At 31.6% G+C, this 117,469-nt stretch overlaps 1 protein-coding gene across 2 annotated transcripts; it reads left to right on the top strand.

Annotated features, from left to right (window-relative positions):
• The first annotated feature begins 45,563 nt into the window (after positions 1-45,563).
• On the top strand, positions 45,564-116,836 carry LOC139510282 (dual oxidase 1-like). Of its 2 annotated transcripts, XM_071296776.1 has the most exons (34): positions 45,612-45,751; positions 55,758-55,861; positions 56,158-56,235; positions 59,619-59,789; positions 62,942-63,129; positions 70,708-70,912; positions 71,482-71,648; positions 73,183-73,243; positions 74,203-74,299; positions 76,263-76,338; positions 77,065-77,167; positions 78,092-78,264; positions 78,963-79,138; positions 80,306-80,424; positions 80,904-81,038; positions 81,552-81,674; positions 82,094-82,317; positions 82,501-82,686; positions 85,001-85,090; positions 86,177-86,312; positions 87,522-87,615; positions 88,729-88,904; positions 90,593-90,632; positions 91,171-91,287; positions 98,812-99,092; positions 101,884-102,114; positions 104,142-104,232; positions 104,966-105,015; positions 106,175-106,456; positions 107,161-107,390; positions 111,045-111,209; positions 112,372-112,527; positions 113,481-113,612; positions 115,265-116,836. In XM_071296776.1, exons 2-34 carry the CDS (start codon positions 55,813-55,815, stop codon positions 115,385-115,387), a joined length of 4,725 nt encoding a protein of 1,574 aa, XP_071152877.1. In that variant the 5' UTR covers positions 45,612-45,751; positions 55,758-55,812; the 3' UTR covers positions 115,388-116,836. The 2 variants fall into 2 exon arrangements, with proteins under 2 accessions (XP_071152879.1, XP_071152877.1); XM_071296778.1 differs by lacking the exon at positions 91,171-91,287 and having other exon boundaries at positions 45,564-45,751.
• The last annotated feature ends 633 nt before the right edge of the window (positions 116,837-117,469 follow it).

Here is a 117,469-nt window from a genome sequence, read left to right as displayed (position 1 = left end):
AAAATGTATTTTGCGCCGACTAAATTTATTGGCACTTCTTTTTAGGGAAAATTTTAATGTGGGTTTTTTTACTGGAATTGAAGACAATTAGGCTTCGGACTTTTCCTCCAACGAAAATGTAAATTTGTAATGAACATGAAGAAGGCGTCCATTGGAGTAAATACATTGAACCTTTTGATTTTATATACATTTAACTATCGGAAAAAGAAGACTTTCTTAAACATCAGGGTGCAATACAATGTTTGATAAATTATTCGTCAAAGGAAGAAAAGGAAAAAAACGAACGTCCTTACCTCTCAGTCAGTGTAAAAAGACATCCACAATTACAGGCATAGTAGACCAAAGTAAGTAGTAAAATGTAAAATAACAAAAATACCGAACCCTAAGAAAAAATCAAACCTTCAAACTCTAACAAATGGTAAATTAAAAAGCTCAAACACATCAAACGAATGGAAAAAAACTGTCATTTTCCTGACTTGATACAATCATTTTACTCATGTAAAATATGTTGTATGAAACCTGGTTGTATAGCTAGCTAATCCTCTCAGATGTATGACAATCACATACAATTCAATTTGTAATATTGATAAATATGTGAGAAAAGTCGAAGAGCATTAAACCAATCTTGTGTCACATGAACCATATATTAAACAAGGGTTAATCGAATCATTTTGGCGTTCGTAGTGTGTGTTTTTTTCTAAAAGATGAGTCCACCTTTACCATTTAAAAACTCTCTACTAAATAGTCTGTTTCACTTATTTGTGTTATTTTTTTTTCAATGGGATAGATATTTACAAAATTTGGAATTATTCTGGAAGTGGACTTCTTTATAGTAGAACGTGAATCGAAAGAAATCACTTAAAAAATTTCAAGTGTCCTCAGAATTAGTCTAGATGAATTATCAGACGAAGTACTTCCATACTATATTATTTTGTCGAAGCCAAAGTATGAAATTTGCCTCGAACAAACAAATACACGATCCGAGTGGAATATGAGCACAGTTGAATCCTAAGGATATGCTGAAAGTATGATTAAGATCAATCTCTCAATTTGATATCGGCAATGTCAAACTGAGATGGACTTATCAAAAGAGTGAAAATGGCAAACGCATTTTTCTACATTTAATGCTTGTGACAAGACAGGAATATGAGTTTTTTTTTCCTTTTTCCTGATGTGTTTGGATTTTTGCTGTTGCTTTTTAACTTTCTACTATGAAACAAAGCAAAATAAAAATTATATAGTCTCTTGTATTCACCTCTGTAGGCTTAACGTTGTCCTTTGATTTTTCAATAACAAGTCTTGCTGTATTGTCTTTAAATCAATATCGACCTGAAATTACCATTTTGATTAAGTTAGATCTGAAGGGAAGCTTCAGTTGAAACACATATCATTAGTTCATCGACCGTAAGTTCATTGTTGTTGACCGTCCACATCTTAATGAACTGACGAATCGTCATTTTCATGTACCGCTTGTTTTTACTAAATCGACCTCTCCCGAGAGGTCAGGTAGCTACATATAAGTATTATTTGTAAACATGTTCATCGATATATCCTGTGGTTTTCAAATTGCATACATGTACAACAACAATTGACATGCCTAGAATTGTACCTCAGACGAAAAAAAATTTACGTATTTTTTGTTTATGAAAATGTATTTCAAGTGACAATTTTAATAGACAAAAATTACAGCCTTTTACATTCTAATTTTTAAATGACCGCCAAAGTAGACAAAAATACACACTTCTTCGGTCCTCACATGATAAGACAAATATTGTTTTTCTTATGAAATTTTATGTTTGATTCTGTCGAATGTGTTTCTTTTGGATTGTTGGGTACTTTGACATTTTTTCTTCTGTTCTCAAGTTTGAAAAAGGGATGCTCGTATCGTTTGACTGCACTTTGATTAACGAAATTTCTTCTCTGTGATAGATTAATGTTCATCTTAAAATTGTTTTCCTGGTTTATTTTTGTTTTGTTGTGATATCTTGTATTATTCTCTGATAACTTTTACGCATATTTAACGCACTTCATTCTTTTATAACGGATTGTTTTAAATTCCCTCTTGATTGAAATAAGGAGATGTTGTATGATTGCCAATAGCACAACTATCCAACACAGTTCAATGAAGAGGATGTAACCAATTATAGACACCTTATAATTAATCTGTTTCATAGAAATAGACACGGCAATCACCTTTTGTCGATCTCTGTAGATTTTTATTTCTTTTAATTCACAATCTTTTTTTTTTATACTTTTGCAATCCATTTCAGTATGTGTGCATCGACTTTTTCGGCCAGAATTTCTTTATGTGTAGTTTGTGATTGGTTTTTGGTTATTTCTTATTCTCAGTTTTAACCATTACGTTTCCATGTTCATTTTCTCCACTATCTAATGTTTTCCCCCGCTATCATATTTTTAATTTAATTATAATAGCTCATAAAAATTTAATAACTTTTATTTACTAAAACGAATTGCTACAAATAGTTTAGCTCTAATTGTTTAATTAAAGAATGATTGGTCGTTTCTTTTAATAGATGTTTATAACTAAAATTTGAAAATAGCCTATTTGTTTCTAAATAGGGGGTTAGTAAAAGGTAATGTATTAACCTTCAAATGTCGTCTGAGACACAAAACATTTTTTACATATGTATGTTCAAATGCATATTGCTGCCTGAATGTTTAAGAAAAACAAAAATATTTGATCCTACATGTTAATCACCTTCTGGTAAATGCGTTTTATTCGAATATCATAAAATTTGATTTTGATTGGAAAAATATAGTCATTAATATTACCGCAAGACATATGTTTTATTTCAATAATGACAGTGCAAAAGTTGTAAGTTTTGCAGTAAAGTGAACTTATTTATTTATCAGCTGTACATTTTAACGTTGGTATTTTATGACTGTGAAATAACATGAAACAGTACGTAAAATTGCTTTTATTCGTAAAAGACGTTACGGTAGTTGATCGGTTGAAAAAATGAGGTATTGTGTCTCTCATTGATTAAATGGCGCTGATGGACATGAAGGCGTTTCATTGCTGCAGTGTTTTTTTCAATTGCGCCTTATATTGTCATTAAAATCGTCCAAATGTACAAACTGCCGATAAACTATGATAATATAGATTGCAGACAGAATATTGGTCTAAAACGTTTTGTAGAAAAAGTACATCGTTATTATAAAGCCAAGGTATAATAAATTTGTTTTTGGCTGTTTGTTCTAGTCTTCAATATCTTTGCTTCACAAGGCTGTTCCTGTAAGATCGCTCTGTAATATAACCCAAATAAAAGTTTCAAAAAGTAATCATAAATCAATTAATATTAAACGTGTTAACCTATCTATCGATAGCCAGGACTTCTCAAGTTTTGACAGAGGGTTTTGCTATTTGTCGTGTAGTAATTTCACCTCATGACTTTGTGTCGCGTACAAAGTAAGGTGACTTTGGCCTTACAACTTATCACACACTGTAAAGTAAGATGAACATTTCCTGGTCGTAAATTTTATCTTTTTACAAAAGTTTTTATTTTTTTGGCACGTGGGTACATCACCAAACACTATATGCCGTGACACATTGAACGTGACCTTTGGTCGCAAAATAGAATTGTAATAACTAATTCTTCGTTAAAGCTATGAACAATTTTAATTTGTTAAGAAACGCACCAATTAACATCCAATGAAAAGAAGATCATTCAATTCAGTGTGTACGCTTGTTACTCGGCTAGTGCTTTCTTGATACAAACATTAAGTTGCTTATCGTCGCTTGGCTTCCAAAATGTCGTATTTGACTTTTTTGACTAAAACTAGTTATGCACACAAATCGTCTTGGCGAAAGCCAATCTTTGATACTCCAAAATGCCATACCGTTAGACCAATCAAAACATTTGATTGAAAAAAAATGTGACAAAATAGACAATCTCAATTGCTTGTAAATTTGGCATCCAAAATGTTGTATGTGAACTTGAAAAGTGTTGTATAATGGCTTTGGGAATTAAATACTTGTACATTTCTTTATTTCTGTTGAAATAAGTTAAAGTTTTAATGTAAACCACAAATGTCGTAGTTTTGATTTAACTGCCATTTACAAAGATATTCAGGTTCACTTACGACATTTTAAAAGCATGCATTTCAACCAAATTTTCAAAGCCTGTTAGTGAGATAGTTATTGTTTGGATAAATTTAACATCAACAACATTTTGGAAGCCGAGCAACGCTATATTTCTGTCGTTTTATCTAATCGATGCACTTTATGCTTATCTGGTGTTAATGCCGATTTTTTTAAATTTGATTAGGCTGACAATTGATCACATTTTTAAATGAAAGCATGTTTCTCTGAGTAAACCAGATATTAAATAGAGTGCAATAGTGATAAAAACATATTTGATTATAGTCACAGAAAGACATCACTATTACAATTTTATATATATGCATATCGACTCTGCTTTTAGTTTCTTTAGCCACGGATTTTGCAAAATTGCATAATTGTGCATGTTTATATGACCTGAACATTTGAATGAAAAAAAAACTATTTATAACTATTGAATCCTTATAAATGAATGTCATTGTTTTTGCCTTGAAATGTCGTTGGAGGGACATATTTGTTTTTAATAATGTTTTGATTTATTAGATGCGTTTTGTTTGAAATGAACTTATAACTTGATTAATTTATTTATATATGATACATATGTAACTACCCTCTTCCGTCCGCTGGCGTGACCTTTACTGATTGGGGGCGTACATATGTATATGTGACATAATTTATCGAAAGAAAGGTTAAAAAAGCCATTATCATTATTTGCGTTATTGTGAAATATTCATATACTGTCATTCTGAGAAATGATTTATCCAAAGAAAAGATTCGTCTCTTCCTAAAACAAAATATGTCCATATGCATTTGCCTTTCTTTTTAATAAAAGTGAATTGAACTATATATTTTTTTAAAGTTTTGAATAGAGAATATCTATTTAAAAGTTATGTATATGTTTTAATAATATTCCACGCAGAGAGGGATTTCGACTTTATGTACTCCCATATATATTAGGATTATGAAGAATTCTCACTTTATCCAGATTACCTCTACCATAGAAAGTCCCATGGTAGTTAACAAATATTTTTTTATTCCTTATGTCATAGATGTAACAGATTTAAAAAGCGGTTTGTGAAACACTTTGCACAAGCCATATTCTTTAGTTTCATTCAAGAATTTTAAGTTTGTTTAAAATAACATTGACTTATAAATGTTTTGAAACCGATCTTCTTCTGTCTTTTAAGTTTAAATTCTACAGGAACGTAAAACTCCAATATAATTGTTTCAGGTGTCGTTTAAGTATTTTCTTTTTAATTGCTTGAATATCTATTCGAGTTGTCAATGTTTTTTTCCTTCGTCTAACAAATTGTTAAAGTGCTTATAACCTTTAATAGAATGCATGCTTTAAATTTGACTAAATCTTTTTTTTTTTGACAATTCTAATCTCAAATGCAAAGATTGTTATCATTAGACGTCATAACTTACATCAATTTTATTATTTTTCGTCTATGGAAATATTATATAACTTAAAATATTGACAAAGAGATATCCACCTTTCTTAAAGTTGACAAGTTAAATGATATACTCACTGAATGAGTTAACAATTTAAATCGATCAAGTACATTTATGTGTATCTCATTTCTTTCTTTGCAATTGTTCTTCTCTCGTCGTGCTTCAGGGTTAGGTTTGTAGTATAATAATTTAATTTTTGATGTAACGCGTCTTCTGATTAGCTGAAAGCATGTTGTCTTTCAGATGTGACCTCGACGTCATCAACATTTTTCATGATTTATGCAGGCTTAAAATGAAATTTAGAACTAAATTATCAGGAAAGATTCTAATATAGTTTCTGTGTGGTCGAAATAACATAGCAAATCTAGTGCACACTTTGAAATATTCACTGTGCACCAAATGCTTTATGTTATTTCTTCATAGAAAGAAAACATATTACAGTCATTCCTTAAAGAGATTTTGTTTTAAAGCAGATTCACTTGATTTACATCTAGAAATTGACAATGAGGGTCGGTTGAAAACAAAACTTTACGACAAAAGAGATGACTTCAGCTTTCCAATTGTGAACTTTCCATTTCTAAGTAGCAACATTCCAGCAGCACCTGCATACGGGGTATATATCTCCCAATTGACACGATATTCCCGTGCTTGCATTTCCTATCATGATTTTATTGATAGAGGGTTACTGCTCACAAGGAAGCTATTAAACCAAGAGTTCTAAATGGTGAAGTTGAAATCATCCCTTCGTAAATTTTCCGGACGCCATCACGAGTTGATTGACCGTTATGGAATAACCGTTTCACAAATGATATCGGATATGTTCCTTACGTCGTACCTACAACTCCCTTCCCTTTCATGAATGTGACCGACCGAATTAGACTATTTACCGGATTTGTAATCACATAAGCAACACGACGGGTGCCACATGTGAAGCAGGATCTGCTTACCCTTCCAGAGCACCTGAGATCACCCCTAGTTTTTGGTGGGGTTCGTGTTGTTTATTCTTTAGTTTTCTATGTTGTGTCATGTGTACTATTGTTTTTCTGTTTGTCTTTTTCATTTTTAGCCTTGGCGTTGTCAGTTTGTTTTAGATTTATGAGTTTGACTGTCCCTTTGGTATCTTTCGTCCCTCTTCTCTTTCAATTTTTCGAATTAACCTTTTCCAATGATTTCGTGACATTTCTGTAAATGGCTCTTGCTCAGTAAACTTGATATCACAGTTTCACTTGCACTGAATAATAAATAATTCTTGGATACGTCTGTTCTGTTCAATTCAAAACATTTCCATATTCAACGTACGAGAGGGTATTATCATCTCAGTGAACAGTACCTTTCTAACATTGTCCTATCAAAACAGTTGGAAGGAACATACTTTCAGAACACAAATGCTGGTTTCTTTCCGGTGATACCTTATGAGACGAAACGACAACCGCTAGTGTCATGAATCAAGGGTTCTCATTAAAGATACCATGCTTATAATATGATAAGCCAGACGATTGTTTTTTCTACATATCTCTTGTGTGTTGCGCTAGAAACAAAGCGGTTGAAACGCCATATAAAATACGGAGTTTGAAGAGTATTAAACCCCAACATTCAAAGAAAAGTTAACCCAAATAAAGATAGGGCAATATATGCCTTTGGAATACAAATCTGAGTGTACCAGTATTTCAACTATTTTATCAACAGTGAATATAACCAATAATTTGGTTTAACTAAAACACTGATGATGACAAAATGATAAAGTAAAAGAGAGCTTTCTAATTTATTATTTACGATAAATTTAGCCCACATCAGTTAACATAATAGATTAGCAAAACTTTGTTTTACATTCAACATGACACAAAATACAAAATCTGAACTTTTCATGCAGATATTTGTTGATATAGTTCTTCTGCACTTAATATACGGAAAATTACACTATAAACAAATTACACTATAAACAATCTATCTGAAATACTAGTAACATATATTCGGACGCACACAATGTTAACCGGCTTGCAGGTTAAAGGTTAAGGTTCTAATTTAAATCACTAATCTAGAAGTAACGGCATATCATGAATTTGTTTCCTTCGAATCTGTTAAAAAACTTTGAATTTTTCGAAAAACTAAGGATATTCTTATCCCAGGAATAAATAACCTTAGCCGTATTTGGCACAACTTTTTGGAATTTTGGGTCCTCAGTGCTCTTCAAATTTGTACATTGTACTTGTTTGGCTTCATAACTTTTTTATCTGAGCGTCACTGATGAGTCATATGTAGACGAAACCCGCGTCTGGCGTATTAAATTGTAATCCTGGTACCTTTGATAACTTTTTACAATACTGGGTCCATGCAACTGCTGGTGGACGTTTCGTCCTCGAGGGCATCACCAGCCCAGTAGTCAGCACTTCGGTGTTGATATGAATATCAATTATATGGTCTTTTTAATAAATTTCCTATTACAAAACTTTGAATTTTTTGAAAAACTAAGGATTTTCTTATCTTAGGAATAGATTACCTTTGCCGTATTTGTCACAACTTTTTAGGAATTTTGGGTCCTCAATGCTCTTCAACTTTGTACTTGTTTGACTTTATAACTTTTTTTATCTGAGCGTCACTGATGAGTCTTATGTAGACGAAACGCGCGTCTTGCGTATTACATTATAATCCAACTATTAACTCAAAATAACGTTGTATGACAATATCTTTCGTTTATTAGATTTTTAATAATTGAGTGTAAATAAATCAGACGGACAAAAAGTATATTTGACACATAAAAAAGATGTAAAATAGAACCGAACGATACCAATTCGCATTCAAACTCATAAGTCAAAAATAAACTGAAAACGCATGACTAAATTAAGGCAACAGTGGTATACCGCTGTCATCAATCGATTAAGCGTTATCAAATCCGGGACATAAACCATAACCGAAGATGTTATGACTAGCCAACCCCCCCCCCCCTCCTTATAAAGATATGTTAAAATTACCACTAATATTACAAAAGTACGTTACAGGAATATAGTATAAATAAACAAGAACACTCAGGACAGAAAAATATATAAACAAATAATATAATAGTACATCACAACATGTAAACCACAAAATAATGGAAAAAAAGCAATTCATTTACAACAATACACCAATAAATCACAACAGAATTATGAACTCTGCGTCACACAAATTTATCAACGCCACACACAAAGTTGACGTCACAAGAACATTTCTAAAGATAGAATATAACATTCGTATAAAAAAAAAAGACTTATTTAATGTATGTTCTAACCATTACAAGAATATTAATATAGAATTGTGTTAGTAAAGGTATGATTATATCTATTTTCTAACGATGTTCTTCTAAATCAAAACAGTTTAAAACAAATAAATCCTGTACATGTGTATAGTTGCTGTACACTAAAAAATCTTACAAATGAACTAGCTGAATCATTGTCTTAACTTTACATACAAATAGAAAACAAATCTTACCAGAAACTATAAGACATAACACAGAATTCATCCAGACTAACAATAGAAGCATCATATCTGATACATGAATGTTCGATGTATAAATACAGAGAAATAAAAAGGAAAAAAAAAACCCTGATAAACAAGAATACACAAAACGCAACATAGAAAATTAAAGACAAATCAGCAAGGGTGATTTCAGGTTTTCTTAGAAGGTAGGCAGATTGTGCTGCATATTTGACACTCGTCTTTTGCTCATGTAAGCACAAAGACGGTGAAAGTCAATTTCGAAAGGTCAAATTTGGAGAGAAGGGACGGTATTGTTGTAACGGCAAGTGTAACAGATGTTCAATAACGGTCAAACAAACCATGACGGACACCTGAAAACTTTGACATATACATAGTTTATATTTTATGAGAGTTTGGTCGACGTGAATTTGTTTGACTCGACTAAAATACAGATGTGGCAGTTTAGTACAAACCTTAATTGTAAAATTGCATAGCACATAGACAATAATAGTTTACCGATGTTCAAATATCATAAATCAACTGCGGATCGTATGAACTCAAACGGAGCGAGAATAACGATGGTATATTATAGTGTTATTAACTCGCTGTTTCTGTATTGGCCCTTGTATAGATTCGAGGTTAGCTTATTGACCCGAGACTCAAAGAGTCGAGGAACAATACAGCTGATCGAGAATCTATAAAAGGGCCAATACAGACGCAGCCTGTTCATAACACTTGTAAGAAAATTAAAAACCGGAAGTTTTTTCCGTTTCAAGACTTTAAGATGTTACAAATCTTAATTGTTTATTAAATGATTTTAATTTAACGATACCACCAAAGTTGGCATAAGAAAATTAAAACCGGAAGTGAACGTCCCATATTAGACCATGGGCCAAAACGGCTTTTTTTCCGTATTGGTCCTTGTTTTTTTCCCGTATTTGCCCTGTTCGAACAGCAATAGTAAATCTTGATTTATATCGACAGAGGAACGTCTTCAGTATTGCACATGTTGATTCGTATTAGGGCTGATTTGATCATATCATTTAATAAATCGAAATAAAATTACGATTTCGAAAATTCTTAATCAATCATCCCACAGGTTTCTCAACTTTTTATCAAGTGTTTGTTGTATTGTTTAATATTATATTGTTTGACCTCTGTGAAAAAAAAACTTTTCGTGATTCAATTCATTAAGTTTCTACATTGGCAATACAGGGCGATGAACTAAAGTTCACTTATCTGAAGTTTTGTTATTCATAATTAACAGGGAAACATCAAAGAACATCATGTTATCTTACAAATGCATACATGTTAATTATCAGTGAACTATGCACATCGTTCAAAATGTTATAGTTTTCTTATACCTTAATTGTACAAATAATTAGATCTCCTTGATATATTACGATTATAAGACCAAATCATAAATATGCAACTTGCATATTACTATGGTTAAAACCCTGTTGTTAAACGTATGACATCAAATATGTGTGCAAATAAAAAAAAATGATAAACCTTTTCTTACCTATTTGCCCTACCAATAATAAGTTTCAAGGTGTTGAGAAAATAAAAGAATTTTACCTTCAACGAGATTTCATGGCAACAGAAAATGAGAATGGAAAATGGCATAAATTTAACAGTTTCCTTGGTTTTCATGGATAGGTATATAATACGGACGTCATAAGATAAAACAACTTGTCTAATTCATTTCAAATTCTTAATATTACTCACTTCCAAACAGTGTGTGCTAATAAAAAAAACCGTTCTCAATATAACTTCATTTTCTAAGGCATCTGCAAAAGAAATAATATTCAAGAACTTCAGCTTTGCCTTTTGATATAAAATCACAATTTCTGATTATATCTAGAAATACCGAATCAGTTGTCCACTATTAGTTCAAAATATAAATGTTGGATTAGATCGATAATTCGTTATTCATATATTAATTGAAAGTTTAACCCCGCAACATGTGTAGGTGCCTATCCCCAAAACAGGGACTTTTATAGTGGTTTTCTTTAGCCAGATCTGTCTTTTCATGAAATAAGGAAAACTTGATCTGCTGGTATGTGATAGACTCAACTGAATTTATTTAATACGCGTTTTAATTTTTACATATCCTCATCGTGTAAAAAAAGGCCATACCAAAATTATTATTTAAGTAGCATTTACATAATGACTAAATATAGACATCTACACTTCAAGCATAGCACTTTCTAAACATGTTACCACTCTACGACATACACCACATTAAACAAACAAATTTTGGAGCTTCAACTTTGCATTACAAAATGTTTGTCTGCTCAGCGATTTGAACCCTTGTTTTAATGACATTGTGGAAGCTTCGCCTGTACAGTTTATAGAGACTAAGTCCATTCGGCCAAAGTCATATAAATAATACAGGTAAATATGAAAAAGTAAAGAATGAACGGAATATGAAAGTAACGTCTTCATTTAGAAATGTAATTATTGATTATACAAATCTTTCAAAATTGTTCATTACAATAGTAATACATCAGTCTAGGAAAGGGAAAGGATTTATTTCATTTAAATACGTTCTACGATTTAATAGGTCATTTCCATTATTAATTATCATACTATAAATACATGATATATGTCAAAGTTACAATGAATAGGTATGTATGCCGATATCTGAAATAACCCTAGAAAACCTACATTTGAAAACTTAATATAAAGTTGATGTAACGAAAATATAACTGTTTAGATATGACTTTTGATTTTTTTTTAAATGAGCTGATTATAATCGAATGGTTGAAAATATATATAAATATCTTGTCGACAAAATTTGTCAAAAATAAATCACAATAAACATAATTTGTGGTTTAGATTGACAGCATGATGAGTTTTTTATCTTAAAAAAAACTAAATAAAATCAAAATTCAAATTAACTACTTAAATTTCTCTTTTATGATATAGAATAAATAACGGTTACTAGTAATTGATAACGCATGAATTTCACCTTGATCTGTCGAGAGGAAAAAGTCAAATAAAATCTTGTTATATTTTCTTAACTTTATATTTTGTAATGCTTTTTACTGCGAAAGTAGGGTCATATACCTGGATTGTACTTTTTTTAAAATACTGTACATGTTTAGAGGTCAATTTTATTATCCTGTTTATATCAAAATAACACATAAAATTTCAAATATGTAATGTTATTCTGTAAAAAATTTACTATTGTAGTTTTTTTAACGTCTAATGGCAAATATTTCGTGTATATTGACGAGATCAAAATAAACGATAAATAGAAAAAAGTAATCTTCTTAATAGGTAGAAATATATGGAATGAAGAACAGATGAGCTGTTACAGGTAAAATACGTGTTGATAAAACGGGCTATATTCTAAATGGAAAGCTACAATGATATTTATAAATAGAAATATCTTCATTTAGATTACTAGGTGAAAAGAACATATACTAGTATATAAGTAGACCACGCATAGATGCGTTGGCCGGATTCATAATATATGGTCATTTGATAAGAAAAGGAAACTCATATTTTAAACGAAATTGTGAAGAAGTGTAGCAGAGAGTCGAAAAGTCATCAATGTAAATGAAGTTGAAAGGGTCATTAAAAGTACGTTATTCTAAACATCCATTAGGGTTTGTTTTGCACCCTTAAAGTTGTTCTAAATTAATTTACAATAATTATTCGTTTTTCCATGACAATACCTGCTTTTTAATAGTAAAACTCATGACAGTCTTTATAGTCGGGTTGTTGTCTCTTTGCCACATTCACCATTTCCATTCTCAATTTTATTTATAAGTAATCAGGGAACTGGTTAGAATAAAATTTATATTCAGAACACTTACTAAACGCCGAAATGAAACGATAGTTGATGTATTTGTTATATGGTGGTCAATACCTTTAACTGATCATGGGTGGCACTAAGCTGAGATATACAAAATACATAATTGTTTACTGTTTGAATCACCGTGAAGCGTACGTTTGGTCTTGAATATAAAAGAATTAATTCTAGTTTAATTCACAAGACATTCAGTGTAGTATGTATATAAATAAACTCATCATAGATGCCAGGATTAAATTTTGTATTTACGCTAGACGCGCGTTTCGTCTATCAAAAAATCATCAGTGACGCTCGAATCCAAAAAAGTTAAAACGGACAAATAAAATACGAAGTTGAAGAGCATTGTGGAACGAATTTTCTAATTATTTTGCCAATACAGCTAAGGTAGTCTATTCCCGAGGTAGAAACGCCTTAGTATTTCAAAAATTCAAAAGTTTTGTAAACAGTAAAACAAATATGACCATATCAATGTTAATTCATGTCAGCACAGAAGTGATGACTACTGGGCTGGTGATACCCTCATGGAATTAAAACTCCACCAGCAATGGCATCGACCAAGTGGTTGTAAATGAACTCATTATAGATTAGCAGGATTAAAGTTTGTATTTATGCCAGACACTATGTCATACCACAATCATCTTTTTGTTGGCTGCTTTTAGCAAAAAACATTTTCTTAGTACCCTGATTACATTCCGATTTTAATTTTCCTCGGAGTTTGGTACTTTTTTTTTCAAAGAAACATTGACGTATTATTAACCTGCTTCATTTCTAAACAATTCCTTTATTGAACTAAGAATAAAGAAAGTTTTTATCTAATATCTCCTGTTTAAACATTTGTTTACGATAGGATGATCCTCCTGGCGTATTATCCGAATTAATTTTAAATGATTGGGGATATCTGTGTCCTTTTTCAGAAAGCTTCGAACCTGTCGATCGTGTACGCATTGCTGTCATGCATTTCACATTTTATTATTCTTTTAATTTAACTGTCTTATGATATTGTCATTTCCGTTTGAATTTTCCTTGGAGTTTGGTATTGTATTTTTTATTGGTTATAAATGCTAGATAGTTACCAAAGGCGCCAGGATTATAATTTAATACGCCAGACGCCCGTTTCGTCTACATAAGACTCATAAGTGACGCTCATATCAGAATAGTTAAAAAGTCAAACAAGTACAAAGTTGAAGAGCATTGAGGACCCAAAATTCCTAAAAAGTTGTGACAAATACGGCTAAGAAAAGAAAATCCTTAGTTTTTCGAAAAATTAAAAGTTTTGTAAACAGAAAATTTATAAAAATGACCATATAATCGATATTCATGTCAACACCGAAGTGCTGACTACTGGCCTGGTGATACCCTCGGGTCAACCTATCATTCGTCGAAGTAAGAAATTCATTTTAAGCCAAATATTACGGGTAAAAGATACATTGAAAGGGTAATCAGGAAGTCAAGATAAAATTTCATAGAGATAGGTGTAAAGAGAAGAAAAGAAACTCTGTTTTTGGTCATCAATGTTCTTCAAATTCGTACTTTATTTGGCTTTTTAGGATTCGAGCTTCACTGATGAGTCTTTTGTAGAAGAAACGTCCGTCTGGCGTAAATATAAAATTTAATCCTGGTATCTATGATAAGTTTATTTACAACGAACCACTGGGTCGATGCCACTGTATGATGAAGTTTTAATTCCCCGAGAGTATTACCAGCCCAGTAGTCAACACTTATGTGCTGACATGAATTATCATTGATATGGTCATATTAGAATCATCAATGATATAAAAAGCTGAATAGACCAAATATTTTTTACATATGACCCGAATTGGATATTGGCATTCTTTGAATGACATACTCTTTTTTAATGCATACGTGTATAACACATTAGAATATCCCAAGAAATATTACAAATGCAGTTCAACACTTGTCTATGTGGTAGCATATTAATATTTCTGTGCGTTCTAATAATGTTATGTCCATTCTGTTGCATGGAGTGTTCAGCAGGTACAACAACACAGAATGAATTTCTTTCTCCAATTTCACTTTTTCGGCAAAATAATTAGCTGTTTATAGAAATTATTGTGTAAGTAATTTACAAGTCTGTTTAAGAAAGGTTGGCCTGTAATCTTTAAATTAGAACACTACACAAGTTCGAAGTTTTAGACATTCACTTTATTAAACTACTTTGACGCAAGGCTGACTGGGGTAACAAAATATGGTACCTTAGACTATTGCTTCTCCCGCCCATCAGTAAGTCCAAGAAGTAGCATCTTTATGGTTGTATGGGCTATATTACAAGACAACCTCGTTCCGTTGGAATGGGGACTTTTAATCCGTTATCCGTATTGAGAGTGTATTACGCGCTCTGCACTCAAATAATTGATGCTACAATTCTCAGAAAGATGCATTATAGCTAGAGCGGTAGTATTTACTTTCCAGGAACTGTGTTGCTCTATTGTTTACCCTTATATGTTAACTATGTGCATTTTCGCATGCTGGCTAATAAATAACGTGTAGTAAATGTGAAACAATTTTACAGATAAATGAAAAATATTTTTTGAAGGGCATAAAGTTACAACTGCCGTATGTGTATAAAGGTAGCAGAAAAGTAAACGGTCAATATGCACATTTACATTTAATTGTGGATATCAAAATGTAAGTACATGTACTTCAGTTAAGTGTGTAAGTAGGTTCTGGTTCTCTGTAAGAAAGAGCCCGTCATTATCCCTATGGCGCAGGCAATATTACCGTTCTACTTATATGTGACCTGTTTCAAGAACAAAATATGTTTTATTCGTTTGAGTAGGTCTAGCGTGTCAGAAATAAACTCGACTGCATTTTTTAAATACAAAATTGTATAAATAAATCGTTTTCATCGTATACAGACCGTAATAACTAATAATTCAAACTTTTAATATATCTTCATGCAAAGAAGTCATTTTTATTGGACAATATATGTATGTCATTTTAAATATGGGGAAATAGGGAACAACATTTCCTGATGCTTTTTGGGAGGTAAATTATCTCAAGAAGGATTCCATGTCTAATTGTGTTTGGATTTCTTTGAAGATAAAAATCAAATCTTCAGATTAAGAAGGCAAATGAGGATGAATACTTAAAAACACATTATATTTAAGTAATGACAATTAAAGATATCAAATAATATCTGATGCAAAAGATTTAAAATATTTGAATAACTTTATTGGTATAAGATTTTGAATGAATTTAAAGTTAACGTAAGTAGGTTTCTCATTTGTGACCTTTTTTCAGACATACTAGTACCACTTTGTTATTTTGAAAACTCGTTTATATTTTTTAAGGTTTGTTTCTGTGCGGGAATGTATAAATACAGAACCAGTCATGTGTGGACTTAAAATGAGACCTGACAATCTTTCTGGACGGTAATACATTTTGTAACTGTATTTGGTCTGCTACCGGGACAATTTCTACTCTTATCAAATAAAGGCAACTGTAGTATACTGCTGCTTGAAAGTCATAAATCGATTGAAAGAAAAAAATTCCAGGTAACAAAATAAAACCTAGGGAAACACATCAACTATACAATCGTTTTAATGGCTAGAATAAATTTCCTGCCCTTATTCGTTAACAATAAGTGTGCAATATACTGTAACTTTAATTGTTAAGATGATTATAACTGTTTCTCCTTGTCAACGTATCTGTACGTTTCTACAATCATCTGCTTCGATAAGTTATCGATATTCTTATGGGTACTAAGTGTGAACCTTTATTTGCACATGCATAGTATCAGTCAGAATTCACAGTTTGTGGTTTAACTCGTTGAAGATCTGTCTAGTTTATATCATCGTTATTGTAAGACTGTTAGTACATAAATATGCAGTCATATTCTATTACAATTGTAATTGCAACATTCTTTTCCAACCTGAGAAAGTCTCTTTTCTGGTTGCAAAACCAATTTCAAACTGATCATTCCGGTCTACGTATTTTACGGTACTTTTCTATCGAAAACTCATGTATTTGGTTTTGATGTTATATTTGTTATTCTCATCGGATTTTGTCTAATGCTTAGTCCGTTTCTGTGTATGTTACATTTTAATGTTGTGTCGTTGTTCTCCTCGTATATTTAATGCGTTTCCCTCAGTTTTAGTTTGATATCCCAATTTTGTTTTTTGTCCCTAGATTTACGAGTTTTGAACAGCGGTATACTACTGTTGCTTTTATTTAGATTAAAAAAACATAACTAGCTATCATGAGAACTTATATCTAGCTAAAATATATATTTGAGAAAAATGTGTACGTGTCACATAACAGGTAAATTCATATTTTAGGTTAAAAATGCATATATCGTCTATCAAGCCAAAGACAATACTCTACAGAATAAATCAGATTAGTTAATAAGGAAATAATTGAAATTTTACCAATAAAAACCACCTCAGTACTGAATGGGGAAAACAACAACAAAAAGCAGTGTTTCAGCGGGACCACAACGGATTTGTTCTAGACTCGGACGATATATAGTTTTATGAACCTCGGGGTTACTAATGTATTGGTTAGCGGTCGTATGGTAACCTCTGGACGTCCTTTTTGGTTAGGTTGACGTGTTTTGTCATTACCCTTTATCCTTTGCCACCATTTCCTGTGCTAGCTTGTATTTTTGTTTTTTGCAGTATTTTTTCAGATATTTTAAAAGTTAAATTCTAACCTCGGTGATAAAGATGGGAGCAAAATTAATATAAGAATAAAAGAACAGCATCGTCGATTGGAAAATATATAGTTGTAATTTATGACCATTATTTTAAAATCTTTATTTTGCGTTTTAAGTGATCTGTTTTTCAAACAACGCTCAAATTAAACTATTAAATTTGAGTGCTGTTGTTGCATTTGTCCCTTGATATTTTAGCACTTGTATGTTTATGCGTGAAAACATTCGTGTATTTGTGTGTGTGCTTAATTTCAATAGATGTGTCGTTTATTATATGAAATGACAGTCTTGTCCATGTGTCTGTAAAACAATTTTGAACCTGTTTGCCTTAAACAGTTTTGATATCGTCAAACTTTGTTTAAAAGGAATACAAAAATGAATGTGTTATTTAAAATGCAGTGAATTTAAATTTATTTTCAGTGAGTATGATTTGTGTTTAAGAGTGTTTTTTTCAAACATTTCAGTACAGAAGATGGTATAAGGCGACTACTTGGCCTCATGAATTTGAAAGTCAATATAGATGGTACATGTTCTTAATGCCTGCCGATGTTCCTGAGATATATTTCTGTCAGATATCAATACTTATGTTTTTGCATGCATGCATGCATTAGGGTTTAAAATCTTGCAATTTATTCAAAACAATGCATAATGTGTCTGACTTTGAAGGGTAATATCATAATATTTCTCAATGCAATGCCAAAAAAAATATTACAAGATGTCTTTTTCAAAGATGTGAATGTATGAAAGATATCGATTTGGGCTTTTGTTCATATTTATTTTGTACGAAAACTATGTTACAATGAACCTTTTAGGTCAATTATCATAGCAGTAAACTTTACATCTCTGCGTTTATTAAGAGAGAACATTTTACCATCATAATCATTGTCAAAATTTTGAAAGGCCTGAAGAATTCAAAAAAGATTTCAATTTTAGGGAACATATTATGGCTTTTATCATACCTCCTCTTAAAATTTCGCTTCCAGTCATTACTAAAATATATAAGTCTGAATTTTGCTATAAACGTACATCAGTCTTACATGTACAAGGGCATATCCAACAGTTTATTTCTGACGGTGAGAATTTTTCCATTTAAGATATATACATGTAGGCTATTTTTTACCTACGTTAATCAAATATGTAATAAAAAAAATACCTTCATGTGCTATTTTTGAGTAAAATGAGGTCGAAATTTGAGATATTTGCTCAAAATTCGGAATTGTGGACGTATTTTTTCCTCCCGACAGAAATGCATAACTTTTTTGTTTTTAAAGATAAACACAAGCTGTTTTTTGTTAAATAATTTATAATATAAAAAAGAAGATGTGGTATGATTGCCAATGAGGCAACTAACCACAAAAGACCAAAATGACACAGACATTAACAACTATAGGTCACCGTACGGCCTTCAACAATGAGCAAAGCCCATACCGCATAGTCAGCTATAATAGGCCCCGATAAGACAATGTAAAACAATTCAAACGAGAAAACTAACGGCCTTATTTATGTAAAAAAAATGAACGAAAAACAAATATGTAACACATAAACAAACGACAACCACTGAATTACAGGCTCCTGACTTGGGACAGGCACATACATAAATATAAGTTCTCTTTTATATAAGTATCCTATAAATTTGTAAAATATTTTATTTAGAAATAACTAAAATTTATCAAATCTTCATGAATGAAGTAAAAAACGTCATTTTTTGCTGAATATTTATCAAATTTTAAAAAATTGCATCATTGACTTTTTCATGAAATTTGGTACAAATCTTCATACGTAATCTAATCAAATGACATTTTAAAAAAGAGGGGTCGATGAACTTGCTTTCAAGTTAAATCAGTTTGAATGATAAAAATCTGTCGAAAAATGCATCTTTTCCCGATATGTCACAGTTTGACGTCGCGAAAATAACATTTTACGTTAGCAACGTCATTACCTCCCCTGTAACTGTATCGTATGCCCTTAAGACTAGGAACTTGTTTTGTTATACTTTCTATTATTTCAGTACTGTTCATTATTATACAATAACTGTATCGTAACTAATTCTATAAAATTCAGTACTGATTTTTTTTTAAAGTATCGTCATCAATAAAACTGTACTTAAACCCTTTAACACACAATATGTAAATAATCTACATGTACATGTAAGTACGGAAAGTAGGGTGTTGGCATAAAATCATAATTCAGCACTTATAAAATATTTTCAAAATCAAGATTCTCGTCATGGGCAACAAAGTTTGAACATGAAGAGTAATGTATGAAACCACAATTTTTCAATTATTATAGTTATCAAAGGTACCAGGTGCCAGACGCGCATATATTTTTTGCACACGTTAAAATATATGCTAACGTTACAGAAAACATTTGATCTTTATTCATAGTTTCGATACAATATTTTATACTTGCAAATGAATAGAAAATATCTACATTATTTAAGTTCAATCGTATCCCCATATAACACTACTATAGTTATCATAGGTACTAGGATTTTATTTTTAATACGCCAGACGCGCGTTTCGTCTACATAAGACTCATCAGTGACGCTCAGATCAAAAAAGTTATAAAGCCAAACAAGTACAAAGTTGAAGAGCATTGAGGACCCAAAATTCCAAAAGGTTGTGCCAAATACAGAAGTCGATATACATACCACATTAAGTTGCATTTATAAATTAAAAACGTTTAGAAGGTTTTAAATTTTAAATTCAGACTTTAAGCATTATAATATAATTGATAATCTACATTGAATTCATACAATATTTCTATAGAGGTGAAGGGGTGTGCTTGAGAGCTTTGGGTATTGAATGTACATGTGTCTATTAGCAATTACCGTTTGTTGAGCTACACAATGTATAAAAGATGTCTTATGGTTATACTATAAAACAAAGAGAAGTGGTGTGATTGACAATCAGACAACTATCCGCTACAGTTCAGATGAAGTGGATATAAGCAATTTTAGGCAATCGCACAGCCTTTAGCAATGAGAAAATCGCATTCCGTATGAACGGCTATCAAGACCCCGACTTGATAAATATGAAAAAAATCAATTGAGAAAGCGAACGACCTTTATAATTTTTCACAAAACAATTTACGACAATCACGAAACTACAGGCCCCTGATTTCAGACAGGTACATATAGAATGAGGCGAGGATAAACTAGTTGACTGGCGCTTAACCCGCCCCTAACCTGGTCCAGTGATGTAACAGTACATTTGTACAGCATAGGAACAAACTATAAAAACTATAACTGAAAAAGGTGGATACAAATGGAAAAAAACTGTAAATTTAGAACTTATTAATAGGTTTCTATCAATGCGAATAATGCAACTACGCGGGTAGCGTATTAATGAGAATTCTCATTATGATATCTGATGGAGATTTTCTTGCAATTGCAATAATTAATCTATATGCACGCAATTATTTCAGAATTAAAAAAACACGCAGAAGTATGTTTGCTGTCTCATTGTGTTATCGTTACCCCCACATAACCTTTTATTGGTAAAAGCTGCATGTATATAAATGTGATTTATCTGAACGCGGAAATCCTTAAATATTACACATTATTTTAAAAAGTACATGTGTCCTATTTTTACAGGAAATTATAATTCAAATAAAATGCATCAATTTCTAATTATGAAAATTATCATTATTCTATTAGTCAACTACACCTGGTTGTAATACTTGCAGGTGGTTTAAAAAATTAATGTGCATTCATAAATATAATTTTAGGAAGATTTTCTGCATTCATAAATATAATTTTATGAAGATTTTTACATAAATTATGGAACCTTTAAATTGACTCAAAATCATATCTTCAGCGTAATGCACGATTCAAATTTAAATTATCGATGCAAAAAAAAAAAAAAATATATAAGTTTTCATTATACATGATACTTAATAATCGTATCGTTCAACATAAATAACTTAAATAAATGTTACCAGAAAGTTCTTTTACTGAAATATGAATATTTCGTTTCGAAATCCATTTCTTTATATAATGTATCAATTGTTTTTTTATATATCCGTTTTTGTACATCTCGATTATTTAAAAGTATGAATACGTTCATGGCTTTCAAATGTTTGGTTTTGAGTGAAGGTAAATAAAAAAAAAAAGAGCTTCATACCAAGTTTAATAAAGTGGGATTTTTTTTGCGGATGGAATATTCGTTTTCAACCTCCCATTTATTTAGGGGCAATGGCTTGTTAAAAAATAATTTCATTTTTTATCGCAACATTTTCATGCATTGTACTGTATTTTGTTGGACAGAATATTCGTTTTCATCATGTCTTGGGAAGAGTTATTTGTTTCCTTTTAATACAATGCTATTAGCAGGCCAGAATATTCATTTCCAAATTGAAAATTGTAGATTTTATATAACTTCTCTCCATGTTTATACATAAAATATTTGTCACTGGACGTTTTATTAAAAGAAAAGTCGTCAGCAGTTAATAAATTCAATTTTGTTATAAGTTTTTAGTACAGAAAAAAATCTGAATAAAAATAAGTTTTGTTTTAAAATGAAAAGAAGCGAATCTACTTTAATCCAAAAATACAAGTTTTTATTATGATGAAATAATATATTATCCAAAACGAAAGTGTATTGAACTTTTTTTTTTACAGCAACGGATAAATTAAATATTTATCTATTGCCATTTGAAATACGTCTCAAATGGACTCAAGAATTTAGTGTCTGTCCATGACTGCAACGTTTAAAAAATTGCGTAGCACTAATTTGTAAAATCAAAATCCTGTTCAAAAGCGATACTTGACCCTGTTCTAAGACAGTAATAATGACATATTTCACTAGTAAGATACCCCTTTCCGATATTTAAAAATACTCTATATTCAAATGGTATTGCCAAATCATGTAGTATGGCTAATATTTTGTATTTTTAATAAGATGATTTTAAGACAATTGTAAGAAGGTAAAATAATGAAATAGGAGAGTTTATCAATTTTCTATAGCTGTTTTATCTATTTTCGGTAATTTCAAAATATAAGAATAGATTTTTGTCACACTGAACTGACAATGAACTTGAAGATTGTAAAAAATGTACCGATTTCCCTTCCTAGTATTAAGACTTAAACACTAACTTGACTTTAAATCTAATGACATTTACAACGTTAAAACAAATAATGAGAATCTACTTAGCTAAGCGATTTAAAACTTACAAATTATACGGATAGTCATTATGCAATCGATAAAAAAGTGTTTTGCCAGAATTTGAAGATTATAAGCAAATTATAAGCAGGAGCTTGTACTAATATTATCAATGATAAAGTTTTAAATCATTACAAGTTGTGTACGTGTCACCTACACATGCTGTCAACACTCATCAAAGTAAACAAAACGTAAGACGCACGTTTAGTGCACACCAGACTCATCAGTGCTGCTCGTTTCAAAAATCGAATGAGGTTTAGCAACTTCTATAAATTTTTAAATAACGAGATGTGTTATGATTACCAAGGATGCAATTATTAATTAGAAATCAGGCCCGTATGCATAAAGCTACTTAAGTTAAGATTTTCCTTAGTAAACACTTAAGTTAAGGAAACTCCGCCCTTTTTATCTAAGTGGTATGCATAAAAAATCTTAAACTAAGTATTTCATAAGTAAAATCTTAGTTGTTTTTAGTCACGCCCGCAAAACTTAAGTGGTATGCATAAAACTCCTTATACTAAGGAAACTCCTAAGATAACACTTAAGTCTAAGTTACATATAGAGCTACCTTAAATTTTCAAAATTAGTTAAAAATCAGTCGAAAGTTTGCGTTTTTGGTAGAACATTAATATGTTACCTACAATTTGATTGATCAATATGTATATCAGTAATAAAATACTAATTATTCGTTTATTTATTGCTAAATAATAAGTAAATATTAACGATCATCGTGATTTTCAAATCACGTATAATCAACAAATCAAGAGATAACAGTGAGTAGTTATATATACTATTTCCCAATCTCGTTGTTAGATACCGAAAAGTACTCAATTTTTACACACATGTAATTCATGGTACTATTTTCTTTTGTTTACTCTGTACGTGCACGTTTTTTTAAATTGTCATTTGAATTTTCAATTCAGTTTTATTCTAAAGATGTAGGGCATACCCTAAAAAAATCACTTACATGGACAAAATCAGAAGCGGATTTCTTTCATAAGGGGGAGCATGGACCTCCATTTTGTTGAAACAATTAGGTTGATTGTTTAGAATCACTGTTACGGCAATCAGAAGTCCCCACTGCTACACCCCCATGGAATTCGTCGGTTATATAAGGCATTTATAATACCTTACTCGTAATGGTATTGCATTATTTTTTCATATTACCTTATATACCCAGTGAGATATATTGCGGTTCCGAAAATATTGCTAAGTACGTTAAGATGTGGAGAATATACTTCCTGTAATATTTTGTTTAAGTAAAGATTGTAGGACATTTGGAAAATATCCTAGTAAGTTTGTATATGGATTTCTGGGGAAAAAATCTACCCTCCCCCTTTTTTTTGTTGTAAAAGGGAAGTGATAAAAATGTTAATTTCACATCAAAATAGATTTTTTTTTTTAAACCATAAGCAAAATGTAAGCAAGGGAGGAGGTGGTAGAGCATAATAAGCTGAACGATTATAGTGAACATTTTATTGAAAAAAGTGTTTTGTAAAATTATTTGTTAGCACAATAATGTCATGCTTACAATGCTACACTCAGTCTTGTGCTACGCCACTGAAACCTTGATATTGTTTAATAGCGTTTAAAATATATTGTCTCCAGAAAATATTACAACCATGAAAGATAATTAAAGATTAAGTAGAGGAAAGTTTTGGATTACCGAAATATTTTTCTTCCAATGCTCAACCGTCATTACATCAACCATAAAAAGCGTTGTCTTATATATGCGCCAATTGTTATCATTATACTATGTTACGTTCTATTGAATTGTTTTACATACCTACATCAATTTAATCCCAGCTTGCTAAAACAAAAGCATGCGTTGATCAATAAATTTAAATAATAACAAACTTTTACACGGATGAGTACATGTGATGAGCTAATAAATATTATACGGTAACTAGAGAAAGGTTCCGATTTAAGTATTCCTTAGTTAAGTGAAGACTTAAGTAAGTTTATGCATACCATTTAAGAATTTGACTTAACTAAGGAAATTCTTAGTGAAATCTAAGATTAAGGAATACTTAAGTTAAGATGTTTTGTGCATACGGCCCCAGGACATATTTCACTTTAAGTGCTTATGATAGATCCTTGATATTTGTTTACTTTTAAACAGCGGTAAAATACTGTTGCCTTTTTATAATTCTATTCTCCATGATTACATATGCAATTTTTGTCACTGGATGTTGTATTAAAAAGAAAGTCGTCAACAGTTAATCAAAGTCAATTTGTGATTAGACTTTTAACTTAGAAAAGAATCTGAATTGAAATGTAGTTTCTTTTTAAAATGAAAAGAAGCGAATCTACTGTAATAAAAATAAAAAAGTTTTAAGTAAATGAACTATTTTATTATACAAAACGATAGTGTGTATGACAATTCTTATACAGCAACAGACAAAGTAAATATGTATATGTTGCCATTAGAGAGACGTCTTTAATGCAAGCATTTTGTCTCTGTCCGTGACTGCTACATCAGCATCATGCATACAATTTTGTAAGGTTATGTTCCCGCTGCTATGTTCCAGTGAATTTACTGATTAAAGGTCTTCACAATTGACCTCTGATAAAGTATTACGTTTTAAAGCTTAGGCAAATGTGATACAGGCCTTTCGAAAGTTTGATATTTTACATTGTTCCGAGGTTAGCTTTTCTAAATTGAGAAGGAGGGCTTATGAATGCGATTATATATAGTAAGCCAATGATCTATCATGGTTAGCTGCTACACATGAAAAGAATAGAAGACTCTTACTATTAAGTCTTTTTGATTTTTGACATCTTTCAACGTTTAGTTTTCCGGTTAGGCGAGTTTATTAATTTTTATAAAATCATGTTATACCATTGATATTCGTTATGTTTCGCCAGCATCTTGTTGCTTCATTTTAATCAGAAAAAACGGTTAATTTCTAAGTTTCATGCAATGAAATATGTATTTTACTGTACTTAGTTTCTAATTAAGTGTATTTATAGAGAAACATTCATACTAGTGCAATGACATATCGTATGTTGAAACCATTTTTTTTTTTTTAGATATTTTAGAATTATTCTACATTTATTTCTGATATTATAATTTATCTAATAACATGTATTTTCATCTATTAATGTAGAGATGAGAGATCTATTTGATAAAGACAGTTTTAAAATGACATTGTCTTGAATTTGTTTTAACAACTTTGTAGTGTCTTGGGGGAATTTTGAATCGGAAAATTTATAGTTCCAAGTTGTTTGAAAACTACAAATATAAAAATATACTAAGTTTATTGACAAGTAAAAGTAAACACCTACATGTATAACAAAGAAAGGGGATTCTTTTGTCTGTTTGCTTGTTAAAAAAACAAATATCACACAAGGAAGATCCGTTTCCCAATACAAACTACGAAATGGGTCTGGTTTACAAGCCACCTTGGTTTTAATATCTTGCTATATGAATAAGATGATTGTTCTTTTTGTAGGTAAAATATTTTCATTGAAAATAATAAAATCAAACAACGAACTTCGGACTTTATTGTTTGAATGTGCATGGGTGTGTAAATTTATGAGAAGACAAATATTTCTTTTACAGATTTTCGCATTTTTGAAACATTTTATTAGTGTTTACCCAATTTATTGGGATTAAGCCAGTAGTCAAGTTTTAGTGCTTTTCTTCCATGCAGTTTGTATTTAAAAATATAAAGGAGTTAAGATGAAAATTGAGTTTATTTTGCACTATTCCAAATAGAAATAATTTATTATACGCAGAACTCTAAGCTTTGGTAGGATTTGAACCCCCTTGATTAACCGGCATACATGTATAACACAATTACCACAATAGTGGTTGTAGAAAAAGAATATGGTAACTTTTTGTCGCCCTTCAAACGACAGTTAAATCCTTGCCTAATTTGGATCATCGTTTGACTGTGAGCGATATATAATAAATACGCAGTCATGTCCCGTCAGAATGGTGACGTTAAATCAGAAGCCTCCTAAAAGAACTTGCAACAACTCTTTGGGGGTTGGTAGGTGATCAGTTGCAATGCAAAATACCAGTCCTTATCCAATAGACCCCGCCCTTTGTCTGGGTGTTGTCAGCCGAGTTGCATTTGTTAATAAAACTTAGTAATCTTTTAACTGGATAATTTTGTTGAAGCAATAAGATTTTTAAACATTCAGTTTAAATGCAGATAAGGAATCAATAGTGAAACTAAAAGGACTAGAAAGCATATCCGTATCACAAATCGACGTCCACCTAATTAAAAGCGTATAAGCTATCAAGAGAAGTATATGTTCTGCCTGAACAACTATGATAAAGTATTATAGACTGTTTAATGTGCACCTTATTCGTTTTCAGCCTAATCAGCAATTGAATAGAAATCACATATACATTTAAAATAATAACCACTTCCTTAGATATAAATGACTTGGAATATCAAACAACCAATAGTTATTGAGAATAAGTTTACGCATGCTGGCCTTTTGAAAACTTCACATCATTATCAAAAGATCATTCAAGGAAATTAAAGGCAAAACCAAATTTTCCTACTTTTCCGGCTTAGGAAAATGATTTGTCAGATTAGATTATTAAAATTTAATGTAATCTCGCCACTGGCATATGGAAAAATACATAGTAACTACATAGTTATCAAATTATAAAAGTCGCTGTTTTGGTGTACCGGGGCAAAAAGAAAAGTCGGGATACTTTATCAGTTCGTCCGTTCAAATACCGGGCAAAAAGTTTATACATCAGACTTATTTTTATCGATTCAAAGGTAAAGAACGTTTCTATATGTAGATCAGTTGTTCATATATCTCCTGAAGACGCTTGATTAAATGTTTTGACTTTCTTTATTCCAAAAAAAAAAATACTGGTTCTTGAACACACATTTTGTTGTTGTAAGTTTTGCTTATATACACAGTGTTTGTCTGACAAAAACTTCTCTAACACCATTTACATTTTTGTAGAATACTTGTACATATACAGTGTACTGGAGATGGACATATGTTAAGATCATGATTCTAACAAGTTGAGCACTTCTGGAACCGAGTCATATTTTGGAAGAAAGAAGAAAGTTAAGATTTGAGCAAATGATTTGACGTTCAAGTAACAATAAGGTATAAAAAAGAAGATGTGGTGTGATTGCCAATGAGACAACTATCCACAAAAGACCAAAATGACACAGACATTAACAACTATAGATCACCGTATGGCCTTTAACAATAAACACAGCCCATACCGCATAGTCAGCTATAAAAGACCCCGATAAGACAATGTAAAACAATTCAAACGAGAAAACTAACGGCCTTATTTATGTAAAAAAATGAACGAGAAACAAATATGTAACACATAAACATTGTTTGGTCCCCACTTCAAATGAATTGAAGCATTAAAGATAATACAAATACAGTAGAGTTTTTAAGCTTGCCTCAAATGGTCTTAATATGAACATATTTATTTGAGGTGATTTTTTTCTTCTTAGAAACAAAAAATAAGATATACCTGTGTGTTAATTCACTTAATATGATGCAACTTGTGACTACGATCAAGTTTTGTTAATCGTTTTAATGCATTCAAAGTCTGATCAAAATTGCACCTTTTCAAAATTGTATGGAGGAACATCACACGAAGATACCAAGATATTTTTCTAAAAGAGTTACACATTGCAAGATGATGTAGATAGTGTTCCTAAATTTTATGTTTGTAAATATTGTAGCCTAATTCATTATGAATTAATACTCTTGTTTTCGTTTTATTGCTTATTTCGGTTTTCCTTGAAATGCTTTTTAAATATTAATTTCCAATATTTGAGGTTGTGTACTCTCGCTTTTAAAATGAGTGTGTTTTTTCAAAATGTTTACTAGACTATTCTATATTTTACGATTATCAACAAAAACTGGTTATTTTTTTAAGATTTCGTCTATATTAGATTTGAAAGAAGACCTTGAGGATTTATTTGTTTGTGGATTTTATTATTTAATCTAGTTATGTTATACATCCATGATGTATGTGACTGCTGGATCCCAATTATTGTCACGTTAACCGTAATGTCGGTATGGTTTGCTTATATTATTTTTTCAATATAACGGAACTATGGTTGAACATCTTTAAATTCATCATCCACATGCAGGGTTTATAGTTAGATAATAATAGAATCTTTTTTACTTGATAACCTTTTTTATTATAGTTAACAAACTAGGAAGTGTTTAGAACAAAGAAATCCATATAAAGAACTTTTTCAAAAGTAATCCGTTTATTTACACTTTTAAGGAGATCAAGAAAGTCTTTTGAGACAATTTTTGCAGACGTGCAAACATTGGGAATCTTTGTTTTAATGTATAAGTACCTTTTCAACTCTCGAAATTTTAAACCTCAACAGGACATTGAACGGGAAACACAAGTAGAATGATATAAACTGATGAAAGGTATCGAATCTATATTTAAGGTCAAGGTACAGTAAATGAGCTATGTCACAAACTTTAGTAAAAGATTGCATACAGCAAGGAAACGTTGGACTTGAACCTGAACATCGAAAACATAATGCATTTGTCTCCCCGTTTTACTGAAATTATTGAATATATGACTTTTGAACACCAGTAAACTACTGTTGCCTTATTTATTTTCAAAACAGTTGTTTTTGTATAGAAAACTCATAAGATCGTCAAAAAGGTTGCTAAATTTATCTTATAAACATAAACTTATTGATATATAGATTTAAAAGGAGCCGAGCAATAACTTTTATTTCGCAATCCTCAGTTTTTTTGTTTTAGTTTTAGTTTCTATCAAATTTGACAACAGATGTTCTCATTGCTTTCTTTGCTGATCGTCTTTTCAAACGTCCATTAAACAGTTCATGAAAATGGGGTTAGTCTTTTATCAAGATCAGTTCCGAAAATGCCTATACCATGACAAGAATTTGCCAGATATTTTCTATCCGTTTCATTGGTTGATCCTCTTGAGTGTTAGATTTTGTAAAGTTTTATGAGCTTCCCCCTTTTGAATTTACCTTGGAATTTACATTGAAGTCTATTTTTATTGATAACTTTTTTTAATCTAGTCGTCAGGAATTCAGGTCATGGCATTTTTATCTGAAACTTTAAGTAGCATACGCGATAATACTAACTACTTCTATTAAATCTGTTCTTTAATACCGCAGTCCCACTGCGCTACGATCTCACAGCGATGTTATAACGACCTCACTACGACCATCACGTTCTCACTGCGACCCAACTACGCTTTTATCACGACTATACCACGTTTATACCATGCTGTTCAAGATCACAGTACGATTCTAGCACGCCCATGCCGTCCTCGTCACGCTCTTTTTACGATCTGGCTTCGTTCATACTACGACTATCATGCTCTTAATCATTGTCACATAACATGTATAAAAACTCTCCAGGTTTTGTTTGTTTGTATGTAATTTGAACCTCTTGTCCCTTTTCTCTAACGGCTCGACCTAAGGCCGTTAGTTTTTTTTTTTCTCGTTTGAATTGTTTTAAATTGTCATTTCGGGGCCTTTTATTGCTGACTATGCGGTATGGGCTATGCTCATTGTTGAAGTCCATACGGTGACCTATAGTTGTTAATTTCTGTGTCATTTTTGGTCTCTTGTGGGTAGTTGTCTCCTTAGCAATCATACCACATCTTCTTTTTTCATATTGACACATTTGTGTCATCCCTGATATCGTTCACTTATACATCGTCATTTGAGCATGATGGACCAGCAATAGGTTTGCGATTCAGGTTGGATTGGTCGGTCAAACATCTCTGCTGGATCAGGATTCATTACTATCAAAGCTCCCTCTGTCTCTACCACCCTACCACCACTCCCAAGTGTTCTTTTATATTTTGGTGGCAAGACATGTCGTTTCCGAGAAATCTACGTATTAATCAGAAATAGAAAGAATGGAATAGTATTGATAATGGAATACGATGTTGACGCTATTGATGTGAACGTAGTAAGATTGCAGTGAAGTAGTGTAATCATGGACAGAATGTGCTATAATCGCAGTAGAAGCGTGGTAAGATCGTGTTGCAATTTGATAGTTCGTGGTATGGTCGTAGTGAAAACGTGATGAGCGTAGAAAGATCTTGATAAGCGTAGTGAGGTCGCATAATAAGCGCGATGAGAACGTGGTATAATCGTTGCGGGGTCGTTGTAGAAGCGTAATGAGGACGTAGTAGCATCGTGGAGGCAACGAAAATATACATTTTCATGCCGCTTATACCGCGACCTTACCACGATCTGCATTTATTTTAGATCGTGGTGAGTTTGGTGCGATCATGGTCTAGTGGGACTGGGGCTTACTTCGATGATCTTGCAATTTTTAATTCTTACTGGGCTCTAGCAAATTCTGTCGATTTCAGTTAAATTCTACGAAAAGACGAAAAAGACTTAAAATTGTGTTCTTTCAGCTGTGCTTTCTGAACGACAACCCTATCACCTTCCTGTAACAACGAGCTCAGTGTGTAACTGTGTCTTTCATAACGACAACCCTATCACCTTCCTGTAACAACGAGCTCAATGTGTAACTGTGTCTTTCATAACGACAACCCTATCACCTTCCTGTAACAACGAGCTCAATTTGTAACTGTGTCTTTCATAACGACAACCCTATCACCTTCCTGTAACAACGAACTCAATTTGTAACTGTGTGAGTGTGTCTTTCATTTCTTTGTTCATGTTAGTGGTTCAATGTCATCATGTTGGTAGTTGAACAGTGTAGACTTCATATTGTGTATTTTACTTTTACATATGGTCTACATAGGTAAAACCTTATTAAAATACCAGTTATAATTTTGTATGCTAGATTTGCGTTTCAGCTACAAACTAGTCATCATTGACGTTTGAATGAAAACAGTTAAAGGATTTTCGTATGTATTAAACTGGTTTCTACTCCACAAGGTGTGCCTTTATAGCACCAAGCTTTCTGGACAATGTATTACTAGCAATTGTATGAGTTTGTCATTGTATGTGCGTCAATTTTCTACAAGTAGGATGTGGGGATTGTTGTGGTTGTGTTTTATACTGTCCATTTTAACACGGTTTCCTTTTTGTTCATTAACCAAAAATATTTTCATACACATGCTGTATTTCCTTTTTTGAAATTTCCAATTTACAAAATAAGAAAATTAACACATACATGTATTTGATGATCCACAAACAAATACAATTAAAAACATGTTACTTTTGAATTAATTTTGAAATTCCATTGCAATGAATTTAAACACAGATTCTAAACAGATTGAGAATATGATAAATCCAGTAAGTGGTCGTATCGGGGACATTTCATTGTCAGAGTATTTGCAACTAAAAATTGAGTACAGCGGCTCTTTTCACAAATCAATGTTAAGAGCAAAAATACTCGTAAGTTATACACAATTCAGGGCATACAATGTTACCGATGTAATCCTCTAACTACATAAATTAGTCTACTTGTGACTTTAATTGATAAAGCTATCGCACAATTTAAAAAACTTGTTCAGATGTTTTTGCAGTTTTCCATTGTTTGGATTCCACAAACCTCATAAAAAAGACCTGTTGCATAGTTAACAGAATCATATAATGATTTGACTATTTCTGAAACTTTAAACCTTATTGCCACGGCGCCGAATTTTTAGTATTTTATTTTTTTCAGCTAAAAAATAAAAGTTTTTTTATATGTCTATGGTATTTTAGTACTGATACTTCCATAAACCTTTTGCTTTCCCTGCTTTTGGTGTTTCTTTCAGATGATCGTGTCGAACATTTTTGTTTTTGTTGGACTATTATTCTTAGAGAGGACATCTTCCCTGTCCCTTCAGTATTTGAAATGTTTAAAATGACATTTAAGTTATTGAATTAAAGAATGGTATTAAAACTATTAAAGTTTGCAACTTAATCCGTTATGGACTTTGAATCAAGAACGGCTGCAAGATATTTTGGATTCTTCAAGCAATTATATGATAATCTATATAACCTCCTTTGACATATAAAACTCATATACAGGTATCTGAATCTGTGATCATTAGATGATGATCCGAACTTTCTCTAAACTTTATTCATTGAAATATAATACGTACTTCAAATATGATTCATAATTAGAATAATATCAATCTATGTATCTGTACATTTGATTTTAAACATTTGTTCTTGTTATGATATTACTTACAGATATAGATCGAAGGTTATAGTTTTCGTTATGTTAATCATGTAACGTCTCGACAAGTATAAAAATCTTGTTTTACAACAAATGCACAAGATCGTGATTTTTTTTTCATTTCACATCAATTTTATACTTGTTAACTTCTTTCTTAGAAATAATCAAACTTAAAACAAAAAATGTTCATGATGACACATAAATATGTAACTGAAATAAGAAATGAAAATGATATTCCCTCATATAACAGTTGGCTTATTAATCACCAATAACTTTTTTCATCCAGAGACCTAAATTATAAGACTAGGTTTTTTGATTAATATGTTTGAGCTTTTGATTTTGAATTTTTGTTAAGGGACTTTCCTTTTTTAAATTTCCGCGGTGTTTTTGTTATTTGATGTTTTGCCATGCGACTTAATTAATGGTAAAATTATTCCGCGAAGTCCTTCCAGTAGTTTCATGATTGTGATGGACAAAACTAATGCTTTCAATTATTTACGTCAGCGCTATCGTAGTCATGACCATCGCCAACAAACGTTACCGATACCTCATGGTGGTTCGGCTTCTTACTTCTGATGCATTCTTTAAGAACATCCGAGTTCATAGTGTTGTTGTTTTTCTGCTGCTTTAAATTTCAAGTTACCTGTCTACGGTATAATGGACTCGTCTTTGTCTTTGTCTTCGTTTGGATATATGAGTTTTGATTCGTCTGTGCTATCCTTCTCTTTTATGAGGGGCTTCAAGGAGGGATCTGCACGGAAGAACGCGAAATAAAATTGCCATTTCACGATGAACGAACACTGATTAAAAATGTCTTCCACGTGGATCTATTTACCGATTTCACGAAACACGGTGAATAAGGAACCTTTTGTACGGCTGCACGTGAAAGAAAAATGACGAAAATAACCCTTTACCTACCTCTTTTATAAATTGAATTCTAGCAATATACGATAAGAAATTGGTAAAAGATGTTTGTTTTGTAATAAACCGAAGTATTATGACAAACGAAGAAAGGCATTTCTAAATTTATATGACATCATTCTTATAGCCTTATCTAAAACCGCGGTGCACTCGATGACAGGTGCAAAATGTGGAGCAGCGACAGTATATCTTTCTAAAGGTCACAGCATATGTGGAGCTCAGTTTTCAGTTTTCTATAGTGTTTTGTGGACTTGATAATTGCTGTCGTTTTTCGTGTGTTCTTATATTGCTATATAACGTTATCAGTTTTCTTCGTCTTGCGAGTATTGGTATCGTCGGCCATTTTTTTCTACACATACTACATATTTAAAACGTAGGTGAAATAAATTAAGAATTCATTTGAGTTATATTGTTCTTTTACAATGCTACTATACAGATTGTAGAAGGAAATAGTCTAGCTTTATTAGCCAAAAAATATATTTTTAAATAAAAGTTTAACATTATAGAATGTTTGAAAATCATCACACTGAGCATGCGGCACACAAAAAAATCACGTTGCAATTGAAATTAGAGGGTCATTCTATTCTCGTATTGCACTTTTAACAGGAAATAGTAATCAAATTTAAAAATATTACGTGCACAATATAACGCTGTAGAAAAAACTTTCTGAGAAACTTATCTACTTTTTTTTTTTTTTTTTTTTTTTTTTTTTTTATCGTATTGCACTTTTAAAAGGTAATAGTAATCAAATTTTAAAATATTACGTGCAAAATATAACGCTGTAGAAAAAACTTTCTGAGAAACTTATCTCCTTTTTTATCATACATGTCAAGACATTTCAGAGAAGTGCACATCCTTTTCTGACAAACAATAATTCCCTGGATGGGTCTGTGCGTATCATAAAAATTGCAAAAACCATACAGATACATGTACATTCATTACAGCGTAGTGACTTAATTAGCTATTTTAAACCATCCACTTCCGGTAGGAAAACTGTCAATCCTCGTACGGGGTTCGAACTCACAACCTTAGTGTGACATGATAGTAAAACTGTAGTTCAACCCTATCAGGATAAAAAAAAAGCGATATGATTGAACATGAGAAACTTTCCATAAGAGACCAATGATGTAGAAGTTAACATATATAGGTCGTCGTACGGCCTTCGTAAATGAGCAAAACCCATACTGCATAGCAAGCTATAAAGACCATAATATACTACATTATTAAACGGTTCTTAGAAAATTACGAAATTGTTAAATAATAATGTAATTGTTTATCACTGCAGTGTCAGACAAACAGAATCACACCCCTAAATGAAGACATCTTTCATTCAGCTACATCTCGCACTCCACGATGGTTGCCAGATATGCAGGAATTGTTTACCCTTCCGGAGAACCTGAGTTCATACTCCGTTTGTTTGGTAGGGTTCGTGTTGCTCAGTCTTCCATGCAGTATTTTGTTGACTTTTTATCTTTTCATCATTTGTGTTTTTCTTCCATTGCATTGTACGTTCGACTTTTGAATGTAACCTTGGTATCGTCCGCCTCTTTATAACTCCATATGGAACAGATGTAAAACTATGTGTAATAAACTTCGAATTTATTGTGCTTCTATCGGTAAAAATCAAAATCACGTGACAATTTTAAAATTAAAAAAGGAATTGCGTCATTCTTATTATCGTACTGCACTGTTAATAGATTTGTCAACGCAAGTAAAGTCAGAGGCAATCAATTAATAAAAATATCACGTGCAAGATATTATGCTCAATAAAAATACATTCAATAATAAAAAAATATATCCGCATTTTATGTTGCATGGCAAAAATAAGAGTCATGGAACCTTCCAGAGAAATGCACTTTCAGAATTGCATAAATTATACAGCTATGTTGTTATGGTGTATTTATTGAACTTTTTTTTATATCGTACATCGTTGATATGTATCATTAATAAATCATGAAGTTATTAAAGGTGACCAAATACATGTTGTTGTTTAATACATGTAGTTATACATGTTGGTGTGTATCATGTGTATGTTAATGTGTTTTGATTGTGTAATGAAGTACACTGTGTCTAAACCACACCGGCAGAATTTGATCGGACTCGATGGTATCTAACATCCGGCACAATGACGGAACATCAATAGACAGAAGAAAGATAGGTTTCTCCTTATTTTCTTATTTTTTTAATGATATCGAAGAATATATATACATAAACAACTATTTTCTATTGTGATATGCAATATTTTTTACAACCGTTATATATTAACGGAGAAATAAGTGAAAATGCATGTCAAAATGACGAATTGAGTGAACCTTGCCTCGAAATTGTTTAATTTCTCTTTAAATTGTTCACATTGTACGGAAAGAAAGGTACGGGAAGATAGATACTGACACAGAGATTGCAAAACTAGTCATTATGAGCATCTCAATACTTGTATTTATGTGTATGGAACGAAAGAAATAGGTCATGTCAAATAAAAATACACCGGTTTCGTCATTGTTGTTTACTACACAACGCCCGGTTTCGTCTATATATATCACCCGGTTTTTTATACTTTTTTAAAACCAACAATTAATGAAAAGCAACGTTAACACGGATCTGAACATTGTCTTTCGAAAGAAATTAAATATATATGTATTATAAAGTAAACTTGGCGTGTTTACATTTATTTACATTATTAGGTAATTATAATAGTACTACACATTTTCCTAATGAAAGTCGTATCCGTTATTTCACTGATCTTCAAACTAATTTTAAATGGAATATAAATACTCAATAGCAAACACTGATATCTAATTATTTTTTTAACATTAACATTATGATATTTTTTTTATATAGGTTTTGAGATACATCGCAGTATGTGACCCCCCCCCCTTTTTTTTTACAAAGAAAACCTAATTAACGCTTAAAAAACAAAATTTAAAACATCACCATAAAGTATGCAGAAGTTAAGATTTATATTACTAAGAAGTGTGTAAAGTTTGATGCAATAATGATAAATCATTTTGAGATATGGCGCGACATGTTAACAAAAAACACACTCCTGTTTTACTTACAAAGTTCTGTAACTCAAAAAGATTTAATTTGATTTTCACTAAAAGGTTTACAAATCGTTTGACCATTTCAAGAAATAACTTTGTTAAGTTTCATGAAAACTAGATAAGCTCAAGTTACGGTGCGACATGTTTACGCTGGACATAAAGATAGACGGATAGCTAGACGGACGGACCGAATGACTGATAGATGGAGGAACGGACGGATGGAAGGACGGACGGACAGACGGGTGTATACAATAATACGTCCTGTCAAAATTGGGACGGGCGTGTAAAAACGCAAAGAAATGAAAAAAAAATCGTAATTAAAGGTCAATAAGTTTTATTAGGATATCGGCCAAGTCGATTTATTTGTATATTTGTCTGCCTTATCATTTTCCTATATAACTTTTATATATATTTGAGAAAAATGTGTAGAAATCGATGAAAAGAACTTGATATTCGGCATTTATTATAATAAACATAATCCAACTCACATAATCCGATTTCCCGGGTGTCCCTGTTTTCTCATTTCTTACAATATTTTAATTCGGTATACACTTTATAAGATAAGTGGCGAATCTAGATGACGTATAGGTTGCACGCCCCGACCCCACTTTCGGTTGCCAAAACTATATTGATTCCTGTATTTAACGATTTTGTAAAGCAAAAAATAATCAAAATATTGTTCGACTCGCTACGCTCGGCGGTATGTAAAGGTTGTTCGAAATACGCCCACTTTGAAATAAACTGAATCCGTCTGTCCGTATATATTGTCAAAATATATTGACCAACGTCAGTGTACGATCATCATAACACAATGGCGACAGTACAGACTCGGTTTTTTTAATAATGTTAACAAAATAATTATTATTGAATTTTATCGATGACCTGAGACTATTATACTAATTTGTACATAGCAGTATAGTTACAATTAGTGATAAATAAATTTTATTTTAATGCATGGTAGTTGTAATCCTACATTCATTTTCTATGTCGATTATGCATGCATATACATTTGTCTTATTATCAACGTTTATCCTTAAGAAGATTTATTTTTAACGATGGTAGAAAAGATTACATACATGGAATGATTAGATTACTTATAAAGGTGTCCATTCTTTTGTGCGAGAAAATCACATATCAATTGTGTGTTTCGATTTTTAAGACCGTAAACTTTAATTTCAAGTTTAAACATGTTCAACATATTTTCCCATAACTCATATAGAAAACGCATATTAAGAGAGCTTTAATCTCAATATGCTGTTAAAAAAGTTCGGAATGCAAAGTAAAATTAAAATATTTGTGTTCTATAAGAGTAGGAATTTGCTTATTATTTATTTGAATCTGAGACTCATATAAATAATAAGCCGCTGTCCGGTGAACGAACTTGTTTTCGAACGACCCACAAAACTCATTTTGAACGCTGAAGTTAAATAATCAATTATAATGTAATGCGATTATGATTTTTTTTATTTGACCAAACCGGGTTATGCATTTTGAAATCTACGACGAAACCGGGTTGTATACATTGACGAAACCGGCCAGTTCCATTTTGACATGACCCATTTCTTTCGTTCCATACACAGAGTTACAATTATTGAGATGTTCATAATAACTAAATTTGCAATCTCCGTGTCAATATCTATCTTCCCGTACCTTTCTTTCCGTACAATGTGAACAATTTAAAGAGAAATTAAACAATTTCGAGGCAAGGTTCACTCAATTCGTCATTTTGACGTGCATTTTTACTTATTTTTTCCATTAATATAGAACGGTTGTAGAAAATATTGCATATCACAATAGAAAATAGTTGTATGTGTATTTATATTCTTCGATATCATAAAAAAAATAAGAAAATAAGGAGAAACCTAGCTTTCTTCTGTCTATTAATGTTCCGTCATTGTGCCGGATGTTAGATACCATCGAGTCCGAACAAATTTTGCCGGTGTGGTTTAGACACAGTGAAGTAAGGACAGTACAAGTATCAGATATAAGCCATCTTGGCTCGTTGATTGGAGGAATTATGACCGCAATACAGTATATTCATTAAAATAGAATGATTTTGTCAAATTTTAAATTTGAGTGTTGTAAAATATTATACATATTAAGCTAAGAAGTATCTATTGTCTTATAACTTTTTAGATTGTGAACAAATGTATAATATCAGTATATTGACATTACATTTAATAATTTTATCACAATTAAATTTGCTGTTCTTCTTGTTGAACTGATGGAAAGTTAATAGGGATAAAATAACCCAGGATTGAAATTTTGTATTTGCGTCAGACGCACGTTCCGTCTACAAAAGACTCATCATCAGTGACGCTCGAAACTTAAAGAGTTAAAAAGATGTACTTTTAAAATGAAGTTGAGAAGCGTTGACGACCAAAAATTCCTAAAAGTTTTGCCAAATAAAAATGTTTCTTATCTCCGAGTAGATTCGTTTCAGTTTTCAACAAGTAACAGTTTTTTTTTTCAAAAGTGATTATTTCTCAGGGTTTTTAAATATTTCCCGGTGGTGTCTTGCCATGGCTTTGTTTGGACTTGTTTGTTTGCTGTTTGGCCTTTAATGTCTGTCCCTCATATTATATTAACTATGTATTTGCATTCAGGTATCGCAGATCTAATTTATTCGTTCATAGTGTGTTAATTTACGTTTTTTGATTGAGTTAAGCCTTCCAATTGATATTTCATCGTGTGTTTTTCTATGTTGTGATGTTATACTATAATTGTTTCAGAAAAAGGGAGAGGGTTTGGTACCATTAAAACGTTTCATCCCGCTGCAAATGTTTGCATCTGTCCTAAGTCAGGAATCTGATGTACAGTAGTTGTCGTTTGTTTATGTAATTTTTACGTGTTTCTCGTTTCTCGTTTTTTATATAGATTAGACCATTGGTTTTCCTGTTTGAATGGTTTTACACTAGTAATTTTGGGGCCCATTATAGCTTGTTGTTCGGTGTTGAAGGCCGTACATTGACCTATAATGGTTTACTTTTATAAATTGTTATTTGGATGGAGAGTTGTCTCATTGGCACTCACACCACATCTTCCTATATCTAAGAACATCATTCAATTGGGTGCTTTTTGGCTGCCTAAAGTACAATGACAAATATTTCATGTATATTTAGAACGAGTTAAAATAAACAATAAAGTGAATAAATAGAATAGGCTGGTTCTGTAGTAGAGGCTATACTAGATGAAGGTTAGGGGAAACTTCTATTGAAATGTCTACTGTCACTGGAAAATGAGGTATAAATTGAATAGGAACAGAAATCTTTACTTGCATTATGCCATTATACTGACCCCATGAAGAGTTATTACAAGGGTTCTTAATTTGCAGAGAGTGTTGCACTATTTCTTTACGAGACATCGGATGCAGCGTCCTCATTCTGACCGGACTTGGCTGCGTACTTGTACATCCCGCACAGCCAAACGAACACCACATTTAGATTTTACTGTCTGTCGAAAGAAGACCATATTATACATATTTCTGCTCCACTGTTACCCTTAGTGATTAAATAATTTTAAAATATCTACCTATCGCAATAGTAAGAATAATGAAGTTTAGATGAAAACAAGTCATGTTGTTTTATAAACTTTTACATTCACTTAAAATGCAGTGTTTCTTTTTGCCAATTCATTTTCTTTCATCAAATATGATTACAAAATAATTTTGTATATATGTGTTTTATTTATGTCTTTTTTATGACTATTTTGGTAATTGAAGATGTTTGACAAAGAATATTGATGAATGGGTTCAGCATTGCTATGGTTGATAGAAAATTGGGCTTTTATTAATAATTTTAACTATATGGGTTAAGGGGTTCAAAGGAGTCGCTGTGAAGATAACTTTATTATATACGTGATTCGAAACTAAAATTTTCGTTTTTAAATCCTTATGAACTACCAAGAGGCCATTTAGAAAGTGTTTCATAATACGGTTTCTATGTGAAAACTTTATATACTTAGTATCTGTTATCTAGTATGCGACCACATAACATTTGACTAGGTCGCTAAAATTTAGAATCAATAGCAATTGCAATCAAATACATATTTGAAAACGTAAGATCATGAATATTTGACACAACTGTTTTATGATTTTACGAAAAAAAATCTTACATACAGAATGTGGCACTTAGCCTACTTGATATAACTTTCAATTTCTGAACGTGGCTGCGTATTTACATATCATACGTACCACAGCAGGCACCCTACTTTTGCGAATGAATTCGTCCTTGAATCATTTCTATGTAATACAGAAAGGAGGTCTCGTCGTGTGTGTTTGGCCATTTTGCTTTTAAAATGCAATTAACCTGCAGCAGCTATATATGCTACACATAGAATGTAAAATTCCCTTTCTGTTAAGTAATACAATAACTTACAATTGCTTTTTTAAACCTGATTTTTCCTTTCTGATCAGTGATATATGTATAAAAAAATATAAGGTTGTCAATTAGACAACTCTTTACATGAGACAAAATGACACAGAAATTAATAACTATAGGTCACCGTACGGCCTTCAACAATGAGCAAAGCCCCTTCCGCATAATCAGCTATTAAAGACCCCCGAAAAGCCAAATGTAAAACAATTCAAACGAAAAACAAATATGTAACAAATCAACAAAAGACAACTGCTGAATTACGGGCTTCTGACTTGGGACAGGCACTTACATAAAGAATGTGGTGGATATAAACATGTTAGCGGAATCCAACCCTTCCCTAACCCGTGACAATGGTGTAACATTACAACATCAGAACGACTATAAAACCCATGTATACTCTACCTTCAGCAGTATCTCTAACATCATAATCTTAACATTTCTTGAACTTTAATGGTCAGTGTTACTCTTTGTATACAATGTATATCAGAACATTGTATTAGCGTCTAGATTTTGATTTCTTTTCATAACAGTCATTTTAAAATTCTTAGAAAACATTACCATAATATTTACGTTTTGGAGTTTTGGCAATAAATAAAATAAAAAGGCAACTAACAAAATTTACTAAAACTCTTCTAGGCATACCCTTATTCAGTAGTGAAACAATTGCGCCTTTTTCATATACAACTTTAATACTGACTCCGAGAATTCTGTTTAATAATCTCATTTGTTTTATTCAAATTAATTCAAATAGTACGAATATATCTGCTATTTTTCAAAACTTGAACGTTTAACTTCTTTAAACAAGAATATTTGGTATGATTGCCAATGAGACAAAAAGAGGGGATAAAGATACCCGAGTGATAGTCAAACTCATAAATCGAAAATAAACTGACAACGCAATGGCTCCAACAGAAAAAGACAAACAGACAAACAAAAGTACAAAAAACACAACATAGTAAAATAAAGACTATGCAACACAAACCCCACCAAAAACTGGGGTGATCTCAGGTGCTCCGGAAGGGTAAGCAGATTCTGCTCCAAAATGTGGCACTCGTCGTGTTGCTCATGTTAGTACAAAGTCGGTGGTCTAATTCGGTAGGTCACATTCGTGAAAAGGGAACGGGATTGTAGTTACGACAGAAGGAACATATCCGCTATCAACTGTGAAATTGATATTCCATAGTGGTCAACCAACTCGTGATGGTGTCCGTAAAATTTACGAATGAATGATTTCAACTTCACCGTTTGGAACTCTTGGTTTAATAGCTTCCTTGTGAGCAGCAAATCCTCTATCCCCCAGAGTTCAAATAAGTAGATACATGTATCCTCAATAAAAGGTCATTGTACGGTTTTTTACAATGAGAAAACCCCATACTGATTAGTTGGCTATATGTGAATTGAATACGTAGAAACTCTTGATACACGACACTAGGAAGTTTGAAAAACCATACATTAAATTTAAGTAATTTGTTTTAAATGCATGCACTACATGCATGTAGTTATGCTATTTGTTTTATGCTTTTATGACAATTTATACCTTTGATTTGAAATCCATAAAATCTTTAACATTGACTTTGCACTGCATAACTTTATTACTTCATTTTAACGTAGGTGGATGATTAACTATTACTGACATCTATAAAAAAAAAAATATTAAATTTTTCGAATTCAGAGCAATATATGATGTTTTATCACATAGTCTTCCTGGTTCATAAGTTTAATACTAGTACCGAAAGAAACTAATAATCTGGTTATACGGTCGTTAGAATGAAATAAAAATCGCAATTTAAGCAAATTTTAAAAATTACAGAGAAACACACCTGTTAAAAATTATCAAAATATATTATCACTTTAAAAATTCAAGGCATTAGTAAGTCTTCTTAAACATATTTGCATAAAAATAACCTGAATTAGGATTTTTAATATCATATAATGTTTTATAACATTCTAAACCTGAAACATTCATCCTAATTTTGGACCTAGCGTACCTGTTAAATACATATTTACAACGTTGTCCATCTTGGAGACTATTTTTCTTATCATCATTGACACCAAAACTAAACATAAGGATAAAATACATGTAACTGGCTTTTATCTTGGTAACAGTTATATATATGCAACGGATTGACAAATCTGATAGGAGCAAAACTCTTTAGAATGTATACAATTACATCTTTTTTAATTCGGTCAAAAAGTTTAAAAAAAAAGCCTCATTGTGCCACTAAATGAGTTCCTTTGAACTCAAATAGTAAGACACAAACTTTAGCATTAACAATATCCACAATAATGTGTATGTAGTTGATACTATCAATCGACTCATATGGGAGTTTTTGCTTACATGCAATAATGTTTTGCTTAAAATTTTAGCGTTTTAGTTTATTGTCTTTAAAACTGTTTAAAAACAATAACCAACAACTTTAATTAGAAATACAAGGCTTACATATGTGCCGACTGACAACTAAAACCACCTCATGGCTTCGTACAGGAGTGGTTTTCCTTCAAATGGGATTTTTGATAATTTGAACTGTTCTGCTTTTTTTGTCTAGGACACAGGGATAGTTAGACAGAAAGCAAAAGATAAACACAGCAATAGAAAATGTATCAAATAAATTGAAAGCGGACGTGACTATACAATTGTACTAGTACATTGTACTTATTTATTCTTTTATTCATTTCCAGTGCAACAAAAAATATGCATAATCATTATGAATTTCCTTAAATATATAAACAGATTAGTTTTAATCTTTTAAATTCTTAATCTCAATTTTACAATTTTTAAGTAAGAATAACCTCTAATTGGTTTTGCTCTGGATTCAGGATAATGTTTTTATCCATTAGCAGATTAGTGAATGTTATTCTCTCTATACGGACTTACTCCATATAATAGTGTGTTCAATTGGCTCTTGCATTTCCTGTCATTTTATTATTTAAGTTTCTATATTTTCGTTAACCTACTCATGCTACTGTAGCATATCCATGAAAATCTTTTGTTTACGTTTAGGCGTAAACTATGTCAACTAATAAATTGAAAATGAAAAAAAAATGATATATAAGATCCGTGTGTTGGTATCCTGAATTTAAAGGTTAACTTATTATATAATTTGTTATTTCATATCACAATTGTTTAATACCCTCTTCGCAAGTCTCAAAAACCTGCAGCTGAACATGACCATGGGAAGTGTTTAAAAATACAAATAGTAAGCTTGCTTTGAGCTAATCTTTACCAAAGAAGCTGTAAAATGTATTGCGTCACTTGTAGTCTTTAGTCAATTGCTTGGACGTCCATACTTTTTTTTACATGCTCTCTTCCATCACTTGTCCTTTACAAACTACAGTAAGCTTGCCTTTAATCATTCATGATTGATGATTGATTTCCATTTCAAGCAACCAACATAGCCCAATTGACTAAACAAAAAAATATTGCTTCAAAATCAAATTACAACATGATACCAGTTTTTTTATGTATCTGATTGATATTTGTGGGTCCATTTTCGTAAGAAACACTCAATAGTAAATGCAACATTGAAGGGGCTAAAAAAGGGCAACCAAAATAAACATCAGACACTCAAAATGTTTCAACAGCACAAAATCACACTACTTCACAATTCAGTGTCTTTCAAAATATAGTATGATTTTACTGCTTGATGCCTTTCCAACTAACAAGTACCTTTTGAGTTAGCAAATATATTTGCCGCTAAAGAACGTCAAGAAGCCATTCTTATTTTATTGATATACATTTGTGAAGATGCAAAACCATAACATAAGGTTTTTTATTTAACCGCGAAAAACTACAGTACTGATTAGAACAATATAATACAAATCCATGGGTAAACACATATCGAAAGTTATGAATTGTAAGAAATATATTAAGAATAGACCCATTGGTTGCCTTCGGCTGTTGTTTGCTCTATGGTCGGGTGGTTGTCGCTTTGACATATTCACCATTTCCTTTCTCAATTTTATTTCTATATACCATTTACTGAATTAAGATTTTTTACAAGGGAACGTTGAATTTTATATTGGCTTTTAGTATCTTTACTTATGAATAAGATATTAGTAGACGCGTAGATAATCAAAGCCCAAAAAATCATTTGGGGAGGAAGTAAAAATCCTTATGTAGTATATAAACTTATCCTTTCTAATGTCGGTACCTATTATATAAATGGTCGGACATATCCCTAATTTCAAAGTTGCAATTAAAGAAGATATAAGAGTTTTCCCCAAGCATTTATAATTAATAGTAGTAAATTCAAACTACAAAATAATCTGTTATTTATTTATTATCAACATATAGCCAATCAGATTCGCTAATCTTCTACGGATGAAAAATGTTTCCTCTTCAACATTATACAGTAAAATTGTCATTATAACTATCTACAAGTCATAAACATAGTCATTAACTAAGTTTTACCTTTGTTCACCTTTTACAGGTGAAACTATTTCCGTAGTATACGATCCCTGTCAATACTTATGTCACTTTAATCAAGATGGAGTCGAACCCGGATTCATGGAGATAGAAACATTCCCGATTCCGGAACCTAATTATGCGTTGCAGAACAAAGGCATTGCAGAGTTTAAAAATCATTTAAAAATAACATCTCTAACTGACGTCGGTTAAAAATAAGGAAACACAGAAGAAGGCTGTCGACAGGTAAGTCTGAATGACATTGTTTAATTAATTAATAGATAGTAATACATGTATAATTAACTCAGTATGTTCACTTTTTTGAAATATTAATGAAATTATTTATAACGAGGGAAAAGGCTATATGTATACATGCAGACTCAACATATTTGTAAACGGTTCAGAATCTTATAGTTTTAATATGTATGAAATAGAAACAGTCTTGCTACAGGTAGTTACGTGTAGTATAAGCGATTGTTTACCTTTCACGTTTTCTTCTAAGATGTTCATATCACTATAATAAGCATTGATTATTTAAATTTTTGCTCAAGTGGGTTAAAAATCTTGCGCTAAAATGGGTTTTATTTTGGCGCTTAAGTGTCCGATTTTTTTCGCTAAAATGTCCTTTCAATGCGCTAAAATATTCTCCGCCAGTTGATATAATTTATTCTTCGTTATTTTGTTGTTATAATACCTTATGTGGATGTACATTTGTAACTACATGAAATACACTTAATAGATTGTAATTGAAAAATAAAATCATTTTTTGTGTTTGGTTTTTACTGTTATATCACATATTTAACTGAACTTTATGTAATTAGGTTGGCGCATATTTTTTAACACTTTCAGCTTTCAATATTAAAGCTTTCAAGAATTTTTTTAATAAACCAAAATTTCACCGTGATCGGAATAATGTTTCGTTAGTCATGAACGTACTATATTACATATAACACATGTGTTAATATGATAGCTCTAAATTTTAAGGTTAATTTATCCCTCTCATAACGCACATACAATTTTATTAAGTACTAAAATATCAAAATACATTTAAACGCCGGAAAAATAAAACTTCTGCAATGTTTGAGAAATCTTTCACAAAAAACATACCGTGAAAGACTATTGAAGGTCACTAATCGGTTTTTAAAATAAGTAAATAAATAGAAACAATGACCATGTACTGGAAATTGGCCTTGGGTGACAATGATAATGTCATATAACATAGTAATAATGTAGTCATTATAATACTTTACTGTAACAAATTGTACTTGTCATTCACAAATCATCGCTATTAATAAATCATTTATTTTGAAAAAGGTGAGAAAAACTTCACTTTGAACATTTTTTCAACCTTAATATTCCTTGTTAATTGTTTGTAAAACTGATGGATCTACCATGTATTTGGAAGAGAAAGTACAGAAACTAATAAATGCATTGTTTCAAAAATATTCTACATGTTCTAGAAAGCTGTTTTCTGATTCTTCTCAATTTTCACAAAAAAATGGAAATAGTTCGATTTGGAAAATATGAAAAGTTTCCGAAGTATTCACATATTTGTTTAATCCAATATCAAATGGCAAAGGTACAAAGCCCGTCAAACTGATACATTTGTATAACAATTGTTTGGACGGTCACCATCATTACTGGCAAGGTAGTTTCGATTGAAACCGAGTTTTCGTGCATTTTTAATATGTTTTTTAACATGCACCCCTTTTCAGGTTTGAATACCTCATCTCTACTGCGAGCTATTTTTCCAATGCATAGACTGATTTGAATCCTTTTATTATAAAGATATAAATCATATCTATTAAATCTCAAAAGAAGACATTTATTGTATCATATGGACGATTGACTGAAGTACATTTGAAGGTGTATTAGATCATGCATTCGTATGGTCTTTCAAGGCAAATTTATACCTTTTATTCCTACAAATTAATCTACTACTTTTGGATAATATCAACAGCTTTCATAAACTGTTGATTTTAAGATTACCAAAAGACGCGTATGAGTTCAGTTTTGTGATTATTACTGTATTTATGTATTTCATTTTAAAGATCTAGCTATTTCTCACTCGAACGAACTTTTAGATTAATAAAAGTATGACATATGATATATAAACCAATATAAATGCTTGGTTATGATTTGGACCATTTTCATTGGACGCTTACAAAGTTATGATAAGAGTAAAATAAATATATTAATGCGAAAATTTAACCACAAGCATGTCTCTAATCGAAAACCACCTCTTTCAATGTTAACAATTAAGGGTATATAGGGTATAACCGTACACCCTAAAACGATCTCTTTCAATGTTAACAATTAAGGGTATATAGGGTATGACCGTACACCCTAAAACGATCTCTTTCAATGTTAACAATTAAGGGTATATAGGGTATGACCGTACACACTAAAACGATCTCTTTCAATGTTAACAATTAAGGGTATATAGGGTATGACCGTACACCCTAAAACGATCTTTTTTCAATGTTAATAATTAGGGGTCTATAGGGTATGACCGTACACACTAAAACGATTTCTTTCAATGTAAACAATTAAGGGTATATAGGGTATGACCGTACACCCTAAAACGGAAAAGATTTTTTCCTTTTTTTGTGTGTGTGAACATGCCTCAATGCCTGGTATCGATTCATTCGAAGTTACACGGAAATATGTACTGTTATTCCGTTACATATTTGTCTCTTAGAAAATCGTTAATTCGTGTCGATTTTAAGGGCTCTTTTATACATGTTAAATTGTAGACAGACACATTTTATTGTAGTCTCACTTGTATTTACAACTTATAACACATTTAAACTTGAACTTGACCATATACTGATCATATATTAGATAAAATACAGATAAATTAATAAAAGAAAGAATCACTAAATGGAAAGAGGTTAGAGAGGCGTATAACTTATCAAGATTTCTCTCATTTGTAATTTGGTGGCATACAGGTTTACGTCATAATATATGTATGAATAAAAGAATGTCAATGAGACAGCAACGAAACGAAACAAATGAAAATACTAGTACCCAGAAACATTAGGTTTGTCTTATAATTATATGTATATGCAACTTATTGTGGAATAAGGGTTCTTAACAATAAACGTAATATGTATAATATAGCTGTTAAATTAAACATGTAGTAATACATTTATGTAGTCAACTTTGCATTAAATAAATCCTAATGACACTAAAAAAGAAAATAAATGAACGATTTATGATTGAGCGTGCCTATATTGGCCTACATATACATATGGTTTGCATTTTCTGCTATGTTTTTTGCAATTTCTTCTGCATTCACTGTCACGTCTACATTCAAAAGTAGTGAGTATGCAAGTTCATTTTATTACCAGTTGGGCATGATAAGTACAAATTAACACAGTAAAGTAGCTCTGTAGAGCTCTTAAACGACTTAAGTAGATTAATATTTTTGACATCAAAGATTAATTTACTAAATTTTAGAATTGACAGTTTAGTGTGACGTATATTTTCACTGTATATATATATAGTACACGTCTCCGGATGCGGGATTTATCGCTGTGTTGAAGACCCATTGTTGACTGTTCTCTGCTCTTTGGTCGGGTAGTTGTCTCTTTTACACAGTCCCGATTTCCATTCCAAAGATTATTGATTGAAAATTTTGATGGACATTATAAAAATCTATACCATCAATCATATGTACACTTAGTATATATATCCTTAAAAATTAACCAATCAATGTCAGAATTTCCATCATAAAAACCGTCTGTCTACTCAGATTTGATTTTTGAGTCACCTCTGAAAAGACGATGCATGTCATTTCGACTCAGGTGGATAGTGGTCTCATTGGCAATCATACCTCCTTATCTTACCTCAGTAAAACTACGTACTTTTGACCACAAATGTTTTGAAAATGTGGTGGTGTGATCTTTGACATGAATTTAGCCACAATTGGGAGTTCTTTGGAAACAGGTCCAATGTTTGGTACCATTAAAACGTTAAAACCCGCTTCAATTGTTTGCACCTGTCCTAAGTCAGGAATCTGATGTTCAGTAGTTGTAACAGTTGTTTGTTGATGTGGTTCATAAGTGTTTCTCGCTTCTCGTTTTGTATATAGATTAAACTGTTGGTTTTCTCGTTTGGTTTTTCACTAGTAATGTTTTGGGGCTCTTTATAGCTTGCTGTTCGGTGTGAGCCAAGGCTCCGTGTTGAAGACCGTAAAACCGAAAACATATAATGGTTTACTTTTATAAATTGTGACTTGGATGGAGAGTTGTCTCATTTGCAGTCATACAACATCTTATTTTATCTATCAGTTGAATTTGGAGTGGCGGAGGGGGCAAAAGAACCCGACTCTGTTATAAGTGCAAAAATACAAAAGCAAACTTATTTTAAGTTTTTAATAACTCTAAAGATCGTTTGATAAGAAATCAGTTTATTTCCAATTAATTAAAATTATGAATTACCATATACACTAAAAATAATAGAGATTTTGATCACGGATCTTCTTGGTTTTTTGTTATATGCCAAGTGAATCACGTTCACCATAAGTCATGACACCATTTGACCCCTTTGATCTATCTAACAAGTTCATTTACAACCTTTATATGATTTTTATAACAAATTACTTATATGAAAGACAGCTGATTATATTGTTTTCAAGGGGCTATGTGAGGGTAAGCATAGAAAGGTAATGGTTATGGTCGTTGCTGTGTGTAAATCTTTTATTAATTTTCCGAAAACAAAGCAAAGATTTAACTTTGTTTGATACTTGAGTTTTGCTAATCAATCAAGTTCTATGTACGTAACTAAAAGAAAAAGGGACTAGGTTTCTTTTTTATAGTTGTTTTTAACCATAGACATATATTTTGATGACTATTTGAATACCTCGTTTCCAGTTTCGTTCATCATTTTAAACATGTTAGGCGAATCTTACACACATTTTTGACATTTCGAACGCATTCTATACACATTTTTGACATTTCGAACGCATTCTATACACATTTTCCATAGCTGAATTGATAGACGTGTTAACCACTTATTGTAAATTAATTGCTGAGAGTAATTAATTCCTCTGATAGATTGGTCGATCCAAAAAAAGAGGCGGTTAACCAGCCATTTTTTTTTATCGCGCTTTGAATAATAGAAGGGTTAACAACTTTATTACAATTGAAAATGAACGTTATGTTTTCTTCCAATGGAATATAAGAATTAAAATCATACGACTATCAAAACACAGATAATAAGAATGCAATCATCTAAACAAATAATGCATGAATACTGACAGAAACTGATCTGGCCTTTTGAAAACTGCCTTTTTATTAAAGTTTTATTTGAAGCTATCTTATCTGCTTATCGAATCATATTTTTTAATGTATCCTTTTAATAATTTATTTGTCCCAATTACAGCGACATTATATAAGATATTGACAGTTTTACAGCAGATTTCAGTCAGTATGTAGCTAATGGTAATATCTTTGGTTAGCTTGCTTGTTAGCTGAACCGTGAAGTCATTGTTAGGTAAGGTATACTACCCTCCTTTTAAAGTAGCTTAGTCCTACAGAGAGATAGATTATTTATCTGTTGGGCTAGTCTACTATTAAAGGAGGGAAGTTGACCTTACCTAACAATGACTTCACGGTTCAGCTAACAAGCAAGCTAACCAAAGATATTACCATTAGCTACATACTGACTGAAATCTGCTGTAATTGGGAAAAAATGTACAGGGTTTGGGTTTCAACGATTCACACGTACAACTTTTTAATTATTCCTGATTTATATTATTATTCCTCAGTTTGGTTCAATTATGTCCAAATAGTCCTTTGAACTTCGCTGATACATTATTGTCTTGCAAGATATTTGAATCAGTAAAAATGCGACCTAAAAGGAAACGTCTGTGATGCGGAGCAGGATCTGTTTACCCTTCTGGAATCACCCCCAGTTTTTGGTGGGGTTCGTGTTGCTTAGTCTTTAGTTTTCGATGTCGTGTTTTGTGTACTATTGTTTGTCTGTTGGGCTTTTTCTTTTAGCCATGCCGTTGTCAGTTTATTTTTGACTTATGAGTTTAAATGTCCCTCTGGTATCTTACGCATCTCGTTTACTGAAATAGTTTTTCTGCATCTAAATGTTAAGGCAAATTGTTGCCTCTTTACGACTTTAAACTATGAGGGAGCACTTTATTTCAGATTTTTTTTTTCATATTTTCTATCGATGATCAATACATTTCTGATATCATCACGCGGAAAACCACATTCAAACTGAATGAGCTGACACATAGTGATAGAACCCATTTGGTACTTTAGTGCAAATATAAAATATGAGTAACTAAAAATCTTAATTAAATAAATTATAACTATCTGCAAATAATATGCAATGGGTTTACCGATGGAATTTTAAATATCTAACACTGAATCGTATTAACCTATAATTATAAAATTAATGATAATTAGAATGTTCAATTATTCGAAACACAGATTTTCTATAAGTTTCAGAACCGTTTGTCATATTTGTAATGCCAGAATTAATTAAAATCAGACGTCTCCAGTGATTTTTTGGATAGGTAATCGATCTTATCGATCTAGTAGTTAGGGTTATGAAGTATAAATAATTCAAAATACATGTTTACTCTGTACAAGAAGCACTCTTTAAAGAACGCTTTGAACTCATCAGAATACTGTCATTTTCTGACATAACATATAGAAGCCCTGCACCAAACTTGCTTATGCAAGTCAAACATTTGAGACCTGTATCAGTGCTTGTTCAATATTTATTCACATTTTTCACATTTTCCGTCGTATGCGTTAAATTGTTTCTAGTGCCATTAGCCATCAACTCCCTCGTTAGCGCGATATGGCATGCTTCATGATTTATAATCATATCATTAGTTGTATGTGTTCAATCGAGTTAACGAATGATCGCCACCAGCGCAATTTAGAACTCACCTGACGATATGTTGAATTTCTCCAGAACACTTTATCCGAATCTTCAACTACAAATGTGTCCTTACCGCTTGGTCTTCCAATTGATCCGCGAAAACCCCATTCTAAATTATAAGCATCAAAGCCGAGCTTCAAAGTTGTTGTGGAACTACATATTCTAGACGTGAATCAGATCTGGATACTAAAAATACCAAAGATCGTTTAGAGTTCATTCAATCTCAGAGTAATAAAACATTAGCCTTTTCCACACTGTACACAAATACTCCTAATTCTAAGTAAAAAAAAAAAAAAAAACGAAAACTTTATTTCATAAAAAAAGAATAACCTAGGTAGATAATACAAGTAGTATCTTGTGATAGGGAGGGATAAATCCTACTTTGTAGAAAACAACTCCGATTCAAACAAAAAAATAATCTGAAACAACGCTTGATTTCTTGATCGACAACGTATGTGTTACGGATGGAGGTCGTGTTTTACAACTAACAATCGGCATTTTCATGGGAACCCCTCTTCTTGCCCATTTTTACTTTATTCACACGAGACTGACTTTATACAGGAAATTATTAGGAAAAAGGAAAAGAAGTTAGCATTATCCAAATAACTTTACTTTCCGCTATATAGAAGATGTGCCTTCACTAAATAATTCAACATTTGGTGACTATCACAATGTTGAAATCATCTAGTCTATTGAACGTAAGATTAAGGAAACATAAGATACAGTTAAGTCAAGATTTGATAAATTGACAATGAGAGTCGGTTGAACACAAACCTTTACGACAAAAGAGATGATTTCAGCTTCCAAATTGTGAACTTTCCATTTCTATGTGGAAACATTCCAGCAGCGCCTGCCTACGGAGTATATTCGATACGATATTTCAGAGCTTACATTTTATAGATATACGGATGTTGCTTACAAGGAAGCTACTAAACCAAGAGTTCCAAGTAATGAAGTTTGAATCATCTCGTTGGTTGGCTTTTATGGAATATTTGTTTTACAGAAGACGACGATTATGTTCAAATTACCGTAACCACAATCATGTCCTCTTCCCCTCAAATGTAAATACCAAGTTAATCTTCCCACCAGGTTTCTACTAAAATGAGACAGAACCCACATGTGTAACATGATCTGTGTACCCTTCTGGAGTACCTAGTATCAGCCGCGGTATTTGGTGGGAATAATGTTGCTCATTCTTTGGTTTTGTGTGTTGTGTTGTTTTAGCAAAATGTTTGGACCTCAACGCTCTTCATCTTCGTACTTTATTACATGACATTTTAACTTTTTAGATATGAGCGTCACTGATTTTTATAAGTCTTTTTTCGACGAAACGCACGTCTGATGAACATATAAATTAAAAGTCTGGTATTTGATCGTTTTTTTTTTCTTTTTTTGCCATTGCATATGCCATTGTCAGTATTTGTCGACTGATGAGTTTGAATGTCCCTTTGGTATCTGATGCTTCTCTCTTCCCTATAATATAATCGAAGCGCATCAAGCTTTTTTTTTTCGTGTGCTTTAAGTCGACTTCTTTGCCATCACATTTAATTTCGGAAGCATAATATCATGTTTTTTTATTTTTTTATGCCCCACCTACGATAGTAGAGGGGCATTATGTTTTCTGGTCTGTGCGTCCGTCTGTTCGTTCGTCCGTTTGTTCGTCTGTCCGTCCGTTCGTCCCACTTCAGGTTAAAGTTTTTGGTCAAGGTAGTTTTTGATGAAGCTGAAGTCCAATCAACTTGAAACTTAGTACACATGTTTCTTATGATATGATCTTAAACCGAATTAGACTTTTGACCCCATTTCCATGGTCCACTGAACATAGAAATTAAAAGTGTGAGTTTCAGGTTAAAGTTTTTTGTCAAGGTTGTTTTTGATGAAGCTGAAGTCGAGTCAACTTGAAACTTAGTACACATGTTCCTTATGATATGATATTTCTAATTTTAAGCCAAATTAGACTTTTGATCGCATTTTCACGGTCCACTGATCACAGAAAATGAAAGTGCAAGTTTCAGGTTAAAGTTTTTGGTCAAGGTAGTTTTTGATGAAGTTAAAGTCCAATCAACTGGAAACTTAGTACAAATGTTCCCTATTGGTTGATATTTTTACTTTTAAGGCCAAATTAGATTTTTTACCCAATTTCACGGTCCATTGAACATGGAAAATGATAATGCGAGTGGGGCATCCGTGTACTTTGGACACTTTCTTGTTAATCATTGATTATTTTAGCATTTAAATTTTTGCAGTTAATATACTTATTAATTTGTGTTTTTCAAACCGTCGGTTCAAAGGCCAAAAAGATATGACAAGCTGTTGTATGACACATTACATGTATTTAAATCAGACACCTTCCGTTCCTTTTTTTTATTATTGATTCAGACACCTTCCGTTCCTTTTTTGTTCTCGTTGCTCTTTTTGATCTGCGACAAAAACACCAATTAGCCTGTATTTTAAACGGAAGTCGTTTACTTATCGACAGAGAACACACATACTAACATTAATGTTTTAAAAAATACCACCGATAAACCTTTCATCAGGTGCCCGGTTATTTGCAAAAGTGCACGGTAACATTGCACTCTGGTATTAGTGCTTGGTCTAAGTTGTTATCATTCCGAAGGTTGGTGTCACTTCATATTCAAGTGCAGAAGACTCGTGATAATGTATGAATTACAAAGACGTTAGCGTGTAACATGTAAAACAAAATGTCTCCAGACCCTGTTATCCGCGCCAGTTGAAGAAGTTGACTAGCTGTTTTTCATTTTTCATTTAGAAAACAGAAATAACATGCAAGGTATAAGCAGGACATTGTTTAGACTTTTACACTCGAGATAATTAAGTTATAATATTAATGACTTCTACCCCCCCCCCCCCCCCCCAAAAAAAAAGAAAAAAAAGGCTCAATGATAAAGTTGGACCCACTCAAGGGATATTCGTCTTGACCCTTCTTTCTCAAGTGGTGTCCGTTTGGTGATATAAATACATAGCCATGTCGGTTGGAATGAGTACATCGAATCTGATGTCTCGTATGTCTATGACAAATATTTTGTCCCCTTTATTCCAGTCGACAACTTTGCAGAACGGGTCTATAGGATTTATAGTTATTTTTCTCGTCCTGAATACTCGAGAAATATTAAACTCTGGATATTACGAACATTAATTGATCAATTAATCTGGAGGAAAAGATGTAAACACATTCTTAAAACACATAGTAAAAATGATATAAAGAATTAAAATATTAAGATTAAAAGTTTCTTTTCTAAGTGATTATGCATACAGATAAATATGATAGTACATGTTAAATAGTCTAAAATTATTATTAAAGTATTCATTTTTATAACAGGCGATATAAAGTGGTATAAGTGACTACTTCTAAATAGAATCAGGTGGGACGTAAGATGAAGTATTGTTTACCTAGACTGTTGGCACTATTGTCCTTTTACTGCGGTAAGATGGTATAAACTATACGTAGGTTTGAAAGATTAAACGAATTGTACTTTTTTTTTAAAGTTTGACTTAAAGTAAATAAAAAAATAATTGAAGTTTTGAAATAATTTGCAAGTAAATATATTACTTTATAAGAACCACATCTATCTGTTTTACGACATACGCTGAATAATGAAGATTTATTGTCATTTGTTTAAGATATACATTACCCATAGTTTTTGCTAGTTGTTATAAAGCAGATAGACATATAGTGCAAATGTCTCGTTTTTGTATACATTTTTTTTTGTAAATTGCAGTAAATTGTGAAGATTCGTCAATTCAAAGATTTGATGGTTGGTATAACAATCTAGCATTTCCAAGGTGGGGAACGGCAGGTATGTAATTATAGTGTATACTTTGCTGAATGTCATTGTTATAGTTATAATATACAGGTACAGTATAGTACTTTATATTTATTCGAAAAACTAAGGATTTTCTTATCTCAGGAATAAAAAACCTTAGCCGTATTTGGCACAACTTTTTGGAATTTTTGGTCCTCAATGCTTTTCAACATTGTACTCGTTTGGCTTTATAAATATTTTGATCTGAATATTTTGATCTGAGCGTCACTGATGAGTCTTATGTAGACGAAACGCGCGTCTGGCGTATTAAAAAAAATAAAATCCTAGTACCTTTGATAACTATAATGTAGTGTTATATGGGGATACGATTGAACTTAAATTATGTAGATATTTTCTATTCATTTGCAAGTATAAAATATTGTATCGAAACTATGAATAAAGATCAAATGTTTTCTGTAACGTTAGCATATATTTTAAGGTGTGTAAAAAATCTATAATTTGTAAAATTGACAAATACTTGGAAGGTTATCATTTCAGAGGAACATACCAGACTGATAACATTGCATCCGTGTTTTTATGTTTTGCTGACATCATAGATATTTTTTGAGTGTCTGTTTCAAAATTATTGTTACGTGCACTTACTGGTACACCTACATGTAAATAAAGTTCTTGACTTCAAATTATCTCAAAAAGACAACTAAGCATGGGCTGTCACGTAATGTGAACTTTTCAGAGATATTTCATCGCAAATCACCACTTGTATAGTGCACTTCAAGTACTTTACTTATAATCATAACGGTATCCCCATAGTACTTAATTCTCTTTGAACAAAGGGTCAACTACGAGGTCATTTATAAAGGGGTGGTAGTTATACACAAAGGTATGACTAAGCTGTATATCTCCGTGCAAAATATTTTAAGTGTTTATGAAGTTCGTTGACTTAAAGAGCATGTTCTTTAAAGTGGGAAACCCTGCAAAAGTGCTAGAATAATTACGCTACTGTATCAATTTCAAAGGTTTTTGGTACGGAAATGAAAAAGATAAAAAGTGTTTACACGTTCCTGTGTACTAACAAAAATAATCGTCATTCATTTGCCTCAATGTAGGTATGGCCCTGTAATAAAAGTGAGGTAAGTGTTCCTGAAAAAATACCTCAAGTTAAATTTAAATAACATTTATATTTGTATTATTAAAAGATTTGGGAAGTGTTTCCCAATTTTTTTTGGAAAAAAAGATGAATTTATGAAGAATCCGGGGCCATCTCATACTTTCGATTAGACCTGCCGAGTTATTTATTTTCAATACATTTCAAGTCAGGTAATTTATTTTCAAACTACCTCAAAACAAACCATTTATTTTTGTATTGATCAAGGCTGAGTTGTTTATTTTCAAAATCCTCCTGGTCATATCGATTCTATTTTTTAATGTAGTGTGACTTCAGTGATTCAAAGAAAGATAACTCTAACTCTTTTTTTTATATTTCAAAGGCAGAGTGTAAATACATGTAATATGACTGAATCTTTTTATATGTTATACAAAAAATAATAGAAACAAGATAATTAATATATAAAAAAAAGTGTGTGTGTTGAATACATGTATTATTGATACTCCTACAATTTCTTAATTCAATCATTGTTTCACCTATGATTAATATAAAACCACAAAAGAAGACGTTACTTATAGTTGCAAAACTTGTGTCTGATGCATTTGTCATTCTGAATAATTTAAACTAAAACCACACGATGATGAATTTATTGTAAATAAGACTATATTTAACCCATCAACACAAGTCATACCAAATAAACATCAATAAGATGGAGATGAACTCTTATTCATGATTAAGTCTGTATTTCATTTATACAGAATGTGCTTTAGCTGTCTATCATCAGCCTATCGTGTGAATTAGAAGCTATAGGCAATAGGAAAGGGAATAACAAGTTTAGGATTTTTCATTAGAAAGTGTTTTTACTTGCTCAACGTGGATGTTTGCATGTTCCGTTTATTGATCTTTTTACGGATGATTGTCTACTATCTTGTTCTTCAGTTTTGCCTGAGACTATTTTACTAACTTTTCTCAGGTTTTGAACTTTCTGAGAAAAAAAATATGCTTTATTAGAATTATTAGAATGAACAATTTTGATTGGCTGCCAATATTGGCGTGGCGCTTGATTTTCGTTAAAAAAAAATACAACACTGAGCTATGACTGTACGTACTATCCGCTATAATGTTCAAAAGTACATTTAAAAACAGACGAAAAACTTGACACAACACTTTAATTTCATGGTTGTAGCATAAAAGTGTAATTGTAAGAATTAAATTATTCCTTTTATAATTGTATAGGGTGGTAAAAGCATTGAAAACGCGCACATTTTTATTGGGAAGCACTTTCGAGTTTCATACAAAATGTGCTTCGGTCAACGCTTTTGACATCCAACAAAACAATAAATAGAAGCATTTAATTTTGATACTTAATGTGTTTGAGAGAACACAGATTGAAATAAATGATTTGAACTTGAACTTGACATGCATCAACGTGACACCTTTTTAATAAAACAAAATATATCAAACTTTGATTTTAATAACTTCAACATTAATTGCTTATCTTTCCTTTTTTGTGGTCGGTTCAAGAAGAAAAAAAGTATCTAATGTTTCAAAAGAAGACTACAGAAATATTCGTGCGATACTAAACAATTTCAAGTGACAATCTGTGCAATAAAGTATCATAAAAGGTTATTTAAATGACGGAAGTTGTGCATAATTATCCAGAAAGACTTAGTTTCTTATGACCTCATGTATATGAATATGTATAGATTCAGTATGTCAAACTCCCATAATAGGTGGTACATTGTGTGGATCATATACAGTATGTGCATCAAATGAGTCTATTAGAAGTACTAGTAGTGCATGTTTAAAATGCGGCCTGCCTCCACTTACACATAAGTATATTTTTGTAAAGGAAGTTCATTTCGCGAAATAGTCTCATCATTGATCCATGGGGTTGGGGTCCGGGGGTTGCAATCCGTATTTTGAGTGGGGACATACTGTTTGGACTTGTCCCCTTTATCCTGGGTTGAAACCCCTCATTTTAAAAATGACTCATCCGCTTTTGCTCATTATAAATATAAAGAAGATTTCTTGAATGTGCACTTAAGATCAAACCCATTCCAATATCAGTGTTAATTAGGCAAATAAATCAATATTTTGATTAGTCAAGTGAATACCAAAAGTTTTTTCTGTACATTTACGTTCTTTATAGAATGGTTGTTCGTTTCGTTCCAAATAGTATAATCAGCCCGGCAGTCAGCATATTCAGACGAGTAATGACACTTTTCAGTCACTTCCTGCTTTTCGCTTATATATATGTTAAAATATTAATTCGAAACCCTTATCTCATGTCATATTTTTTTCATTTCAGGAGAAAAATTGGTTCATAACATATCTTCGGTTTATGAAGATTATACATATCAACCGACTGGTTCTGGAAGACCTAGTGCCAGACTAGTGAGCAACGCACTGTTCAGACAGAACACGAGTACAGATTCAGGAGGATCATTTAACAATAGGACAGCTTTTTTTGCTTTCTTCGGTAGGTTTGAACAAATAAAAATACGACTAGAATAAATGTGAATCTCGTATGTAACCCTTTGATTTAGCTTTAATCACATATAAAAAAAGTGTTGTCTGTTACGTTGATTCTTGTGATAGATATTTAGTAAGAATTAATATTGCATTTATTAGACTGTCGTGAGTAAATTAATTTGTCGCAGATCAATTAATTTCAGTTGACGTGGCTTAAATTATAGCTTAGTATTCAGAAATGTTGGCAATGAATAAAAGGCAAATGCTTTGAAAATTTAAATGCAAGGATTTCATGTTTTACTTAATATGTTATTTATGATGGGTGGTTCTTGTCTGCATATGACTGTCTTAATCATCTCCTTTCTCTTTGTTCATATGGTTTAAACACAATATTAGCATGCATAAAGATGAAGAGAAAGCAGTTAATCATCAATTGATAGTCTATATATTGAACAATAAGTCTATAAATCACGAACATATCTTGTCTTACAAATTTTATATATTGACCTGTTTCATTTCTTTATTTTAACGGAATTAGACTAATTTATATGTGGCGTTCGTTTCGGCACCTGACAGTGTCTCACAAATGTTTATGAGTTGTCTAAAACCAAAAGTTGGTGTAAGCTAAAAATATTAAAGGAAATCATGTTTTATTTACTCATATTATCTTCAAGGCTCCTTTTTAAGAGTTTCTTTGAAAATTTCTTCGAAGATTACAAAGTTTCGCCATTTCAAAATCTTCCGAATGTGTAAACTTGGTTATGTGCACATCGCCATTATCATGATTATACATATACAGACGTTATGTTTGTATGCTCTGTATTGAAATCTCTTCATGGGATTTATTACACAATATGAGACGTTTACATTAATACATGGAAATTGTTTGTTTTTTAACGTTTGATATGTGTTTTTTTTCAAAACAGGTGTTGTGCAGAAATAGGATTGATTGATTGTTGGTTGATTAACATCCAGTGGCAAATATTCCATGCGTGTTCAGGACTATATGGAAATAAATATCATACAGTAATTGTTGAAAATTATCCAGTTTCGCCATCTGAATAACCTTTGAAAAACTAATGTGTATACAAAATTAAGTGTTCATTTCGATGTGTATCCACGAGTTCTACAAAGTGTGAAAAATCTGACTTTAGAACGGGAAGAACTCTTTTCACCCCGTCTCAACCGCATTGTTTTCAAGCAAAACAAAACAAAAACCAGAAACACCTGTTAAATGGAATCAAATACGAATATGATATACTTTACATATGTATTTCGAGAATACAATAAAAAAAACCCAACACCTCACGAGAAATTTCGAATGCTAAGTAGACGAATGCTACAGAAATATTTTGAACAGTCTCGGGCTTCAAATAAAGTACTCCCAAAAAATCGGATATCGCGAGAAATAATCATTCTTATAGTTTCATGCTATACGTGCAGTCATTGTATTGTAAAATTCGCAAGTCACGTCTACTTATAAAACATCGAAAGATTTATACAGATTTGACATTGATTGTTTATTGAGTGTTTTTGCATGAAATGTATGTAGTCAAAAAAGTTTTAATTATACATAAATGTTGAAAAAAACTGCATACGAAAATGGAATGATGAGCGAATTCCTTGTATTAAAAATATTTATAATTATGCAATAAATCATAGTTGACCTTGCTATCATATCAATCAGAATTGTATATGTACTTTTCGATTGTGTATTTTGTATTTAACGACCTCGCAAAATAGTTTGTAGGTTGAGATGATATAATTTTCTCTGACAAATAATCAAACAGCATATATATAAACGATTGTAAATATATCAAATAGAAATTGTTGCATTCAAAATCGGGGGATTGATTGTTATTTGTTTAACGTGAAGATGGAACTATTCCACTTATATTTTAAAAATGAGAATGCCAAAAAGGTGGTTAGGTCAACCAAGATAGAACGGAGGGAAGGAAACTAAGACTGCCAAGGATATCACAATAACATTATTATTAAAGTCAAGGAATTTGCTTCACTTATGAACTCCTCTTTGGAGTAAAGAGATGAAGAGAGATTTTATAGTGAATCGACAGACTGGCACTGCGTTTTTATGATATATCGCGCGCAGACAAACTGAAAGCAACGCTGTATAAGTAATAATTACTGTCGGTTAATGAAAACCCAGTTAACTATATTTCGATTGACACCGTGGCGTAGGTCTTTCTTGGCGCTGCTACAATAAATTGATTAGTAAATGAAAATGAATCCTGATTTGATTCGATTTTTTTTACAGATGCAGCTTCAATATTTTATTATAGTCTCCCTACTTGCAATACATAAATAAACAGTTCATACAGAGTATATACGCAATATAAAACAGACAACATACAAATATAACTGAAATACAAGTACCATTCTATTAAGAATTATGAGAGACTGTAAAATAATTAATAAAACTGTTTATGCGTTAAGATTATAAGGAATAGCAACTGATTCATAAATTGTTTGGTATTCTACTAAAAAAGAGGCGTACAGGATTATCATATATGTATTTCGGTCATACATTATTAAAATACATTACCATTATTATATATAGTCGTATTGTCTAGCCTATACATTATTCTTACACAATATTATATAAGCCATCAATTTTCACTTGATTTTAGAACAGATGTACTTGATACAGAAAACGATATATTATCAACCGTTTATAAAATTTCATAAAGCAATACATCAGTGTCCTGATTAACTCATAAGAAAAAGATTTAAATTTTCCGCCATAATTCATTAATGATATATGTATTTTTCTGGAACACGCATGAAATATTTGCTACTGGACGTCAGGCAAACAACAATAATTTAATTCCAATGCTTTTATGAGTATAACCAGACGTATCAATGGTTCAGTGCACTAAAATACTGACAACTGCATTGGATTTTGGTATAGAAACATGTCAAGCACTATCATGTGTCTTAAATCAACGCTTCAAAGTTCATGTTTAGACATGCTACCTTCATGCACAGGGGTTCGTATGGATAGTAAACCCGGCAAATTGTAACAAACCCCTGTGCTGCGTGTCTAACTTATTCCTTGATTAAAAACGTATAGCACCTGAAATATTAAATGTTGTATGAATATGAAATGAATATTGAATTTAAGTTATTGATACTTTTTAGGACAACTTGTTTCGTTCGAAGTTTCCGATACAGATGACACAACATGTCCTATTGAACTGCTGGAAATCCCAGTCCCTAGATGTGATCCAGATTTCGATGCCCAATGTACTGGTACGAGAAAGATGCCATATGAGAGAATTAAGTATGACAAACACACAGGACAATCTCCAAACACGCCACGACAGCAGGTTAGTATATCACATGATCTGTCCAAACGTTCCTCTAAATAAAGTATGACAAACACACAGGACAATCTCCTAACACGCCACGACAGCAGGTTGGTATATCTAGAGACATATATACACATATGTCTCTGGTATATCACATGATCTGCTCAAATGTTCCTCTAAATCACCCAAAAATCTGAGTTTTCGTATGGTTGTTTTTTTGTTGCACTTCAGTGTTTCTGTTGTTTCGTTGTTTTCCTCTTATAGACTAGTTGATGTGTTTCATCGGTTTTATTTTGAAGCGCGGATTTCTTTTCTCTCAAACGATTTATGACTTTCGAACAGCGGTATCCTACTGTTGCCTTTATCTATACACATATAGTAGTAAAACCCTTCACAAACAAGCGCAAAATTCCGAAGGAAGATTGAATTCTGTTTTTGTTTTGGACACAAATTATACAGATGAATGTAAGTAACTGATAATCATGCAATGAAAACTCGCCAAAGAAACCTGGCTTCAAATTTGGTGTGCCAAACGCGTGTTTTGTCTAAATGGAACTGGTTAGTACATGTAGCTCATGATAATGGTAAGAAAATCAAATCAACACGAAATGAAAGAGCATTCCATGAATGCCTTGGGTAGAAAACCCAAAGTATTTCGAATAATTATAAACATTTAATGACCGCATTAATGAAACGTCCACAAGACTGATTGACAATAATCAAGTTATTAATTTCCATGAAGGTCCCAGACAGGTGCGGTTTTTGTATAAACTGCAACAGAGACATATTAAACGTATAATTGTATTAAAGATGTCTCTGACTGCACCTTAAGGTTATTCACATCAATCCGAGTTGAATGCATATTATTATTGACTACTTATATATATTTCAAAGCATATTAATGATGAAGTATGCTTTAAAATAACGCAAGTCAAAACATTTGACAATAAAAAGATATCATTCATAAAAGTTCACTGATTTTTACTCTGTTTGTCTACATACGCAAATACATGCACACACGGTGTAACATCTTATCTTTTTAATATAATATATATAAATTATTAATAATTGAAAACATTTTCGCGTTTAAGAACCTTATACCGTTCTTTGGTCTCTGGTAAACAGTTGTCTCTTTGACATTCAAGATACAAGCTGTCCTTGTTTTTATACCAAGTAAAGGTAATGACACGCTTTTGGGATGTGTGATATAGATAGCTAAAAAGTGGGGGAAAGAAGGGGGAAAAGTGCATGGACATTATGGGTAAAACGGGTTTTGGTTAATGATCACCAACGCACTCCCTCTTAGGTGTTATGGTAATTGTTGTGTTAGACGTAGGGGAATGTTTTGAAGTCGTTGAAGGGGGTTTCATTGGGGGGTTTCTGATCCCGGATCCTTCTTACTGTTTTGTCAGATTCCCGTTTCCCGCTTATACTATGTACGTAAGCAATTCTCATTTTTTTGCAATTTCCCGTGTCCCGCTAGACTTCATTTCCCTTTTTCAAGGCACAATAATTTGATTTTTACGTGTCACGCTTACAAAAAATCGGCAATCCCACGTCACGCTTAGACCCCTATGAGACCCACGTTGAATACTTGACTCATACTTGATTAACCTGGAAATTGCAATCATGGGCCGAGTATCAACTAGCACTAGCTACCCTGTTATAACATTATGAATAGCGGAGAAAAATGAGAGGAAAGTAAACCAAATCAGAAATTAAGGTCAAACTCATACTATCACAACAAACCCGTCACTTATGAAAACATCAACAAACATACCAGGTATTTCTGACCATGCAATCCGGTGCATTACGTTTGCGCGCATTACCATTACATTTGCGCGCAAAAATCATTACGTTTGCGCGCAGCTTTTGATTACAATTGCGCGCATTTTTTTGACAGGTAAACTCAGGTAAATACAGGTAATAACACTTATTTATTTATAATTTGTTCAATTATTTATAAGTATAAGTACTCAATCCTGTTAGTCATAGTCCCCTGCTCACCAACGATGAGATGGAAGTGGGATTTCGAGCAAGATAAGTCCGTTTTATTATGCACAAGCACTATACATCCTAGAAATATATACATATGAAAATGTTAAAATGTTAAAACATAGCTGTTATCTTTAATAAAGTTAAAAGTATTGATAAATTCATTACTTTAAATGTCGGTACGTGCCGAAACTCCATGTTTGTACCTTGGTGTAACTTCACAAACTAATTTGAATTATTTACTAATTTTTAGAACGAACACTATAAGTTGAAACACTTTTCATCCTGAAATATTCACAATGAACAATATATAATTTGACTTAGAAAAGGTTTTCAAAATTAATAATTGATAGTCATATTTATTATGAAAATAAAAATAATATATAGTCAATTACAATTTGATTTAATTTTTATTTATATTTTTACCTGAGTTTACCTGTAAAATGAGTGCGCGCAAATGTAATCGAAAGCTGCGCGCAAACGTAAAACATTTTAATCCCCAAATGCGCGCAAACGTAGTGTGCCCATGCAATCATCATAACTGATACAGACATCAAACCTTTCTACTACAAATCTAATCCTCGGAAAGTCTACACCTGGGCAAGAGCCAACTGGGATGAAGTGAACACAGATCTAGATTCACTATTATCACAGATAAGTAACAGTATCCAAAACAACCAAAATGTCAACGAAGCATGGCTGATGTTCAAGAAACACCTATTTGCCAGCCTTGATAAAAACATACCATCAAAAATAGTCAAGTCCAACAACAGACTACCATGGATAACACAAAAGATCAAAAAGATGCTGAAGAAAAAACAAAACTTGTATAACCAGGCCAAAGAACAAAATCATGGACAAACTACCGCCATTTCCAAAAAAACATGCAAAAGAGAAATTAGGAAAGCAGAAAACAATTATATTAACAACGCTATAATTGAAGGAAATGAATAAGAACAACACAAAACCTTTCTGGAAGTATGTTAAGTCAAGGAAACAGGACAATATAGGGGTTGCACCACTAAAGAAACATGGACAGCTCATAAACGACAGTAAGGAGAAGGCGCAAATTTTACTGGAGCAATTTGCGTCTGTCTTCACAAAAGGAACAACTAAAACACTACCCAAAACAAACATCAGGGTAAAAGACTCCATACATCAAATTACCATCAGATCAGAAGGAGTAAAAAAGCTGCTACAGAGAGTAAACCCATCCAAAGCATCTGGTCCTGACAACATACCAAACAGAGTACTAAAACAATGCGCCGAACATCTGGCACCAATAATAACACTCATATTCCAGCTCTCACTAGACAGTGGTACACTACCAGAGGATTGGAGAAATGCAAACATCTCTAGCATATTTAAGAAAGGAGACCGACACGCGGCCGAAAACTACAGGCCAGTCTCATTGACATCAGTACCATGTAAACTTCTTGAGCACATCATATGCCGTCATATACTTAAACATCTGGAAAAGCATAATGTATTAACATCACTAAACCACGGCTTTAGATCTGGATATTCCTGTGAGACCCAACTTGCCATTACAATCCATGATATGCTACAATCCTACGATAAAGGAAACCAAGTAGATATTGCGATTCTGGATTTTTCAAAAGCGTTCGACACAGTACCTCATGATAGACTCTTGCACAAAATAGACCAATATGGAATTAGAGGAAATATCCACAAATGGCTAACTTCATTCCTAACCGAAAGAAAAATGCGAGTACAACTTGATGGAGAAAACTCAAGAAATGCTTCAGTTGAATCCGGAGTCCCCCCAAGGAACGGTACTAGGACCCATCCTCTTCCTGTGTCATATAAATGATCTCCCAGATGCAGTAAACTCATCAGTACGACTATTTGCAGACGACTGTTTGCTCTACCGGGAAATCAAAAACCAAAATGACCATAACAAACTACAAGAGGATCTCAAATCACTAGAAAAATGGGCCGACGACTGGGGTATGCGCTTCAACGCCAAAAAATGTTATATGCTTAGCCTGAAAAGTAAAAGTCAGCGTTTTTACAACCTTAACAACCACACGCTTGAACAAGTGTCATCCAACCCATACCTAGGACTCCAAATACAAGAAGATCTTAAATGGAAATAACAAATAACAAATACGTGTAACAAAGCCAGTTCTACCCTAGGCTTCCTTAAAAGGAACCTACAACACTGTCCTATGGAATGCCGTAAAACAGCACATATAGCTCTCATACGATCAATAATGGAGTATGGATCAATTATTTGGGACCCATATACCCCAAAAGACATCGACAAACTAGAATCCATACAAAAGAGAGGTGCTAGATTCATTACCAAAGACTACAAATCAAGAGAGGAAGGATGTATGACAAAAATGCTAAAAGAACTTCAACTCCCGTCATTACAATCAAGACGCCAACAACAACGACTGATCTTCTTTTTCAAAGTGGTTGAGGGGAAGATACCAGCGCTTCCTCCCGACGATTTAATCCAATTTCATAGACCAAAGAGACAAATCAAAGCAACAACATATAATAACTTTGTAACAAAAAACATTATAGACCACCAAGTCCGCAACAACAAACGTGCGGTCATAGTTCCAACCAGTAAGACAGAACAATACAAGAACTCTATTTTTGTGCGCACTGCAATAAACTGGAACCATCTGGAAGACTCAGTAGTGTGCGCCACTACTACCGAGGAGTTTAAATCAGCACTAGTACTCCTCAGCAAGCGCGACTAATTGTGCGCAGACCAACCCGTCACATAATAGCCGAAAGGAATCTGTGACGTACCCATCCTAATTACACAAGTGGGAAATACAGGTACAGACAGATACAGATATCGTTATCTTTTCCATTTATTGGATATTTTAATAAAATCCTAGATAGTGTATTTAATCTGGGAAACTGACTGAGTATACTAACGGTACTGAAATATATTATGTCCCAGATATAATGAACCTTCAGACATTCTTAAATAAAATTTCGTAAAGCATTGTATCTCTTTTCATTTTCTTTCTACCTTTTCTATTCTGTTATATTTAATCATCTGTATTCATTGCTTATTTTGGACGTTTTGAAATTTACATCAGTGGTTCTGTCTACGGTTTCTAACTTTGTTGTATGATGTTGTTTGGCTTTCCGTCTAATGAACTGCGTGCTCTAGCTTACACATGTTCTACTTAAATCACCGTTTTGGAATTTAGAACAGCTATTAATTTTCTGTGTATAAATCGGAATTTTAATATATGATATAACAAAAGACGCACACTATATTAGATTTGTTTACGTTATCTTTTTTCGTTTTGTGGTCATTAGCCATGTTCGTTTCCGTTCAATCCAACTCTTATCCGGTATTTATAACATACTTTAACGCGGGAAACTGTATTTTTTTTACAAATTAATAAGGCTTCCATTACTTGCGTATTGGAATATCAACAGTTCGTTTTGTATGTCTTATTATGTGTTGGTGATCGTATAAAATCTTTTTGAGTGACTATTGGTCCATATACTTACATAATTTAAATTATTGTGCATGCAACTTCACATGCACAGAAACTGTCCACAATTGGCACAAATCCTAGTAACCTACGAAAAATCACTTTAGTCTTTAGTACCAGAGTGTGTAACCCCCATTAACAGAAACAAGTGCCTGTGTCACAAGTTCACAACCCCCTTTTTAGCTCACCTGACCTCATCACTGCGTCCGTCGTCGTTAACTGTTTCTAAATTTTTTTAAACTACTAGGCCAAATTGAACCAAACTTGGCCACAATCATCATTGGGGTATCTAGTTTTAAAAATGTGTCCGGTGACGCGGCAACCAACCAAGGTGGCCACCGTGGCTAAAAATAGAACATAGGGGTAAAATTCAGTTTTTGGCTAATAACTCAAAAACCAAAGCATTTAGAGCAAATTTGACAGGATGTAAGATTGTTAATAAGGTCAAGATCTATCTGCCCTGAAATTATCAGATGAATCGAACAACCCGTTGTTGGGTTGCTGCCCCTGAATTGGTAATTTAAAGGAAATTTTGCTGTTTTTGGTTATTATCTTGAATATAAATATAGATAGAGAAAAACTGTAAACAGCAATAATGTTCAGCAAAGTAAGATTTACAGATAAGTCAACGTGATCGAAATGGTCAGTTGACCCCTTTAGGAGTTATTGCCCTTTATAGTCAATTTTTAACCATTTTTCGTAAATCTTAGTGATCTTTTACAAAAATCTTCTCCTCTGAAACTACTGGGCCAAATTAATCCAAACTTGGCCACAATCATCTTTGGGGTATCTAGTTTAAAAAATGTGTCCGGTGACCCGGCCATCAAATCAAGATGGCCACCACTGCTAAAAATAGAACATAGGGTTAAAATGTAGTTTTTGGCTTATAACTCAAAAACCAAAGCATTTAGAGCAAATTTGACACGGGGTTAAATTGTTTATAAGGTCAAAATCTATCTGCCCTGAAATTTTCAAATGAATCGGACAACCCGTTGTTGGGTTGCTTTCCCTGAATCAGTAATTTTAAGGAAATTTTGCTGTTTTTGGTTATTATTTTGAATATTATTATAGATAGAAAAAAACTGTAAACAGCAATAGTGTTCAGCAAAGTAAGATTTACAAATAAGTCAATGTGACCGAAATGGTCAATTGACCCCCTAAGGAGTTATTGTCCTTAATAGTCAATTTTTAACAGTTTTCATAAAATTTGTAAATTTTTATTAACATTTTCCACTGAAACTACTGGGCCAAGTTCATTATAGATAGAAATAATTGTAAGCAGCAAGACTGTTTAGTAAATTAAGATTTACAAACACATCACCATCACCAAAACACAATTTTGTCATGAATCCATCTGCTTCTTTTGTTTAATATTCACATAGACCAAGGTGAGTGACACAGGCTCTTTAGAGCCTCTAGTTTATTCTTGTATCTGTGTAGTCCAAATAATTATGAGGTCTTGGAAGGCTATTTTAAATACTTGTTTTGACTCCTTCCTGCGATGTAAGGTGTCAAAGAAAAAATATAATAGCCTTTCAAGACGTCATAATTATTTGGACTAGTATTTGTGTATTTTTGCTGTACTTAAGCTTTATATTACGACAAAGCCAATCTACTACAATACAAGATCCACTGTATTGGTTCTTTCAGACAAATTCAATGTAATGAAGACCACTATGACTTTTCGTTCTATGTCAAACCATTAAAAAATGAAACAAATTACCCTCTGACATTACTTTTCTTGAAGGCACAGGCTGCGATTATGTTGAATGTAACAATTATAAAATACATGTAGTACTAGTAATTGTTACATTAATTGGGCACTAATTTGCCGCAATGCTACATTGTACATGTAGGTTGGGATAAGAACTGATCAATTACAAACTCAACAATAATATTTAGGTCTACTGTGACTTCATGTAATTATTGTTACGATATATAACTTTTATCATTTTAAAACTATTTGTTAGTCTTCATGTTTATTGTTATTGTTACGATATATAACTTTTATCATTTTAAAACTATTTCTTGGTCTGCATACACATAATTTGATTGTATAGGGAATGCTAGGAGTGTTGACTACAAAACTTCTTCACATTTACAGGTTAATAGTGCTACTAGTTTTATCGATGGAAGTTTTGTCTATGGGCCAAGTATTGTGCGGACCAATTTTCTGCGACAAGATAGGACTGGACACTTGGCATCTGGAGATAGTTGGGGAAAATATCCAGAGCCAAATGTTGATAGACTACCATACATGATGTATCCCAGTATTGATGGGAAAATGAGTAATGTTGATAAACTGTGGAGTAAGTATACACCTTATTGCTGTTTGTGCCATTACTGGACATCACATAGGTTCCTGTAATATTTTGACGACATAATACAAAATATCTGGCGCAACAATATAAAAGTGATTTTTGTATGACGTCCATAGTTCAAGCGATATTGGAATATTGGCAAAATTGTTTTAGTGCTAGTGTTGAGGGTCTGGTATAATTCATAATGACATTGTACAAGTTATGTTGTATGGGATCTGACATTAAAATTAAGTATCTTATACTCATGGCATTTTTGAAGGGTGACTTAAAAATAAACAAATTATATTAGTGAGACTTATGTAATTGTTTATGATCTGCCAATAAAGTAAGCAAATTTTACTCAAGATACTCAAGGTATTGCTGTTTTGAGTCGGACATGTATTCTCATAACCTCATGGCATTGATGAGGTTTAACATTAAAATTAATTTTAAGTACATTGAGAGAATTATTTTCAATGTTACATCTTCGGTTCCCTCTATCATAGTTATATAATGAATATGTTTTTACTCATGATTGTTTATAAAATTAACAGTCCATATATATATGTGAATTTTAGAGATGGGAGACAACCATGTCCATGAGAATCCAGCTATATTGTCATTAGGAATCCTGTTCTTCAGATATCACAACTATCTTGCCACCAAGCTGCACCGAGAGCATACAAACTGGCATTACAGAAAGGTTTTCTACAATACAAGGAGGAAAGTCATTGCTTCACTACAGGTATCTTAACAATTCATAGGTAGAGAGATAGTTATCCAGCAATTTCATTAAGATTCTGAATTATATATATATAAAAATTGTAAAATTTTATGCTAATTTTCCATTAAGATAAATTCACACAATGACTTGAAAGATATAGATCATCACCAGTAAATTTGATCCTATAGGAATATTAGAAACAATAATCAGAAACATACTGTAATATTATACATAGTGCATTACATCACTTACATCATGTACATGCTTGCTTGTGAATATTTGAGACAAGATTTGATTTTAAAAATCTAATACATGTAGTAGGAAAAATATCTAAACAAAATTATTAAGATTGTTTAAAAATGGACACCAAGCTTAAGGCAATAAGTTACTGTAGTGTGATTTTTTAATGCCAAATTATAGTTTTGACCCCAATTTCATGGTCCACTGAACATAGAAAATGATAGTGCGAAGTTCAGGTTAAAGTTTTTGGTCAAGGTAGTTTTTTATGAAGTTAAAGTTACATCAACTTGAAACTTAGTTCACATGTTCCCTATGATATGATCTTTCTAATTTTAATCAGTCAGGGGACTTACTTAAATGAGTGATTTTCTAAATCACTGATTCAAGTAACACTATTTCCATAAAGGTTGAAAGTAAGAGTTGTCTTTCTTTAATAATCACCTATTAAAGTATTTAAGTAGTACAAAATAATCACTAGAAGAAGTGATTAAATTTTTACTGTAGCTTTAAATATAGAATACTAATGATCCAGGGACTAATTATGTTTCTAAACTTATCAGAACTAACATCTGTGCTGTCTAGGGTGACCAGGTCATTTCAGGTGATGACCTTGTACTGAATCTAGGATAATGACATTAAAATCACTTGTTTAAGTATCATACCTCAATTTCCTTCCCAAAAATCACTTCTTTAAGTATCATTATTTTAATAACCCCCACTAATTTCAACACCCCTGAACAGTGAAATTTTTATCGCGAACAATAGAATTTATTACATAATCTGAAAGATGGAACCTTGAACTTTACAGGAAAAATACTCCCACTGCTGGGAAAAATCTGTTAAGAAAGTATCACTTCATTATGTAAAGCCTTCATTATAGCATTTTTTCAAATAAAATAGAATTTGCAGCTAAATAATAGCATCAAAGGCATAAACCTTGATACTTAAAACAAGCAAAAAAAATTTTTTTTTCAATTTTATTAATGAAAAGATATTTTTTAAACCTATGTGTTTAAAATTTTGGTAAAACTACAAAATCACAATTTGTGACAAAACTTCAAATTTTCTACTCACATAAGTGATTTAAAAATCACTTATTTCAGTAAGTCCCCTGACTGTTAATCCCAAATTAAAGTTTTGACCCCAATTTCATGGTCCGCTGAACATAGAAAATGATAGTGCGAGTGGGGCATTCGTGTACTATGGACACATTCTTGTTAAACTTTAAAATGCAAGTTTTATTTCATGCTGTTATGGAAACCTTTTCTGTCACAATTTTTCCAAAAGCAATTGTATTATTTTATTCCTTTTCCAGAAAATAATTATGTATGATTGGCTTCCTGATCTTCTTGGAGTAGGTATCAAGCCATACACAGGTAAGTTTTAATTCAGAGATATTATCTTAGTTGAATTTAAATGTTAAATAAGAAAGTCAAATACTTCTCTGACCTAATATATAGTATTAACATTTTAAATTACATTAAATATATGTGTGAAAGATTCCAACTTTTTTATTGATAGTCAACACTCACATGATGTTTAAAAGTGTTGTTTTATTTTCAAATGCTATACAAAATGACTGTACAAAATCTCTATAGTGGGTCTCATTGGGGTCTAAGCGTGACACGGGATTGTTGATTTTTTGTAAGGGTGACACGTGAAAGTCAAATTATTGTGTCATGAAAACGGGAAATGAGGTCTTGCGGGACCTGGGAAATGACCAAAAAAATGATAATTGCTTACGTACATAGTGTAAGCGTGATACGGGAATCTGACAAAACAGTAAGGGGGATCTGGGATCGGAACCCCCCAATGAGACCCCCTCTATAGCCATGACAACTTTACAATTATGCATATATATATATATATATTTCAAATGAAAACAAAAACCTTCATCAAACATTTAATATTGTTTTTTTGTGCTTCCATGCTTCATTCAAAATATGTCACTTCAAAGCTTTTACATCCCAATGAAACAGCAAAAAGAAACATCAAGTTCTGTGATATAATTTTTATCTCTGAAACATATATATAATATGTGTGTTGCATTGTCTTCCCTTAAAAACCTATATAGCATCCTCAACTGAATATATTTTAAAAATACATAAAAGGAACTTTTGAAAATTGAATCAGATAAAATGTCAGAGTAAATTAATCTTGTAAAAAAACCTGCAGATTTTCATTTATCAGGTAAAATAAAATGTAGCATCATGACAACTAGATACTTTAGAAGTTTGAACATTTATATAAGGTGTGATAGTGTTGGTCGATCCAGTGTTAAATTATGAGTTAGTTAATTTAGACTCTTATCTATCATTTATTTGATTATTTTCAGGATACAGGTCCTCTTTAGAGCCAGGAATATCATCAGTTTTTGATGCAGCAGCTATAAAGTATATTATGACTTTGGTACCATCAGCTATCACCAGGAGGTAACTTTATTTTTAATATCAAGGCCTAAATTAAAATTTCATTTGTTTGGAATTGCCGCCAAAATAATTTTATTTCCATTTCCGAATTATTAAAAAAAATCAAACTTTTGCCAGAATTGGATCGTATCCACAAAGTCTGTTCCTGGCTTTACTTATTTTAAATCTATCTTAAAAGTGCTTGCTTGTACACAGTATGAGGAGCAAACATTTAGATAACAGCATAGAAATTAGTCTGCCAAAGAAATGACAAAGAGGCCAGCAGTGGGAAGGATCTCCCTATGCTGCAATGCATTGGTTAAGGGAGATGAAGATTTTAAGATAAATAAAATTCGCAGCTATCCTTTGAAAGAAGCGTTCTAAAAGACCTTTTGGATGACTTGAATTTGATCTTCATTGAGCAGACACAGTTAATGTCTGAGAGATTCTACATATCACTAATGACTTGATTTTAATTTTGATTTTAATTTCCTCTGCGTTATGTGTTGCAAGGAGTATTAAAATACTGGACATGCTTGTGTCTGTCTGTCCTTTGGGTCTTGTAAGAGCTCTCATCAGTATAATTCTTGTCAGATTTTTATAAAACAAATATTTTTTTTTTTTATGCCCCACCTATGATAGTAGAGGGGCATTTTGTTTTCTGGTCTGTGCTTCCATTCGTGCGTTCGTTCGTTCGTCCGTCCGTTCGTCTGCGTCCGTTCAGGTTAATGTTTTTGGTCAAGGTAGTTTTTGATGAAGCTGAAGTCCAATCAACTTGAAACTTAGTACACTTGTTGCTTATGATATGATCTTTCTAATTTTAAAGCCAAATTAGACTTTGACCCCAATTTCACGGTTCACTAAACATAGAAAATGAAAGTGGGAGTTTCAGGTTAAAGTTTTTGGTCAAGGTAGTTTTTGATGAAATTGAAGTCCAATTAACTTGAAACTTAGTACATATGTTCCCTATAGTATAATCTTTCTAATTTTAATGCCAAATTAGATTATTACCCAATTTTTACAGTACATGGAACATGGAAAAGGATAGTGCGAGTGGGGCATCTGTGTACTTTGGACACATTCTTGTTTGTTTTTTTGTTTTTTTGTTTTTTTTAAATTTTACAAATATACTATAGGTCAACATCAGCAATATCTTGGAATAGTTCTGTAATGGTTACTGAACAGCTGTTTAGGTAATATATAAAGATTGCATGAAATACAATCAAAACCCTATGGTACTGACTTGATATCTATATCTTGCAAGGTTTATCACTACCTATGATATACACAAAATATAGTGCATGGAATTTAGATTCTGACATTCTATACTTTTTATCAATGAACATTTCTCAATGAAATATATGATCAGATATTCATGTTACAAAATGACATTATACTTGGCACAAAATTATATAATTTGTACAAAGTGCTGGAATCTAATACTTTTCTAAAAATATCAATAATGTCTTAAATTGTTAATTTTTAAAATTGGAGTTATCTTCCTTGGTCTATAATGGTAGTTTATCAACTACAAACAAAGCTTTATGCAAAGCAATATTAATTTGACTTCCCACTGATGAAGTAAAGCAATCTTTACCCCTTCGTTGCTTATAAGCACTTTGATTTATAAAGAGTTCTGTCCCTTGGAAATATTAAATTTGGAAATATAAAATGTGCGCAACTCTGTTCTTTTATTTTTTTTAGAATATCAACAATTTTTGGTTTATTTTTAAGATTAACAATTCTTTTTGTATGTTAAGATTTAAAGTGTAAACGTTGAAAGTTTATGCAGTTATCACAATTAGAATGAGAATGCACGTTTTACTTGTCGACTATAGGCTGTTTTGTTTGTTAGGCAGTTTGTTACGACTTGCTAATGAACTAAATGTGCAACCATGAAATATAAAAACCTGGGAATATGATTAAAAGAAAGATTTGATTAAATATATGGAGCTGTATAAAAAAATCTTATATATTTATATTTCAGAAACAATAATTGCAAATCTATTAGTTGGGACAATCATAAAGCAGTTAGGTTGTGTAATTCTTATTTCAATTCACAGGTAAGTCTATAATGAAAAAAAATAATGTTAAATAGTTTGTTTTTTAGCATTAACATGTTTTATATGATATTAAGGTGTATCCCCAGCCCAGAAGTATACTATTATAGTACATATACTAATTTGTTTATTTCCTGTAGATCTAAATGTATGCATGCTGATCATCTTAACTGCCAAAAATACACTTTTGTGTTAACTACTATATTAGCATAGAATATAGATTGGAAAAGGGGAATGTGTCAAAGAAACAACAACCTTACCAAAGAGTAGAAAACAGATCAAGGCCAACCATTGGTCTTCAACACAGGCAGAAACATAGCTCATAGAGACAGGCTTCAGCTATACTTGTTCAGCAGAAATAGACATCTTCACACAGCATGTGAATGGGTTCTAGGCTTTGTCATGAAAACATATATATGTATGGCACCAAAAGCCGTGTTGAAATTTTAGGAAATGGCTATGGAAACAATACTAAAATTTCCCTAATATTTTCATTGTACACAAAAATATTTGACACCCTACTATAGTAGTGATTTTTCTAGTGCTTTTCCTGTTGATCCTATATATGTTTCTTTTAATGAGGATTGGATATTTAACTAAAACAATTGACTCTAACAATGTCTAAACATTCTAAAAAGATAAATGTTTTTCGTGTTTTCTTCCTAGTCACAAAGTTTCAGTACTGATATTTAACAAGGTATCTATAAGTATTATTATTTTTACTTGTAGAACATATTGCTGAGTAGAGAAGATGGAGTGGAAGAAATAATAATGGGAATGGTATCAGAGTCCGCAGAGAAAGAAGATTTAAATATAGTTGAAGATATACAAAGTATGTATATTAGTTGGTGGCTTGACATGGGAAAGGCCTAAATACAATGGGGAAAAAAGTCCTTTTCGTGCCACTTAAACCTTATACCTTTCACCTACCTATATAATGTTTATCTAGATCTGCAATTATCATTTCAGCAAACACAAATATATGCATTTAAAAGTTCAGACAAGCTCTTAATGAATATAAATGCCAAAATACAATTTGATTATTGCTTGTTTAATGTCCAGTGGCAAATATTTCATGCATACTCAGGATGAAAACAATCTTAAAACAATTATTTCGATAAATATATTCAAAAAGGTAGTTCAAATGGAACGAAAAGCAGAATGTTTGGACTCACCAATGGAAAAAGATGGCATTTAATAGGGGTAGTTTTTTGCCATGTTGCAAGGGTGCTTTAAGGTACAGAGAGCAAGGAGCATGGTATTTAAAGTCAGTTTTCCTAATTTTTACTGGACATAGCCACAAGATAATACATCCAATACAGCCATATGGACATAAAATTGAGAATGGAAATGGGGAATGTGTCAAAGAGACAACAACCCGACCAAATAAAAAACAACAGCAGAGGGTCACCAACAGGTCTTCAATGTAGCGAGAAATTCCCACACCCGGAGGCGTCCTTCAGCTGGCCCCTAAACAAATATATACTAGTCCAGTGATAATGAACGCCATACTAATTTCCAAATTGTACACAAGAAACTAAAATTAAAATAATACAAGACTAACAAAGACCAGAGGCTCCACTTAGTAAATGTTTAACTGCCAGGGATGACCATATTTCTATACCCTAATCAATCTAAGGAGTCTGAATGAAAGCAGAATATAAAACATTTTGTCACATACACTCACAATTACTGACTAACTGAAGTTTATAACAAAATATATCATGTATATTAATTGTTTTCCTTATTTTTATAGGTAAATTTTATGGTCCACTTCACTTCTCACGACATGACTTTGTAGCCCAAACAATAATGAGAGGACGTGATTATGGTCTTCCAGACTATAATTCTGTAAGAAAGGCTGTAGGCTTGAAACCCATGTCAACCTGGGCAGAAATCAATGTAGAATTGAATAAAACCAATCCTGAGGTAAGACTGACATTGATACATGCAAAAGTTTTGAAAAAAAAAGTTTGTTTTGATATCAAAATATGAAATTTTGCTAACTTAAAATTGACAATTTGAACACAAATGTTAATAAAAGATTTCTAAAATCTGGAGTGCAGCATTCTATCTTGAGCAAGTGTTGAAACAATATTTGAGTCCAACATGTGACAATAATTGTGCTAGCTAAGGTAAATAAGATGAGAAAACATAGAAAGTGCACCTCCCATTATGAAGTCGTTAAAACAGTTTTTCCTAGTTCTTAATCTTTTAATTAATTTCCAAAATCTATTTACTGTGTTCATTAAGGATCATTGTTTGGGTAACATTTTGCAAAACCCTGATGTTTGTATCCATTTCTGGTTTATTGGTGAATAATGAATAGTTACTGATCCAGTTCCTCTCTTGTTTCCCAGAATAATGTAGCCTTGGTATTTGGCAGCACACCAGGCATTATTCTTATTTCCTTAATTGTTTTCCCTCAGAAATATATATGCTTTATATTTAACAGCATATACATGGCATTGATCTAGTTTATGTGACAATTATCTCTTACTTGAAACTATGCAAATATGAATTAAAAAATCTATACCTATGATGGAGTATTGAATTTTAATTTTATATAATGAAGATATATCTTTGTTTTAGGATATATCCCATAATGCATTATTTATATATTTCAGATATTTGTTACTGTAGAAAATATCTATAAAGAGTTAAAACATCTGGATGTTTTTGTTGGAGGAATGTTGGAAACAACACCATCAGGACCAGGAGAACTTTTCAGAATTATCATCTTGGACCAGTTTTATAGAATAAGAGATGGAGACAGATTTTGGTTTGAAAATAAAGACAATGGGTACAGCGTTCTTAAAATAAATCATTTCTCAATACAAATAGCACACAGAAATTGTGTTCCGGAAAGATAAAAGTGAATTAATGTGTATTCATTATAATTCGTTGGATACCAATTTTCGTGGGTTTCGTGGGTATAGCTGAACCACGAATTCAAATGTTCAACGAATATTATATTTTCAATAGGTTTTGTATAGAGAGATTGGCAAAACCACGAAATCAAATATTCAGGAATATTCAAGTTTTTAGTAATCCACGAAAATTGATACCCACGAAAATAAATAAATCTACAGTAGATCTTTGCTTAAAAAATTGATTATCAAATGAAATACTTTCATTTATTTATACTAAGATTTAAGAAGCCTTCACAAAAGGAAATTTGATCATGAATGATATTTATTACTGTGGATTCATTATTTTCATTGGATACCAATTTTCTTGGTTTTCATTGGTATAAGTGAACCACAAATTTAATTGTTCAACGAATCAAACATTTGCTATTTGGTTGTATATAAACTTTGACAAAACCAAGAAATCAAATGTCCACAAAAATGCTTGATTTCCTCAATCCACGAAAATTGATACCCACGAAAATAAATGAATCCACAGTAGTAGGTAAACCAAATCTGAACAAGTGATCAAAGATTCAATTGTGTGTTATATACTTGATTTGTATATATGGTTGTTGGAAACGTGGTTCAGTACGTATCATACCGGAATCACAGGGGGGCTCCAGGATGATGTTTGTAAATAGTATAATCATCTATATCCTATGTATCACCTTTCATTAGCATGCCTTCTCTCTCTCTCTTTACCACCGCATGTTAAGGTAGTCACACACAAATATATTTAGAGCAGTAAAATTACTTTTAGAAACGATTTCATCCTTTATTAGTCCCCCAAGTACATTGAATGTGGCCAATATTTAGGTTTAGTCTGTGGTTAAAGGTTTTTTTCAAATAAATATTAAATCTGTCAAATTTTCATTGAATTTTACAATATTTAACCTATACCATGCTGACTGCTTATTGTATATGCATATGCCTGATTATGTTATTTTTAAAAAGATGAATGGACTCATAGGACAAACAAATCAACCAAATTAAAGGTAATTATTTAGATATTCATAGTGGGCATGCATTGAAATTTATATCGTACATATGTATTACAGATTGTTTACAGAGGAACAAGTTGAACAAATAAAGAACATAACATTGTATGATATCATTGTAAATTCTACAAAGTTAGATACAGACCATATACAGAGAGATGTTTTCACTGTTTCTCAAGGTAATTGCCTTATGGTACTAGAATATCATACATTTGATGGTATTATTTTTCCTGAGAAAGGAAAGCAAGGGATTGATTGCATTGTAATTGTATGCAGTTGTATTAGAATTTGTATTTCTCATTTTTTGGTCAAGCATCTTTGTTCATGGTTCATTGAGCTTAAAAGTATCCATAGATTGCCATTTTGAAGTCAACACTTGCATTAAATTAAGCTATTAAAGATCATGGTTTTCTCGGGGCACTCCAGCTTCCTCCACCAATAAAAACTGGCCGCCACAAAATAGCCTAAATGCTGTGTCTAAAAGTGGCGTTAATACACAAAATAATCAACAATCAAAAGAACATTCAGGGGGAGATAAACATCAAAAGTACAATAAGGGGAGATAAACCTCTGTGTGTTAGCAGTTTATTTATCAGAAGTTTACAATTCACCCAAAATAAAAAGATAAGAATTGTACAAGTCAGATTTTATTCCTCAGAAATGCCTTGTAAACCATTGAGGATCAGTACCAGTGAACTTGAACCTTGTGGAAGTCATCATGGCTATGATTATTTTGCTGGTAGTGAAGTAACATACATCATTATATGGACATGTTTTGGACTTATACCTTTAGGTAAGTATGTGTTAAATTGTAAAATTTGTGTAATGTTTAGATTTCTTTTTTTTAATGACACAAGTGCTTTCTATATATTACTACTAAAAGAAATGAACTTTTATTTCCAAAGACATTGAAACACTTTTGCATGGATGTTTTTCATGTTCATAAAAATATGTAATGCAATGTATTCCATTAGAAAAAAAAGTTATTCAAGGATAATATTTTTGTTTGTTTTTGAAGTTTATTCAGATAACTTCTATTACTATAAATACCTGTTTATAAGAGTTGGATAAACATGTAAAGATACGTGAAATAATACTTTATGATTGGTTATGCATTAATATATAAAATCTGCCAAGCTTAAGGAGCCTATTGTAGTAATTCTTTTAGATTAGAGCATGATCAGTCTGAATTTTTTTGAAATAAACGATTTGACATTTATCCTCAAGATTTATTTAAAGAAGAGAAAAACAAAATGTGATTAATTAGAATAATTTTTGATATAACTTTGTATTTCTGTTATTTCAGTTTGTATTCTCTGTGCGTATATAGCAGCTAAATGTCGTCAGTGGAAACATAGTCGTCATGTTAAACGTCAGCAACATTACGTTGGCAACCAACAAAGGAATAATGATTTATCTACTAATAAAGGTAGGTATAAAAAAGAAACTACAGTTAAACAGATAGTTATTTCATTATTTTACATTTTCCTGAAATCAGCAATTTTGTGTTCTTTGTGCAATAACCAGTGATAGGTACACCACCAAGTTAAACAAAGACTGCTGCAGAGTAAGAAAATAAATGTTTGAGAAATGTATGCTATGGATCAATCCAACAAAAGATTTATGAAGGTGTCAAAAGAGCATTAATAATGTTTTCCATCACATACATTTGCATGGAATATTAGTTTTATCATCAATTTCTTAAATTTTTTAGAATACATCAAAATCTATCAAAATTGATTACATGGTTATTGACTCCCTGTTTAACAGCTGGTACAAAAATTCTCGAAAAATGTACCAAGAAAAAAAAGAATCTGATTATAGCATGAGTATATATGTCTTTTATAGAGAGTGAATTTCAGTATCAAGCAGAGGAATGGTTAGGTGCAAAAGAAGATTCCCGTCTAGTATCGGTTCAACTGAAATTGAAATGTCAGCTTAATGTCCTAAGTGCAAGGGGAACACGTCTGAGGACTATAAATATGGATTTCATAGAAGAGGTTCAAATCTGGATCAGTAATAACAAAGGACAGAAGGCCATCGTTGTGAAAATGCCAAAGGAATATGACATGGTAAATAAATTATAGTGAAAATATTTTTTTTTTCATTGATGTGAACAAAATATGTACTGGAATTCTATTTCATGAGTATAGACTATTTCAATTGATTCTGGTGAACAAAATAGAGTAAAATTGTAGTCACTTAGCAGTAATTGAAATTAGTTACAACTTTTGGTTAAAATTCTTCTTTTGTAGATCCTAGTTTTTCCAAATTACAACATGCGATCCTCTTTCTTGACAAGTCTGACTTCCACTCTGAAGAGGTATGGTAAGAAGTATACCATTATGGAGATGAGACTAAAAACAATATATGACCAAGCTGTCACCCAAAGAAAAAGAAACATGCAGTTAGAAAAATTCTTCAAATCTGTATTTTCAGAGGTAAGTTAATAGAAGTCTAGATATAACAAGATATACTTTAAATTTTCGTATGTCACAAACTTTAGTAAACTCCAAATAAGTGCACCAACATCTTTTCACCTAACAAGTTGAAAGAGTAGTCAGAGTTGATACTGAAGTATGCTGTGGTTTTCAAAACCTTCTATATACAAACTACAGTTAACTCTCGTTGTCTTGAACTCGGTTGACTCGAAATTTCAGATGAGTCGAAGTTTTCACGTGGTCCCGAACTTTATTCCATACAAAAGTATGCAATTCGACTCCTGATGAGTCGAAATTGGATGAGTCGAAATTTCGGTTGAGTCCAACTAAATTAACGGTCCCAAGATTAACAAAAGCATTCAAAATTCATTTTTATCTCGAACTAATACACATATGTCAAAACATGACCTCCGGGATTTAAATGAATTGAATAGTTAATCTGACAATACACGTGTAATTAAATTTCCGGTCACTGACCACTGTATTGATTTATGACATGCAATTTCCATGAGTGTTTACCTAAGATTATCTTTTAAATAATTATACCCCTGCTTTAAAAAAGGGGGGGTATACTGTTTTACCTCTGTCTGTCCGTCAGTCCGTCCGTCAGTCAGTCCGTCCCATGAAACTTTCGTCACATTTTTCTCAGGAACTACACATCCACCCTTTCTGTAATTTGGTATCAACATTTATATATGTCAGCCATACCGTGTGATGCGTTTTCAGATTCATCACTTGACAACTTCCTGTTTACCGAACACTTGTATGATTTTACACATGATAGCCAAGTAAGTTGAAGTTGAAAATTTTCGTCACATTTTTCTCAGGAACTACAATACAAGGATTTCTGAAATTTGGTTTCAGGGTTTATCTAAGTCAGCTATACCGTGTGATGCGTTTTCAGATTGATCACTTGACAACTTCCTGTTTACCGAACACTTGTATGATTTTACACATGATAGCCAAGTTGAAAATTTTCGTCACATTTTTCTCAGGAACTACACATCCACCCTTTCTGTAATTTGGTATCAACATTTATATATGTCAGCTTTACCGTGTGATGCGTTTTCAGATTCATCACTTGACAACTTCCTGTTTACCGAACACTTGTATGATTTTACACATGATAGCCAAGTTGAAAATTTTCGTCACATTTTTCTCAGGAACTACAATACAAGGATTTCTGAAATTTGGTTTCAGGATTTATATAAGTCAGCTATACCGTGTGATGCGTTTTCAGATTCATCACTCGACAACTTCCTGTTTACCGAACACTTAATATTATCCACTTGCGGCAGGGGTATCATCAGTGAGCAGTAGCTCGCAGTTTTACTTGTTTTGACAAATAATTAGTGATACAAATTTAATGTTCATGAAAAAGTATTTAAAATGTTTACAAAACAATTAATTTGTGATTTACACTAATGAGCTTGGGTGTGTATAAAGTGAGGACTATGGCTTCTGTTGATGATCACCTAAAAACTACTCAAACGGCGTGTTTAATCTTGTTATATTTTCTTTTGAAAAGAAAGAGTGAGATAAAACAAAATGAATAGAAATCAAAATTTTCTTAAATCTCTTGTATCCGAAAATAAACAATTTTGTCAGCTATAACCGACCTGAATAAGGAAACTATAGATTGGAAATTACTCTCTTGGAAAAGCCATAGGATTTTTTTTTTAATTGAAAGAATTGAATAAATAAAAAATTGTCATCATAATAATAAAAGACTGTGACATACAAATACATCGATCTGATACTAGAATATCGATCCCTTGCCATATTTACCCGATTTATTTTAGCTTTACCATGCTAAGCAAGAGTTGTGTCCCTTAGATTGTCAAACTTCCGGTGTTCGTTTGAGTCGAACTATGTGTATCTCGAAATATTTCTCTGGTTCGTCTGACTTCGACATAACGAGAGTCGACTGTATTGTATTTACTTAAACTTTTTAGAGAGTAATTGAAATATGCTTCTTTTTGATTTTGAAAATGTTCTGACATCTTTCCAGAGTTATGAGACTTTAATTATCAGATCTAATGCATTTTTTAAATGTTAAAACAAATTTCAGTATGCTTTGATGAATTTGCACCAAATATTTTTTTTTTGAATTTGTGAACAGGTATAAAGTTCCCTGTCTATTTGTTATCTAGAGTTATGGCACTTTTATTAATCAATTTAAGACCATTTTTATACACTTAAGGATATCTTCTTATTAGTTCTGATATATAATATATTTGGAGGCTGATATATAATATATTTGTAGGGCTGATATATAATATATTTGTAGGGCTGATATATAATATATTTGTAGGCATTTGATATGGATTATGATCCAAACTTAGAGAATCATGGAGTAGAGACAGCACAAGTTAAAGAAATGTTATCAATTGAACTCACTAAGGTATTATTATAAGTATAAAAAGTTTGGCTGAAATCTTGAGAAGAAAAAAAAGTACACGGTTATTCTTGATAAAATAATAACAGAAGGATATCATTTTAAAAACATAATCAAACACTGTCAGAATTAAGAACTGCTGTTTTTGTCACCAATTATAGAGATAATACAGATTATTTTGAAACCAAGAAGATTGAATAAGTTAAAATTTGAGATCCAAATTCTAGAAAAGTTGAGAAGATGTATTGGTTTGATAAATACCATAAAAATATAATTTATGACCAAAGGTAGGGATTGAAAGCCTGCTTGGAAAGCAAATACTTCATTTTCTTTCTTAGTTTCTAATTATGGTTTGTGCTCACATTTTTGCAGAATTAGGTTTTTGGATAAAACTCATCTTTTGAGTAATTCATTTGCCTTCTAGTCTCACACATAAAAAAAATGAAAAGATTTGTTTAAATTACCCTGAACTACACAACTTTCTACCTTATTTTTATATATTTTCAACTGGTAACTAGTTCAAATTGTCAACCTTTCATGCATTAGTTAATTCTAATTGTCAATTAAAAAAAGATGTGGGGAAATCAAACCACACAAATAACCTAAATGACATTTGCAGGTCAACATACAATACTGTTAATTCATTAATATTTGTAAGATACCAATTGTCGTGGATTTCATGGGTACAGGGGAACCACGAATATAAATATTCAACAAATTGTAAAATTTCTAAAGAAATGGATGCATCCTTTACCAAAACCACGAAATAAAGATATGCACGAATATGCAAGTTTTTCTCAAGTCACAAAAATTGGTACCTACGAAAATAAATGAATCCACATTAATTAGCAATAGACAGGTGGCTTTATGATATGTTAACATTTTTAATAGTCAAAGTGATCAAGAGTTTCAATCATTACTTATAATTTCCTGAACAAAAGCATATAAAGATATCCAAGACAGCTGTCATGGATGTAGACTAGATTCCTGAATGCATGTTTGCTTTACAGGGAGAATTTGCTCATTCTTTGGCATGTACACTTGGTTTAGAGTTTGAAGAAAACATGCTGATTACATTTATTTGTTTTACAGGAGGAATTTGCTCATGCTTTGGCATGTAAACCAGATTCAGAGTTTGTAGAAAACATGTTTAGTTTGTTGGACTCTGATAGAAATGGGTACATCTCCTTTAGAGATTTCCTCAATGCTGTCGTCTTGTTTTCTAAAGGTAGGATTTTTTTTCTTTTGCATCCTATTAGCTACTTTTCAAATACTTTAAGAATCCAATTGAAAATTGCTGACTGATTTATCACTAAAATTTAAATATATTTGAAAGTATTGCTTACTGTAAACAAAAAAATATCCTATGTATGTAAAATATCCTGTAATTTTCTTTTTAGTCATGCTGATGGAATTTTGTTTAACCATCTTTCATAGAGGGGCGTAAAGGGGGGTATCTGCACGGAAGAACGCGAAATAAAATTGCCATTTCAAGATGAATGAACTATTAAAAATTTCTTGCATGTTGATCTTTTTACCTATTTAACAAAACACAGTGAATAACAAACCTTATTCACAACTGCATGTGAAATAAAAATGTCACATTACACGAAAAAAAAACTTTACTACCCTCTTCATAATTCATGCAAATATTTGAAAAAAATGGGACAAGAAATACTGCTGGTGTGGCATTATATCCAATTTATAAGGTGTATTTTAGGAACAGTCTATTATTGCTTTTTTTTTTATCTTCATGCGCATTAAAATTTTTATTCAACATTTGCATACTATATATTAGAATTAGAATAATCTATAGAATGGCTTGTTCCATTTTCTTTATCACAATAACCGAAGCAAATCATTTTGTGGTTACATACTAGGTAGATGTTTTAAATAAATAGATGTTGCATAAAAACTAATGAGGTCTTTCTATAGATATGTAATATTTTACACTGCATTGGATAGAAATGAACCTTATGCAAATCAACATCAATGCAGCTGTTAACCCATTTAGGGTTTTGAAACAAATTCAACAGAAAGTCTTGGACTGTTTGCAAGTTGAATTGTTAATCGATTGCTACAAAATAGACAAAACTTCATCTTTCATATCATTGTATTTCGTAAATGAATGCTCCAAAATAAATCAGAGTATTGTACATGACGTGCATATACACGTTACTTTGCATAAGGTCAATTTCTATCTGATGCAGCTCCATTATTTCCCAACAACATGCAGGCAAAATTCCTGAAATTCTATAATAAAGTGCAAACATAACAAACAAACAATTGATGCTCTCTTGTTTCACAACATTACATGCAAAAAAGGATAAGTTTGAGAATAATACAGACTACATCTACACAAAATGTGTTGCTAATGTTTGAAAGTGGTTCAAAAACAAAAACATCTAATTTCATATAATTTATAATTTATTTCCAGGGACTTGCCAGGAGAAACTACATTTACTGTTTAGAATGTTTGATATGGATGGAAAAGGATGCCTGGAAAAGGAAGAATTATCAAGAATGTTTGGGTTAGTTCAAACTTTATTTTTGTCAATGTTTGTATTTTTAACAGAAGATTATTCAAGATAGTATAGGCATCTCTGTAATCAAATAATACAAAATTTCCCAAAAAAGTAATAACTCTGCAGTACTTCACTCTTGCTATGAATTGAAAAATTGATATGATAGTCATGGCCCTACTAAAAAACAATTTAAGGGAAAACAAAGGTTTAAAAGAAGTATGAAGTACTTACAAGATCTTGCCGAAAATTGTATTGGAAATGAGGAAGAAAACCAGAGGGCTGTAAAAAAAAGTAATGAATTGTATGTAACTGAAGTTATTTGGAAAAGCTGATTTTTTTTACAATTATAATTCTATAGAAGTCTGCAGATATTACAATTACAAGCTGTAAATTTGATATGGATTTTTTTTATGGTAAAAAACTTGTGGAATATCATTTAACTTGCATAATTCTTTTCTACTTAAAATTTAGACCTAAAAATCCACTTAAGGTTGCTCTGGCTTATTCGAAGTTTTTATCAGAAGTACCGTACTTTTTGTTATTTTAATCTTTATAGAGAGTGAATCAAATTGGTGGGGAAAAAATAGGGGGTCCCGGACCATTTAATCTCAAAATATTAACTTTAAAGAGGTCTGTAAAAGGGACCTTTTTTCAATGAAATGATAGAGAAAATAGAGGTGTTGACGTATTTTTATCGAAAGAGAAAAAAACTTTCTATGATACTTGGTCCAAAACTGTAATATAAAAAGCTGAAATATTGCTTCAAAGAATGAGCAAATAAAAAACATAGGTCAGCGATAAGGAAAACAAATATTTGGCCTTAAACCCAAAATTTTGGCGGGAAAATGGTGAAATTGGGTAAAATGTTATTTTGAGTCTTTCACAGATACACTTAAAAGCGATAATAATTTGTTAGGGACAAAAGTACTATAATATACATTTTTAATCTGACAATCAAAAATTAAAAAAAATAATAGTGAATTTAAAACACAAACTTTTCGTTCGCATGCGTGAAAGAATATGCGCAGTCGAATAGTCCCGAGCCACCTTAATGTTCATACTTCTTCAGTGAAAGTGACATTTTTTTTTTTAATTACAATGTGTATTCTATGATTATAGTTCTTTGTTGGAAATGGCAAATAATAACATCAGTAAACCAGATTTAGAGAGTTTGGTGGAGTCCATGTGTTCAGAGAATGGACTAAATGACCAATCATCTTACAATTTTGAGGATTTTTGCCAATTGTTATCACCACAGATGGATAAAATCTGGAATGCTGGATTAGAGTGGAAAGGTAATCAAGGGGGTTACAAGTTTAACTTAATGTCTGTTGCTTCTTATTATCATAAAGATATTATTCGTTCAATTCCACAGTGTTCTGTCCTTTTTTCTTCAAATAATTCACATCATTGTAGTGGTATTTCTGTAATGTGAGATATAAATATAATGCTACTAGAGACGAATCAAATGAAGGTTTGTGCTCATATGACAGAAATGGTTGCATGACCTACTGAAGACACTTTACGTCTATTTCATTTTCTTTCTTAAACGCGAAATATTTTATTTCTTTTTATACCAATTTTGATAGGAATAACATGTATTTTTAGTGCCTTTATGAGATTATGCAATGTAATTAATTAACAGATTCTTTGCTTATCAACCTCTAATGTTCAATACTTTTATATTTTGGATTCATTATTATTTGTGGAATACCAATATAAGTTGATTTCATTGGCATTGAACCTTGAGATTATATGTTCTATCTAAATAATAGTTATAGTAGACTTATATGCAAATGTTAACAAAACCACAAAATCAAATATGCATCAAGATATGCTTTTCTTTAATCTTGAAAATTGGTACCAATGAAAATAAATGGATTCTTACATTTTCTAAGGAACTACAATTTAAAATTAAAAATTTCATGTGAGAATCAACGAGCAACTTACTTAGGAAATAATCGTATTGTATTTTAAGCTTGGCCTTTGTAAAACATAGATTTTACTGTCGCAAATTGAGTTTACCTAGCGACATGTAGCAGAGCTAGGTAAAAAGGATATTTGCGACAAGCAAAAATCAAGTTTTAGGAAGGCCAAGCTTAAAATACAATAAGTCATCTCCATTCTAATGCAGCATATTAATATAAATATCAATTTAATAATTACATTAGATGTATGTTTCATTATAATACATTATTCTGGTTGGCTACACTTCAATCTCCTGTTATTCCTTAAGCAACTTCATTACAAAATAAAATTTATCATTCATGATGACAAGAGGTCCTACAATAAAGTGCACAGGTGAATTAAACAAAAACTTGATAAAAATCGTGTATTCATGATCCTAGCTTACAACTGTAATTTAAGTATTGAATGCTTCTTTTTGTAACTTCATTGGGATGTAAAAGCGTTGACTGTGCGCACATTTTTAGAATAAAGCGCATACAAAATGTACTTCGGTCAAAGCTTTTACACCCCAATGAAGTTACAAAAAGAAGCATTCAATTCTTAAATAAATACTTTGGCTTAAAATGACAGAAAAGAAAAATTCTGCGAAAAAGTTGCATTGTCTTTAGCATCTAAACAATGTGACGTCATATGTATACTCACAATATCAAACATAAACACTATAAGAATTTATACCTTTCGTACACTTCACAATGGTTTCAAAGTTGATGAAAAGTAGATTTTAAGGCTAAAAATGTGACTTTCATGTTTATTTTGTGAGAAATTACATACCAAAAGTTTTCAAAATGGTCGCTTCCTTAGTTACGGACTGGTAGAACATGGAATATGCCCCTTCAAAATATTTGTCAACATCAAATGAAAATAGTCGTTACAAACTAATTGCCTTAGAATTCCTGTTTACGGAATAATTGGGTATTATAAGTGAGCAGTAACATTGCTCACAGTACAACTTGCTTATTTTCTCTTTTTGTTGTTCCTTGTTACAGACTGGATTATACATGAGTGTTTTTTACAGGTAGAAAGAATTGTTACCCATCAAACGACAAGAAAAGAATGTAAGTAACTGGTCAATATTAGGGATTGCATGTATGTAGTAAATGATAAACAGAAACATATTTAAGTATTAGATAATGTTATGATGCATTACTGTACTCTTGTTTTAGATTAGGCCAAATAGTGTTTGTTTGTTGTTAATGTTCTAACCCTAATTTGAGGTTGAAAACTATCATATTCTTATTTTAAATGGTAAAGAAATTTTGCATGGAAATTAAAAAACAAAGTAGGGCACTAAATTCAATACACTTTGGTGACTTCTGAATGTTTAAAGGCTTTAAACAGTTGTACCATCAATATATTGTGATATATGGATGTTAAGAACATGTGACTATAAAGCATGTTAAATTTTCTTAATAATATTTTTTTGACATACTTGCTTGAACAGTTGCTATGAAATGATAAACAGTGAATCACATTTTTATGATATTTTCATAATTTCAACAACATGAAGAGAAATGGCCTTCAATTATTTGCTTTCAGAAATATGGAAATAATGAATATAATTTGATAATACATGTAGTAACTACTTATTTCCAGAGGGAAATTCCCTAAAGCATCACCAAAACCTAAGAAAGTTTCACCTAAAGCATCTCTGAATGAATTATCTAAACTTTCTCCCAATTCATCTCCGAAAAATTCACCTTCCCCAGACAAGTAAGTATAAAACTGCACAGCATTCCCATTCTTTGAAAATTTTGTTTTTCTATATTTTTAAAGTCTCTTCATTTCATTTTCATCTTTTTATTAGTTTAGGTAATATTTTAGCGTGTAAGATTATTTTTGTTTCAGTTTATCTTAAATTTTAAATAATTTAAAACTGTTTGAACTAGTTTAAAAGGGTTTACTGTCAAAAAGCTCCACTCATCCTTAATTTTCATATTTTCTAATTTTAAAGAAAAATTGTTTCCTTAAAAAAATTACCATCTTTTTATTATACCCAATGTAAAAGTAAAATACTATAAATTTGTATATATAGAAAGGCCTGTTCTGAAAATAATTTTACAAAGTGAAGGAAATACTACTTTAAAAGTACCAGATATTATGTAAGTAGTAGCCCCTGTTTGCCAATAGATGATAAAAAAAAATTATATTCTGCATAAAGACATGCTTCCTTATAATGAGAATACTGTGAATTCCTTTTATTTTGTGGATTTTCATGAATTGAGGAAAAAAATGTAGTTTTGTGGATATTTGATTTCTTGTTTTGCCAAAAATCTATATAAAAACCAGTAGTGGTGGTTTACCAATACCTGTGAAATACATGAAAATTTGTCTCCCATGAAAAATAACGAATCCTTAGTAAAAAAAAAATCAATTTCATATTTTTGCATGTAGATTTAGATATTGTATGTGTATTATCAGATACGAGTATTCATAGTTTTAGAATAAATTGGTCTCAAGATTTTATCCTTTTATCTAACAAACAATTATTTAGAATTCATTTAATTGAGACTATGTACATAGTAACATCAGCTATTGAAATCTACACTACTTTGATTATATCTGTATACATTGTACTTCATATGACCAAAAATATAGGTACTATTTTTAACAGGTGTTGAAATCATTGCATTTTCTGTACACTCTTTGTGATTTTAATAGCTAAACAATTTGTAGTTACATTATATACAAAGCTAAGACACAAGTCTTTCCCGAATTCTTAAATAGTTTCAATGGCAAATATCAATTAAAAAAATTATACTCTTAAATGTTTACCTCATGAAATTAAAAAATATGTTATATAACAAATATATAACAAATAATGTTTTTGAATAAACAGAATTTTGGTTTACTGATTGAAATATTCCATATTCTCATAAAATATTGAAATATATTGAGTCAGCTATCTATTTAATGACCAGATGACAAATGATGCCAACAAGTATTTTATTTTCATAGAACACTCAAAATGTGTATGATTGTTTGTTCAAACTTTGATATAACAGAATTCATTAGAAAAAAATCCAAATTAATATATCTTCAATTTAAAATGTTGACAGTTGTCAGACATGTTGTTAGACTCTTTATGTTTTTATCCTCTAAATGTATTTATGAATTTCCAATGGTATTTTATACAAATATATCATGCTTACAAGGGGTATTTGCCAAAAATACCGGTTGAGAGGTAAAAATTTCCAGAGCCGTTAGGCCAGGGAAATTTGATTACCTCGAAACCGGTATTTTTGGCAAATTCCCCTTGTAAGCATGATATAATTGTTTAATTCCACCGAATGTTAAACCTCAGAAAGTTTATTATAATCAGGTATCATATGAAATTTCGACTTGAATATATAATTTTTGTATACACTGCAGCTGTGCTATTTGCGCAGTCAAATTGCATTGACCGTATTATCATTTCTTATCATTTTTTTTATGTACAACCACTGACTGTATATATATCTCCTTTTTTCTGATAATAAGCTGGTTTTCGGCTGAGTACTACACTTTGTTCATCAGTTTCAGTGAAGCGTAATACAAATGGATTCCAGTTTTATGTAACCGGTTGACAATTCGTTTCCGTTGAGTTTTATTTATGACGTCATTCCCGGAATGTTTACGTCATTTGGTCCAAATTCAATAATGATGCTTTTTATCCTAAATATTTCATCTGGAACCATATATTTAGAATGACCATGAATTTGTCATATTAGAATAGAAATAATTCATTGCGTTATTTTTAGACATGGTATTCCCCATCTGCCATGGTATTTGCTAGGGTATTGCCCATCTGCCATGGTATTTGCTAGCAAATACCCCGGCAGAGAAAAGAAAATGGCTCAATATATAGAAATTGGTGAAAAATACCATGGTTCTCATCCAATCAAAATACAGCATTATTACATAAGGTGGAATTATACATTTTATCTTTGCAAGTTGTGAACCTTACTATGAAATAATTGGTTAAATAGCTAGATAACAATTCAAACGTTAACAGAAGTGAGGATTTTGATTTTTTTTGATTTTTTTCTATCAATGATGCAGTGGACAATTTATATGACAAAAACACATGTCCAATGCTGTTGTTAAATGGAAAATGTATCTTATTATGATGAGTGTTTGCTTTCATTTCAGTAAAAAAAGATTTTGGTAATTGTTAGAATATATAAACTTTGCTTTATTTTACTTGTTAAACATGCTTGAGTTGAACATCATTTCCATACTTTTATTCTGAACATCTCTGCCTTTCAGCAATGGATGTTTTTAATCCTTTAGAAAAAAGACTGGTTTTCAGACATTTTGTAGTTTTGACCAACCCAGACATACCAGCAGTGAAATGAGCTTCTTAAATTAAAGGGATTCACTTTTGAGAAGTAAGACTGAATCTGAAAAAAAATATTGAAAAATTAGTCAAAACTGGGAGGGTTTAATTTGGAGATCTTACTTTGCCACAAATATTGATTTTTGAGTTATATTTCAATAGTGTTTTTTTTAGGATAATAATAAAATGTCTGCAAACCAGTCTGAAGCTAGTATACATTCATAATGACCAGTGAAATCAGTTTGTGGCAAAATACATTGCCAGTGTAATTCTCAAGGAGCAGTTAAACTTGAAGATCAAACATTCTAGATATCATTTTTAATACAGTTAATTGTGGTAATATACATGTAGATGTTTGTGAAAATAATAGAAATGTGGTATGATTATTTCAAATAAGACACTTATCCACAAGAATTTAAATGCATCTTAAAGGAGGGTGGAATAGTGATGCACAAATCAATCCGTGATTCTGTCAAATGTTTTTTCCCAAATGATAAAGAATTGCTTTATTTTGAACACATTGCAATGGATCATAAAATAAGATCTAGTTTTTCTTTTGATGGATTTGAGATTTACCATTCAATAGTTATTCCCTGTAGTTACCAATGATGCAGTGGACAATTTATATGACAAAAACACATGCCCAATGCTGTTGTTAAATGGAAAATGTATCTTATTATGATGAGTGCTTGCTTTCATTTCAGTAAAAAAAAAATTTGGTAATTGTTTAAATATATAAACTTTGCTTTATTTTACTTGTTAAACATGCTTGAACAACAATCATTTCCATACTTTTATTCTGAACATCTCTGCCTTTCAGAAATGGATGTTTTTAATCCTTTAGAAAAAAGACTGGTTTTCAGACATTTTGTAGTTTTGACCAACCCAGACATACCAGCAGTGAAATGAGCTTCTTAAATTGAAGGGGTTCACTTTTGAGAAGTGAGACTGAATCTGAAAACAATTATTGAAAAATTAGTCAAAATTGGGAGGGTTTAATTTGGAGATCTTACTTTGCCACAAATATTGATTTTTGAGTTATATTTCAATAGTGTTTTTTTTAGGATAATAATAAAATGTCTGCAAACCAGTCTGAAGCTAGTATACATTCATAATGACCAGTGAAATCAGTTTGTGGCAAAATACATTGCCAGTGTAATTCTCAAGGAGCAGTTAAACTTGAAGATCAAACATTCTAGATATCATTTTTAATACAGTTAATTGTGGTAATATACATGTAGGTGTTTGTGAAAATAATAGAAATGTGGTATGATTATTTCAAATAAGACACTTATCCACAAGAATTTAAATGCATCTTAAAGGAGGGTGGAATAGTGATGCACAAATCAATCCGTGATTCTGTCAAATGTTTTTTCCCAAATGATAAAGAATTGCTTTATTTTGAACACATTGCAATGGATCATAAAATAAGATCTAGTTTTTCTTTTGATGGATTTGAGATTTACCATTCAATAGTTATTCCCTGTAGTTACCAATGATGCAGTGGACAATTTATATGACAAAAACACATGCCCAATGCTGTTGTTAAATGGAAAATGTATCTTATTATGATGAGTGCTTGCTTTCATTTCAGTAAAAAAAAAATTTGGTAATTGTTTAAATATATAAACTTTGCTTTATTTTACTTGTTAAACATGCTTGAACAACAATCATTTCCATACTTTTATTCTGAACATCTCTGCCTTTCAGAAATGGATGTTTTTAATCCTTTAGAAAAAAGACTGGTTTTCAGACATTTTGTAGTTTTGACCAACCCAGACATACCAGCAGTGAAATGAGCTTCTTAAATTGAAGGGGTTCACTTTTGAGAAGTGAGACTGAATCTGAAAACAATTATTGAAAAATTAGTCAAAATTGGGAGGGTTTAATTTGGAGATCTTACTTTGCCACAAATATTGATTTTTGAGTTATATTTCAATAGTGTTTTTTTTAGGATAATAATAAAATGTCTGCAAACCAGTCTGAAGCTAGTAATACATTCATAATGACCAGTGAAATCAGTTTGTGGCAAGACACATTGCCAGTGTAATTCTCAAGGAGCAGTTAAACTTGAAGATCAAACATTCTAGATATCAGTTTTAATACAGTTAATTGTGGTAATATACATGTAGATGTTTGTGAAAATAAAGAAATGTGTCAGATACGAGTATTCATAGTTTTAGAATAAATTGGTCTCAAGATTTTATCATTTTATCTAACAAACAATTATTTAGAATTCATTTAATTGAGACTATGTACATGGTAACATCAGCTATTGAAATCTACACTACTTTGATTATATCTGTATACATTGTACTTCATATGACCAAAAATATGGTGTTGAAATCATTGCATTTTCTGTACACTCTTTGTGATTTTAATAGCTAAACAATTTGTAGTTACATTATATACAAAGCTAAGACACAAGTCTTTCCTGAATTCTTAAATAGTTTCAATAGCAAATATCAATTAAAAAAATTATACTCTTAAATGTTTACCTCATGAAATTGAAAAATATGTTATATAACAAATATATAACAAATAATGTTTTTGAATAAACAGAATTTTGGTTTACTGATTGAAATATTCCATTTTTTCTAAAAATATTGAAATATATTGAGTCAGCTATCTATTTAATGACCAGATGACAAATGATGTCAACAAGTATTTTATTTTCATAGAACACTCAAAATGTGTATGATTGTTTGTTCAAACTTTGATATAACAGAATTCATTAGAAAAAAAATCCAAATTAATATATCTTCAATTTAAAATGTTGACAGTTGTGAGACATGTTGTTAGACTCTTTATGTTTTTATCCTCTGTATGTATTTATGAATTTTCATTGGTAATTTACATTTTATCTTTGCAAGTTGTGAACCTTACTATGAAAATATTGGTTAAATAACTAGATAACAATTCAAACATTAACAAAAGTGAGGATTATGATTTTTTTTGATTTTTTTCTATCAATGATGCAGTGGACAATTTATATGACAAAAACACTTGCCCAATGCTGTTGTTAAATGGAAAATGTATCTTATTATGATGAGTGTTTGCTTTCATTTCAGTAAAAAAAGATTTTGGTAATTGTTAAAATATATAAACTTTGCTTTATTTTACTTCCACACTTTTATTCTGAACATCTCTGCCTTTCAGCAATGGATGTTTTTAATCCTTTAGAAAAAAAGACTGGTTTTCAGACATTTTATAGTTTTGACCAACCCAGACATACCAGCAGTGAAATGAGCTTCTTAAATTGAAGGGATTCACTTTTGAGAAGTGAGAACTGAAACTGAAAAAAAATATTGAAAAATTAGTCAAAATTGGGAGGGTTTAATTTGGAGATCTTACTTTGCCACAAATATTGATTTTTGAGTTATATTTCAATAGTGTTTTTTTAGGATAATAATAAAATGTCTGCAAACCAGTCTGAAGCTAGTATACATTCATAATGACCAGTGAAATCAGTTTGTGGCAAGATGCATTGCCAGTGTAATTCTCAAGGAGCAGTTAAACTTGAAGATCAAACATTCTAGATATCATTTTTAATACAGTTAATTGTGGTAATATACATGTAGATGTTTGTGAAAATAATAGAAATGTGGTATGATTATTTCAAATAAGACACTTATCCACAAGAGTTTAAATGCATCTTAAAGGAGGGTGGAATAGTGATGCACAAATCCATCAGTGATTCCGTCAAATATATTTTTTTTTTCCCCAAATGATAAAGAATTGCTTTATTTTGAACACATTGCAATGGATCATAAAATAAGATCTAGTTTGTTTTTGATGGATTTTAGATTTACCATTCAAGAGTTATTCCCCGTAGTTACCTCATAAGTTAGTTTTCTTCAGTTTCCAGATGATAATGAAAATACTGATGATCAAAGTTTTTTTGTTTTGTTTCAGATTTGAACTTTAAAAGTAACAAACAAGATTATTAACCCCTTAAGTGTTTTATTTCAACCAAATCCTACAACGTTACCCCTTAAACTTGAGTAGGATGTTTGATCTTTTAGGTCTAGGAAAAAATGAGCTTGAAACAGATGTGATCGAATGGTTGAACATAACATGTGAATTTATTATCAATAACAAATAAAAACATTATTACTGAATAACTTGAATGACTAAAGCTTTATATATGGAATGCGATTTTAATGCTTGAAATTATATACTGTCGATTCATTTATTTTTTTAGGGTACAAATTTTTGTGGATGACAGAAAACTTGCATGTCTGTGGATATTTAATTTTGTGGTTCTGCCAAAGTCTGTGTACTTTCCTGCAGAAAATATGTCCAACATTGAACAATTTATTTTGTGATTCACTTGTTCCTATGAAATCCACAAAAATTGGTGTCCAACGAATAATAATGAATCCTCAATATATGTTAATATGAATACATTGTACCTGTATTTGTCATCAAATCTTCATTAAATTTTCTGGTACAACTTCAATTATTTACAGAACTAAAGATATATCTCTTTAATATGCAAATCTTTTTAAAATATTTGTTTGTGTTTCAAATTTTTGATAACAATTAATTTATCTCATCCTAAAGAATGGACTGTCTCTTAAAGAAAAGTAAGTCAAAGTAAAATTGAAGGATGAAAGCCCATTAACAATTATAATGTTTAAATGCAAAATTTATATTCTAATGATACTTTTTCATTTGTGGCGTAGCAATATACTTTTATTTGAAATATGTTTTGGTAAAAAAAAAAATTCCAGCACATACCAGTATGCTTTAATTAACTAGATTAACTAAATTTTCTGTCTGAGGGCCAATTAGGCTAGAAATGATTAGATAAAGCTGCTTGTTTGTATAGATAGTTTATTACATGCTAAGAGTGATCTCTACAAAACTTTGCCTTTTGAAATGTATATATTTAATACAATTTTCAATTTTCTTAGGAGTATTGATATTGGAAGACGAAAGTCAAGTACACTCAACATTGAAAATCGTAGAAAATCAAGTAGTCAGCCTTCAACATGCAGTGATGATAGCAGATCAAACAGTCTCAAGTCCAGTAACTTGAGTGATGCCAAGTTTGTAGCTGTCAGGGAAAAATATTCACCACTAAAGTCAAAGCTGAAAACAGTAGCACACTTTATTGAAAACAACAGACAACATATCTTTTTTCTTGTTCTGTTTTTTGGGATATGTCTTGGATTGTTTACAGAAAGGTTTTACTGTAAGTATGAATATAATAAGTCCCATAAATCAATGATTGTTTACAGTAAGATACAACTTTCTATTTTTGAATTTGATTATGTGCCTCTGTAATCAAAACGGTCCAGTGCTATATATAGTCTTAAGATAGCTCTGATGTCTGATGGCCTTTTTGCAGACTTTTGGGGCTTGGTGATGTAATAGCACAGTCCATATAGTAATCATGTAACATTGCAATTACTTTTTTGACATTAGAGATTTTTTATTCTCTTAATTATTACCTATTTTCACATTTCTTGATCAGTGTGAGAAAGATATTTCTCCTCACTAATGAAATATCTGTTCTCGGAAAATGATTGGTTGAAATTTAATTATGACGTCAAATTTTCAAGGTTTATTCTGAATTTCCTATTGTGTCGTCATGAAAAAAAGGTGACTATGCCTGATGATGTCACATATAGAGAACACAACTTTCTGCAAATCTTTGAACATGTTGAATAGAAAAGATAAAAATTAGTACAGAAAAAGATTATACCACTATAACTTGTGTTTAACATGTATAAGAATAGTTCTTCACTCTCAACAGTTAGATTATAATTATTCGAAAAGCTAGGCAAGTCTTGCGCTTTAAATATTATGATTTAACTAGCTTATAAATAACATAACACACAATATGCAGGGTTGGAATCTATATTTTGTTTCATTTTTAGCTCACCTGGCCCGAAGGGCCAAGTGAGCTTTTCCCATCACTTGGCGTCCGGCGTCCGTCGTCGTCGTCGTCCGTCGTCGTCCGTCGTCGTCCGTCGTCGTTAACTTTTACAAAAATCTTCTCCTCTGAAACTACTGGGCCAAATTAAACCAAACTTGGCCACAATCATCATTGGGGTATCTAGTTTAAAAAATGTGTGGCGTGACCCGGCCAACCAACCAAGATGGCCGCCATGGCTAAAAATAGAACATAGGGGTAAAATGCAGTTTTTGGCTTATAACTCAAAAACCAAAGCATTTAGAGCAAATCTGACATGGGGTAAAATTGTTTATCAGGTCAAGATCTATCTGCCCTCAAATTTTCAGATGAATCCGACAACCCGTTATTGGGTTGCTGCCCCTTAACTGGTAATTTTAGGGAATTTTTGCTGTTTTTGGCTATTATCTTGAATATTATTATAGATAGAGATAAACTGTAAACAGCAATAATGTTCAGCAAAGTAAGATTTACAAATAAGTCAACATGACCAAAATGGTCAGTTGACCCCTTTAGGAGTTATTGACCTTTATAGTCAATTTTTAACCATTTTTCGTAAATCTTAGTAATCTTTTACAAAAATCTTCTCCTCTGAAACTACTGGGCCAAATTAATCCAAATTTGGCCACAATCATCTTTGGGATATCTAGTTTAAAAAATGTGTGGCGTGACTTGGCCAACCAACCAAGATGGCCGCCATGGCTAAAAATAGAACATAGGGGTAAAATGCAGTTTTTGGCTTATGACTCAAAAACCAAAGCATTTAGAGCAAATCTGACATGCGGTAAAAGTGTTTATCAGGTCAAGATCTATCTGTCCTGAAATTTTCAGATAAATCGGACAACCTGTTGTTGGGTTGCTGCCCCTGAATTGGTAATTTTAAGGACATTTTGCTGTTTTTGGTTATTATCTTGAATATTATTATAGATAGAGATAAACTGTAAACAGCAATAATGTTCAGCAAAGTAAGATTTACAAATAAGTCAGCATGACCAAAATAGTCAGTTGACCCCTGAAGGAGTTATTGCCCTTTATAGTCAATTTTTAACCATTTTTTCGTAAATCTTAGTAATCTTTTACAAAAATCTTCTTCTCTGAAACTAGTGGGCCAAATTAAACTAAACTTTGCCACAATCATCATTGGGGTAATTTGTTTTAAAAATGTGTGGCATGACCTGGCCAATCAACCAAAATGGCTGCCACGGCTAATAATAGAACATAGGGGTAAAATGCAGTTTTTGGCTTATAACTCAAAAACCGAAGCATTAAGAGAAAATCTGACGGGGTTTAATTGTTTATCAGGTCAAGATCTATCTGCCCTGATGTTTTCACATGGATCGGACAACCCGTTGTTAGGTTACTGTCCTGAATTGGTAATTTTAAGGAAATTTTGCCGTTTTTTGTTATTATCTTGAATATTATTATAGATAGAGATAAACTGTATACAGCAATAACGTTCAGCAAAATAAGATCTACAAATAAGTTTACATGACCAAAATAGTCAATTGACCCCTTAAGGAGTTATTGCCCTTTATAGTTAATTTTTAACATTTTTCATAAATTTTTGTAAATTTGTAGAAAATATTTTCCACTGTAATTACTGGGCCAAGTTCATTATAGACAGAGATAATTGTAGCAACAAGAATGTTCAGTAAAGTAAGATCTACAAACACATCACTCTCACCAAAACACAATTATGTCATGAATTTATCTGTGTCCATTATTTAATATGCACAAGACCAAGGTGAGCGACACAGGCTCTTTAGAGCCTCTAGTTATAATTGGTTATCTTTCATTGTTGCTCTGAAAATTACATTTTTGTAGCAACTATTCCATTGTGTACAACATTTTTGCCATTGGTCCTCTTTAGTTTCTTTTTTTCCATTAAACCTATAAAAAGGATGGAAATTTATCTCAAATTACAGATTTTCAAACATAATGCAGCCCCCAAGATTGTTATTACAAAGAAAATAATGTAATATACATGATGTATTAAAACATAATTATTTATTTAACATTGAAATGAAAAAATCTACCGGTAACATACAGTACTCCTATTTCATTACAGATTACACAGTTGAAAGAGAACACAGTGGATTAAGGGCCTTAATGAGTTATGGTATAAGCACCACCAGAGGAGCTGCGGCAGCCATGAGTTTTACCTTCTCATTGCTATTACTTACAATGTGTAGGAACATGATCACATGGTTACGTGGAACATTCCTGAATCTTTACATTCCCTTCGATTCTCATGTGGCATTCCATAAAGTTGTTGCATGGTCAGCTCTATTTTTTACTGGTAAGAAAATTAGATTAACCTTTCAAGCAGACCAAGAAAGAAAAAAAAACCTTTTGATTTTCTGCAGGATTTCAAGTAAATGGAAAATTTATAATCAAAACAAATTAATCCCTTCACTGCCTTTCATATTGGGTTTTAAGTTATTGAATTAACAATCCTCATTTGAACTGTAATTTACCTTAAAGCTTTTTTTGTTGTTGTCATTTTAAGTATATAGGAACTCCCTGCCTGCTACTGATCATTGTCACTCATTACCCAAAATGCATGAAATAGCAGCAAGAGAGGTAGAAAAATGCCTATATTGATCAGTTTCTTCAATTCAAAACCTATTTGGACATGTTTTTAGTGAAATGGTTGTATAATGTTAATTTTTATGTAGCAAATAAAATTGCACTAAAAAATAAATAGCACATTCACTTTCTTTCTTATAATGTTTATCGCTAAGTGCTTTGTTGTAAAAGAGGTGGAAGTGCTTTATTTTGTAAGGATAGAAACATGAAATTGTTTTGAAGTTGTTTAAAGAGTCATTTGAAAAGTTTTTGTTATGGTCTTCTTAAAGTCCTAGCCTTTGAAAAACCAATCTGAATTTTATCAAAGTAAAATCATTGGTTCACTATTAAAGGTTATCAGTCAAGTCAATTACTTGTTCCTTAAGGCCACACCAATTTAATTCCTTGTTTGACGGACCCGCCCGCACCTATTTTTTTCAAAACAGATTTTTTTTTTTTTTTTAAATTCCCGCTTCCCGCATCGGGAAATGTAATCGTGTCCATTTTCCGCACCGTTTTTAGCTCACCTGACCTGAAAGGTCAAGTGAGCTTTTCTCATCACTTGGCGTCCGTCGTCCGTCGTCCTGCGTCCGTCGTCCGTCGTCTGTCGTCCGTAAACTTTTACAAAAATCTTCTCCTCTGAAACTACTGGGCCAAATTCTACCAAACTTGGCCACAATCATCCTTGGGATATCTAGTTTAAAAAATGTGTGGCGTGACCCGTCAAACCAACCAAGATGGCTGCCATGGCTAAAAATAGAACATAGGGGTAAAATGCAGTTTTTGGCTTATAACTCAAAAACCAAAGCATTTAGAGCAAATCTGACTGGGGTAAAATTGTTAATCAGGTGAAGATCTATCTGCCCTGAAATTTTCAGACGAATCGGACAACCTGTTTTTGGGTTGCTGCCCCTGAAATGGTTATTTTAAGGAAATTTTGCAGTTTTTAGTTATTATCTTGAATACTATTATAGATAGAGATAAACTGTAAACAGCAATAATGTTCAGCAGAGTAAGACCTACAAATAAGTCAACATGACCAAAATTGCCAGTCGACCCCTTAAGGAGTTATTGCCCTTTATAGTCAATTTTTAACAACTTTTCATCATTTTTTGTAACTTTTCTAAAAAATTTCTTCTCTAAAACTACTTTGCCAAATTTAATCAAACTTGGCGACAATTATCATTGTGGTTTATAGTTTAAAAAATGTGTCCGATGACCTAGCCTACCAAACAAAATGGCCGACATGGCTAAAATTAGAACATAGTGGTAAAATGCAGTTTTTGCTTTATATCTTTGAAACCAAGACATTTAGGGCAATTTTTCAAGATTTTAATGTCCATCAGAAACCTACTTTTTTATGTTTACAAAAAAATAATATAGTCGCTCGCCTTTACTTTTCAAGCTTCGCCTCAAAAATTTGCAAATAAAATATTTTTTTATTAAAATTTTCAAATCGCTCGCTCGCCCCAATTTTTGAAGTCCAAAAATCCGTAGAACAAGAAGTTAAATTGGTGTGGCCTAAAAATGAAATAACCATTGGTCAGTAGACAGAAACTATATTTACCCCTGCTTTTGCAAAAAAATGTAATTTTAAAGTGTAAATTGTTGTATAACGATGCAGAATAATTAAAAAACAACATCGAAGTAAAAATAATACATAGCCTAATATTTGTACTTTATCTGTATAAAAATTATTGAAACCATAACCAAAAATATAACCAAAAATAATGCAATTTTTGAACTATTTTTTTTAAGGATTACATGTGATCGGATATAGTATTAACTTCTACCAGCTAGCCACACAACCAACTAAACATTTGTGTGTATTCGACTCTGTTGTTCTGAGGTATGTAAAATTATACAAGTTATTTAAATTGGTGGCTATGTAGTTTAATATTATTACAAGAACTGGCAACACCTATGATTTTAGAGAGAAATTAATTGTATGCTTGTATGCATGGAGAAGGAAAGTAAAGTACATGACCTCAAAAGACTCTGTAAATGGAATTATTTAATCAAAATGAAAGTGAATTTCCTTATTTGGAGTTGTAATGAGAAATGCCTTTCGACGGTGAAGTTCAGCAAAAAAAATAAATGTTCCTTTCAAATGACTTCATGGGACTTTACATCCTGTTTATCCTTGCAATGAAAGATACTGATATTTAATATATAATAAATTTGTTCTTCCTTACCTTGTTACAATTAGCACCTTAAAAACTAAAAGAAATGTTTATAGATATGTGTAATTGTTCTTTAAAAATTAAAGTGAAACTTTACACAAGATAGATTTTGAAGAACTTAACCAGCCAGAAGTCATATTTTTAAATTTATAGCTTATCATAAGAATAAAAGAATGGAGAGACGTTTATCACATGAATATCTATGTTTTACTACTTCCTGTAATCCCTCTTTTTTTTAACTACAATGTATTACATTGATGAACATTCAGTTAAGTTTTCCCTGGTCTTCTTGACTAGAAGTATCTGAAATAGTAGCACATTGAAGTATCACATTGTCAATTTGTTATTGCCAGGTAAAAGTACACGCATGATATTAATAGTTCTTTACTGTTTTTTCAGAACTGAAGCTTTGCCAGGTTTTGAGTTTTGGTTCTTTGGAAATATGACTGGTAAGTTATTTTATTGAAGTAAATACATCTATAGTCGCCGTCACATAAAATTGGCACAATGTTTTTTGTCTAAAATTTCTTAAATATCGACCGCGTTTACTAAAGATCATGTTTTTCAATTAGCGGAATACAAATCCTGTCCAAATATCCACTACTGTCCTACCTTTTATTGTGTTTGCACTGTATAATCCTGACCTTCACATAATCCAAGATTATTTTGTATGGTGGAATCCGACATTGTTATTACAGGAAGTGTTGCCGTGGAGTTCCACGTGCTCTCCATTTTCTTGTGCCTCTCGGAGCTTTTCGTCATCTTTACGTAAAAAGCGCGGGAAATTGTATCATCAATGACAATGATATTACCAGAGAGTAACGAATGTTATGGCATAAGGGATCCTCATAGAAACCAAGATGGCGGTTTTACAATGTAAATAATCTTGAAAAATGTGAAGGTCAGGATTATACAGTGCAAACACAATAAAAGGTAGGACAGTAGTGGATATTTGGAAAGGATTTTAATTCCGCTAAATGAAAAACATCATCTTGAGTAAACGCGGCTGAAATTAAAAAAATTTTTGACAAAAAACATGGTGCCAATTTTACGTGACGGCGACTATAGATATATATTGAGTAAGAAACATGGTATTATAAGCACTGAAAAAAAGTTAATCAAACTGGGTCACCCTTAAAAAAATGTTTGTTTGATGTTCCACATCCATGCCTTTTAAGGTTTGGTAGGTATGTAGGGATTTTATTATTTAGGGGCCTACAACATTAGTATGAATGTTTAGACAAGAAAACAACAAAATGGCAGGAAAAATCTTTTTAAACAAATTTGAAGCAATTTGTGTTATACAATTTTTCAGGTAAGCTGCTTATAAGGTGGTTAGGTTGGCAGCATCCAAGAATTTAAATTTTATTTAAAAAAAAACACTTTTTGATAGAGGGGGAGATTATAGAGATTTTCTTTGTTGCAGACATGTCTGAAAACAATCTTCAATCTCTACCCTAAAAGGAAATGATTTTAAGACACACACTTGATAGGATTAACATTAATTGTAACCCTTGAAATGGTCATTTTAAGGAAATTTTGCAGTTGTACTGGTGTTTTGCTTGTGGTGGTAATCTGATAATTTTGACCAATTTTACTTTATTATAGGTTGTACTGGTGTTTTGCTTGTGGTGGTTATCTGTATCATCTATGTGTTTGCTACGCAGACAGCCAGACAATATATATTTAATGGTTTTTGGCTGACACACAAACTCATTGTCATCATGTATGTTTTGACTATTCTGCATGGTGCATCAGTGATTGTACAGAAGCCAATGTTCTTTGTTTACTTCATTGTACCCGCCATTCTTTTTGCCATGGATAAAATGATTAGTTTGAGTAGGAAGAAAACAGAAATAGCAGTACTTGGAGCAGAAAAGTTACCATCAGGTAAGAAAGCTACCAATGTTAAAATAATCCAGTTAAAAAGCATATTTTTGGAAAGGGATGTTCCATTGAAACATGCATGGTATCTAGACAAGATGCTTTCAAATAGGGATTACAACCTTTAAAGGTGATTTTAGAATTTTAAACATTTTCAATGTACAAAGTAAAATCACAAAAATACTGATCCCTGAGGAAAATTCAAAGCAGAAAGTCCCAAATCAAATGGCAAAATCAAAAGCTCAAACACATGAAACAAATGGATAACAACTGTCTTATTCCTGACTTTGTGCAAGCATTTTCCTAAGTAAAAAAGGTGGATTAAACCTGGTTTAAAAAGGTATTTGTCTCCCAGCCATAGCTGACACTTGAGAGTGCCATAAATCTTTTTATGGAATAGCACTTAGTAGATATAATTATATGCAAAAGCATTATTAAGTTGTTTTTTTTTAAGTCTTTGATTTTTGATACATGAAGTTAATGAATTACCAAGTGTGTTTATTTATATTTACAGTTTAATGATCAAATTGTTCATGTTTCACTGTAGAAATCTCAAACTGAAAGAAGTCAGTCATACTACATACATTTCACTGATTTGGTTGAAACATTGAGATTTTCTATGCTTTTTCATCAATAAAAAATCAGTAATTTGGCAAAAGTGAAGAGTTCCTTTTAAGGAGCATTCTACAATAAATATTTATACTTTGCAGACATCACTTTCCTTCAATTCAAAAGACCATCTAAATTTGAATACAAATCTGGTCAGTGGGTGAGGATTGCCTGTCTGTCACATGGCAGAAATGAATTCCATCCATTTACCATAACGTCTGCTCCTCATGAGGATACTCTGTCTCTACACATCAGAGCTCTGGGTCCATGGACCTGGAATATCAGGAATCTGTTTGATCCTGAAAGTCTCAAAGATGGACCATATCCAAAGGTAAATAAAATACTGAATTACTTCAAAGGTGGTTTATATTATAGTATATTAATGAAGATAAGTTGTTTAAAGTGAACTTACTATTATAGTAGTAAATTGAAGGCAAGATTGTGTCTTACCTTTTTTTGCACCTCTTATATTTTAACTGACTTTGTGAAATTGTTTCTACGCATAACCTATTGGTAGGAGTATATTTAAATTAATTATTTTACAAGTAATGGCAACAATACCTAACTATAGTACATTTTTTGTATAAAAACTGGTCAAAGTTTAAAATTTTTTTGTACATTTTGATAAAAAAAATAAAGAAAGAAATTTAAAAGGCATGAAAACATAATATGCAGGTGTAATACCACCAAATCATGGTACGTCACATCTGGTTGTATACGAAAATAGGTTGAAAAAAAATATTCCCATGAATTTGACAGTTGAAGGTTATTATACCTACATTTTATTGCAGTAAAACATTTTCTGTGTCATAAACATATATTTTGGGTATTTCAATGTACCATTCTTTTAGTTCACCTGGCCCGAAGGACCAAGTGAGCTTTTCTCATCACTTTGCGTCCGTTGTCCGTCCGTCGTCATCCATCGTCGTTAACTTTTACAAAAATCTTCTCCTCTGAAACTACTGGGCCAAATTAAACCAAACGTGGACACAATCATCATTAGGGTATCTAGTTTAAAAAATGTGCCCCATGACCCTGCCTGTGAACCAAGATGGCAGACATGGCTAAAAATAGTACATAGGGTAAAATGCAGTTTTTGGCTCATATCTCTGAAACCAAAGCATTTAGAACCAATCTGACAAGGATACAATTGTTCATTAAGTCAATATCTATCTGCCCCTGAATTTTAAGACAAATCAGGCAATTGTTGTTGGGTTGCTGCCCTTCAATTGGTAATTTTAAGGAAATTTTGCCATTTTGGGTAATTATCTTGAATATTAGGCCAACTAAAATTAATTAGTAGATTTTCATCCAGATTTTTGAAAAAAATGGGGCGGGTGGGAGGATTTTATTTTTTAAATTTTATGACAAGTTCATCTTACCGTGGGGGTATAAGCAACTGTAAAATAAGATTATATCATGTACATAATTTTTCGAATAAATATCTCTGATTCACTGATTGATAACCAATGTTATACATGTGATTGCAGCTTTAGAAACCTATTATAGTAAACATCAAAAACTTAGAGAAATGCTCTTTTCAGTTGGACTATATATAATACACAATATGTTTTTGCTTTCTAAATGATGGTGTGTAGTCCACATAGAATTAATCAAAATTAATGCAACACAGCTATTATGAGTACAGAATGAAATGAAAACCCAAACAGTGTTAGGGTAATAGGCCTAGGGTTGGTGCTAAAGAAAGATGCAAATATAATTATGATATTAAACATGAACTTAACGGTTCTTAACCAAAAAGAAGTTGTTGTTTAATGAATATATTGAGGGTATTGGGATAGAGGGCGTTTGCTGTATCAAAAAACGACAGCCATCTAAAGTAAATCTAAGAGCTTGCTATAATGATTTAAAATGCGTATGTTTGTATACTTTCTTTTTAACTCAATTTACGGTCAGACATAAATCTAACAAGTTCGTGCTTGTGTCAATTTCCCTAATCCAGTCATGTTTTGTTACCAAGGTGTCCCATGACTCGTGTGCTTTGGATATCATTCACAGTCCAATTTCCTGACACAAAGTCATTGTATATAAATAAAAAATTAAAACGGTTTTCTATCATTTGTGACATACCGCAATTTGCCGATGCGTTCTTGGACATAAAGTTTTACTCGTAACCCGAATATTTCATGCCCTTCTCGTAATCAATCTCTATTCCCAATAAATGATGATGTCATTTTAGAGCAGCAGAATATATGTCGACTTAATCATTTTCGTTAGATTACTCAAAGAAATACAAAAGCGAAATTTGAAACAGGAAGTTTTGAATGAAACGAAATTATCAATGTTTACCGGTAACGGACATGAACAAAATCCGGAAATTGTAATTTTTTTAAAATAAAAAAAATCGGGGCAGGACGATTTCAGAGGGGCGGGCGGGGATGAAATTCTATCAATTAATTTTAATTGGCCTTATTATAGATAGAGATAAACTGTAAACACCATTATGTACAACAAAGTATGATCTACAAATAAGTCGACATGACCAAAATGGTCAATTGACTCCTTAAGGAGTTATTGCCCTTCTTAGTCAATTTTTAACATTTTTCATAAATTTTGTAAATTTTTATGCCCCACCTACAATAGTAGAGGAGCATTATGTTTTCTGGTCTGTACGTCCTTCGTTCGTTCGTCTGTGCGTTCATTCATCTGGATTCAGGTTAAAGTTTTTGGGTCAAGGTAGTTTTTGATGAAGTTGAAGTCCAATCAACTTTAAACTTAGTACACATGTTCCCCATGATATGATCTTTCTAATTTTAGTGCCAAATTTAAGTTTTGACCCCAATTTCATGGTTCACTGAACATGGAAAATGATAGTGCGAGTGGGGCATCTGTGTACTATGGACACATTCTTGTTACAAAATATTTTCCACTGCAACTACTGAGCCAAGTTCACTATTGAAAGAGATAATTGTAAGCAGCAAGAATGTTCAGTAAAGTAAGATCTACAAACACATCACCAACACCAAAACACAATTTTGTCATCAATCCAGCTGCGTCTTTTGTTTAATAAGCACATAGACCAAGGTGAGCGACACAGGCTCTTTAGAGCCTCTAGTTTTTATCTGGGGTTTCTATAGAATATTTTGGAAACTTGAGCTTACATGGTTACTAAATCTTGTACACAGGTTAAATAAGGGGGAAAATTTGATTGGTTATATTCCAGTGATGGTTATTTATGCCCGATTTATGGGCATTATGTTTTCTGGTCTGTACGTCTGTCCGTTCGTTTGTCTGTTTGTCCGTCCCTCTGTCCCAATTTAGGTTAAAGTTTTTGGTCGAGTTAGTTTTTGATGAAGTTGAGGTCCAAATAACTTGAAACTTAGTAAACATGTTCCCCATGATATGATCTTTCTAATTTTAATGCCAAATTAAAGTTTTGACCCCAATTTCACGGTCCACTGAACAAAGAAAATGATAGTGCGAAGTTCAGGTTAAAGTTTTTGGTCAAGGTAGTTTTTGATGAAGTTGAAGTCACATCAACTTAAAACTTAGTACACATGTTCCCTCTGATATGATCTTTTTAATTTTAATTCCAAATTAAAGTTTTGACCCCAATTTCACGGTCCACTGAATATGGAAAATGATAGTGCGAGTGGGGCATCTGTGTACTATGGACACATTCTTGTTATCTTGTGATGTAACTTGATATGTCTTTAACTGGGCTCTTGGTCATAAAACTTTACTCAGGACTCTACGTACAAAATTTATACTTGATTCACCAAATTCAGTATTTCGGTTTGTTGAATTCTGTGTCTTGAGTACTATAATTGTACTCAAAATTTATACTTGATTGTTGAATTCAGTGTCTTGAGTACTATAATTGTACTCAACATTTTTATGACAACAAGGACCTAATGTCCTGTTGATTGTTTTACTAAATAATTTTGTCAGGAAAATACTCTGGTATTACTGAAAATTAAATGTGTTCTTATTCATGTCTCATAATAAATTTTTGTATTTACAGCTATTTTTGGATGGTCCCTATGGAGCTGGACAACAGGACTGGTACCAGTATGAAGTGTCTGTATTAGTAGGAGCAGGTATTGGGGTTACCCCATATGCATCCATTTTGAAGGATTTTGTTCACATGGCACAAATGCGTAGTACATACAAAATGAAGTGTCAGAAGGTAAACATTTTATGAAAGATATGTGAAATCTATATATATTTTATTTTTTTATATAAATAAAGAGGTGCCAAACCAATGCCTTTGTGCTCCTGAAAGTGGATACTAGTATATACGCAGGGTTGTCAAGATAAAAAAATAGATACTGCTAAATTGACAATAACACTTAAAAAACTTCCATCTTTTATTGGATGACATGTTTTACTGATTAAAAATCCCATACAATTACCCCAAAAATCCTATACAATTACCCCAAAAATCCCATACAATTACCCCTACAATCCCATACAATTACCCCAAAAGTTCCTTAACATAAGCCTAATATTTTAAACATGAATTTTCGAAAATGTCTCAATACCTTCCATATTTTTTTTCAAAATAAAATCGATTTGAAAAATAACCATTCGCATCCTCTTTCATGTCATCTTAATGGTCATAAAATAAAGAAAGGCAAAAAAGTAGTAAAGATAATAGTCTATCAATGATAGAGGTTTTACTGCCATTAATTCTTAACCTTATTTATATGTACATTAAAAGATTTTATCTTAACTGATATTCAATATAATTGAATTGTACCAGAAAAGTCGTTATTTATGTCCAATTAACTGCCTGATTTAATTTTATTTTAATTACTGAAATGTTATTGTAAATTTTCAAATTCCCAAGAAACTCCCTTACTGTTTTTTCTCTTCGAAAAAGCTTTTAACTTTGAACTTCAACTCATAGAGCACATTGTATTGTAAAAATATGCCAACAAGAAAATTGCAAGATACTTTGTGTGGAATTGGAAAATGTTTCCACAAGTCTAAGGACTTTAACACAACATTGAAAAAAACATACATTTATTGAGAAATATTCCAGTAATTGATGGACAAGTTCCTGAAACAATATATGTTATGCAGATAATTATTATTACCCATTTAACATCACCAAGATAATTGAAATCATTTTTTTTTAGCAGACAAAATGATAAATTTCACATTTTTGTCCATAGATCATAAATCATAATAAATGCACATAGAAGTTTTTAATTTTACAGTGTTGTCTAGTAATGTATTTAAGTAAACCTATAAAACATTTAATTCCCATATTATATGATGCAATACCAACCATTTACAATATATAGTCTACTAGTAAATAAATAAAATATTTACTATATTTGCAGTTATACTTTATATGGGTAACAGGCAGTCAGAGACATTTTGAATGGTTGTTGGACATCATCAGAGAAGTAGAAGAAGTTGACCAGAAGGGCATTGTCTCTATTGATATATTTATCACCCAGTTCTTCCAGAACTTTGATCTGAGAACGTGTATGCTGGTAATTATGATTTATAAATTTATTTATGCAGAATTTGTTCTCTGAACTCATTGTAGTCTGTAGATCATATTCTTTCCTATACATTTAACTTGGATGGAGAGTTGTTTCATATATATCTATAAACTAAGATAAACGGAAAACATATTTTGATATTTATTTTGTATCACTTCAGGAAAAGTATTTATGGTTTTGTAAATTTAAGAGCTCTTGAAGCTTCTAAAAAAGCATTACTTATTAATTTCAGCTTTAAGTTCATTACTAGATACATTTTGTAATAATTAATATTTTTACAAAGACCACCCATTTATTGATTTGTGGTATGACATTACCATAAAAAAATGAAGAAAAAAAGAACATACACTGAAGTTATAAGTTATGTCATCCACATAATTGTGTGAACTGAACAATACATAACCTGGTTCATGACATAATTGTATGAACTGAACAATACATAACCTGGTTCATGACATGATTGTGTGACCTGAACAATACATAACCTGGTTCATGACATGATTGTGTGACCTGAACAATACATAACCTGGTTCATGACATGATTGTGTGACCTGAACAATACATAACCTGGTTCATGACATGATTGTGTGACCTGAACAATACATAACCTGGTTCATGACATGATTGTGTGAACTGAACAATACATAACCTGGTTCATGACATGATTGTGTGAACTGAACAATACATAACCTGGTTCATATAGAAATTTTGAATTACACTATTTCTGTGAAATAATATCAGCTGAAATTTTTACATATTGCTGTTAATATTGAATTCTGTTTCTGTATTTAAAAGTTTCTCAAAGATCTCTTCTACAGTCTTCTTTATTGTCAATGTGATTAAGATAGCTGATGGATGCTTTAGTTTACATTTATGATCATTTATTGTAACTTAACCAACATGATTATTGACTAATTGTGTGTGTATATTTGACCTTTCAGTATATTTGTGAGGAGCACTTCCAGAAGTTGTCAGGTGGTCGTAGTCTATTTACTGGATTGAAAGCTACCACTCATTTTGGCAGACCACAACTCAGTTCTATGTTTCAAGCAGTACATAAAACACATCCTATGGTAATATTTTTGTAGTTTAATGTCATGTGAAAATACATAAAATTGAGAATGGATGTGGAATGTGTCAAAGAGACAACAACCCGACCATAGAACAGACAACAGCAGAAGGTCACCAACAGGTCTTCAATGCAGCGAGAAATTCCCGCACCTGGAGGTGTCCTTCAGCTGGTCCCTAAACAAATATATATACTATTTCAGTGATAAGAACGCCATACTAAACTCCAAATTGTACACAAGAAACTAAAATTAAAAATAATACAAGACTAACAAAGGCCAGAGGCTCCTGACTTGGGACAGGCGTTAAAATGTGGCGGGGTTAAACATGTTTATGAGATATCAACCCTCCCCCTATACCTCTAGCCAATGTAGAAAAGTAAACGCATAACAATACACATATTAAAATCCAGTTCAAGAGAAGTCTGAGTCTGATGTCAAAAGATGTAACCAAAGAAAATAAACAAAATGACAATAATACATAAATAACAACAGGCTTCTAGCAGTTAACTGACATGCCAGCTCCAGACTTCAATTATACTGATTGAAAGATTATGTCTTCATCATATGAATATCAGGCACAATCCTTCCGGTTAGGGATTTAGTATCATACCATCATGATAAAATATATGAAAAGAACATAACCCGTGTCATGCCAACAACTGGTTTTTAAATAAATGTGTATAGTTTCGATGCATAGACCCTATAAGTGAATCAATATTAACACCAAAATATGCAATCTTTCAAATCTGACTGGATTGTTTTTTTAGAAAACGTTATTGCATTACTAAAATTTCTCTTTCTTTAAATTTTAATTGCAACAAAGTCATCTAGTTTTGCTTTATAATTTTGTTTTTGTATAAAGACAATTCCAACCAGATTGTGAAAAAAAACCATAAAATTTCTAAATGTTTTAAAAAAACAATAATTGTTTTTACCTATCTCTGAACACCTAATTTCTTACCTTTGTGATTTCAAAATGAAAGTTGCATCTTTGAAATAAACTTTAAAGATGATTGCATTTAGATAACATAGAAAAATTGATTTTAAATAGGAACAAATCTTGAGGATGAAAAAAAATGTCAACGATCAATTTGAGAGAGAAATTGTCTGTAATTTTTGAGATATTAAGTAATTTTAATTACCAAGGAAATGTTTCATGATGGGAAAGCACTTGACCCAACAAGTGACAAATCTGATGATTATTTATAAAATCTGCTACATTAAAACCTCTTCATTTGAAACATAAGATAAAACTTGATCTAGATTTTCATATGAAGTCATTTTATCTGCCAATTCAAAAATGAAAAAAAAATGAAAAAAATAAAGGGATGGTGGATGGCTGATCAAAATCCAGGAGCTAATGAAGATAAAATTATTATTTAGAGAACAGTCTCGTATTATCCCACATATTTTAAGAATATTAGGTTCAACTCATTGACCTTCAATCTTTGACTCTTTATATTGAAATTGACTTTCTCATTAAGGCTATATTATCTTGCTCATGCTGAAAAAGTTTCAGGATAGACTCTTTTCTTATATTTGATATGTAATAGAGTTTTATTTAGTAATTAAAATATGAAAATTCTTGCTCTGGACTAAACGTTACTGCTAGGTTTATTGTTATACATAATTTTAATCTCCTGTTTTTTTTGTAGGTACGTAAAGTTGGTGTTTTCAGTTGTGGGCCACCAGGGTTGACAAAAAGTGTGGAAGTTGCAACAAAAGATGCCAGCAATACTACAAAGGCTTTGTTTGAACACCACTTTGAGAACTTTTAATTTGGAATATATGTGGAGGTTTAGCTTAGAACCTATTTGGTTGTATATTAAATTTTTATGATATTCTCATGAACATTTGCCGAAAAAAATTTGTTTATTTTGTTACAAGGGGAAGCTTGCCTATAGACACAGTTTATTTTATCTATACCTCATATAAACATCTTCATGAAGTTAAATAATATTTTTGATATATGTTATAAGGAAGCTAACTTTTAAATTATTTTTTATAAGGATATTGTCTAATAGATTAAAACTATTAAATACATTAATGCAAATTATCGTTGAATTAAATTAAATTATATGTTAATTGTTCAATGCCATATGAAAGTTTTTTGTCGAAATTCTATTTAACAATGTTAAATTTGGCTCATATTCAAAGTATTTTGAGATTATGCCAAATAACCATAAAATTGATTGGAATTTTTTTTTTAAAATGACAAATTCTGGTTGCTGATAAACAAAATCATCTGTCAGCTACACTTCACCACTGTATAGTCAGTGTTATTGTTAATTCCACAAATTACATCTCAAAGTGATAGTTACACAAGTACTGTTCCAACAGCTGACAACCAAGATACACACATATTTATATCTAACACAAAATATATTCTGAAGTACATACAATAGTTAAAAATAAAGAAATTGTTTGAAAATCAGGAATGATATCAAGAGGAAAATTGATGTTTTTCTTTTTTTATTAATCGTGAAATTGGATTCAATCTGAAAGGCATTAACAACAAATGAATTAGTGTCTTCTAGAACATAAAAATAATACTTTATAAACAAACCATTGTCTTTCAAAATATATATGTATGTTGCATCTCATGATAGTGCCAAAAATGATTCAAAGTAGATAATTATTTTTTAAGATATAAAAAATGGTGCTCATAAATTTGATTAGAACAAAAATGACAAAAAGTTAATGAAATACTTGAAGGACATGAACTTATTTCTTAATTTTGCGAAAAAAAAATTATCTGATGTACTTAACATGATTTTGAGTTCAAAAGCAAATATGATGGGAATCTCTTGTTCAGAATGTAATATCAATATTGCTGTTCATAACAATCTGTTATCTGTATTTTAAAACTTTTTTTTATATTAAGATTTTCAAGTCTCAAGTTTTTGTCTTGTTGTTATGGAGAAAATATACAGATAGAGAGTCTTAAAACATACAGGCTTTTTTTATTATTTTTTTGTAACAGGTTAGAAATACAGGATCTCATTTTTCATCATTCTAATTTATTTTGAAGGCTGTTTTTAAAAGTGCCAAAATAGAGAATATTTTATTATAAATTTTATATTATACTCAAAAACATTTCAGTGCTATGATTAAAGGTTGTTGAAAAGTTCAGTAATTCTTTATCAAAACCTTGTTGATAAAGGTATATCAAAATATTATATACACCATAAAATGGAAGTTTTGTTTTGAATAAAAATGTACATTCTTTTTAGTTCTTATGATTCAGTTTTCTGGCATAGAGAAATGCAATTGTTTCATGTAAATATGCAAACTACATAGTAGGCTGTTATGAGACCAATCAATTCATATGCATTCAATTAATATAAACACATTTATGAAACTAATATCACTTCAGGAGGACTTTCTGAACTCCCTTATGGTCCCGATTCACAGCCAATGCTTAGCAACTGATTTACATGAAGCCATCGAATTTGAAATGAAAAATAGTCTTGAATTTTAGATACAGAATAATAAATTGCTGTAATATTTCTTAGTTTGAGCTAACTTGTTCAAAAAGGCTTCTGTAATCAAATACTGTCTGTAAGCATCATCTCACCCTGTGAATATCATGGCTACAAGCAGAATCTTTGATTTGTTTGTTTGGTTCTGATTGAGATTGTGACACGGTGATGACTGCTGTACTACTATTTTGACAATTTTACCTATTATGTCTGTTTTGTACATGCATGGTTGTAAATATAATGGAATTTGATGCCACTGTCATACAAGTGAGAGGTTTAGTGCTATAAAACCAGGTTCAATGCACCATTTTCTACATTTGAAAACCTGTACCAAGTCAGGAATATGACAGTTACTGTCCATTCGATTGATGTGTTTCA

This window comes from Mytilus edulis, chromosome 2 (assembly GCF_963676685.1).
Source record: "Mytilus edulis chromosome 2, xbMytEdul2.2, whole genome shotgun sequence".
In the NCBI taxonomy this organism is placed as follows: Eukaryota; Metazoa; Mollusca; class Bivalvia; order Mytilida; family Mytilidae; genus Mytilus; species Mytilus edulis.
Note: the sequence above shows the minus strand (reverse complement) of the source record. Positions and strands in the feature narration are given on the sequence as shown.

Bases quoted from the DNA above. Each gene is read 5' to 3' on its own strand.
- LOC139510282 (XM_071296776.1), top strand. From the start codon at position 55,813: ATGAAGTATTGTTTACCTAGACTGTTGGCACTATTGTCCTTTTACTGC. The intron at 99,093-101,883 runs GTAAGTATGAAT...ATTTCATTACAG, and splicing joins GTTTACAGAAAGGTTTTACT to ATTACACAGTTGAAAGAGAA. The intron at 112,528-113,480 runs GTAATTATGATT...TTGACCTTTCAG, and splicing joins ATCTGAGAACGTGTATGCTG to TATATTTGTGAGGAGCACTT.